Here is a 144,179-nt window from a genome sequence, read left to right as displayed (position 1 = left end):
CAAAAGGCAGTGTATCCTCCCTCCACTAAGTTAATGTTATTGCAACGTATTTTGGCTCTTCAGCATGTGAGTTACACCCACCAGGACTCCCTGACGCTTCAACAAGTGGGTGTAAGTAGGTCCAAGGGAATATTGAATTACAACTCCTCATCTCTGAGTTTAGCTCAAAAAGAACAGAAAAAAAAACCCTTTGAAAATCTGGGAATACCATGATTCCAAATGTAAAGTATTTTGCTTACTACGTAGAACACATCTGTAATGTATGTAAATTACTTTTTATAGAGACTGTTGAACCTTTGACGTTTTGCTTGTTGGGGTATAATGATCGCCAAATGACAATAAATCATAGCCACTCTAATAAGTATTTTTTTTTTCCCGCATTTATGTTGGTCTTGTATTTTAGGCTAAACAGTCTTCAAAGAGAACAGATTAATCAAATGATAGGTAATGATAAATAGCTTCTGAGATTGTGTTATCAACAGTTGCTTCCTACGAAGTATTTCTGTCTCATTTCAGATAGATTACATGGCATTAGATATTCACTTGAATTATTAATTACAGCTTTGGAGACATCCCATATCTTTTTCATTTTGTCAAACTTCATAAATACCATACACAAAGAATTACTGTCAAAAAACATTTCCGAGATTGTGAAATCAAGCACTCAGCAGCTAGCAAATGTCAGAAGAAAGATTGCCCATGTGACCTTAATTTACCTGAATGTGTTTGGGATTATTGACAAGACATATTTATTCCTACTGATAAAAAGTATTGATATGGATGTTAGGTTACTTTAGTGTACTCACTTTTATTCAGTACAGAGAAGGGACTAAACCCATTTAGTGAACACCCATTCAGTATTTTATCTTCTCTTCATTGTTCCTCTGGGTCCCATTCACTTTAATATTCGGGCTCTGCTCTGAAGATAAATTTACTGATTTCCTCCATGTCTATCATCAGTGTAGCATTTGTATGTTTCACAAATGTTAATTACACTTTGCAAATGTCTTTCCAAGCAATAAGGAGCATTATTACCTCAATTTTATAGGACTGAACCACAGTAAGATTAAAATTAAAATTTGTCCTCTTATAGGTAGTGCCTCATGTGAAACTCTTTGATTTCTCAGGGTACTCAGGGTTACAATCAATGTTTAAGCTATGGACACAAGGGCACCTTCCACTTGGCAAGGCTGTCTAAAAGCCCTAATCACAACTCCATGAGAATCCATGAAACTCAGCTACACATAATGTTGCTTCTGCCCTTCCTCACCTTGCTTTCCATGTTTGTGAAACCTACAGAAAGCAATCCTGACATACTCTGAGCCAAGTCTCACGTGTGGATGATGGAGAGATTGGGACATTTGTGTGCTGCAGATGGCACAAACTCTGCAATCCAGCTACTGTCATATATGGTATTTCACAGGTTTGCAGGCTAGATCCCATTGACTTCCATGGCAGGAGTGAGTACTTACAAACAACACCATAGGACTCCTGCCAGGACTGTAGAGAAAAACATGGGTAGTGACAAGCTAGGATGAGCTGGTTGTTGGTGAGTTGCTGTGGTGGCTTGACCCCAACCAGCAGCTCCGCACCCACCCAGTTGCTTGCTTGCTCCCACCCAGAGGAATGGGGGAGAGAATTGGAAGGGAAAAAGTGAGAAAACTCTGTGGGTTGAGATAAAGACAGTCTAGTAAGTGAAGGGGAAAAATAAAAAAAAAAAAAAGAAAAGAAGAAAAAAAACATGATGCAAAGGCAATCACTCACCACCACCCACCAGCAGACTAATGTCAGTCTCTGAGCAGCAACTGCTTTGGAAAAAAAACCTTCCTGTTTTCTTGCTGAGCATGATGCCATATGGTGTGGAATATCTCTTTGGTTATTTGGGGTCAGCTGCCCTGGCTGTGTCTCTTGCCCACCCCCAGCCTACTTGTTGAAGGGGCAGTGTGGAAAACAGAGGTGGCCTTGACACTGTGCAAGCACTGCTCGGCTTTTGCTAAAACCTTGGTGTTATCAACACTGTTTTGGTCACAGATTTAAAGCACAGCACTGCATGAGCTACTGTGAAGAAAATGAACTCCATCCCAAGCAGACCCCACACAGTCACTCACACAGTGACTCTCCGGGGAACACACAGGAACCCTCTGGCAGAGTCAGTCTTGTTCTCTAGCACTGAAGACACCAACTTTGAAAACAATAATTTCTTTTTTCCCCTGCCTTTTCTCCCTCATCCCTCATACACACTCTTCGACCTTTAAAACAAGTGACTCAGAGCTCTTAAAGACTCAACATTTTCTTTGCTATACAACTCTGTGGTTTGCATCTTGCCTCTACGCTCTGCAGACTTCCACTGGGAAAGAGGAAAGGCCATTCCAGATGCAAAGATCACCTACTCACCAAATTTCAGGACTGTGCTCCAAAGCCTGGGAAATAAGAGTTTTTAAGAGAAAATGTCTGTTAGTTTTTGACATAGGCAACAATATATACATTTTCCCCTAGGTTCTTTCTTGGAAATGACTGAAAAATTTCCAAAAAAAAATTATCAAAAGAGGTCCAAACAAAATCAGCCAGAGGCATCCAGCCAGCAGAAGAAATTACAGCTAGAATGACTGAACTTTGGCAAAGCTCTAAGGCCCTTATAATGGAAAGTATTGGGTAACTTTCAGTAAAAGGCCAAAAACAGTTGAGGAATGAAGAAAGAATGACCATGGTGGACAGAGATTTTAATCTTCCATCTATCATGCAGTCCTGTAATGGTAAGATAGAGCCCAAAATGTGTTTGGAGATATCTGTGGAAAGGACATGAGGGAACAAACTGACTTTTACCTTTCTCTTGTCACTCCAGGCTGTCAGGTTTTCTGAAAGGCCAGCAAAACTTTGTCCCCAGCAGAGAAGTGAGCTTCATCTACTTGAGAAGTATATGAGAAATTACATACGTGCACTCATATCTTTCTGAAATCCACTTAAACTTACCCACAAGACTACCTGAGCAAAAGATTATCTGCATGAGCTGTTTTTGAGTCACAGTGTTTAAGGACACAGCTGGTCACAGGCAGCCCTGAAATTCCTGGTCCCCAGTCATGTCCTCCCCAGTCTCTTATTTACCCACTGCTTTATGACAGATGACACCACCTTTCTTGGCAGCTGGTCTTACGTTAGCCATCCATACCTACCAGGACAGAAGATAGACCATCCTTTTCTCTACTTGGAAGATGACTTCTCAACATACAGCTGGTTTGCAAAATCTCATATATATGTGGACAGGATATTCCATGCGTTTCGGTTTAATGTTCAGCAAACAAGCACTGTTATTAGCCCGTTTCAATGCAGGTGCTCCAGTGGAGTACTGGGATTGAAAATAATTCCCTTATGATCTGGCAACACATCTGCAGCTGTTCAGGGAGCGCATTGAGGACTTGAGCTCTCTGCCCACTGCAGGCCCCTTTCCAGCCTGGCTGATGCACAGAGCTTGTGAAATTGGGTGACCTGGGGGAAAGCCCCAAAGCAGATGGAGATCAACCTTAAGTGGCTATAGTTGGCAGGGACTGTTTTCTGAGCAAGCAGTTCTGATGGATGGCCTGGGAAAAAGCTATAGGATGTGAACTTAGGAGTGATCTCAGAGAGGCAAAAGCACAGACACCAAGAGCAAAGCCTCTGCTGGCTCCCTATTACTCACCAGCTCTGTTGTTACTGCAGGGATAGTTGTGATAGAGAGAGAAGAGTTCTGGTATGCATTGATAAAATAAAAAAAAATAATTAAGGGCAGAGGTTGCATTCTGCCATTTGTAATACTGTTTTCTTCACTGAAAGAGAACAGGTATACTCCTTGACAGAGCAATTTTTGGTCAAAACCTGCCAAAATCAGCATGAACTGCAGAATAAGTATGTGAACACCTGTTCATTCAATCTTTTCCTTTATGATCTGGAGATCTCTGGGGTTTCTGGTCAATGGTGAACCACAAGAATAGGGAGGAGTGTGAAGCACGAAGCAGCAGCAGACAGTGTTCAGCCCATGTGCCATTCGCAGTGCAAGCAATAAACATTTCCCAGGCAATGAAAACAAGACAAGGCACCAGAGGCACCACCTGACTCCTGTTCCTGGAGCCAATTTACAGGTTCAAGTACAGGGGAGTTTGGTTCTTGTGTTGCCATTTAATATTCTGAATTTAAGGTTACTCTTTTTGTGTTGTATTACTTTCTATAATGTACTTTAAAATTGGTAACCGGCAGCTGGTTTGATTGCAATGTTCTTTTTTTTCCCTTTGAGATACTTACCTGTGCAATAAAGCCCCATTTTTCTATTCAGTAAATTGATCTTGTCAAAGTACTTGCCAAGAAACAAATTTTGAAATATACACAGAAATGTTTTAAAGAAGTATCAAAGAACAAAATTTGCTTGTATGACAAAATTCGAACACAGAATCATTCTGGTTGGAGGGGACTGGCCATTCTGACCATCCTGATGGCCCTCCACTGGAACTGCTCTAGTTGACTTTCTTTTCTTGTACCAAAGTGCTCCAAACTGATTGCAGTAGTCCAGATATGATCTAATGAGTGCCAAATAAAGAGGAAAATCGCACCTTTTGATCTGCTGCCTGTCCTCCTGTTAATGTAGCCCAGGAAGACAGTACAACCTTTCTTGCTGCCAGAGCACACTGCGGGCAACTCTTCAGCTTGCTGTCCTCCACAACCTCCAGGGCCCTTCCCATAGAACTGCTCCCTGGAAAACCAGTTCCCACCCCATTGCAGTGGGTTAGTCCATCTCATGTGCAGAATATTCTACTTGTTCTTGAATTTCCAAACATTTTGGTTGAGCCATTCCTCCAATCTGCCTAGGACCCAGCACTGCTCCTGTGCACAGTGATTAGACAGTTTGGTTTCATCTGGAGACTTTATGAAATTACACCCCATCACCTCCTCCAGGTCAGTGATAAATGTATAAAATAGGATAGACTTCACTTTTAAGTGATGTCTAGACAGGGGCTGGAACCATTAACCACTACTCTTTGAGCTGGATATCTAGCCAGTATTTCACCCATCTAAGCAGTCCACCCACTTTGACCACAGCATCTTAACTTTAAAATAAGTACGCTGTGGGAGACCATGTCAAAAGCATTGCTAAAATTGAGGTAAATGACATCCACTGCTGCTTCCTCATCCTCAGGTATGGTCATTTCATCATAAGGCACTGAGGTCAGGCATGATTTATCCTTTGTCCCCAGTCACCTTCCCCTCTTTTAGCTGCCCAGAAGCCAATAAGACTTGCTAAAGGATTTTCTCAGAGATCAGAAAGAGGCTTTCAAGCCTGTAGTTTCTCAGATTGTCCTTCTTACCTTTTTTACAGTTGGATGAAACATCTGTCTTTCTCCATCCATTGGGTACTTCCTTACCTCCATGACCTTTCAAAAATGGTAAAGATGATGTGCAACGAAACATCATGACAATCTCCTTTGGGACCCTTGGAGAAACCCTATCTGTTTCCATGGGCTTGAATGCATCTAGGTTTCCCAAGAGACTACTGACTCAATTGTTTGCCACTTTTGAGAGTTTTATTTGTTTATTTATTTATTTATTTTCCTGACCTGCTAGGTTCAAAGGCCTGGGAAGCCTTCTTAGTAAAGAAGAAGGCATTCCTTGGCCTTAATTGCATGTGCTACTATTGACTCATCTACATGCAGCTGTGGGTCCGGCTTGGAGACTGTCAGGTGCTCCTGACAGTGGTCTTCTCTCCCTTGACCTTACCAGCCATGTCCAAAAAAGAACTCACTATAGATATGCCCATGTTAATGTACATTAGGTATAGGACATTTGTGGCAATTCAGAAAGGGTGCTTTGAGGCAGTTTGCTTTGGCCCAGCTCATAGAAGCAATAGTATATACATGCTGTAGTGAAGGCAGCACAGAGTGAATCTACTATGAAACCATGCATTTCTGTTTTCCCCTGCAAGCCTCCTTCAACCTAACCAAAGGGCTTAACTTTATGTCATTGTGTTGTTTTACATATTGATAGCATTTGTGTTTGCAATTAAAGAAAGCTGAGCCTTGTAAGCCATGTCATGTTGGTCCAGATGCCTCTTCCTTCACAGAAATGAAACACAGAATGCAAAGTTTTGCTGGTGGTTGATGTAGCCCTTCAGTCCCACGGGAAAAGGGAGGGAAAAGTTTTGAGTCATTCAAAACTAACCACGGGGAAATAAAAGCCCCATCCATGCTCATTCCCAGAGAGAAATTTGGGGCTTGGATGAGATATGAGGACTTACTTGGTAGGAAAAGACTTCCCAGGCTCTGCTGATGGAAGAACCTTCCAACGTGCATATGGATTTTGTCCTTTTTGTAATTTTTCTCTGTGTTTCTCATCTTATGAACGTAAGCTGTCTCTGCTTCCCTGCCCCTTCCCTTTTGGCTCATTTGTCTTTGTGGAGCCTTGCTTCAACAGCAGCTCATTGCCTCTAGGGATGAGGGTGAGAACTGGTTGTATTTGCTGGCTATGGAAACAAACATTAGCTTGCCTGAGAGGAACTGAGCTGCTGCCAGCAAGTACAGTCAGCTAAGTGATCCTTGGACGTAACTGTAGCCATCTCTCATTTCCTCCTCCTGGAGGGAGTGAGCTCCTTCTGACTTACAATGCTTTCTGGTAACTCTTCCTGATGCCTTTGACCTTTTGTATTCTTGGGGAGAAGGAAAGGGACATGGAATTACAACCTCCAATTTAGAAAAAATGTTCAACATCTTCCAGAAGAAATGACAATGGTGATGAACTAACAGACGGCCAGGCTCTAAATGTGTATAAGCATTCAGAAAACAGCACTTCCCTGCCTTGACAAATGTCCCAAGTAGCAACAAGACCAGAATGCCAGTTTTTTAGCCATACATTTGGGTGCTTATCTGGGCTTGCTCATGTACCCACTTCCTTAACATCTTAGTTCCGAAGTTGTTTTTTTTTTTTAAAATAATAGTTACAGTAAAGCCCCTCTTTGCCATTTATTCAAAACAAATCATCTTGTTATAGCATTTGAGGTATTTATTTGAGTGGGAAGAGTTATGCATTTAGAAAGGAAGTCAGTGATAGCCCAGTTTCAACTGATTTAAATGCACTTGCTCTGCAGAGTAGGTGCCTGTGAGGAACTTGCTGGAACAAAGCTAAATCAAGAACATGTGTTTTGCATAAGTTATATGGACTGTAATCCTTTTACGTCTTCTCAGAATAGATGCCTGTCCCAGTTCAACTTCTGACCTAGCAAATATGAAAATTCTCTCTACTCTGATCCCATTTACAATACATAGTCCTGTGTTACGTAGGATGGCCATGATCCAGCTTCCACTATCCAGCTAAAAGCAGACACTCTCCCATGAGCCCTCCATTTTCTGCACCTTGGAGCTCTTTGCTGACTTTGGTAGTTGCCTCAGAAACACAACTGCTGCAGGAGGTAATTATCCTGGAGATAAATTTGTCCGCTGATATAGCTGTGGGGATCTGATCACCAGACAAGAAATGTTGAAGTAGATTTCTTATATGGTGGGATCCAAAGGTGAAGAATGCAGCACTAGGATATGATCTGCTTTGCTAACCAAGTAGGCTGCAGCGTTTTATTCCACTGGAAGCTTTTTCAGGGTGGTGGTGGTGGTCATAATGAGTTTTTTCTTAGCAAAAGGTAACTTGAATCGTAAAAAAGTCTTGTGAAAATGAGACTGCAAATAATAATTGCAAAGAATGAAAAGGTCAATCTTCTGTATGTGTCCAGTTGAACCTTATTGAGTGGATCATTTTGTGACAGCTGAAATTACTCATTAACATCTCTATTCTTGATGATTTGTGGCAGCTTGATGCTGGTCAGGCAAAACACCCTTACGACTGATGTATTCAGGCAGCATAAAGTGTTTGCTTGTTTGTAGACCCTGGTGTTGCAGAATCAGCAGAATGACTTCAGACCCTCATAGCCCCATGATCATGAATTTCTTGTAAATGACCATCTTTAATTGTTCTATAATCTGCCAGCAGCTGATGTCTGATCTCATTTACACTCAAACCTAGACAGATGTGCAGCCAGTGCAGGGCCAGCTGGCCCCACAGGGCCAGCCCAAGGGTGGCAGGTGAAGAGCCTCCTTCATGGTCTGATGTGCTAACTGTTCTGTGGGAATTAATTGGTCATGCAGCCAAAGCTTTTGTTAATGTTTTTCTTGGCAAGGGTGAACTGAAATGGTTTGTATATAATTACACGGTTTTACCTCCCAATTATGCTGATGGGCAACATATTTGGCCATTAAGAAATCTATATATAATCTTACACTGCATGTAGTGATGAAATATGAATTGATATTGGAACGACGACTGAATTCCTTCATGGTTTATTAATACCATTGTGAATTTAAGCAGTTTTGATTGAATACTTACTTAGACTCACACTGTTTTATAGCCATGTGGTGCTTTGTAAAGAGGAATATTCTTCTAACTCGTTTGTGTAGTATCAGTCCTGATCAAAACATGGAATTTATGTGCTCAGGAAATTTCGCCATTGCAAATATGATTTTATTTTGACTCAAAAGACAGAATGCATGTGAAATCTATTTTCTCTATCCCCATGGTTGTCTTTAAAACTGTGGTTTAAATTTTTAGAATATTTTCTGTATTTCTTGTTTTATGTTTTTACGTATTTATATGGATATTTATTAATGTAGGTTTTAGTATTTTGAAAACAGTATATGACTTCAATGGTACTATATTTTATTCTATGATTTAAAAAAAATCATTAGTATTAGTTTTTGTTTGCTCATTGAAACATTTTATCTTGTAGATGTAAATTTCTCCTATTTCTGTAGGTTATAAACTGTTTATCAGATTGTTCAGTTCCAATACAAACAGGAAATACTAGGATGGGAGTGACGTACCAGTTCTTTGCAATAAACAGGAGACACTGTGATCAAGGAAAGCTGTTTCATTCAGTGTCATATAGCACTTCACAGTAATAATTTAAAAAGATGATAACACCCAGTGAAGGAATAAAATATTTCAACTCTGATATTAGTATGTACTACATTATGTTATGTTGTCATGCCAACTGCACTGGTATATAACATGTCATTAGTTACAGAATTGATTTTAAAATGGATGGAAGGCAAATAGCATCATCATTTCAGAATGCCAAAATGAGTTTTATAAGGTATGACGAATTTTATTTTCTTGCAATAGTCAATGTTTGTGCTGAAAGCCTTTGGGGGTGGAGTTCATTTATATCAACATATTTCAAAATGTTTCAATTTTTATGAAAAGAGCACTACTGTGTTGGAAAACATTTTGATGGAAAAGTCAGCCAGTATTTTAGGTACTGTTCTGAGACAAGGTGGCAATTTATTAAAACCTGCATGTGAAGGAAATGACCACATTTCAAGGATGCATGCAGATGTAGATGCAGATATTGCTGTTTGTTTCCTGAGAGGCAAAGTGAGCAGCTGTTGAAGTCAGTGGAAAAGATCCTATTTGCTTTTTGTCTCTTACCGGAATCTTCATTGTTTAATTCTTTAAAAGCTGTTAAATATTTACTTGACATTCAGCTGCTCTTTGAAGAGGTTCTTTTAGAGCACTTTTACTACTTTTGCTCTTCTGATGGTGGTTTACCATCAGGAAGCTCTCCTCATTCTAGACAGACTAGTAAGGCACCATCTTTACAGCCAGCCTTTGCGTTAAACTTTCACATTCAATAGCTTGGAAAACCAGAAGCTGTCACTGAAATATTGGCCCTACTGAAGTCAATGGGATATTTGCCACTGGTTTCAGCACAGTCTGGATTTCACTGTATGTCAAGAGGATTACTTTATTTATTTTTATTTTATTTTTTATTTTTATTATTATTTTTTTTTCTATTTTATTGGCTGAAAATTGTTTAAGTCCAATACAGTTAAACAAATATATGATGGGTTTAGAAGTGTAACTCCTTTTTGTACCTGTATTAGAGACAAATTATGTTGGAATCTGCCTGTGATCAATCAGGCATCAGATTGATCACTGATTCATAACAACACACAAAACTATTTGAAAGACAGAGTATCCCATACATCTGTAGGAAATAACACCAGCAACACTGTAGCAAAGATCAAGGCAAGGCCATATAGAGGGAAAGCTGATTTTATTTGGAAAACTGAATGAAGTTCAGTCATACTCTCACTCTTGTGCCCATAGACTGATGCTGACAAGCATGACAAGGGCATATACCTAAACTGCCCATCCAGCATTCAGGGATCCACACATCCAGGTGGTCTGGTCAAGACTCCCTGGTTGGTCAGGGAGACCTACAAAAAGACAAGGGATGCCACCTATGAAGTCCTCTCCACATCTTCTGGTTTCTTCTCGGGTTGGTGACAATGACCTGCTTTTAGATGTGCTTCTTCTGTACCATCCAGGAGTTGAGAATAATTAGTTGCTCCAGCATATCCTGTCTCTGCATTTCCCCATCTGATGTCCTGAGGAGTGGCCCACAGATCTGCTGGGATCTTCATGGACTGCTTCCCCTGTAGCTCTTCAGTGGTTGCCCACCTCAACCTTCCCACTCCTGCACTTTTCGTACCAGCCCTGATGTTCCTATTGCTGTCCTCTACATGTTGATGCAAAATACAACGGGCTTTCTTTGTCTGAAATGTTTTGAAGGTCTATACAAATTTCAACTACTTGTGAATATATGCAGCCCCCTTTTCTTTCTGTTCTGATGCTAAGATTAGCATTCCCTCTCAGGAAAAAGATTCATCATAATGGATAGCTTGTCAAGACTGCAAAACTTCACTGAATAATTCCTATGTTTATATATATTTTTTGTATTACATCATATCGAGAGGCCTCCACAAGACATATTTCTATGAGTTTATGTTAAAAAGAATCATCTTTCTCAGCTTAACTGTTTGGCTGTGTGATTAAGAGACACACATTTGACGGGGCCCCGGGTGCTAAGCCCTGTGAGATGAGTAAAAGATATCACTTTCTATCAAACTGTAAACATCACATACTTTTTAAAAAGATCTTGGATCAGGGGACAAGAGAGCAAAGAGGTATCTTAAATCCATTGTCTAATGGTTAGTGTTGTTTTAGCTTTTTATAGATAATTGCATGTGAAGAACAGTGAAGTTGACCAAATTAGAAACAAAACAGCTTACTATTGCAAGAACGAACGAAGGCTTTAAAATGAAATGAAAGAACAACCTTCCGCCCACAGAAACCAGTCCAAAAGTAAGATTTTGATTTATTTGATTCTACACATATTTTTGTCATTAAACTTCGTAGCATATTCTAAACTTTTGCTGTACTGTTATGCATGCTAAGCCACTGATTCCCACATGGTGAGCTAATGGCAAAGAAAACACTTGTGTCACCGCAGTTGTGGAAAAGAGAAAGTCTGAGGCAGAGCCACAGAAGATTTCAGTGCTCTCTCAGACACTTTAACCTACATGAAAATGGTACTGTACTCTTCTTTCTGTGCTCTTCTTCCCTGTTTTAGGACACCTATTTGAGCTTCTTGCAGTCACAAGAGCAGAAGAGAGGGCAGAATTAACGAATCCACAGTAAGGTTTAAAAGAAGGGAAAGGAAAAGATAGCTAAGATCAGCTAGGATCTTTAATTTTAGATAGCTAGGCATGGCTAGCAGGGCAGTTTTGCAAGAAATGAGTCAAAATTGCAGATGGCCATGAAAAAGAAGAAGCGAAGTTGTTGATAGCAGCACTGAAGTTGCATCAGCTAAGCACATGTGTGCGTACACGCAAACGCTGGGATTCCCAGAATGAGACCATGTAGCTTGATACAGAGCACGTTCACATCTGCGGGAGTCCCACCACTGCCGGTGGCTGCCCCAGGTCCTGGCCTTTTGAAGACAAGGGGCTCCTTGGACTCTTTCTTCTTTCTTGTAAATGAGGACAACAAATTGCAATTGCCGATGAGTATGACAAGCTGTTCTCATCCTTCAAGTGGGACAAATGATAATTTCCAGAAGGGTTTCTGTAGGTGGGTGCTACATATACACTAGGAGCTGGATATATAAACATTGCTTTTATATATTTGTTTGTTTGTCTTAAAGCTTGGCTCTTCTACAGAGTTCTGCTTGCTCAGCTGTGTCAGTGCTGGGCCTGAAGAGGTGCAGACCCTGACAGACACGTGTCCTGCAGAAGCTCTCCTGTATTTCCTAATATCCAGCACCAGGAGCTTCCTTCAGAGATGGGAGAAAAGGGCTGCAGCAACACAAGTCCTTGGACATTGCCCATCCTCACCCGTGCTCACACAAGGGGCAGTTCACTGCATAATAATCCAGGCAGGCACCAACTCCAGTGGGAGAATGCAAGAGGGATGCAATTCCCTCCAAAATAAAACATGGTTTCATGTGCAGAGTTGCCCATCTTTACTTACTAGCAGAGCTATTTCGTCAGGCTTGGTCTCCCTCCTCGTGGCTTTCAGCAAGACTTATGCTGTGAAGTGTGCTTGGCATATGTCTTATCAGAAAGGAGAAATTCCCAAACTGACAAATTTTGCCAACAGACTCTGACTGTGAGTATTTGTAATGTAGCTCTATGAAGTGTTTTTGCTGTGCAAACACAAAACTCTATTTATCACTGGAAGTTGTGTCTGTGTTTATCAGTCCTCCTTACTGAAGTACCAGGTAATGATTTGGGGGGAGGAATGTCCAAGGATCACTTTGCATGGCATTGCCAATATAGTTTTCACTACAACGAAATACTAAGGCTAAGGCTAAACTTCAAAAACATACTGATTAATTTTAATTCCCCCCACTCCTTTTGCCTGCTCCCTTGTTTGCATCTGTGGGAATGTGTGTGCGTGAGTGTTGTCTTAATTTTTCACAATTGTTTCACAGTCTCCCTTCTGAAGTCTTGGAGACCACACATTAAGGAACACTGGGTGTAGACTAACTGTAAGACTTTCCTAGTAGCACAAATTTAGCTTGAAATCCCTTCTGTTCTTTTTTTTTTTTTTTTTTTTTTTTTTTTTTTTTTTTTTTTTCCCACAAGCAATATCAAAATGCCAACAGAGAGACATTTTCCATATGGGAGCATCTTTATCTTACATCATCCACTGTACTTGCTTGCTGGAAGGGTACACCCATGAGGGTATGAGAGAGACAAACAAGTTGCTCTGAAGTAAATTAAGAACATGAGCTTATGGCATAGTTGCATCTTGATAATGCAGTTCCCTTCTCTTTTCTCTTGATGTAAAGGGTTTTACCTGCTGTCCTGGCTGGGTGAGCTACCTTCTGCTGGGAGCACACACAGAGGTACTGCACAGTAAGGTCATGACTGAGAGAATTGGTGAATTGGTTCATCTTTCAGAGTATATTAATGCTAACCGCAACGAAGTACGAGATCACTGAAACACGGGCAATGGAGCCATGAAATATCATGGGAAAAAAATGAAGAAATACGTGCTTCATTGAAAATATGTATGTAAGTGTTATGCTCCCTCGAAATAAAGTAAATGAACACACCACAGAAACAGTGCTTCATATTTCTTTTAAATGTGGGATATTTGTTAACATTGTTAGACAAACACAAAGCCAGATGGCTTCATTTGGAATTGTTATATGGTGTTCTTTTTCCACTGTGCCTAACAAAAAATCATTTATGAAGCAAACGAAAAAAAATAAACTTATATTACGTAACAGTTAATTCAGCTTCAAAAAAAAAAGTAGAAGAAGAAAGGAAACCTTTTGGGATCCCACAGAAATATTATTGGATTGTTGCTGAAAATTTATTGCTTAAGACAAACATTGGATTAAATGACAACTATTATGATGGCACCTTCGTGGCTAGTACATGTGTTTGTGGGAGAGCAGTTAATATTCCCGGCAAAGCAGCTCAACTTTTCAGAGAGGCAAAAAACTTCACAGTTTTTTCAGAGGCAATTGGAGCTTTCTGCAAACTTGCACTGCTGGAGATGCCCAGGAGCTGTGGGTGCCTGCAAAAACATCCTGCTACCAACACTTTCCTAATCACCACCCGCTCCCGGGGCACATAACACAGCCCAGATCCCCCAGTTTTCCCCTCCCCACATATGCTGGGTAGTGATGGGGCCTGACAGGCATGTGCCTTTTGCATGTGCAACTTGTCTGTACAACTCCTTCGCCAGCCTCCCTAAATAATAAGGATATGAGCTACCAGTGCCACAGCCTTGCAACATCCATGAGTACCAGTGCTGTTGCATGGTGAACGATGGAAACAAGGCAAAGAAGAGCCGTGTGTCATGTAGTGTGATGGTGACAGGGCCAAGAATAAACCTAGACCTCCTGACTCCCTATCTTGTGATCTCACCACTAGACATCTTCCTGTTTGCCTTTGAAAATGTTGACAGCTTACTGGAGAGGAAAATCTACAAACATTACGCATTCCTCTGTCAAAAAGGGGGCTTTGTTATTTGATATAGGAACTCTTTTAATTATTGTGGTAACTTCACAGCATGAGGTCAAAAAGGGCAAATTTGTTAGCAGCATTTATTAGTGATCTCTCCACGGGTAGCGCGCAATTCCAGAAGAACTGGTGTGACATGCTGGAGCTGTTTTACACAGTCCCATCTGAGAGCATTTTAATAACATGCATCATAACTTTTTGACTGGAAATGGTGAAATTGGTGCTGATCCAGTGAGAACTGACCTGATTTTTCATGCACCGCCTGAATCAACACCAAAAGCTGTTCCAGCTCCTGTTTCTTTGGATTTTACTTTCAGATGGAAACAGAGGTACACAAATCCAAAGTGAGTTTTTCCCTGAAGGAGCCAAGAATTTAAACAAAACTTTGTATTCCCCCATCACTCTGACTACATTTCAATAGTTTGAGCTTTTGGATAAAGGCAAACTTATTAATAGTATGGATTAGACACCTGGATAGTTGGCTTAAATGTTTTCATTAGTCACAAAACATACATATATATATATATTTATTTTTTTTTTTCTCATGGGTATTTCTATCAAATTTGTTCACAATAAGCCATTTTTGTCACTTCTTTCTAATGGCAACATGAAAAAGGTTAGAACTAAATTATACCACGGGCAAAAGCTCTCTCTTCTATGCACAGTAAATGCACAGTAATAATGAAAAAAGTATTCAGTCATGTAAAAGTATAATATAAAAATTATATTCTAAATTGTTCTCAGTCTGAAGTCAGCAGCAAAATTTAGTCACTTTTTTTGTCTTCTTATACCTAATAGCAAAAGGCATGTTGGACTCAGCATTCGTACTAGGAGCTGATACAACCTGGCTTTCTTCTTAAGAAAAGTAATGTGTCAGCCTACGTCTAACAAGCTGAAGCACACACATTCAGGAACTTTGCATCACTCTCAGAATACCCTGTGTGTGGGTTTATGCAGGAGATGAGTCTGCAGTTCAGATGTACCATGTCATCTGTCTCATCCTTCTTTACCAAAAGGGTTGTTAGACATTGGAATGGGCTGCCCAGGGAAGTGGTGGAGTCACCATCCCTGGAGGTCTTTAAAAGATGTTTAGATGTAGAGCTTAGGGATATGGTTTAGTGGAGTACTGTTAGTGTTAGGTCTAGTGTTAGTGTTGGACTCAATGATCTTGAGGTCTCTTCCAACCTAGAAATTCTGTGATTCTGTGATCCTGGGTGTTAGTAGATCCTCTGCAAGGTGCAGAGTCAGGGTCCCCAGGCACCATGGCCATGCAGACTGCTGTAATTGCGTTGCTACTGTGGTGTCCTCATGCTAGAGCTTGCTGAGCTCTTCAGAAGTTCCTAGTATGCCAGATTGCTAGGTTTATACTACAGGGGACAGAGAAACAGAGTTAGGGCGTCTCAGCTAAGCAAACCCTTTGCTACGGGCAACTGTCTCAGGTGCCACAACTACTACAGCTTTATGATCGAGTGAGGGACTCATTCAGGGACTCAAGACTGTTGAACCTTGAGTCCCTGAATGATCCCAACCTGCCCTGTGAGAAGAGCAATGGTGGGCCATGCTCAGGCTGCCTGCCCCAGACTTTTAGCCTAGGGTTCACAACTCCTTCTTCCCTTGAAAATACAGGACTCGGATTTGGCAGCCTCAGGTTGTAGGTGGTCCAAAGGGCTCATGGAGCTCTTGAACTTTGACATCATGGTAGCACCAGTGTCCTTCTTAAGCACTGGATTTATCCTGAATGTCCTCTCCTGGCAGTGCAGTCTTCAGGGATAGATCTTTATAACCAACCTTACGTTTTCCCAAAGAAGCTCATGGGGCTACACATGAGCTGAAGAGTCTCAGCTTTAAACAGCTAACCCCTGAAAACCTTTATATCCCTTGTGGATGTTTGCATGAACATAATACCACACCTTCATGAGGAGGGTTTGCTTTCCGCCTTCTCTGATCTTTACACGTGAAATACTTCAGATCATCTATATCATATAGCAAGGTCAAGCATTTTAATTTATGGAGGGTCACAGTTGCTACTCCTCTTAAACACCAATGGAATTTTTCAATATCCTTGAAGTAAATCCCCTTTTCAAAACAGTAAATGTTAGCATGACAGTATGTCAAACATGGATTTGTTTCAAGATTATTTACTTACAATTAGACAACTCTGCTGGCTCTCAGAGAGAACAGTCAGCAAAACCAACATTATTTGAAAGAGCAGCGGGGATGGCTAGTGCTTTAGAATCCAAGGAATGTGGTTTTCATGGATTCCACAGCCTTATGAGGTGCCACGGAGCTAATGAATTTGTTCTCTAAAGGTTTGTTTGGGCCTACTTTATGTGTAACTAAATTTGAAAGGGGCTACGCTTTGTAAGGAAAAAGCGAATAGCAATTGCTCCATGTGGAAGCCTGTGGGATGGACATTTTCACGTTAAGATCAGCATATTTTCCATTCTTTTTTTTCTTTTTTCACTTTTACTTTGATGTATGCATACATGTACATACAAGATAGTCCTCTTGGGCAGGGCAGAAAAGGGAAATGGCTGGTATCAGTTCTGAGGAGTGAAATGGCCAAACACAAAACGGCAGCTAGTCTGTCTGAAACTCTGATCTGCTTAATGGCACTGTTAGCATTTCTGCTCGCTGTGATCCTGACTCTTCTTTGAAACTGCTGTTCCTTAATAAGCATTCCTTGTAAATCCTTCCTGCTTGGTTAGCTCTTTCCTAAGTGGGAAGCAAAAGGTAGAGCCTGTAGTTATGTGCAGGGAGGCAGTTTTTAAGCAAACATTCTTTCTGATGTGTGTTTTCAATAAAATCTTAATTACCCTCTTCACTAAATTGACATGCTTCTCTTTGTGGGCACAACGTAGCTCAGCCTGTACTTATGAAGGGACAGCTGAGGAGCTACAGAGCCCACTCAGGAGTTTAAAAATGGGTGTTTGGACATCTCTTAGGCACACATGGAGGGGCTGGGTTTTGGTTTAGCATAACCTGACAGAGCAACAGCAAACCAGATGTGCAGCAGTTCCCTGCCCGTACCAGGGCAAGAAGCAGGCAGCAAAGCAGAGAGCTCCTGGGGCAGAGCATCTGCACAGCCAAATAATGTCAGCCTGGATGCCTCCTTCACTTGGGCCACAGCTCTGGACAGGCAGACGTGCTGCTGCTTCTGCTTCAGCTGCTGAGGTGGCAGTTTTGGATGGCAAAATCCTTCTAGGGAGCCCCGGTGAGTCCCCTGCCCCTGCCTGCAGCTCCTGGCTTTGGAGCAGCCCCTCTCTTGGGGAGTGCAGTGGAGGGTCCTGCAGGTCTGGTGGGATGTAGGTCGTCTTACATAGAAGTAAAGTGTGCAGGGGAGGGTTACTAAAGGAAATATTTTAAATGACTTAATTAATTTGCTGCATACGTGTCCCCTTTTCTCTGCAGAGAAAGGAGTCTGCATCCATTGTAGGACAGGCTGCAAACAAAAGCAGTTTTCTGGACCTTGCCACTAGTTTTCAGATTAACTAAATACAGCCCTTGAAATCACTGGTCTATTTACAGTAATCCACTGAGTTTATCTTGTTTATTTTTTTCAAAATTTAACATTTCTGCTTTTCCTCTTGAAGATTAATTCTGTGAGACGCTGAGTCGCCCACTTCTCCCTCCATCACAATCAGGTGGGACTGGGCTTTACGTGGATGAGAGCAGATAAATGAAGCAGCAGCCAACAATGCTCCACATCAGAAGAGCCAGGCAAAGAGGAAAAAAGAAAAAAGAAAAAAAGAAAAAAAAAAAGACAGGAAATCATAAGGTTTTAATATGTGTTACAAGGTGTTTTTCAAACTCAACCTGGAGAGAAAAAGGGTCAGTGAAAAAGACAGTAGATTTTCTTGCAGATCTACGGATTTTTATCTACTCGATAAGTAAGGTAGAGTCTTGCTAAAACATTAAAGACATTTTTGTACTCAGCGTTCACATAATGATGTGGAAACAGATGCCAGGAACAGTCTCAAGGGAGGAAAAAGAAACAGTGAACTAGGAAACAAGGCTCCTGTTAGGGCAGATAATTAGAATATCTGAAGAGTGACAAAATTCCAGTGCCAAAAGAGCTCCATTTCACAACATGAAGGAGGTGCCACGAAGATGGAATATAGCAAAGAGCCCAGAAAATTGCTAGTTTCTGTTAAGCCTGTTGTGGTAAAGAGCCCATACACCGGGAAATTTGCTTCACAAGAAAAATCCCTTTCTAGTCTTAGCCAGTTTGTGTTTTTGTTACTTGAATATACATCTTTACTAATTTGCAAGTAGCCTTTTTCTACCATGGGGACTCACACCACCTCGAGGAAAAGATGTTTTAGGTGCTCCAGAACTAAAATGCACACAAGACCCAGAATCAGGACCACACCAGGACCGGCTGTAGACCTGGGGATTTCAGCCCTGCCACAGCCTGCGTGAGACCCCCTTGCACAAGCCATCTGTCTCCTGGGCTGGGGGACCTGGGGTGCAATAACCACCAGGACTTATTTCTCCTTCAGAAGCCCGTTCTTTACCCCAGGTTGTGTAAGGGTAGGGGGAGGAGGAGGCATCTGGCAGCAAGGAGCAGAAGAGCAGGAAAGAACGGAGGCTGTGTTTTGCTCTGCTCCGTGGAGTAGCCCTGCCCTGGTCCATTTGTTGTGCAATCCAAAACTGCCTGTCAGCAGCGTTATTTATGGCAATGCACAGGCTGAGCCTAAGAATCAGGAAGCCAAGTCCAGCTTTCCTGATGTCATTCTCCACTCAGGCTTTTAGATTTTCAGCCTGACTTCCTAAGAAAATGAATCTTACATGACTTTTGCAGCCTATTTGTATGACCATTTATCTGTCTGCTCTCAATCTTTTCTTGATAACTTTGTAATGCAGTCCACCAGTTTCAGTCAGATTTGACAGAGTGGCACAGGGCTCGATATTGTTTAGTTCCTAAATGTTTGATCAAACCATTTGTCCCTGTAGAGAAATGAGAGCTGTAGGGGCATCTGTTCCTCAAGGGGAGGCAGACAGAGCTCAGCATTTGTTCAGTCTGGAAGGGGCCACCTGATCCATCCACTTGTGTGTGTTGGCTGGCCAGATAGCACGCACACAGGTCCAGGCCAGCCACAGCTTGGCTTCCCAAAAGATTTAGGGGCACTGAAGGACACTGGAGGAAGTTATCTGTGTTGCAGTGGTCGGAAGCATGGGCAATGTAAGAGGAACTGGAGGCATGGGGCAGAGCAGCGTGCTTGTGAGGACAGAAAGAAGGAAAGGGAGAATGCAACAAGAAACGTAGAGGCTATGGGATGCAAGCCTGTGGTCCAGCCCCTATGGAGCAAACCAGCCATCGTGGGGCTCCTGTGCTCAGCACAACCCCATCTACATCCAGCTGAAATCTGAGAGAAGTGGCCATACATCAAAAGCAAAACTGAGCACTCTTCATGACTCTGTATATTTCCTGGCATAGACAAAGCACAGGAGAAAAACCAGACGATGCACACAGTCACAGACATTAGTTCAAAAGGGTTAAGGAAACGCAGTTTTTGACTTTAAAAGCTCCAAAGGAACCTTAAGGCTGGAAGTAGGAATAAGAAGGGTCCAGGGACATGCCAATAGCTGAGATGATTGCATTCCTAGTAATAAACCAAGGGGCTCTGATTTAATCTATGGAATGACCAGACACAGAAGGAATTCCAGTGGAATTTTTCTGCCTGCAGAGCAGTGGATGGAGCATGCAGGACGAACAGCGTACTGAGAGGGGGCACAAGGTTGTTGAAAAAAGTGCTGTGGAGTTTATCTAGAAACTCAGAGAGGGACATGCTTAATTAGAAAGGACTCCTAGCTTCCTTCAGTCCCAAAATGTCTCTTACTCACTATTAGCAGCTCAGCAGGGGTGGTATGATACGATTACTCATTAGGTAAAGGAATGTCAAACCTTTGCCCTAAGAGGGGACTAAAATTGTCACTCAGACTCAATCTTGCATCTTTTCATGGGCCCGAGCAGTACTGAAACAAGGATCACAGAGCTAGGCTCTTTTTTTTTTTTTCTTCTTTTGAAACCAAAAGCTTGCTCCTGCTTCTGTGTGCTGAGCTGTCATGCACGCGCAGTCCTGTTTGCTACATAAGACTGAGAAGGACTAGTCTCTACATTTTCTAACAAAATCATTAGCTAGGAGACTAATAACCATATTTTATATTCTGGGCAGAGGGGAAGATGCAAACAATGAAGCTGCATAGCTTTGTGGCCAAGTCTGCACTAATGATTAATCTTTTGTATTGTTATACTGCCCTTGCTGCAGCTTCTGTGGTTTAAGGCTACAAGAGAGGTATTATTTTTTATTAGACCAAATATTTAATTGGAAAAATGGGCAAAGCTTATTAGATTTGTGTCCCTTTTTTCAACTGTGGCAGCTAGGCTAGTAAAACATATTTCCTCCCTCTACAAGTCCTGCTTTTCTGATTAAATCTCTGCAGACTAAATACTGCACTGACTTACAGCACATTCAACATTATTCCCGAGTGTCACTCTTTTCAATGACTAATAAATAAAAATATCAAGTTAATGTACATCAAAGGCATTTAGAATAAAATCTTCAAATTAAACGGGAACATATGTAGCTCATATATCTTTATTTGAATAAAGAATATGGAAAAACTAACAAAGTGTACGATTTCAGCTGATCTGTTTTCCTCAGAAAACTTTGCTGAGTAAGACACTGAAATGTTAAACTTTGTTGCTCTTTCCATTTCTGTTGCTGAAGGAATTTTCTACAATACTGTTGAATGTGTGTTGGGAAAATAACACTACTTTAGCCTCTTTTTTTATAGGACACTTTGATTCTCTTTTGTTATGCCAGAGATTTAATGTTTCTTTCGACATCGTAACGGCTGTTTTTGCAAGGATTGCCTGGGACAGCAGAAAAACAATCTTGCCAGCTCCTGTCCTCATATGCAGAACAAAAAGCTAACAGATACCAAGCAGTTTTAATGCAGCTTAGGTGGATAACAAGGAACTAAGAAAATTTCTCAAAATTCTCATAAAGAGACTGAAAAAAAAGGAAGCACAAGTTATCCAGAAATAACACCACCCTGTTTGGGACCAAACCAAAGAGCAGCATCTGAGCTTTCTTTGGGGGGCCACTGCTTGGGATCAGGTGCTCCTACAGGACAAATTCTGCAAGCCAAGTTGTTGTTTGTTTGTTTGTTTGTTTTTTTTTTTTTTTTTTTTTTTTTTTCCCCAAGACCTGTGTGGGACTGCCTCTGCTTTCCTCAGTGGAAATACCACTCGAAGGACTGAACTTGCTGCCTTTGCTTTTTCAAGGGCTCTTGAGTGGGCAGGAGAGCTATTTCCCCTAAGAAAGTGGGTTATCTGTCAGCAAGTGAGCCATCCCTCTGCAAACACTAGCTCTTTCAGAGAAGGGCTACTCTTGTGTAATCCTGTGGCTTTAGATGATTTCCACAAAAATCTCAGTTGATTCCCCAAACAGTGGACTGATAATGTTCTTTGCTCAATATATCGAAATCCAAGCCTGAGCCTGGAGAACAGGTACTTTCCATCCCTCAGTGCTTCCTTTTGTACAAGTGGTTACAGAGGCATAAGCATTAAACTCTCTTACGACTTCCTTATGAGGTTGCCCTAGTTAGAGATATATGGAAGAGCAGATTTTGCTTTTTGGAAAAATAGAACTTTTCAGCTAAAATGCATTACTTTCATCACATCATCCACACAGATAGAAAGAAAACACACTTAGAAAATATGATGAAGAAAACAGTGAAGCAGGTGGCCTAAAACTCAGAGTTATGGAAAATGTGACAATGGGCAGAAATACCTTAATTCTGGCACATCAGGCAGTGCAATTTTTCCTTTCCCAAACAACCTGGAAGAAGCTAAAATTCAGTATGAGTTGGGTGTACTAGGCAGTTTTTGCTGTATTACAGCTAGCACTCCAGGCAAAGAAGAGCAGGACAGGGCACTGCAGATGCTCGGGGTTACTTGGAAAAGAGCTAACAAGGAACTAGACACTACAGTGATAATATGCAGCCACCATCATCTGCTAGCATCACCACGCAAGCACTGAGAGGCAGGACAAGGCAGAAAATATCTTGTTCAATGGAGGGAATAAGAACAGCTGGGCAAGGACAATATGCTTACCTGTATAATGGATTTTTGGTCTGAGGAGCAAATCCCCCTGCCAGCCCCCTGCCAGATAATTTGTGGAGAACATTTGAACACTTTTGATTGCAGAGGCTATGAGGATGTCTTGCAAAATCTGTACTGGCAAGCAGAGCTACGTAACTGGATTCCTAATATAATTGCCTCCAGTTGCATATGCAAATATGTTTTCCATATACTCACAAAATGGAAGCTGTCTGTGGGCGAATCTCTGTCATTTTACCATCAGTGTCCTGGCTACTTGGAACAAAAGGGATAAGGAATGGAAGAGAAGGACCTCAGAGGGACCAGTTAATAAGTGAGAAATAGAAAAAATATGTGCTAAGGATATAGATTTGGTATTTCTGGCAAATGTCCACTTTCAAGTGGACTGCTTACATGACATGGACAAATGTTGCAAGTTGTTGACAAAATTGCATTTTTCTGTTTTCTCCATAACATGAAAAATCTTTTTTTTTTTTTTTTTTTTTTTTTAACAGTAAATCCAAACACTGAAGATTATGTTTATCAGCAAATACTGTTTAATTGCAAGCAAACGTTACAAACATCAGTTGAGTGAAGTTTACATGCTTTCTTTTTGTGTGTGTGTGCGAAAAGCAGCTGCTTTAAGTGCACATGATAGAGTAAATGCAACACTTGGAAAACTGTTGATACACATTTCTCTTTAATTTTGACTAGTGTTGAAATAAGTAGATTGTGAGGCTTTATTCTGTAAACTGCTCTTTGCTCTGACAGCAGTTATAAGTAAGCATGAATGAAGGATATGTGAGCCCTGATGAAGGATATGGCTATCTCGGTCCTAAATAACATTTGCAGGATTGTCAGAGGAGTGTCCTTCATATGGGGTTATATGTGTGAAGATTTTCCTGGCACAGAAGATAAACTCATATTGATTGCTCATGTCTTTTGGGTAGTAAAAACATTTTGTTGAAGAAGTTTCTGCCAAAAGGTCTTCTACATTCATTTCTCTGAATGAAAAAGAAATATCATCTGTAAGTTCTGAAGCTAGGACAGGAGGGAAGATCTCCCTTTAGCTGAGGGGAATGGCAAAAGAACTTTCTTTTGTGGGTATAAAAGCATGAAACTTTCTCAGACTGAAATATTTTATTTTTATGCTTGAACACTGAAAACATCTGAGAGACAACTTTGTCTTGGCCCTCCAAACATGTGGCAAAATGAGGTACATAGCTTTCATTTCTGAAACCACTTCCGTTGTTCAAGAAAACTGGAAGTGGGTTCTGGACACAGTCTGACATTAAAACAACTAAGATTTTCTAATGTCACAGAACATGATTTTTACCATTATTTCTTCAGTAAGCATTCCATTCTCAATTTCATATTTCAGTGCATATGCCTCTTCAGCGATCAAAAACATAAAGGACTGTGCACATATGTAAGAACTGAAGCCTTACTTATCATGTGTAGCGAGAACAGATGTTAGAGGTGGTTTCAGTGGTGATAAGTCATTTATTACCACTATGACCTACCTGTAACAGAAGTAGGGAGACCTTACAACTTATTTGATAGCACCTCTTATTAATCCACAGCGCCTTTAAACATGCAGCTGGTTTAGCATAAACACTTCAGACAGATGGGGAATTGTCATCTACTTTTTTTTTTTTTTTTTTTTCTCATTAATGTTCCAGTAAATTACGTGCATGTTACAGAGAAAAATGAGTCTAATCTCCTTGAGGTCTCCAGTTGTGGAAATTTACAGCTGTAGGAAACAGTTGCAGTAAGAAATAATACTACTAAAGGGAGGGTATGAATGCTAAGAGATTACAGCAAAGAACTGTGAAAAGATTATTAGATAATTTTATTGGAAAATGTGAGATCTGAGTGCCCTACAGCTCCACAGCATTGTGACATTTGATGGGGATCATTTGCATTTGATGCTTCCATGCTCCTAACATAAGAAAATGTTTCTTTTATAAAGGTTTCAGACAGCATATAGCATTAATCTTTTGCAGTTATGCAGACTAAAATGAAAGCCGTTCTCATATGCTCTTGCAGACTGGTGGCTTACATAGCTCCTTACCTGAAAAGCAGATATTTAGGACCTTGGGACGCTTGTCATAGTTGCTCATCTGTACTGTTTCGGTCACATAAAGATAGCAACTCTCAGCTTCAGTTTGTTTCCTGAGCTAGTGGCTAAAAATAATGTCTAAACATCAGTTTTTATGTAAAAAGAAAAGGCCTTACATTGTGTTTTTGTTGGGCTAAAGATTCAGAAATGGAACCATTTTCTAGGAGAGCTGAGAAGGTGAAAGTACTGCTGAGTAAGCGTTCACAGGGATATGCCCAGGTTTTTTAGTGCCACAGGTGATCACTGAGAGAAGCCATACACAGAAATATCTACATTTCAACTCCCTCTGGAAACCACAGACAACACTTTTCAGTAAGACCTGGAGAAGAATCTGTTACAAAAAGAAAAACTAAACCCAAATGCTGTCAGTGGATGTCTTCATCCTGATCTACATTCTTTACATGAAGCACTGCTGGATTAAATGGTTCATGTTGTGGATAAAATAATTAATAAACAATGATGGAATGCGAGTTCCAGGTAACTGATTGCATTTTGGACGTAGTTGATTATTTGCATTTATTTAATCTGAAAATACAAAACCTGATTTTACCTCTTTTCCACGTTTTATATCTTTCTTCCATGTGTCTGACAGAAATCAAAAGTGCATCTTTGTTTGCTGATCATCTTAATTTCATCAGATTTCATTTAATCTCTGAGCTGAGATCATAATTTGTCTGATAAGTACTTTATGTAGGGTAAGCAATGTACATAGTTTGGATTCAGACATAATCATATTCCATGGAAATTTCAACATCACTACAGGCTCCAGCTGGCAAAGGTATAGCAAAGCAACTGTCCTCATGCAGAAAGCAAAGTAACAACATTTTCTGAAAAAAGTCTCAATTTCATGTCTCCTGTTTTGTTCAGCTGGGCAGAAAACCCCTCCCCAGATTTAAGAAATATAACATAAATGACAACTATTGTATTTTCATTTTGGAAAGGTTCATCTGGTTTAACCTCTTCTGTATGGAAATTTGTACCTGCCCCTTGTATTCCAGACAAAAGATTAGTGGAATAATGGTGCTGCCTTCACTATTAATAGTATGAGTTCAGGCTGATTAGTTGAGCTTAACCTACTTGTTTTGATAAGGTCTTAAAGTTTACTTCATTTTAAACAAGAGCAGAAAGCTCCTTAATGATGTTTATTAAGTATGAAACCATGTTTTTCTGTAGTGGCAGTGAAAAGATATGAATAGCTCAAAGGTGCCAAACAAACATTTTAAAGTATACTCTGCAAAATAAGTGACGCTTGCCTGTTTTGTTTCCTTAGATTTAGTGAAAATACCCCATCCACATAATAACAGGAAGAGATCTAGCACCAAATTTCTTTGTTAGGAGGTGAGCAAGAAATATTAATTTAAATATTTACTACTCAAAGGAATTAGTCACAAGCATCATTTAATGGAAGGATCAGCTTTGCTATCAGGAAACAATAAGTTGTGATTCTATATAGTAAACATTAACTAAATGTTACTTAATCTTGAAGAAAAGAAACCCAAACTTTAAATGCAAGTCCAGGGCAGATGTACTCAAGATATTTAAGAATTGCAAGCCCTTTTATCTATTGAATTAAATGTGCTGGCCAAATACTTTGTTTTCCATCAGGTTTCCTAAGACCCCTTCTCTGCTATATCCTCCTCCTTCAGACAGTGACAGCTAAGGAGACAATTAAGCCCTTAGGGGAGGAATGTCACCAACACAGGTCAGGACAGGAGCCCTTTCATTTCATAATGCAGAACAGTGGCTGGTGGAAGGACACTTCCCCCTGGAGCTATGGCTTTTAAAATAAAACTGCACATGAGTTCCTGTGCAGTTTCTACAGCTGTTCCTCGTCTCCCCTGGGCTCATCACCCAATTAGCGAAAGTTTTTGTGGTGAGTAACATGATGTGATATATCGTGCCATATTTCCCCCTGTGTGTTGTAGCTTGTGTCTATGCACACATCCTAGGGCCAGTCCTCTGGTTGTGTAGGTTGTGCAGACATATCAGGAGTTGGTAGACGGGCAGGGTGGCAAGCTCACCTGTGTCTCACATCAACCTGGAAACAGCCTGGACCCAGAAACTGGAAGTGAAGACAGCTCTGATAACTTACAGATTGCCCATGCAACCTCATCTGCAATGAAAACATTACTTATCAATCTGAGAAGCCACATAGCTCCATAATGGTCCAATTCTTCAACCACAGCTCTCAACTTTCAGCCTGAAGCTTATCTGCCGTGACTTGTAACAACAACCAGCCTGGTGGAGCGGCACTGAGGAGCACGGGGAGACTTGGCGGGATGGGGAAGGGCAGAGGAGGAGCTGTCTGTGCAGCCGACCACAGGTGACTCGGCTCCTGGGAGAAGCATGCTGGAGGCAGTTTCTGACATCTGGGTTGAGAAACAGCTGTGATTTGCTGATCTAAATAATTGAGATGTCTCCCTGGAATTAAATGTCTCCAGAGGCAACTCAGCATCTGAGCAAATTAGACAATCAGGAAGGATGTGGGATTGAGAGAGATGGAAGTCAGGTCTCCCGTCTCTCTAACTGTGTGCTAAACGTCTTTCTTGGGTGCCTTGCTTCCTTGCAGGAGATTTATATCAGGCAGCGTCAGTGCTGCAGCCTCCTGGGATCACCATGTGGAAGTTAGTAGCTTATGACTAATCCCGTCTCTGGTCATGGTATTTGAGCTGACAGACACACATCCATCTCTCTGTCAGTGCAGAATTCTTGCCCAGGAAGTGTTTCCAGCCCTTTGTCCAGTCTCTGTCTTCAGACACAAAATTTCCCTTTGGACGCCATTCCAGTCCAACAGTGCCAGGATATTTCCCCTTATATTTAGGCTTATTTTTCACTACTTTGATCTCTTTGTGCTACCCCACGCTGTTTGGCTATCTCCTCAGCTGCCAGTCCCCATGGCACTGTTCCAGCATTTCACTCCATACTTGTGTATCAAATGCTCAATTTCTCCCATTAAGCCTTTTCTTGAAAAAGCCTCTTCCCCTGGCCCCTAATCAATATATATTCTTGAAGAGACTCTGTATGAAAGCTTTATGTACTTATTTCCAATATATGGCTTTTCTGTCCTAAATGCTACATTAAGTAGCAAGGGGAGTAGGAGACAGAGGAGGCAGGAATCGGGAGAAAGGAAAGCAAAAATGATAGAAATACTTCACATTCCCCCAAAATGCATGAAGCTGTGCCTATTGCTTCACAATTAGAAGTGGGATTCAGCTGCCTTTCCCTAAAGTCTTTTGAAATGGCATGCATAGTTTTTGCAGTTTGTAGAATGCTGTGACTAAATGCAATTTCTAAAATACATCATATAGCAAAGGCTACCTTTGCTGGATTTTTATTTTACTTTATTTTATTTTTTAACCAGGATAATTTCCTGTGGCAGCCTATTTCTTATTAAAAAGCAAACACACCACTCCTTGGGTGCATGCTTCTGACATACATGAAAACTGTCTTTCCTTCCTACATGCCAAAGTTATAATTTTTAATAAAAATGCAAAAACTACAAATAAATACTTGAAAGCAAATGCTAACAAAGCAAAACTCACAAAAAGGGGGGGAAAATCCATCTCTTATGAAAGCAGTTTATCATCTTAGCAAGAGGTATATTTTCCAGATCATTATTCTCAAACATACAGAGTCCTTCTATCTGACCAGCCACTTAATTTTACATTCACATGTACATATTATGCTCATATGTACATAATGTTTCACGTTTTCTCTTGCTTGCTCCCTCAACAAACCCCATGCCCATGACTGTGTTTTATGTTTGCCAGTGCACAAGGCTGACCCAGGCCTTGGGCTCTACGCAGGGCCCCAGTAGTAGTTGGAGGTGACCACCTTCTACTCCTGCTAGGCCCAGGGCAGGCTGCACCACAAGACAATCCTGGGCACCAAGTCCTTATCAATTCAAGGGTCAGACTTGTGCTTGAGCCTGAATATCATCAGACTGTCTACACTGCCTACAGGAATATTTGAGCTCTGGCTATTCTCCAAAGCAAGGTCACAGCTAGAAAAACCCAAGATGAAGGGTGGAACTGGAGCTTTCCTTCCTACAGAGTGAAACCAGCACACTGAGGCACACAGTTCAGCAAATTAAAGTCCAAATTTTGGTGAGGCTAACAAAGATACGATACATGTAGCCACAGAGACTTAAGCTCTGGAAAATATATTTGGGGTGGTTATCACATTTGAAAATCAGGGTGTTTTTTATCATGCCTGGTTAGCCAGCTACCTCCGTAATTTAATAGACCGGTGTTGAGAAAATTGACCCTAATCCTTATATACTTTACAATGTTTGGTTTTACCTGTGGGAATTTTGAATTGCCAAGTAGAGCAAAGTTATATCTTGTTACCTTTGCCTCATGAATTCCTGAACATTTATATTTCAAGGACAGAAAGTGCAGAAGACAAATCTGCTGACAAAGACACAAAACCATTACATGCAAATCTCTCTTCTTGTGATTATGTATAAAGACATTAATGTCACAAATTCGTCTAGATGCTTGTTAATGCAACTTTTTTCACCTACAAAAGGTGAAAAATTACTTTTTTTTTTCAATGAACATTCCTAAGTATCTTATTATTTACATTTAAATGGCAGCCACATAAATACTGTATTAACACCTGTCTTATAACAATGATGAATTTATATGTAAATATGCTTCTATTTTGCTCAATGATTTTATATCCCTGCATAAATCAAAAAAGAAATGCATCTTAGTATTTAGCAAAAAGCCTAACATTTAAATTAAGATCATCTCACTGCCATGAAAGACACGGGAGTCATAAACTGCAATATTTTTGGGGAAAGTACACGGTTAATTACTCCCAGCACTCTGTTATGTCTTGGGTCTAAAGCTGAGAGCTGTCATACTGAAACTTGCAGGAGCTTTGGCTTAAAACTGCAGCAAAATATTACTGCTATGAACTAGATCCTTAGGATTATGCCAGCTGTGCTTCTGGACCAGAACACGACTCTTTTCTCATTTAAAATCCAGCCAATACTCATGTAAATTATGTGGGCTGATCTCAGTTTTGTTTTGGGAAATAGACAAACTGTGGTGAAACAGTTTTTCTCCAGTGGCTGAATTCTGCAGGGGCTTAGACCGTAATAAGCTTCTCTCCTATAGGCAACATTCAAAGCTTTTCACATCAGTGGACCTTTCATAAAGTTGATAAGAATATGCCCTGAAGATGTCTTTAATTGAGCGTTCACACATTCAATTTCTGTGATGATGCTATTGTTAGTTTTTTCTGAATAGCTCTGTTTGTGGTCATATAGGTACATGTATTTGTTGGCAGCTGAGCTGCATTCTCTTTAGACTCCTGTTGACTTGGGCAGAGGCTGTAGATTGAGCTGAAGTCTTGTTCACGCACAGAGAAGTCAATAGGAGTATTTCCAGGGACTCTGATGGGCTTTGATGGCCCTGGCCCAGGACAAGAGTTTATAGTGTTTGCCGCCAGAAAAAACTGAATGAGATCATCTGGTCTTATCTCTGGTTAATCACAGGACATGCAAATTTTATCCAGGTATGCCATCACTACAAGAACATGTTTTTTTCCTCAAGAGATTGGAAAGCGTGTGCCATGGCGAGGAGAAATGGAGGTGCCTTCCTCACTGTGCAGCACCCTGGCTGCTGGGACTGATGCTCCTTGGTGACTCTCGCTCCATTGCCAGCCACTGTTGCCAGAAAAGACTGCAAATGCTGGCCTGCCTCATCCCCTCACAGTGTGTGTGTGCACTTCATGCAGTCTTAAAAAATAAATACGGTTGTAGTAGGTTAAATCAAGAATGCATGTAGCTCAGTACTGCTTCCAAAAGTAGCAGATGCTTACAAGAAATGCAAAAAGCTGGGCAATATAAAATCATCCTTGTCCTAATCAGTAGTTTAGGAATCTCTTGAACCAGAGGATGGAGCTGGACCATCATACTGGACTAATCCAGAGGGACTTCATCTTCAGGAACTACCTTTTTATGTAATTATATATAATTTTTTTTGACCTCATTTATTTTGTTCCCAAAATCTGGATTAATGCCCTTTTTTCTTTTAATATATTTAATCTCATTATAAGAACTCTGTGTGAGGGTAAATCCACTTCCTTCTCATAAGCTGTCTCAATATTTTCCTCACAGCTATGAGGAAATGTCTTATTTCAAGGCTGGATTTTTCCAACTCCAACTTCCCGGTGCTAGATCTTATCAGGCCTTTGTCAGCGCACTTGAAGCAGAGGATGGAAAACAGATTTTTCTCTTTCCCTTCCCCTGTTGTATCGTATTCATGTTTAAGTAGTAGCCATTTAGATTTTTAAAATCCTGATCCAGGGGACCATTTAAGCGCATGATTTACTTTAAGCACGAAAGTAATCCCATTGACTTCAATGGGACTACGCTCAGGCTAAAAGTTAAATGTGTGGTTAAGTGCTTTGCTTGAATAGTATTTAAGTTCTTTTTAATTTCTTATTCTCTTTCATTCCTTGCTCATGATACTTGATCTGTACAATGTGTTAGAAGCACAGCATTTCAAGTAAATAGTTCAACATGGGATCACGTAGGTCACAACACAGCAATTTCCATTGCAGCTTTTGTGTAGCACTAAAGGAATTCTGACTGATGGATACCAAGGGCTTTTCTGGTGTTATTTTCTCTGAGGAGCTAATGCTCTTCATTCTTGCTAATTCCCTCTGCTGCCTGGTTTATTTGTTCAGCAGTGCCCTAAACAAGAAAGGTTTCCTTCAAACAATAGGCTGCTTTGCAGTGTGTGTGTGTGTGGTTTACTGAATCCAGACCTAGGGAAAATATGCTGGTCTTCAGCTGGTATGAATCAGTGCTGTTTGCTGAGATGAGGGAGATATGCTTATTTACATCAGCTAAGGATTTGACCTGCTACCTACTGTGTTAATATACAAATGTGTGCGTATGTGCAGTTAAACATACAAGACCCGGACAGATGAATAGGCCTTCAACAACCTGCTCTTGGGATAGGAGATATCTTACTAGAGATACCAGGGAAAAAGAGTGGAATGAAAAATTTCTTCCCGAAGTCAAGTAGGAAAATATGTAGTATGATACTATCTTCCAGTGCCTCTAGCGAAATACTTTTGATTAATGTTAGCAACAAAATCACATCTATACTACGGAGCTCCTGAAGCTTTCTATCATGTAAGGTGTTTCAAATGAATCTGCTTTACTTCAGAATTTTTAGGATTAATCACTGACCATTCCTGTGTCTTACATACATGTGGCCAGGTGCTCTGGCTCCTTTTGCAGACAAAATGAAGTGGCCATTTAAGATCAGCTGAGTTAGGAAGTTAAGTACTGCCTAACTCATGGTTTCAATTATTTTCTGAAGGCTTCTATATCTCTCTGTTGACCAGATGCGGAGCAAAACCATTTCTGCAAGGTGCCCAGAATGTGCAGTGAGAGTACATCTTAATGCATAGTACTAGCCCTGTACTCCAGATTTTTGTCAACATTCCAGAGTAGAACTTTTTGTCATGAAATCCCATATCAGTAATTTGCATACACTGACTATATTGGACATAACAAAGATCCAGTTCTTAAAGAACTAAATAAAACTCAACTTGAATGAGCAAATGGCTATGTTCTTCTGCCCAGTTTCCAGCTGGAGCTGGAATGATTTTTTTACTCTACATCTCCATATCTTACTAAAATCTTAGCATAGAGGTGAAAAATTGCCCTCAGTTGCAGAGGAGATATTTCAGTTTTCCAAAGCTCAAGAAAACCAGTGAAGTATCTAGTTTTAGCACTTTTGTGAGAAAACTAATATGTTCCATGTAAATTCACAAATAGGAGGCTACCTTTAATATGCTTCCAACATTTTCTCCATTGTGTTAAATAACCAAAATGAGCCTATCTTCACAGATATTTTTACATGCATTACCTATAGGAAACAAAAATTAGGATATCTGATACTGTGCTGGACATTAATAAATATAGCTAACCCAAAAGCTAAGTGAAAATCTAGAAATACTTTGAAGTGTTAGAGTCTAATCCCGAAGTAAATTACTGTGCTATGTTATGCTCAGTAGGAGTTTTCCTTTATCTTTTATGACTTTAACACTTGGATTCAAGTTTTCAGAAAGATGATGATTTAGATGTGGTAACTGCCATCTCGTCTGACTGCAGATGGTGCTAGGAAATGGTAGACAGGAATCTGTACAGCTTGAAATAATTTCTAACGCAGTTATGCTCTAAGTGTGAATGCTCAGAACCTGCCAACTTCCACGCATGCTGGAAGTTACACGTAACCATAATTTGCAGACTATCTATGAATCCCATTTTGGTCCGTGCCGTACAAATATTAACAGGAAATCAAAGAAGAGTTTAGGTTGGTAGGGACTTCTTGAGATCATCTGGTTCAACCCCACGGCTCCAGCAGGACCACCTAAGGAAGGTTACCCAGAACCATGTCCCATCAGGTTTTGAGTACCTCCACGGATGGAGACTCCACAGCTTCTCTGGGTAACCTCTTCCAGCGTCTGTCCACCCTCACCATAAAAAGTGTTTTTTTTGTGTTCAGATGGAACCTCCTGTGTTTTCTTCATGCCCAGTTCGTTCTTGTCCTGGCACTAGCACCACTGAGTCTGTCTCTTTTGTCTACATTCCCTCACGCGGGTTATTTATACTTATTTATAAGATCCCTCTGAAGATCTCCAGGCTGAAGAGTCCCAGCTCTCTTGGCCTCTCCTCACATGGAAGATGGTCCAGTCCCTTAATTATCTTTATGACCATTCACTGGACTTGACCCAGTATCTCCATGTCTCATGTACTGGGAGGCCCAGAACTGGATCCCACACTCCAGGTGTGGCTTCACCAGTGCTGAGCAGGGGGGGAAGGTTGACCTCCCATGGCCCACTCCCATGGCAGTCCTCTTCTTAATGCAGCCCCAGATGCTGCTGGGAAACACTTAGAAATAAGCCAGGTCGTGCTGAAACTTCATGTCATATCAATGAGATTCATCTGTCCCAGTTTTAGAGATCTACATTTAGGTTAGTCTGCTACATTCACTTTCTACTTGCAACAAAAATAGGGTCTTCCAAACTGTGACTCAACTAATTTTGAGGTCAAGGTCTACAGCAGATCAGTTCAATTGTGGCTTAGATTAAAGCTCTTGGTTGGCTACAAAGAAAGCCTAGCTCATTGGCTGAGGTGAACACTGTGCACACTCAAATCTGAACTGAAAACTCCCATATTCTTTTCTTAGTCCTTAGTATTTCACAGCACCTGGAAATGTCTTAAGAAACTTGAAGCATCAGCAAATTCCCAACTTTGCCCAAATGGTTTCATACCAGAACTGAAGGAAACAGGGGGAAAGAGGAAGGATTTGAAGGTAAATGTAGTTGTCCTGTGCTGCCACATGTGCATCTTCATGGGCTTTCTACATTTTTGTTGTTTTCAAGACCAAATTATCTGTTGGTGGGGAATATGGAATTGTATTTTACTTCATATATTTCCATTTGGAGAGGCTGTCCTCGTCAATGCTTCCCCTGGCATTTTAGTACCTTGTGCTCTTTCATGTCTCACCTTCATTTCCCTTTCTGTCTTTTTTATTTTTTATTTGCTAATTCTCATTTGCTCTGAACTCAATGTTTCTTTTTATTCTCCTCCCATTTGTCAGGTCTCTGTAATTGATGTTGTTTTTTCGCAGTTTTAAAAGCTCGGAGTTCTGAGGCAGCTGCACGGGGCAGTGTACTAGTTATATAAAAGGACAGCTGTAAAAACATGTGCAATGGCAATTAAGCAAGAACTGTTAGAAGCATGAAGTCATTAATTCTAATTGCAGTAATGCTGTTCTTAGAAATTGCTTCTAATATCTGAAATGGAGAAAAAGACAACTTCAGGCAGCATTCCAACTTTACTCCTTCCACTTCCGTGCTACTGCAAGCAAGGGGGCTGTGTTTGTCCTCTTACTGGTTATATTGAGGAAGTGTGATCTTCAGACATCCCTCTTTGGACTTTCGAACCCTCAGGCACTGGAGCCGGTTCCACTTTAAATGCAGCAGAAGCAAGAAGCCAAGTTTCTAGTCAGAGGATTATTCTTCACCAAAGCAATTTCCAGTTTCGCAGAATATTATTAAGGCCCTATCGTGAATGCCTTTAATTAATTTTTCAAGAAACCAGCAGATTGGGGCAGTTAGCAGCATCTTCAAGAGTTGTTCAGCACATCAAAAACTACACACTGATAATTCATTCATCTTAATTTCATTAAACCCCAGAATTGTTTCCAACAAGCAACCACCCTTTAACTAGCTGATACAGAACTGAATGATGAAGATATGCTTAAGCAAACCAGATGAAAACACACGAGGAACCCTGTTCCTTTCAGTTGCAGGCTGAAAGCTGATATATTACATGTCTGCATGCAATAAAACTTTTTTGTTTTAATGTTCCTAGGGAAGCTTGAAACTAAATCCTTGCAAAACATCTGGTTGAAAACTTCAGCATTTTAATATTAAATGCTTCCTGAAATCTGTTTGTGTAACTGTACCATGCAGATTAGCTTCACAGATTTATAATAAATTGTTTCTAACTCATTTTGTTATCCTTACACCGACTTTGATATCTCCTGCTGATAACATAACACCAGTAATAGTGCTACTCCAAGTTCAATAGTTAGCTGATATCTCAAGCACAAATTCTGAAGACAACCACATCATTTTTATGTTTCAGCTTCATACCATCTTACCTTCAACTCTAAAGCTTTCATTCTCTGGTCTGTAGAAGTATTTAAATCCCTTTATTTCATACTTTTGTCTTCCCAAATACAGTGTTCAGTATCTTGCTATCACTTACTGGCATGCTTGGTCCCTCTTTTCTTTGTAGAGTCTTTGGATTAGACGTTAAGAAACTTTGCACAACTCTGTGAACAGCAGATGTCCCTTTACTGCTGGGACTGGCATTTAGAGCTTTGTGTCAAAGGCCTGGAGTGTTTGTGAAAAAAAATTCAGCAGTGAAGTGGAAGATTTTTTTCCACACCTAATAGTCTTCCTGAATGTCCATGGATAGACAAGCAAAAGGAAATCAGAAGTCTTACACATTTTAAAACACATCAAAACTTCTGAAGATGGTTCCTCCGACATCAAAAGCTTAATAGTTTCAAATAAAGACACATTAATTAGTGATGCACTAAGCTATGCATGCTGATTTCATGCCTTCAGCTGGTTTCGTGTTTGCGTGGAGCACAGTGAAGGGCCTTGATGTGGCCTTGCCTGACCCTCCTCCAGACAGGGCAATCACATCGGCAGGGCTCGTGAACTTTGAGATAGTGTCATGCTAACACAGCTGTGCCACTTTTGAGGCCTGAGGTGATATTTCTTTTTACAAGATATGTAGCTTGGTCTAACTCCAGCTATTTAACTTAGGGTAGCCTCAGCTCCTTAGTCCTTCCAGCATGAGTGAGAGCATCTCTCTCTCCTGGCTAAAGAAGGAGCCTTGTTTCCTAACTTCAACTACTCAGGTAAAGCTCAAAGTCAGACTGAAGAAGGGTTCCCATGGCTTCTGAATGACAGGAGAAAGTGGAAACCACTTAGGGGCTCCTGAATTACTGGAAAGCATTAAGACCAGAACAAAACAAAATAAAAACTTCAATTCCTATAGCCTTAAAAACCATACCAACTGCTAGCAAAGTGTTGTGCGTGCTTTAGATTAGGCATGTAATCAGACAATAGGCCCCCAGTAGGATTTAATGTCAATTGAAAGCAGTGGAACTAATGGTGTGCTTACAAATAAACCTAATTAAGATTTGGTAGAACTGGGGACTATTCTATAGAAGTATCAAGAGAATTAATGTCGATGTATAGCACTTTGCATGCCTCGTGAAGACTGAAAGCAAGTAAACATACTTTCAGCACGATCACTAAATGACTGGCCTATCTCAGGCATAAATGTGAAAATATATAGTAGAAAACAACTCTTCCAAACAGCAAATAATTGTATAAATACAAAACCGGAACAAAATCCCACAGCTAATGTATAACACAGGAAATTCCATTTCAACATATTTCTTGATTCTTAATCCTGCCAGGTGGAATGGATCAACAAAAAGGGAGAAGTCACAGTACACTGTAAAAAAATGTTATACATTTGTGGAGGTCATCCAGTAGGACAGAAGGCAACTCCAAAAATCAGCTACAACTCCCATTGCTAAAGTTCAGTTAGGTTCAAGTTTAATGTTGATCTGAATCATTGGAATTATTTCAGTTTGAATTTATCAGATTCTTGCAAAAGCCCTGTTTTTCTGCAAATCCCTTTTCAAGTTATTTCCTTTTTTTTTTTTTTTTTTTTTTTTTTTTTTTTTTTTTCCCAATATATACTTATTACTTTCAGTAAATATACAGCAGTACGTAAATAACAGTTGAGCTGGGGAGAAAGAGAGTTTTGCTCACAAAGGCTTCTTCAGATTGTGTCCAGCACGAGAAGCTGTTAAAAGACTATATCTTAATTTGCAGCCACAGCAGTAAGCTCTGAATCATCTGCTTGTATTAGCTTGTGAAAAAATAGGCATGTCAGTACCACAATGTGGTGACATGGCACACTATTGGTGATTGAATTACTCAAATTTAGAAGAACACATTAAGAGGAAACAGTTGAATATGGCAGCTGATATAAAAATTGGAGATATCCACAATGGGTCAGTACCAGACAGATTTGAAACATTAAAAGAAAATAGAATGGATATTCGATATGTAACCTGAAGTTATAATTTTGGAGATTCCTGTTTAATTAAATTCAAAATGAAAATGTCAGAGAAATGATTTCCAGAGTGAGCACTACCAGTAATTACCTTTCAAGAACAGAGTGTTGGGTTCCCAAGTGCAATTCAAAGATTAAATATAAGTCCAAGATTAACTTTAACAGGCATAATAGCTATAGATAATTTTGTCTTCAGGTTGAAATTTCCTAGGTTTCTTATACCTCCTATTTCAACCACCAAATATGTAAAAAATAACATTGGAGCAAAGAATTGGGATTTATTTATTTATTTATTTATTCAATGAATAAATCTATATAATAATGCCTGTTTCCATTTGCTTACATAGTGGGTGTAATACGACACGAAGAATAACACCTAGGATGATGCAACACACTTCACAATGTTCAAAATCAACCGAATTGAGACAAAAGAGCCTGACATGCATGAGGCTTCATGTCTCAACCTTAGCTTATTTCCCTGAAGGACTAGCATTGCAAGGTGCATGAATGTGTTTGACTGTGGACCCACACGGGCAGTCAGAAGAAGAGCAATTCTGAAAACAAGACATGGAGTCGGTGCCTGAGGCAGCCTCCAGCATCTGCACACTTTGACAGGGGTGCTGGTCTCCCTCCCCATGGGTCTGAGGCTGGCTGCTTTCTTGCAAATTGCTATGAGCTTTGGGTGTTGTGTTGGACTGCCATTTTTACCCTAGATCAAGTACAGTTTTCTCTGTATTGAGTCAGGCTGCTCCTGGCAGGGGACTGCAAGTCCTTCAAGGCTCCTTGCTTGGTATAGTCACAAAAGATAATTTGAAATATTTTGTACAATGATGAATCTTGGTCAAGAAGTCAGCAGTATTTCAGTGAACCAGCAATTCATATATATTAAAACAAAAAATGAATTCCCCTCCCTTCCACCATTTTCAGAAAATTAGAGTGGAGCTATCTGAATATGTAATGCAAGTCAAGGACTTGCACTTCCCATTAAAAGCTAACGGGTTCTCCATTCTTCCTGACATGTTTTAAGTAGTAATAATAATAAAAAAACAAGTCCCTTGCCTAAGCAGCACTAGTCTTCCTGGACCTTGACCATCAATCACCAGTTGACTCTTATGAACTACGAGGTAAAGAAACAAACAAAAAGGATGTATTAAAAACTGATGTTACGGACCACTAGCCACATATACCTACTTTCATTGTCCCCTCTTTGTCTTCAAGGGAGTACTGCTGGTGAACATCACAGGTGCGATACTACCTGCCAACAATACTTGTGCATATTTTATATCAAGCATCTGCTAGCATTTAAGTATCTCATTTCAAAGTATCTAAAACTTCATGCTGCTCAGATCCCAGATGTACTTCAGACACATGGGTTTACTGAAGAAAATCATTAAGGGGGCAAAAAGCCCAAACATCATCAAGAATAATGATGTACAAAATGCCAAGATTTGCTTTTTTCATCTCAGGCTCTACTCATATGCCAGACTGCACCTGGATTCCCTAATTCTTTCAACTTTTGTATCTTCAGAATGTATATGAAGAAAGCCGTGACGCAATTCAATGTTTTTTATAGCTGAAGAGATTAAACGTTGGAAGTTATTTTTAGTCAAACTAATTGTAGTAATTTCACTAAGAACATAAACTGCAGATGTCTCCTAAGGTAAAAAGCAAGATGACTGACAAGCTGTAAAGAGAGGACTACCGAAAAATAACAGATCCGTATCGCGTTCAATTATGTAATTCTATCCAACACTCCCCCTAGTGGTTTTGGCCACACGGCTGAGCACGAAGTCCCATACAAGCAACCTCCCCCCAGCCTAATGACAATATGTCCCATTAATAGGATTAAGTACCTTGTCATCAGATAAGTCGAACATGGCAAAATCCCCGTCACTCTGAGCAATTAGATCAGAGCACAGCCCCAGCCCTTCCTGACGCGGGCAGCAATTTTTCAGAGGACACGTTTCAGTATTAATGGTAAATATGCTGGTTTTTAACTTTCCTTTGGCAGTGGGTTTGTATTTCTTTGCAAAATTAATCGGTATTTCATTATAAATGTAAAGGTAAAATGTGCAAGTGGCTGTAGAAGTAAATCCAGGATATAGATAAATCCCGGCTCTTCATTTACATATGCAATTGCAGCTGATAATTGCATCTTCCAGAAGGCTGCACTGCCTAACAAGAAGGAATGTAAACACCATGTTTACCTTATGAGATGAGGACTATAAAGTGTAATTGCATGGTTTCTAAAAAATAAACCTTTCTTAAACCTTACTCATGTAACTTTTTTTGGGAGGGAAATATAGTAAAAGTCTTTTTTGTTTGTTTGTTTGTTTGTTTTTTGTTAGGAATTTATTTCAATTGCTGCTGTGTTTACTTATAAAATGATCTAATTGCCAGCTTCTTAGCACACCTATTACTGCCTTTGCTATTTTAAGTATTATCCTGAAGGACAATGAAAGCGGTCACAAATTTGGAGATAAGGAGGGGAACAATATTCTAGAAATTTCCTTTTCAGAACCTAGCAATAATGTTTAGCATGGATTTGTGTATAACATGAACTAACAATAAAAAGAGTAAAAAGCTTTTAGTGTAAGAGAAAAGAGACAGACTGAGCTTCATAATCTTCCAGTTTTATATTTTTTGTGTCCTGGTTCTATTACACCACTGTGTAAACTCAGTGGAATTGATCTATTAGTATGAATAAATAGAGTACGAATGAGGTCACCTTTTTACTCGTGTTTTTACTAACAGTAGGAGTATATTATAGATCTGAGAAACCATACTTAGAGAGTCAGAGACAAAAATAAAGGGACTTGTATTATGCTTAGTAAAAATTACCTAGGCATTTGGCCATCACAAAGATCCTTATATCTAACTTTATCAACCTGTTTTTTTAACAGAAAGACCATGAAGTCCTCTTGGGTATTTCTAATATATGTGCTCTGTCTGAATGGTCACCAGTGTGCACCGACAAGGCAGGAGGAAACAAATCTTCGGGAAAGCCTCAAGAGTATGTATGCATTTCTTACGGGGGGTGTGCTGGAAGTCCCTGGGCCCAGGTCTCCATTCAGGCTTGCCCTGGTGCTCTTTGACTTCCATGCTCATTGCAGTCAAGAGATCTGTTTTCATGTGTGGAGCTTAGAAACTGTGATATAGCTGAATTTTGCTGAAACAAAGCATCCACACGCACAATGGGGAAATAAGAACAATTGAGTGAGAAACTAAAGGTATTAACAGAGAAGCCTCCTGTGACAAAATAAACAATTTACATTTTTATAGGTTATTTGGTCCTTCATAGATCATTAGAGTTTAAGCTGAACCCAATGTTCAATCCCACTGATTTTTGTTTGTTTAAATAACCTTTGCAAATGTTTATTCCAGAATTATATGCTTAGCTGGAAAAGATGATTATTAAAAATAATTGAAATAAAATGACTTAATTTAGGAGAAAAAAAAAAACAACCCTACAACAGATGTTCTGTGTATACTCACCTCTAAGCATAGCTTTACTGTGTAGGTATGAAGCCCAAGAGGATCAGCCATGAAATATTCCTTTGCTTCTGTCTATTTTAATAGTACTTCTGTGACAAACAAAATGTTAGAGGAGGGGAAGAGAAATATAATGGAATAAATGAATGACATATGCTTTTGGCAGTCTCATGGTAATGTGCCCTTTACTTGTTTTGTATAGCTCCAGTAATATTCAGGGTATTTCTACACAGGGAACAAATACAGATAAAGAATTTGCACTCATGAAGAGATTCAAGGTGCAACACGGAGACCAGTCTGGCCTTTCACCAAAACTCTATGGGTGTTACCTCACAGGAACTCTAGAGATTATATTTTTTGGAAAGCAGGTTGCAGGCTCCTGTAATCTACATTTTCAAAATATATACTCTCAAACTCTCACAGACTGATTTCAGATCAAAAATAAATATATAGGTTATGTCAATAAGAAACTAGTGAGCAACCCTTGGAGACACCCAAAACCCAGGATGAGGTCCTGAGCATCCTGCTCCAGTTGACCCTGCTTTCAGCAGGTGGGTTGGACTCAGTGACCTCCAGAGGTGCCTTCCAACCTCAACTATACTGGGGTTCGGTGATCAGAAATGGGACAGCAAAGTATATAGCTGATCACTGGCAAAGACTCAGAGCCCAAACCTTAATTGACGGAAATTGCCTTGGCTGCATGTTATTCAGCACTCACTGTCCCAAGGTTTGGCATTGCAACTGTAGGGAAACATAAAGCTGGTTTACTTTCCTTTGTCATCTGTGTGTGACAATTTGTGCTAGTGCTAAAATTGGATTAAGCCACTCTATAATTTTATTTATTTATTTATTTTAGTGTTATCTGAAGTTGGAGAGAAATATGTAGATGACGAGGTAAAGAAAGCTCTGATTGGTATTAAGCAGATGAAAATTATGATGGAAAAAAATGAAGATAAGCACATAGATCTGATGAAAACCTTGAAGAAGAGCAGTGAAGAAAAACAGGTAAAAAGTGCACCTGTTTTTTTGTTGTTGTTGTTGTTTGTTTGTTTGTGGTTTTTTTTTTTTTTTTTTTTTTTTTTTTTTTTTTTTTTTAAGTTATGGCTATTTTTAATCAAAGATGAGGCGGGTTGTACATGGACTTAGCCTACCTCCTGGAAGTGATATACATGTATATAGCATGCTATTATGCTAAGGCCAAAAACCAACCCAGAAAGGATCCCTTGGAGTCTCCCTTTTTCTGTGAAGAATGCAAACCATATTGTATATGTGTTCTGAGGAGCATACATCTTTTTGTGCAGTCACATAGCAAAGCCAGGGGTGATGGGAAGTCTCTGCTTCTGCTTTTTCTCACCAGCAGAAGAAAACTCTCACAGTAGGTCTATAGAGGTTCTCAGTGTATGGATCCTTGAACCAGGACCTGGGCCAATGGACATTCTTTCCTAGCCTGGATTGATGCTTCTAAAAAAGTTAAAGCATTAGTTCACATTTGCCAATTTCTTAAGAAAGAGGTTGTGTGTTTGCAGGAACCTGGCATATTAAGGCTTCAGTTCTGACTGAAGCTCTCAGACTGCACTGGAGTAAAGCATTGAATGAGACCAACGCCTGTGTCACTGGTGCCTTTTCCAGATTTTGTGGTTCTTTCAAAACCTAGAGGTGAAGAGTTTACATCTTTCCTCAGAAACACAGCTTCCTAACTGAGTGCCAGTGTTAACTTTTCCCTTGTGGCTGAATGTCTAAATCATTTCTAAAATGAAAATAAAAGAGCAAACAGTAGACAAAATGCAGCTAAGTTACCACAAGTTAGCACGTTACGTTGACTCAGCCCATCCTGGTTGTAAGTTAAAACAAGTCATCTGACACCGTCCTTCTTGAGATTTGTGTTCTTGTTCTTCTGCAGTTGTTTAGTGACAAGAAGCAGCCTAGGCATAGTCAAAGCTGGTGGTGACCACCATGTGAAAACACAGATGTTCTGCAGTAAAAGGAGCCATGAAATGCTCTATGTGGACTCAAACATTATTTAGAAGAAAGAACTTGAGTTTGTAATATCCAGCAGTGTGTTGAATTCATTTTTTTATTGCTTTTATGGTTCATTTCTAGAAATCACCTCTTTCACCAAATGAAGACCAAGGCAACTACAGGCAGCTTTGCAAAGGTGTTTAGTGCAGAAAGTCTGGCTGCTCTGCCCTCCATGTCCCCTCATACACTGCAGGCCTTAAGGCACTTCCCAGCTCGCTTTACAGACTTCAGACCTTCAGAAAAAAAATTATATTGCTGCAAATAATAATGCTCTCTAGAGAAAGAACAGGGGATTAGAGGAAATCCTAATGTCCTGGTGCAATGCCTAAGCTTAGAGCAATGTTCTCAGATGATCCTGTGAAGTGGAGAATACTGAATATTTAAAAAATAATAATACAAAAAGATCTTAACTATTGCTTTCAGTGAGCTTGAAAGAAAATTCAATTTTGGCCCAACTTGGAGATTATTTTAAACTAAATGTATTTGCAAGTCAAAAAGCTCCTGGTAACTTGATGACATCTTTAGAAACACCACTATGCTCCCATTATTGAGTCCATTGTTGGTTCTTACTGGATGATTTCATTTGCACAGAATTTATCCCCAACAGCAAGAGTTCATAAAACACTGAATAAATATATTTAGAAAGATCAGAAAATAATTAAACATCAAACATGAATAGCAAAATTACTAGCTCCACCAAGCACTTTCTGACAGAAGTCTTCTTTTCTCAGAGACTTTTCTCTATTGAAATACTTCCAGGAAGGAGTAAGTCTGACCCATTAAGTATTTCTGTCATACTTACGAACAGCATGAAATAGTGTTTGGAAACCTAAAGTATTAAAATATGTTGCACTGGAAGAAAGAAATTTATGATGTGCAATCTATTTTAACAAGAATTTTTCTGTCTTTCCATTGTCCAGTCTATTCTAAAGTGCTTCTTCTAATCATTGCTCAGCTTTGTGCTCTACTGGATGAAGAATGATCCAGTAATTAGAAGCAGCATTGCAAAATGCATCTTGTTTCCATTTGGTGTAGAAGAAGTACCTCACACTTCCACAAGGTGGGGAAGAACACCCCTCACTACAGTTTTTGGATTAGTATAATCACAAACAGAGGAAAATACATACATACTTTTGGATACTTCTGCATTAGAGAGGGAATTTATGTATGGCAAAGACCTAGCTTCGTGAAGCATCACAGGCCCTTAAAGAACAGAGCAAAGTAGCAAAGCGGACTGTTTTATTTTGTTTTGTTTTTCATAACCTCAAAGATCCAGGTTTACTGTAGAGATCTGTTTGGTTTCGTACACTGCACTCTCTGAATGTTAGGAAAACTCTGTATGGAAAAGCTTTTCAATTTCCCCTTCCGTCCACGTGTGATTGCAGCTGAAGAGGCAACACACCCCAATGGTTAAAGATTAGAAAAAAGGAACAATAAATAGGCAAAATGAGTGATCAACATTGGGATAAGTATTCAGGATATTAATCTGAAAATTGCCATCAACTGAATCTTTTTTCTTATTCAGGAAGCTTTGCGAATTATGGATGAAGTAAAAGAAAGATTAGAAGAAGAAGAAAGACAATGCCAAGTATCCTTGAAAAATCTATGGGATGAATGTGAATCTTGTTTAGAAAGTACCTGTATGAGATTTTCTACAACTTGCAGACGTGGTGTGTCAACATTTAGAAGCAAGGTAGGAAGAAATTTTGTATCTGGGAAATACTCTTGAATCCACACACCAGTTTTGGAGAGAGCACTTCTCATTTTCTCAGTGGCCAGCTCTTTCAGCTATATCAACTTACTAAAATTAATTTGATTTGGAGGGCCTGGAAATGTGAAGTTATAAAGCACAGATTACATTTAATTACATTCATTGAACACTGAGCCAAAGTGAGTTCTGTGGCACCCTGGCGTGGCTCCATGGGCATTGATTATTCCCCCGGTTCCCAAAGAGTCACTCCAGATATACAGTGATGTATCTCACAGTAGGACTTGCATTAAGATGCTCAATAACTGTGAAAAATACCACACAGATTCTCTGTGTTCCATATGATAATCAGAGTTAAAATTGTACATAGAATTAAGAAAAGTCCCCATGGAAAAAATAATCTCCTTACACAGTATCGTTTTTTTCTATATTTAGGTTATTCTATATCTACTCTTTAAGTAACAAAATGCCTTTAAAGCATTTAATTGTTTTTAACAGAAGAAATTGTTAGGTTTGTTAATTGTTAGAGAGATTCCCCAAGTTCTACCAGAAAGAAAGTATGCTTTCCTGGCTGGGACATTATTACAATATTTAACAAAACTGTATTTTTATTATTATTATTATTTGGGCATATGCTTTAACTGCAGCTTAACAACAGATCCTGCACAATTGTTGCTACTGAAATGTTAGCCAGGTTACCTAGCTTTCAGATCCCCAGGCACTGAAAAATACGCTAACTGAAAACTTACACATGGTGTGTCTTGCATGTGGGAATCTTTAGACCAAAAGTGTTTAGCATTTGTGCATATTCTTAAAATTATTCAAGTAAAAGTGTGGGATGTATTAAATTTAAGCCTATTGGTGATTATTTGGGATTTTTAGATATTAATTCCTGATATATCACCTGGAGTTTCATGAGTCTTTGGGTGTCGGGTGGAAATCCTTGCAGTAAAACATACACTGCACCGTCACTGTCTTTGACACTCTCAATAACTTTTCCTGTGAGCTCTATGATTTATTTGAAGCATTCAAAGTGAGAAATGTGTTGTGACCTAAATCGTGTTTAAAAAAAGAGGACAAAGACTCTAGCTGTGGCTGATGGCACACAGGCAGTGGGGGCAATACAAGCTGAGGCTGATCCTCCAGCATGGATTCACAATGTACCTTCCCCCTAGTTCTGCCAAAATGCCTGTCAATGTATACATGTATGTATACACATATGTATATGTGTACATATATATTTGACATGGTGCTTCTTAACCCTTACCAGTTTTCTAATGCCATAAATTGTGGCTTCACAAGGCAGTGTTTCTGCTCAGGTGAAGGCATTACATCAAAGTGGGAAGCAGGGAACGAGCAGATGAGACCTGGGAAATGGGAACTCCATGAAGCACAGCTGTCACTCAGTCTCCTCCATCAGCAAGCCATGGACTCGAAGCCACTGATTTATTGATTTTAATGGGTTTGGGTTAGCAGAGGAATTTGAGCACTTGGCTATTGGTGAGAGGCAAGGGTGTTTACAGATTACACTGAGAACAACTGCCTTCTGTTCTCTACATGACACAAAACTACCACAGAAATATTTCCAAGATAAAGTCCAAACTGTATGTTGGATAAAACCCAAAAACCAATACTAACTTTGAGCCTCAACAGATTAAAGGCCAACCCTCTTCCTCCAGACCTGATTTGGAGCTAATAATTTAGACTAAATGTACTTGCACTCTTGAGTCTAATATCTTAAATTACTTTGGAGAATTTGCTGTGATTTCAGTTGTAAGAGAGTACATTGTTGCTATAGGTATTTGAAAAAATAAAAAAAAAAAGTTTAGAGCCACTTCCCTGAGAGATGAAAATTGTTAAATTGTCTGGCAGCTAATCTATCTCTTTCTTATATTCAGGTCGAAGATTTTTTGAGGAAAATACCTACGCTTATTTTTACTTTTCATGAAGATCAAGGAAAAGACATCCAGGTTAATGAAAAGCCTGAGAAAGAGGATACCCAGCTAGTAAAAATGGAAGATTTATTTAGCCAACTATTATCAGACATGGGCTCAGTATTTGACAGAAGTTTCATTTTTTTCAAGCACATGCAAAAAGAATTTGACCAGTCCTTTCAAGCATATTTCATGTCTGATCTGGATTTGAACGAGTCCCCCAGCATGCCTGCTTTACCCGAGGATACTACCAGAAGTGATGGCTTACAGAAAGACTGGGGCATACCAGGCTTCCTACAGACAGCCTTTGATTTCAGCAAGACAGTGTTTGAAGGTGTCAGTGAGGTGATTACTGAAGCATTCAATGAATACAAAGATAATAGAAGAGATTTGACGGAACAAGCCAAAGGCAAGTATTGGAAAACAAAACTCAACTGCCTGGTCGGTGACATCAAACCTCTCAGGATTGCTAAACTATAGCTTGTGGCTCAGTCCGTGGCATGTTAATGTAAGACGTGGTATGGAAGCTCTGGAGGCTACCTTGGTTAAACAGGCATGGGCCAAGGATAAATTCATTGGATAAATTAAAAAGAAGAAATCACCTAGAAACCTCATAGAAATATTGAAGTGGAACTTATGGGTCCTACACAGCCTAATTTTCGTGGTATTTCTCAAAATGTTTTCAGGAGTTCCTCAGGAGCTCTTGAAGTCATGGCAGATGCAGGTTTTCACAAGGCTGACTGACAGGTCTGATCTCAGCCTTTGTCAGGAAGACTTAGTATCATGCCATATTGACATGTCTCCAACTCTAAAAAGCTGCGAGATGTCATGGCATATCCCTGCCCTTGCCAAATGACATTAAGCTCTGCCAGACAGCTGCAAGCCCTGCCTGAAGCTACTGGTGCAATGTAGTGTACCAGTCAAATACAAAACAGCCACGGGATTTCCCAGTAACCAGAAAAACACTGGGCATAGCTTTGGTTTAGGTGATAACTCTCGATGGAGGAAACAACCCTCAGTCAACCTTTAGAATACAGATAAGCTTTATCTTTCCTATCTTATTAATGAAAATTAAAACAACAACAACAACAAAACCAACAACAACAAAAAAAAAACCAGTTCAAATACATGCTGATGCCTATCTATAAAGAGAGCACAGTAAGGATATGCAATAACTCTGAGTGGGAGGTGGCATAGTCACTATACAGTCATCAGAAAACATAAATTGAAGCGATTCTACAAAAGCAATTTTTAATTCTTCCTGAATCACGACCCATGTTACCTTGGTACTGTGCTCTCATCTAGCTCTACACAATTACAAAACATCCTGATTTCTAAAGGTCAAACAGATCTTATCAGAATGCTCATGCTGTAAAAATGGTCTGTGGTAATATTAAGAATTGTTTGACTATCAGTGGGAAATACATTACCATGCCTTTATAAGGGAATTATATGAATTCCTTGGAAGAAAACAGGGTTTACATCATCTCCTGATTTTGACTTCTGAATGTTTAATCCCTATTTGTTGCTTGGACTTATGCCAGTTATTTTGGATTCAGTGCAAAAAGTATCTTTATATAATCAAACGTAATAGGTAACAAATGTGTATTTATTAAGAACCTAAACTTAATGTCGGTCTAAAAATACTGTAATTTTGCCCTAGATTCTGACAGAAGTGGCATGTTCTCAAAAATTGTGTCAGGACGTCAAAGAACTCTGTGCAAAGAGCTTCGAGAGAATTCCTCTGGATGCACACGGTTTCACGAGAGATGTCAGAAATGTCAAGACAATCTTTTGCAAGGTAAATACTCTCTGATTTTCTGATTTATTTCTGTAATGTGTTGGCCATTGGTTTGTACTTCTTGAGGCTGTCATTTTCTACTGTGTTGTTTCCATATTTTTGGAATTAACAGTCAGTCACTGGGTTTTTACTGTAATTAGGAATTTAAACACCATTAGTCATTCCAGATGATTTCAATTACCTTTCCCTGCTGTCTCCACACAGTGTCAGTATAACTCAGTTGTTAACATACTGCTGGAGGTCCGAAGTTGAACACAAAATACCTATATACACTGTGAGAGTTGCCATCCTACAGAGGAGCAAGAGATCAGGCAGCAATCAGTCCTGCCTGGGTGCACAAGTGCTGAGCAGAAAGCAAGGTGAAGCTGAAACTCCTGACACTGGCTTCTCCTGCAGGCAACCAGACATAATGCCAGGCAGCATTAGCTCCTCACAAGGAAAGCAAGCACTGAAGAGCTTGTAAAACAGGGCTGACATGGCGAATAAAAAGGGGCGTGCTTCTCAATATGTAAGAAGATGGCAAAGCTCTGGCATGCACTCTCCATGGGCACCTGGAAAAAAAATCAGACTGTATCACACAGAAACGCTGTCAGGACTCCCACTGCAGCATAACATGCCTGTGTTTCCAGAGTTATTTATGCCTCAAAAGCCACAAGAAATACTTAAATCCAAATATCTTCAGAACATCTCCAGCGTTGCAGATTTAAGTGATCCAATGACACATTTTGGAGAGAGCATTGGACCATTTCCATCTCACTAAAAATACCTTTTTGTCTACAGCTGCATATTACACATACCAGTTCGTATCCGTGGTTGCTGTGCTATCAGCCTGAAGGTGTCCCTTGATAGTCCTATTTGATAGAGACTAAATTGAATGTGTCCATGGTAATTCTTGCACAGGAATAATATAATATTACTGTTTAAACTACACATTTTACAAAAGAAAAGAGAGAGCAATCCTCAGTCACATACTAATGTTTAGTAATTGTTAGATAAAGCAAATTAGGCCTTAACACTCAGCAGGAATACTAACGTCAGGAATTACAGTCTTCTAATAACCCGTACACTTGGGATGGATTGATAAATGAGCAATTAAAAAAGAGATAACATATTAGGAGATTAAGAAGTTGCTGAAGGTAACAACTACCAGTTCTTTGTTACTATACCCGACAATCTATTGCTATGTGATATGATACAAACCTTAAAGTACTTGGTAAGTCGTTGTAATGCAGCAAATGGGATAATTAATCCATTTAGTCATTGTAAGCCTAAACTAAAGCTACCAAAATAGGTCAGCAAGAATTAAACTCTTTTATTTAGCATTATTTAAACACTAACCCAAAAATATGCCTCCTTGCTAGCCTGTTTTTGTAGTTTTCCTAGATTTCTGTGCTTTAGATAGAGGAGGCCAAGTAGAAGACACATGACTTTCTGTAAGCTTCACGCTGGCTGTCTTTCTAAACAGATTGCCCAAATGTTCCTGAACTGCACATCAAGTTTGATGAAGCCTTTAAACTGGTTAATCTCTCTGGTGAGCAGTACGAGCAGATTCTCCAGATGGTTCAGCGCCATACAGAAGACACTTCCTACTTGTTGAACAAGATGAAAGAAAGATTTGGGTGGGTCTCTGAGCTATCCAATATGACCATTGGACCAGAAAACATTTTCAATATAGTTAAGGTAAGGATTATCTACTAAAGGGAACTATTTCACAGAGTTGTCTTTCACCTATGCCTTGCTCACACGTATGCTCTTGGGGATTGTGGCTGTTTGCATATGTGTAATTTTTGGTCTTTACACTGGAAAGTTCCTACTCAGCTTGAATTTACGTATGTTTGATAATCCCTCAATGAGCTGAAACTCCAGAGATTAGAAACTATTTTCCTCTAAATACTTTTATTTGGATGGCTGCCTGACAGGCTAACCCAAATCATCTCTAATAAGAGCAAATTGATACTAGCAGCTTTGGCTGGCCTCGGATTCCCGTCTTGGGCAAATTTCACTGTACCAGCCAGTAACACATCCTTAATGGATCACTGAATATACATACCTGTCTCTACCTATATATCCCAAAGCACAAAGAAAGCAACTGCTATGCAGGTTATTGCAGTGGAAGCTGCGTGTCATAAAGAGCAGCTGTCAATATTGCAGTGAATACATCATGATTAACTATATATTGCCCACAAGAATACATTCAAGGTAAATTCAATGGATTTTACTGGGCAGGGACAAATCCTGTTCTCCCTTTCAACCCAGATATCCAGTGCACTACTATTACTACAAGAACTTTATACAAAATAATTGTGTAATCCACCAACACTGCCCTCACACCCCCTTCACCCCAAAAATCAGGAACAAGGAGACGAGCAATATTTAAGCACTCTTTTCCAACCAAGTCTGAGCTATCTGCTCAGGAAAATAAAGCTACAGAACTAAGTCTGGTTTAGAAAAACACATAGAAATTGGTAACTTCAATCATGCACACTTCTTTTTGAAATTAATGGAACAACTCAAACATAAGTTTTCATTAAGAGATCAGAAGCTCTTTATAAGCGTAGTTCATAGTTTAAATATTAACTTACAGTTGTTAAACACGGTCTTGCAGTGCTGTGTCACCTCTTCCTGCTGCTTACAATAAGCTTTGGCATAAACTGAAGACACCCACTGTCTTTTCAGAACAAAGTAATTTAAAGAAAGTAGACAAGTTTAAAATATTCTTTGGTTTAATCTTCTCTTATTAAAGATGGAAGGCACAGTAGGTATAAACAAAACTGAAAGCACACAGCGGGTTGTAGTGTCTAAAGTACTGATTTGCTGTCTTCTAGGTGGTACCTGGGGATCCCTCTGGTGCAAATGAAACTGTGGTAGATGTGAATATTCTGACTTCGCCTACTTTCACCATTAAAGTTCCTCCCAACTTAGACCCACAGAGTGCTGAATTCATTGAATACATAGCTGGAAAAGCACTGCAACTATACAAGCAGAATTTTTAAGTGGTAAGTTCATTCTCTTCTCCTTTTATAGAGAACACAGTGCTTCATAAGAGATGTTTACATTGCAATAAACATTAGATGGAACAGAATTCAGTCATGGTATGTTCAAGACCATCTCCTTAGAAACAATGTATTGATTGAGAGACAAACACAAGTGTTACAGAAAACAAAAACAAATGCTCAATGTTCCAGCCTGCAAAATGCAGACAAGATGATATTAAAAGACTTTGCTTATTTAACTGTGAAACCCTCGATCTTTAAGTAACATCTGGGATGAGGTAATGTAATGACAAATATTCCATCAGAAAAGAATTGCCTTGCAACCACAGTCCAGAGCTTTGGCATCAGACACCATGTCTTCGCCTCCATTAATCAAGTAAGAACTGAAATTACCACTATTCATAATGTGTTTTTTTTTTTTTTATTATTATTTTTGGTGGTGTTTAAGAGCATGCTCCATGTTATTTTTGACAATAAAGGACTGAAAAGTTAGGGCCAGCATCATGACTTGAAAGAGTCGCTTTGCCATAAAATTTGCACATTAGCAGTGCTCTGCTCAGAGTAGCAGTTAACCAAGTCTGCAATTTGACTTGTAGGAGTGTGCAGAGGAAAATCCTCCCCACGGCCTTCTAACCATTTCTGTAGGAATTGCTCATAGAGGCCTTGCTCTGTGTTTATGAGATTTCCAGATGGGGAGGGAGGAACAAGGCCAGAGAGGCAGGGGCAAACATTGCTTCACATTATCTCACCCCATGGGGAAACTCTAATAAAAATAGTGCGTTTTTTAGGTGGTATCATGCTACTGGTGATACCATGCTGCCGTGGGGCTAGCCACAAAACCTCGAGGAACCATGAGGAGCTCTGTCATGCACAGCTCTGGCAGCCACCAGTGCTCACAAACGGCACTCCTAGAAGCTGGAGCCACAAGAGGTGCAGACCTACAAACACTGCAGTGTCCCACCGATGTGCTGAAGAGGCACTAGACTCAGAGATGGCTCCTCTTCAGGTCATTGAGCATCTGACAGCCTCATCTCAGCAAATAAAGCTGGGAAGCATAACCTGAAAGCGTGTAGAAGTCTCTGAAGGAACATAAAAAGGAAGAAAAGAAAATGTCAGTGTTTTTTTTTTTTTTTTACTGACTGTCATTACTTGAGGTCAGACTCACAATTTTTAAACAGATGAGAGGTCCTCCATCAGAGAGGCTACAGTGGCCTGGCCTGCAGAATTTAGACAGAATACAGTAAGCCTCACCACGAATTTTGATTAGGTTTATGTTTGTGAAATTATATTAAATTTAAAATACATAGTTTTTAATATTTGTAAGCATACAAAATTCTCCCACAGTTGATATACAGTTTGCCTTTAAAATACTCTGTAATTTCTATAGTTATTGATAATATATACTCTTTCAGATCACATAAGACTAACCTTCATGCCCTTATGATGACAAAATTCATTTCTTTAGTCTGAATATAATTTTTAGCCTGAATTGCCTGTGCAACTCATCTTTCATATGCATTTCATACCCAAGAAAAGTAAGTGGCGTTAGTTTCCAAACTGCAATACCATTTTATGTTCCGTTCGCACAACAAATTCAGGGTACATGAAAGTACGATGAAAGAAAAAACAAAAGCTCCACAAGGAAATGGGATGCTCCACAAGAAGTGAAAAAGAGAAAAAAATCCACTTTGGCCTGTTTTTCATGTTGTATTTGTTTTTACAGCAGGACTCTGATACATTCCCCATATATGTAATTGTCAAACATCTTTCAGATTAAAAATAATTTATTTATTTATTTTTCTCCTAGGAAAGAAGACGTGTGAAATCTTACGTCCTGAAATCCAGTATACTCTCCTTAGGTGCAATACTCCTTAGCTCGATGTACAGCTAATTGTTGAATGCCTATGGTTAAAGTAGCTGCATATAAATACAATTTTGCTTAATAAATACCATGATGTATCAGCTAGCAACTGATGAATGTAGCAATCTTTTAATTGGAAAACAAATTCAAGCCCATTTTAAGTGTCATTTGTTTAAATAAAATATTATTTATGTTGTAAATTAGGTAATCTTTGATAACCAGCTATGGTCCTGTTTATGCAAAGATTTAAGGAAATAATCAGCTCTAAGCATGCAAATAATTCCTATTTGCATACTTAAATTCAGGCACATTTTTAAGCCTTTTCCAGATTGGTCCCTACAGATGTTGCACATTCAGCTAAGTCTGAATCAACCAGATTTCCATATGCATATAGCATATTATTTTCCAATGAAAACTTTCCATCTCTTCTTCCAGTTCCTTTTGATGTTTATAACGCACATTAATTGACTTTTCTGAATATGCACTAATGAGTAAGTCTTCTGCCTTTGGCACTTTTTTATTTGTAGTTCTCCTCTGGAGCCATAATTAACAGGGAACCCTTTATCAGAAAAGATGTTAAAGATGTTTGTCTTTTCCTACATTATACACTTTAGCTTGCATGGTATTTGTAAATTATAATAAAGGTTAAGTACTGATACATCTCTCAGAAGCAGAGTTCTAGGTAATTTGGTTTCATTTACTGTGCCTGATATTTCTTAGAATTTTTGGCCCATGGTGATATTCACCATTTTCAACTGTCTTTGCTAATGAAGTTGTATTCATTTCAAAATGTACAAAACCATACAAGTGACACAAGAAAAATAGTAATTTTATTGTCTAAATAGTAGGGAAGATATAGTTTCCTGCCTGCAGTAAGGAGAAGTAATGCTTTCTAGTAAACAGTCTTCTGTTCCATTCATCCATTTATCCATCTCCATTCATCCTTCGTTATATATGCCTGTATTGCAGGATCCTCATCTTGAGAGATTAGTAGTCATAACTCGTGCAATCACACTAGTAGTTAGACAGTTGGGTTTTGTCTGAGAGATAAGTGACTCTAAGACATACTAGTGAAGAAATATTCAGGGAAGAGCTTGATGAACAGAATCTATCTAGAAAAATTTCGGATGATGCTGCATCGGGAATCATTTCAATCAGTTCAGAAGGCACAAGTCAGAATGCAAAACGACGCTGAAAAATGGGGGAGAGAAGCTCAGATCGACAAGATGAAACTCAGTAAGAGCCAGCACCGAGTGCTACCCATGGTGAGAAGGTATGGCAGAGAAGAAGCCCAGCTGTAAAAGCACGGGTGGGTGTAACACGGGAGGCGAGCCTGTGCATGGGGCATGGTGCTGCAGGAGCATCTGACAGAAGGTGAGGGAGGCAGGTGCTGAGCTGCACTCGGGGCTTTGGGTATTGAGGTCGAAGCCATCCCTCCTGAGGTGTTGCAGCCTGCCAGCACAGGCCGAAGCCTTCTGTCCTGCTACCAAAGAGACCAGAGATGGATTAATTTGCCCGTGGGGTGGAACATGTGAGAAGTCAGGGCAGTTTGGTGCCCAGGCTCGGTTAGGTTTTCGGGAAAGGCCTGCCAGGCTGCGTGCAAGGGGGCCCCGGGCAGAGCCGTGGGGAAAGCCACCGCGGAAGGGGGGGGAGAGGAAGGGGAAGCGCTGCTCCCTCTGCTCCTCCCAGCCTTGCTGGGCGGGAAAGTAAAACTTCTGGCGGGCTCGGACGAGAGGCCGAGGGCTAGAGGACAGCCCGAGCCGGAGCCGGAGCTCCCCAGGCCGGCGGGGACAGCCCGGGCTGCCCACTGCCGCCATGCCTGCGGCGGGGGAGCCGCTGAGCGCGGCTGCTAATGGGCTGGAGCCGATGGCCGGCGAGCTGCAGTACCTGCAGCAGGTCCGGCACATCCTGCAGCACGGGCACCGCAAGGACGATCGCACCGGCACCGGCACCATCTCCGTCTTCGGCATGCAGGCTCGATACAGCCTCAGAGGTCGGCACCGAGGCGGGACCCGCGGCCCCAGAACCGCCCCGCAGCGCTGGGGGTCGGGCGCCATCTTCTCTGCCCGGGGGGCTGCGGAGGTGTTTGGGGGCAGCTCTGCAGCCCCCTCGCCCTACTCCAGGCTGCCACGACTCGGGGACACCCCCAGCAATGCTTTTTGTATTTTAGGGAGGAGTGGCAGTGCCCCCGGGTGCGGTGGTGAAAGGGGGAGGGTGGGGAGGGAACCTTCCTGCTGTGCGGGCAGAGGAGGGAGAACTGGTGAAATAGGTTTGTATATGCTCTAAAAGTTTCCCCTCAGCCTCCTCTGAGGTAGGATTGTTTATCCTATAAAAGTTTATCCGAATCCTCTTTCTGCTTTCTACATGCACGGCCTACGTGGCCCCGCATGCTGCCCCATGGTGTCCCTGGCGGCGCTCTGCAAAATCCCCCTCTGTAAACCATCGACCTCCATCTGCCGCCGCACTTTGCTCCAGGAAAAGAAAAGCCAGGCTCTTATCTTCCTCGGTCCCAATAACAGCATTGCACATCCTTTCCCAGCGTCTTACCTCATCTCCAAACTCCTGAGCATCAGATGAGGACGCTGTCCTCTGGAGAAAACCCTAGGTCAGTTCGCCCTAACAAATTGGTGGTCATCTCTGACAGCTTGTATCTGTGTATTATTTTTTCAGATCAGTTTCCACTGCTAACAACCAAGAGAGTGTTCTGGAAAGGCGTGCTGGAGGAGCTGCTGTGGTTTATCAAGGTTCAGTATTTGGATGTCTCTATCAGTAGCAGGCCTGCAAATAATGTCAAAACAACTTTCTGGTATGGAATAGGTTAAGGAATTTGGTATGGCTGCGGGTACTTCTGTTCATGCAGCAGAACACACTGCATGCTCAGGACAATTATCTTCGAGACACTGTATATTTTAGTGAAGACTATTGCATTGTTGCAAATCATTTTTTTTCCTCTGTTTCAAGGGAAATGGCCTCATACAGTGAGTGCTTGTGCTATTTTTGCAATGCTCTGCAGTTGCAAAGCCTAATACAGTCTCTCTTATTAGTGTTTGTGTAAGAAATAGTAATATGAAGTAGCTTGTAAACAATTTAATGATCCACTTTTTAATATTGAGGTAGATTGTATTGATTTGAATAGAAGCAAGCAGTGAGGAACCACAGATGCAGTAAGACTGATGTAAACATTAGGCTTTTTAGCAGCAAAAACTGAGACCTAATAGCTGACTGAGAGCTAATAACTGTAGTTAGAGTACTAGAATTCTGTAGATAATATGTTGCTGTACAAGGGTTCTTGATATGTTGTGACAATGTACTGGTGTGTGAAAATCTACCTAATCATTTGCTAAATAGCAGGACTCAAATACATACATATTTTTTTTAAGTATCCTTTTCCCAAAGATAAAAGGCTGGATACTCCCCAAAACAGAACACTTGTTATGCTGGATTTGTGAGTTTGCTGATTTGGAGTTGTTGAGGAGCTCATTGTTCTACAGCTCTTGTTGGATGACTCTAGGTCATTTTGTAACATTTTTAATTTTTGTCATGCTAACAAGAGGGATTTTAAGACCTTAAGCTCATTATAGGTGGCTTGGGAAAGACAATGTCTAGGCCATCCTTTTTTTGTTTACTTTTATCCATCCGAAAGCAAAATGTTTTTCTCTGTAGATGTGCATGTGAAATGATGTACTGCAGGTGACCTTGAGACTGTACTGTTTATGTCTTCATAGTTAAAATAATCCCGAGTTAAATAACAGGAGCATAGCATCTCAAACCTCAGCCTAGTGTGTTGCTTGTAAGATTTATTCTGTCTAAGTGCAAGAACAGCACTAGTATAATAGTATAGTATAATAATCAGACTGTTTATCCTGGATGTTAAAAGTGGAGAGACGCTGTTGAATGGCAAAGCTTAATGCAGCTGTTTTGAATCATGTCGTCTGTGCTGGGATTAGGAGGTAGACTTTGTACTGTCTGTATTTTGTAGGGTTCGACAAATGCCAAAGAGCTCTCTGCAAAGGGTGTGAAGATTTGGGATGCCAATGGATCACGTGAATTCCTGGATAAGCAGGGTTTTGGTACCAGAGAGGAGGGGGATTTGGGACCAGTTTATGGTTTCCAGTGGAGGCACTTTGGAGCAGAATACAAAGATATGCACACAGGTAATCAGATAAAAATGCATTTGATTGCTTAGTGGGATGACTGTAACACCTCACTTCCGGAATTCTGTGCATGGTTTGGATTATGGTTAAAAGGACTGTTCACAGGGTGACCTGAAATTGAATGAATAATCTGTCAGAGAGGGTGAGTTTTGCTTTCTGAATCTAATTATCCTGAAAGAAGTAGCATTGTATGTTGTAGTTTGGGATTTATAGAACAGAGGAATCATAAGATGTGTGTTACTTTAATGTAGAGGTGGTATGGGCATTGATAGATGGAAAGATAGGTATCTGTATTGCAATCCAGAAACGTGAGCTAGCTCAGTGTGATGGCAGTGGGACACAGACTGCACTCTGAATTCTAACACAGGATCCTAACTCCATAATGCACTCGTGCTGGCAGGAGCTGATGTTAGTGCACTATGTCCATGGGAGACTGTGGAACAGAAAAGTATTTCCATTTTAGCTGGAACTATATAGGATGTATCCATAGCTGATGATGCTGTGGATAGAATAGCTGTAACAAATTACGATGTGATGCAATATCTGTTGATACTATTTTCAGTGGAATTGGTCCATTAAACTCACTCTGAAGTGTCTGGATGGCTCTTTCTAAATCATCAAAGCAGAGGACATGCAAAAACGTAAAAGGACTGCCATAAAAAATGAATCAAAAAAAAAAAAAAAAAGAATATCCCTGTCTGGTTGGTGTGATTTTTTTAACTCATGTAGAATATCAAAATGGTTAATTGTAATTTTTCCTGCATTTTCTTGTCAATGCATTCTCAAAGTTGACATTAGTTATAGATGTTGTACTTAATGTTGGCATGTTGACCACTGGCAGAGTACAGTTTTATGTTAACACAAGTGGTCCAAATGGTGAATTGGCAAAAACTTACAAAAATGTTTTTGCTTTACTGAATTTAAAAGAACTGAGGCCTAACATAGTGTAGCAAAAATGAACAACATAAATACCCTTAACTTTTGTTGCTAATGGATTTTGTTATGTTTTGCTACTAATGGATAGGTAATTAGCTTCAGGAGCTAACAAAACCATTTGAGAAGGCTTCTGGCACAGTGCTGCTGGCAGAAGAAATCCCTGAGATGCTAATTATGTATTACTACCTTGCTTCCCAGCCAGCTTGGGTCTCTCCCTGTAACCATAATTTGGTGTTGTGTTGCAATAAGAGTTATTAGAAAAAATTAGTTACCAACCATGCTGATTCACTGGCATGAATCAGAATAATGAATAACAACTAATGACTCTTTTATTTTGGAATCCATTCTGCTGGTAAGTTAATTCCAGTGAATTTCGTGTATAATTGATATTGAGCCCAAGATCAGCCAGCACAAGGGTCAGTGGGTGAATTATAATATCCTGCAATATACGAGATGAAAGTTCCCTTCTGGCACTGAATGTTATGGAAATTTAGTTTTTATAAATGACCTTGTGAGCTCTAGATCATAGAATCATAGAATGATGGTTTGGGTTGGAAGGGACCTTAAAGCTCATCAAATTCCAAACCCTCCTGCCATTGTTTTCTGGGATGTAGTGTTCATGCAGATTTCTTCTTTGGTCTTAAAAAATGTCTAGTTGTTGATGCCTGGAAGAAAATGTTCTAAATAGGAATGTTCCCATTTGATCGGGTGCTAAAGGTACTGGAAGCACACAAGAGATTGTGGGACATACTGTAATACCATCATGAGAATTTCACAAGCCTTAGAGCACCCAAAGGAAGACCAAGAATAGCCTACCCTTGGAAGGTGCAAACTGATAAATCTAGTCATTTTCAAAGTTCCACCAAAATCTTCAGAGATTGGGGTATGACCTTTCAGTGGGGTGTGAGCTGGGCTTTAGAAATAAATCATGATTTGAATCTGACTTAGATAATATTTGGTATCTTTCTTCAGATTATTCCAACCAAGGAGTTGATCAGCTGAAAAATGTGATCGATATGATCAAAACCAATCCAGATGACAGAAGAATCATTATGTGTGCTTGGAATCCCAAAGGTACTGAACAGCGCACATTAAGGGAATGCAGTTGAATGTTATCTTACTGTATGATAAGCTAGGTTCTAATTACCGTGTCAGCAATCAGTTCCATCTTGGTGTCTTTGCTTATTCTTCATAAAACTACCAGGAAAAAGTAGGTCACTGAGCAATAAAAATGGTCAGGGGTTATCAGCTTGGTTCTCTTTCTACTTAATTCTCATGTTCAGGCCTCATAATTTTTGAACGATTACTCCAAAGTTTTTCTCAGCAGCTTAGAGTGAGGGATATACATGGCTACCAATGACAGAAGTTGTTATGTTAAAAAGGTTAAAAAAAAAAAGTATACCAAAGCAGTATGTCTGTTTTTAAGACATATATTAAACCATAAACTTAAAACCTTGCAACTATAGAACAAAAACATTATTTGTGTTGTAATTATATTATTTGGATATACGTGTGTCTAGATGCCTACTCACTCTGTAGCACTGCCTCTAAATAAGAGCTGCTGCTAGAGTACATTCTACTTCAGCAGCAGTAGTTCCATGCCCACAAAAAAAATCCCCCCAGCATTTTCCACTTATGTCTCTAAAAGAGGTTTCCATGCACTGTTGCTGGTATTTTTAAGGTTAAACATTCTCCGATACCAGGAGCGGGTTAAAGTTTTACTTACCTAGCTGTAAATTTACTATCTTCACTTTTAAGTGTAGATAATCACTCAAAAGATCTTTTGTTTGCTAATTAGTTTATTGTTGATCACTCAGTTTTATATCAACAAGCAGTAAAGATACATTGCAGTGAGAAGAGCATAAGATGAAGCTGTTGGAAGTTGCTTTAGGGTACACGCTTAATTTTAGTCTTAATGCCTTCCTTTAGGGAAATCAATTGGCTCACCTAGGTGAGTAAAACCAAACTGCTGTGCAGCATTATGGCGTAAATCTGTTCTGTGGAATATCTGTTTATGATTTTTCTAATCATACAGCCCAGGAGACAGCTTGTCATGACCCAGTCTTAATTGCTTAGGCAGCAGGTGCTTTTAAACAAGAGAAAACAGAATGATAGTGCAGCTTGATATTGCTGTCTACTATATCTCACCAAGTGCTTGTTCAGTTTTTGCATTTTCTACGTTTATGACATGAATGCTGTTTTGACTTTTTTTCCCTTTCTTCCTGTATTGCAATTCCTAGATATTTCTCTGATGGCTTTGCCACCTTGTCATGCTCTTTGCCAGTTCTATGTTCTAAACGGTGAATTGTCTTGCCAACTCTATCAGAGGTCTGGAGATATGGGACTAGGAGTGCCTTTCAATATTGCCAGCTATTCGCTGCTCACATACATGATCGCCCATGTCACAGGGCTGAAGGTAGGCTAATCGATCATTTTACTTGATATTGTTTGAAGTGTGACAAAGATAAGACTTTGGTGTCATGTCCAAAAAAAATGGACTGAACAGACTTTTAAAAATGTTGCTGAAATATGTGTAAAAGAGGTTGGCAGTTGGGATCAGCAGTGTAAGAATTCTTAAGTTCAGGTCAAACAGAGGAGATCCTCCATGTCTCTGTAACTGAATGTGTGAAAACTGACTTCTTCCAGTTCTCCACTACTCAGAAATCTTAACTGAACATTTGATGTTATGGAATAACAGCATACAAGTGATTAAATTTTGTAGAATTTGTTTTTTTTTGTTGTAAGTGACAGGTTTTCTTGTAAGCAACAGCTCAGCAGTTGCTGTGAAGATTCCACTTTGGATATTCTGCCCACCTAACTTCCTGCTATAATTTCAGTTTTGTGGCTTTATTTAATTATTTATTTGTTTATTTTTCCTACTGTAGATGGTTATGTAGAGTGGCAGTATGTGCTCAGATGGGTACTGCCCTGATTCCAGAGCTGTATTTTGCAGTTTAGTAGAATAATTTAAGTAGTCCACAGCCTTACACAAGCGAACCCCCCTCGTCTTTAGAGCACTTAAAGATTAAACCAGCAAGGCCATTTGGGCCTGATCCTCCTGCCACCAGCAACATGAAAGGGAACTTAAGGTAAAATAAGAAAGTAGGGAAAAATCAAACTTCACAGCAAAAGAACAGACATACTTTTAAAAATAGGCCAAAGTACTAGGAAAAGCAAAAATAACATTATGTCCATAAAGTAGCTCTTCCCCCTCCACCACTTCCTCTCACAGCTTTGATGGTTTCCTTTTTTTCCTGTGGAGAGATCCACAAATCTTTGCTTTTAAAATCCAGAACACTGTGAAATATTACAAGGAGAAATGCTAGGTGATACAGAGCTCTGAATAAGTATTTTAATATCTTGGTTTGTATAAAATTGCAAATTAAATAGATTTTTAAAACGTGTATTGGGTAGCGATAAATTTTAGTTTTCAATTTTTTTTGCCCTACTTATCGTTAGTTGAGAAGTCTCTGAAGACAGACAATTTTGACCACTCAAGGTAGGTGTCTGAACTAATCATAAAATATCCTGAGTTGGAAGGGACCCTCAAGGACCATGAAGTCCAACTCCTGGCTCCACACAGGGTTACACAAAAATCAGACCATGTGTCTGAGAGTGTTGTCCAAACACTTCTTGAACTCCAGCAGGCTCAGTACCAGGACCACAGCCCTCGGCAGCCTGTCCCTGTGCCCAGCCACCTTCTGGGTGCAGAACCTTTCCCTAACCCCCAGCCTCACCCTCCCCTGTCCCAGCTCCATGCCGTTCCTTTGTAACTAAGTACAAGGAAAATTTCCTTGCCCTTTCTGTACTGTAGCAGTGTAATTTCTGAGTATCAGACATACAGCATTTAGCATGATGTATCCAAAGGCTCATCTACATTGGTCAGAGGTTGATAAAATAGCCAGTAAAACTTACGTTAAATTAGGTTTTCCAGGGTTGCTAAATCACAGAACTTTCAAGCCTGCAAAACTCATTTGGATGCTGGATAAATGCATTAGCCTGTGACTGACACCTCCATTGCCACAAACTACATTGTACGGTAGTGGCTAAAATTGCTAGTTTGAAACAACTTCAGCAAGTCCTACTTGCTGAGGATGTGGAAGAGAAAGCTGGATGTCACTGCCACACCTGTTCCCAACTGGGTGAACAGATCAGTAGTACTCCATTCAGTCACTCTAACTATTTCCCGAGGAAGATTTCAAGGATATATATTTTTTAGTACATTAATGGGAATTTCATTATGTTTTTATTAACCATGCATGCATCTGGGAAGAGACTGTCCTCTGAAGTTTGCAAGGATGTCTTGATAATGTAATCCAGTACAGAAGCTGCAGTTCCATGCTAGCTGTATGATGCTAAGAATCAACACCGTAGGCATTGTAATGTTGTGCTTTCTTGAAATCTGACTATTAGAACTATTTTCCTTTCTCTTCAGCCTGGAGAGTTCATACACACATTAGGAGATGCTCACATATATCTGAATCATGTGGAACCTCTAAAAATTCAAGTAAGTACTTACTCTGTGTTCTTGTATCCTTTTATCTTCCACAATGCTCATCCAATACAAAGTTATCTTGGTGTTGTAATTACTATTTTGCAGATACTCATTTTCTTACATTTCTGTGCTAATAATTGTAGTATCAGAACTGGGTATTATCGTAATAAACTGCCCTTTAACCTATGTTCACCTCTGTTTGCAAACAGAAACATAATACAAACATGACTGAAAAGTACATCAGTGTACCATTCCAGATTGAAATGTACTATTCCAGAACCAAGTTAGAGATCCAGAGTCTGTACCTTACTTTTGACTTCATCATTACAAAACCTTAGAAAACCATTCTGCCTGATAGGATAAACACAAAATAAAATGTCTTTGGAGTATAGCAGAAAAGGCTAACTCATCAATTCACATTAGTTAGTCGCTATTACTATTTGGCTGAATAAGGGTATATTTTCATCAGAATCTAATTTGGTGCAGTAGAAACAATTAGAATTTTATTTGATTAGACTTGGCTCGGAGTGAATATCCTCACCATTCATATGGTTCAAAACCATCCAGAGAACTAGTTACTGGTTTGGGCCCTAATGTTCCCATGAGAAACTGCAGCACATTGGATGCACATCTGGGTCAGAATTTCCAATTTAGTTTCCTCTGGAAGGAATTTAATTTGCATCCATGAGAATTGCTCTACAAACTGAAACTGCTTGCAGTGCATTCGGACACTGCTGCTTCCAATCAAAATACTAAATTAGATACTGCCAAACTGTATTGTAATTATTTGCCTTTAACTCTTCCTGGGGAGGGGGGAGAATCTACATGGTGTAATCTGAATTGAGATTAATGAGATCGAATTTATAACATAAAATCTCTGCCTCCAAGTATTAGCTTTGTACAATAAACTAAGGACATGCTTTTATTTCAGCTTCAAAGGGAGCCAAGACCTTTCCCCAAACTCAAATTTCTTCGTAAGGTTGACGACATCTGTGACTTCAAGGCAGAAGACTTTGAGATTGAAGATTATAATCCTCATCCACCTATTAAAATGGAGATGGCTGTTTAATGCTATAGAACAGCTTCTATTAACATGGAAATTTACCTAAGCTACTTAGCTTTCTCTGTGCTTACAGTAACTTTTTTTTTTTTATATACTTCAAAAGGTATATGCTTTATTATTGAAAAATAAATGGGTGATAATAGGTCACTGTTATCTTCAGTACTGAGTTGTCATAACAGAACAGATTTCTAGGCATGGAAAGCAGTGCTGTTTTTTCCATCTGTTACAAAGCAGAGTAGAATTCTTAGCTTCTGTGAGTTGAAAGAGTTTGGATTATTCCTTCTGTGTAAACAATGCATATACTATGCAGATGTTACCCCAGCTTTCAGTTGTTTGTGAGATGGTTTTCTACACATCATTTCAGTTAACAGCGGCCATTTCAGTTACCATTCATCTACTATTTCTGAGTTGTACTTGCATAGATGATTAATTTAGTACTGAAAATAAGAGCTTTTATGTGTGATAGAGGATTTCTTCAAGTTTATAGAAGTCTTTAAAATGCATATGTTTAATAAAGCTTTTTTTTTAAAGAAAGTCTTTTGGAATGGATGATGCATATTTAATTTTAGTATGTTTGTAGTAGTAAGTAAGAGCTGGGAGACAAAGGTACATGCTGTTAGTCAATAAGAGTTGGAAAACAAAGGTGAATTCTAGTTTAGCAGTCTGCTACCTCTCTGCTACCATGGGCAACAGTTTCCTGTATCTCCTTACATAAAGAAATCAACTTTCACTGTAAAACTTGAGTCTTTCTGCCCTTATTCACTCCTATTCAATACATTAATACTAGTAGAAAAAATGTATTTTAATTTCCAACCAGTAGGATTTACTAAGCTTAAATTATTGCTTTCTTTCTCTGGCATGTAGCCCAACACACAGAATGGGGAAAAGAGGATGTCATTGCCTTTTGTAAGTGCACCAAATGTAAATAAGCCACTGCTTATTAGACAGGTTCTCCTCAGCATCTATGGTAGTCCATCTTTCTTGAACAGAGATGATCAGACTGTACATACTATTTCATCTGAGATCATACCAGAAACCTGCTTAATACATGGAAGGATCAAACCTTACCTTTTTCTGATCCATTAAATGGATGCTCAGTAGCTAGCCTGTAGTTAAACACACTTGGGGGCTTAACTGTCTTTCAAATTTCTGAACTCACAGACGGTAGCAGTATTCTTGTTACTAGTCCTGAAAGCCATGTCACATGCTCTTTCCTGTAAATTTCATCCCAGCTCTAGCAGTTTTAAAGTTTGGCTCTTTGGTGCCATCTATATTAATCATACCTTGCAGCTTTAGGTCGTCAGCAGCTTCTTACAATGACCATACTTTCGTAAGTTAACGATTCTTGAGTGTATTTACAGTTCTCTAAAGTACAAGAAAAAAGTTTAGGTTGTGCATTCACTTAAGAGTTCTGCCTACACTTAGCAAGTTAAGTTCCTTTTGCTGGAAGCCACTTTATGTAACACCTCAGTGAAGGTGGAATGTGCAGGGTGTTTTAGCAAGTGTAGCTAGAGAGAATGTGAAGCAAAATGTTGGCCTCAAGGCTTGAGTAGAGGGAATTAGCACACGGTGAAGTTGACCAGTACAGACACACCCAGACATGAAAAGAAAGAATGTAGAATGGGAATCACTGCCTGCCTTTCATAAACTGAAGACGAGTTATTCAAACCATAAAAAAATAAAAATAAAAAATCTTCTTAAGTATGAAGCACGACAAATGGTCTATCTTCCCATGGGTATGAAGACTTATACAGAATGCTTAAACGTGGTAACAGACCAGTACATAGCTCTGGAAGAGCCACTTCTTTTCACTAGGAATTAACCAAAATATCACTGTTCTCCTTTATTAGCATGATTTAGTACTTATAGCAGTTGTTGAGCTGAAGCACAGGCCTTAAAATCCAAGCTAGTTTACACTGCTCAAGAGATCAGAAAGATACAAAAAAGTAGAAGTGGTTTATTATACAGCAGGCTTTAATGTGATTTAAATTAATAAGCATGAGACTAGCATATTTTCAGGCAAAGGAAATTAATATTCAAAAAATATGAATATGTAGACTTAAACACGAGGTACTCAAAGAATTTAGAGAATGTGAAGACTGTTCACCACTGGCAAAGAGGGCTGGTATGACTGAAGACTATATTCAGAGCAGTATGTTAGACAAAACAGGACATTGCTAGACCTTTTGGGAAGACCTTTTGGGAAGACCTTTCATAGAAAGGAACCCATAGGCCTTTTGAGAGAAGGGGGTGTTCCTGGACTTTCTGATGAATAAGCTGTCCCCAGCAGTTTCCTATCCTTCACACTTTCCAACTGATGACTTAAAGAGCCCTACAGGTGGCATTAGATGTCAGCTCATTACTAGCTCTGCATAGCTGTAGCATTTCTGAGTCCTTGCCATTTGCCCTGCTGAATGCTACACTCATTCTGCCTCCCAGTTTGGTCTTGAAGTTTCCTTGTCCAGTCTTTCATCGTTCCTTCTCTAAATGCATCCTTTCATCATTTCTTTCCCCACTTTCCAAGGGTAATACAATCAACTTGGAGACAGCAAAGAAATTTTGTACTGCTTTGCTCAGATAGTAGAATCACAGGATGGTTTGGGTTGGAAGGGACCTCAAAGATCCCCCAGTTCCAGCCCCCTGCCATGGGCAGGGACACCTCCCACCAGACCAGGCTGCCCAAAGCCCCATCCAGCCTGGCCTTGAGCACCTCCAGGGGTGGGGCAGCCACAGCTTCTCTGGGCAGCCTGTGCCAGTGCCTCACCAACCTCTGAGTAAAGAACTTCCTAATGTCTAACCTGAGCCTCCGCTCTTCTAGTTTAAAGCCATTCCTCCTTGTCTTATCACTACACTCCCTGACAGAGGCTCTCTCCAGCTCTCCTCTAGGCCCTCTTTAGGTACTGGAAAGTTGCTGTAGGGTCTCCCTGAAGCCTTCTCTTCTCTGAGCTGATCAACTCCGACCCCCTCAGCCTGTCTTCACAGGAGAGGTGCTCCAACCCTCTGATCATCCTTGTGGTCCTCTTGGCTCACTCCAACAGGCCCATGCCCTTATGTTGGGGGTCCCAGAGCTGAGCACAGTGCTCCAGGTGGGGTCTCATGAGAACAGAGCAGAAGGGAAGAATCACCTCCCTTGACCTGCCGGCCACACTTTTGATGGAGCCTGGGATATGGTCGGCTTTCTAGGCTGAAATTATAATTATTAATAATAATTATACATACATACACAGATATAGTACAATTATATAATAAAATATGATATGATATAATATAATGTAATTAATATTCATCAAGGCCGCTCTCAGTCCCTTCTCCACCCTGCCTGTATTTGTGCTTGGGTTTGCCCCAGCCCAGGTGCAGGACCTTGCACTTGGCCTTGTTGAACCTCACGGGGTTCACACAAGCCCACCTCTCCAGCCTGCCCAGCTCCCTCTGTATGGCATCCCTGCCCTCCAGCCTGCTAACTGCACACACAGCTTGGTGTAACTGGCAAACTTGCTGAAGGTGCCCTCAATTTTCACTGTCCATGTAACCAACAAAGATGTTAAACAGCACCGGTCCCAACACTGCCCCCTGAGGAGCACCACTCGTTACTGATCTCCACCTGGACATTGAACCATTGACCACAACTCTCTGATTGCGACCATCTAGCCAATTCATGACCCACTGAGTCATCCATCCATCAAATGCATGTTGCTCCAATTTGGAGACAAGGATATCACTGGGGACAGTGTCAAATGCTTTGCACAAGTCCAGGTAGGTGATGTCAGCTGCTCTTCCCCTATCCACCATTGCTGTATCCCCACCGTAGAAGGCCAGCACGTTTGTCAGGCACACTAACTCCTTCTATGTTAGCTGAGCTTCTGTAACCCACGTTATTCCTTTTGTCTTATATGTTACAAAATTGGTCTTGCAGCAGTACCTGTAAGAGTATTAGTTACCTGGTTATGGGAGATAAGGGGTCATAAAAGAAGGAATTGTCTCTGAATTTTGAGACTTACACCTCATCAATCATCAAAATCCATAGTCTATTCATTTGTCTGCCTTGGTGAGTTTGCTACCTTATTGTCTGGGATCCGTGAAGTGTCTTGAAGATTGAATATGGCCCAGGTCTTGAGTACCTTTTATTAAAAATAAACTTTTCACTTTCATCTGCTTGAAATTTAATCACACTTCTAACTTCTCTTTGTAGCCCACAAGGGTTACAAGGCTAATGCAAGTTGGGAGCACCAAGTAGGAACATCTTTTTAAGAAGAAAAAAAAAAAAAGGAACCCCATGGTAAATTGTTACAGGAGTGTTTTGTATAACTAACATGCTTTCAACACTTCCTGATGCTGAAATATCATCAAATATTATCAAGTGCTGGACCAATTCACAGAGGCCAACACTCTCAGCATGAGAGCAAACAGGCACTGAAAACAAAACAGCAATGCCTGTGTTTAATTAAGCACATGAGAGGAATGTTCTAAATAATAGAGTAAATGATAGAAGACTAAACGATAAAGATCAACAGTGTTTCTACTCCTTCATGATTTTTTAAAACGACTTCTGACAAACTGTCCTAGCAATTTCTGCCCCACATTACCCACAGTGACCAATACTGGGGATCAAAAGGGATCAAAGGTCTCGGGGCAGCCCTATAGCACAACATGAAACAAAGAAAATTACAGAACTGCATACAAGCTTATGCTTAGAAATCATGGACATGACAGCTGAAGAAACCAATCAGACTAGTTTGGAGGGGAGTGAGAAAAAGATTTTCTCATTCTTGATGCATTTTGCAGAGCCTTATTCTGGAGCTCTTTGTCCATCAGTGACAGACAAGGTTTCATTCACCCTTCCCTGCCTGCAGCTGTCACTTTGGCAATAACTCAAGGCACTAGCTTTGTAGGAGCTGTTTAAATATCACTTTGTTGTGGCACTGCAAGGGAAAAATAACAGGACCTGAAGTCTCCCAAATTAACATATTACAAGAGCTGCTACAAGAGCTGCTGGCAACTGATATCAAAACATTTGTACAGTGTCCCTTCTGTGTGGTTCAATAAATGCAAATTATTTTCATTACTCCATTTAAATGAAAGGTCGCATGAGTATTTGGATGAAACAATGTTCAAGGATGTTACCAATATTAAAAGAATCGGATTACACTAGTGAGTTACTGTAAGGGCTATACCTGACCCAGGTCTGGATGAACTCAGTTACACAGAAGAAAAAAAAAGTCAGTGTGTTTGAGGGCAAGGCCTCATTGGAGTGTATTTAGAAATTCCTGTCCCTTACCTGGATGTTGAACCACACAAGGGAAAGGCAAAGTGAAAATGGCTCTTCCATTGCAGGACAAGGACAGCGGCTTTCACCTAAGCAAATAAGGCTGTCTTTGTAGTGAAGCCTTTAGGTAATGCTCACACAGACTGATCTGGCAGCTCTGCCAGATAATTGCCTCCCTGACTGCCTCAAGATCATTTCAGGATTTAGGCTCCTTTGGGAGCCCACTCAACCTCCTCTGGTCGCCTAACCTCCGTGTCCACAAGCAGGGACTGCAGATGCCCTGGGGGCTGGACTGTCTTAGCCATACTTCAGCACACTCAGTACTGAGCAGCTTTGGGATCTGCTAGCCTTTGTGAACAAGCAGCTATTCCCATTTTGAGACAGCATAAATGAATACAACAGCGATTTTGCTACAGGAAATCGTTCTTTCTCCCAGAGACCTGTTCAGATGAGAGATGGCCTGATAGAAAAGATGCACTTGGATAAGAGTCAGGGTTCAATTTCTAGCTGTGTTACAAATTTCCTGCCCGGAGCTTGGCTAAGTTGTTCAGTCAGTTCAGGCCTCACATTAATTTAACGGGTCTGTAGTATGGATAATGGTATTCCCTCTATTCGCAGGAGAATTGTGTGGATAAATACATTAAACACTTAATGTGGTTCTCAGATGTTATGGTGAAAAGAAGAAAAAGATTACACAAACTAACAAGTGAAGCCAATATTCAGGACTTGCCTTTACTTTGTAAAGCAGAGCTATACTGATGGGTGATACAAACACTTCCTAATAGATGTTCACCCCCTTCTGCAAATTAAGTGCCTTATCTACTGATAGAGAACAGCTGACAGCAAGAAGTACAATGAAATGTGTTGATAGCAGGGCTTGGCATGAGAAACTGGCAGCAGAGGAACTATGCTAATGCAATCATGTTGTTTCCAGTTGCTGCAGATGAACGAGAATTTGTTAATTCGCGTTGCTTGGCTCTGTCGATTTAGTGTCAAGAGCTGGCAAGAAGATGGATGCAGTAAGAAAACATTTACTTCAGGCTGGAGACTGCTATTCTGAAAGGTTGGTCTGTTGGCACCTGGCTGCTTATGGTATATTTTGATACGGTTATGATATAAATTAGTTCTGGTCTTTGGACTCATTAAAATATTTAATGTGAAAAGTGTTTAGGTGTAACCGATGGCGATGACTTAATACTGATGCTGACAAGGAGTTTCCTTGGGGGAAAGGAAAGGTTACGTGCAGCCTTATAACACAGCTGCATATATAACATCCAGGAGCACTGCAGGGAGCAGCCAGCCCTCACTGCACCCTGACAGGGGCACAGCATGGCATCTTCCTTCTGGCTCCTCTTCTCCAGAGGTTACTGCCTGCACAGCAGAGCTGGCCTCAGGGGAAATGTGTTTCTTCTCCACCACTCCATCCCACCAAGATGCACAGCACCATGGCGAAGGCACAGGCACAGCCAAGTGTGTCTGTCCAAGCACGGCACTGCCTATGTGCCAGCCTCACCTTAGCAAAGCCTAGTGGAGAAGCCAAATTTCCCCTGGGGCGATGTGGAGATCAGACTATGAAATCTCATTGCTGCATCTGCTGTGAGCAGTAAGCATGGGATGAGCATAATGCTGGCCAGGTTACATTTCTGTGGGGTCTTCAAGAGACCTGATTCTCAAGCAAATGGTGTACAGGCACCCTGACAGGCTTAAGAGGATGAAGTACTACTTGGTAACAGAATAACCTTCTGTGGGTTTGGTCTCTGCAGTTGAGCTAATGCAGCACAAATAGATTAGACACAACAACAGGAGCCAGGAACCTTGTAATTCCTACAACCGCTTGCTCATACAGCCACAGGAAGGAGTGCTGTGCTGAGCACAACCTGAGCACCACAGCCACAGAGGAAAAATCAGATCTGCTAGTAACCCTTGGGTTACTGGGGGATATCAGCAGCCCTGCAGCTCTGTCCAGACCACGTTGTCCAGGCCATGTAGTTCTGCAGGGATGCTCCTGGGAGCCTCTAGTCATGGATGTGGCAGCACTTTGCTCCATGCTGAGCAGCACAGACTTCTCCTTGTGTCTTGCTTCTCTACCTCTGGTGTGGGCACTGACGATCACAGCTGCATGCTTTCATGTTTCTCACAGCTGAGGGGATATAATGTTAGCAGCTACTCTCTTAATTAAAAAAAAATCTTGTATTTCCAGGTTGTTCACAGAAATTAGGTGTGAGAAGAAAGGAACCAGGGAGAGCAGGTGAAGGAGGCAGCCTTGGTAGGCAGTGGCTGTAATAGATATTGGGTAATTTTCAGCTGTAGTATTTAATTATAGTGAGAAATGCAAAGGAGTTTTGGCACTAGCTCCAAAGGCTAGGTGTTTGTTGCATTAATTAAATAGTAATTAGGAAAAAGCCCACAACGCATACACATACATTTACCCTGTTGGTTGTCACACTAATTCCTAGCAGTGCTAAGGCCTGCAAGGAAATCACAAACATTCAAGACTTGCTTCTGGTTTTTAATTCCCAACAGAGTTACCCAGTAGCATAAAGGATGGAATAACAGTTGATTCAGCATACTCATTTTATAGAAAATGTTACACACTTTATAAAACATTTTATTGATTTTTTTTTCTGCCTTCTCTGCTCCGCAAACAACATAAAGAATTATATATCAGTGTGTGCGGAGCAGTAAAGAAATGCATGTTCTGTACGTCTGGGGTTTTAATGGTGCTGCCAAGTGCAGCATGTGGAGAGCACAAATGCTGAACCAAATTTCCAGTTTCATTGGAAGCCACACATTTTTAAAAAAGTCCATTCACATTTCCTACTAAAAGTTGGCTGCCTTCCTCATGCAGACATTACAGTCGTTTTACATATTTTATTTTTTTTTAGGAACAAGCTATTCCTTTAAACTTAAGGGAATACAGGTGCAGAATGTGTGTCAGGGTCCTGTAGCAAATATATTTAATGACACCCTGAATAACAAGTTCAACCTGAACTCTGAGTATGTCAAGGAGCAGTATCAACATTACAATACAACTTTCTAGACTGAACTCACTGTGTCATTTTTTAAACAAATAATAATAGAAAAGCCCTCCAAAGAATATCATCTGGAGGAGTTGACTTCATGAAGGTTTAAATTCATCCAGTTTAGTGACCCACTCTATTGCTTTTATTTCCCCTTGTTGGTTTGCATCTGGCATCTGGGGATAAGGAAAATAAGAATCAAATATGCTGCAGGATCCTATTGACTTTTTCTGTCAAACTCTAATAAAAAGAGCTGAAACACTGATATGAAATGATGGGAATTCAGGAAATAGAAAGGAAATTAAAAGCTGGAATTCACATTCTGCCTGTATTGTGTGCTTTTGGCCACATTTACTCCAGGAGCTCGCAATGACTATAGCAATATCCAAACTAGGTTTGAGCCAGGCAGATCAGGAGCTGCAGGAAGGAGAGCAGAGTCTTCTGTGGGAATGAGTACATCTTGGCAGCATGTGTTGGATCAAAGCACCCTAAAGCACGGACATGGCTGCCTAAAGTTTTCAGTGGAAAAGATTTTTTTTTTTGACAAAAAACATAGTTTAAATAAGATGGCTTCCCAACCAGCACATCTCTCTCACACAAGGGAGAATTTTCCTGCCTTCAAAGAGTGAAACACCTGAAAAGGACACTACATGTCCTCTACAAGCTCTTCAGGTCCTTGTCATGCTGCATTCAGAGTTCCTGATTGGGGATTTTATGATATATGGCACCATGAAAGCCCCGTGCTGCACTGCAGCACCCACAGTAAGTAGGGAACAAATGGGGCAGAGATTCCAGCCCATAGCAGTCCAACAGAGCAACATGTCTGAATCAAGTGCGTGACTTCCATCTAATTATTCCTTAACAACCTTTCCTCTGGAAGACTCCCTGAATATAAAAGACATGCTAAATCTTCTAGAAGGCAATCCTCTACATGGGTTTCCTCCACAAACCTGAGTGAAAATTCTGGCACATAAAATGCTTAGTCATACATCCACCTCAATCATGTCAAATACTGCTCTTTTTTTGGTATTATATCACCATTCATTGCCATTATTAGTCAGGATCTGAAAAATGAAAAATAATCTTTATCAAGAAATGTATATAAAGGGAGATATTTCATCTAAGGGTTTTGATGTAGCATAGTAACAAAAGGTGATATTCCCCATTATCTTGGCAGGGCCAGTCATTTGTCATATAAATCTGCATCTATGAATATTGCACTGCAGATCTGCACCCACCTTTATTTTGAAGCCAGATGCACATTTGGAACAAGATAGAGATCGCTTCTGAATGATTAATGCAGCTGTAAACTGGGATCCATAAACTAGAATTCACAATTGCAGCATCACCATCTTAATGAAAGAACTTTCTTATTACTTCTCTTATGAGTAAGCTTCAACCTACTCTGAAAACAACAGCAATGTTTGTTGTTTTATTTTTTTTTCTTTCATCAATCAATGGAAATGTGGTTATTGTCATTTGCAATCATCTCTCGGTTTTGCCATACCATTACTGCTTTTCTGCAATGCAGTATTATGCAGCAGTGAAATTGGGGAGGTGTCAGAGATATACAGAAGCAGACATCACCGCCCGTATCACAGACTTGAAAGAGTTAGATGAGATCTAGTCTATCTTTCTATTCAAAGCATAAAACACAGAAGATTACTACTCAGTACAAGTGTTTACTGCACCTTGTCCAGCCCCCTCTGGAGGCCTCTGTGTATAGATGCAAGTAAAGTTATATCAATTGCACACATTCAAATAACTCTAGAATAATATTCATTTACACATCTTTATAAAAAGACAAAAACTTTTTTTACTTCTTCCTATGAGGTAGCAGAAAGCCAGCAGAAAGTCAGATCAGACATATGAATAATATCCAGTTACAATACAGGAACCAAACTCAACTCAGTCAAGTATAATATATGACAAATTTTTCTAATCCAGGTAGGAATATCCCAGGACCAAGCACTGCTGTTTCTAGATATACCAAGAGGTGCATTTCCCAGAAGACAAATCCCAATTATATCAACTAAATGTGACACAAATAAACTGTCAAAGCTTTCACAACATTTTACTGAAAGCCAAGTCCCTTGTGCACGCCACCCTCTCAGGCAGGAAAGATGCTGCTCCCCAAAGGAAGATAGGGACCTTTCCCTGTTCACAGTTTCAAAGTATCCCCCAGAGCCAAGGCAACCAGAGGTGGTAGAAGAAACCAGCAATTATCAGACTTCAGAGGGTCATGTAATCAGCCAGGAAGACATCCCCACTTCTCAAACATGAATTTACTGCAGGTTAACAGCACTGTGCTTCTAATCATAGTCATTCTAGAACAGACTCAATGTGTTTTCATTAATTTGTAACCATCAGACTTTTGATGCATACACATCACGTTCCCAGTATCTCTATGTGCTTTAGCTCCTGGTTTAACTCAACACGGCTGCACCAAAGTAAACTCTCTTGCACACAGCATACCAACATGAAGAGACTTCCATTTCAACCTTAATACCTCGTTCTCAATACGCAAATTCTTTGGGTATAACCCAAGGAATAGAGAGGACTGTAACACACTGTCTTACTGGGAGAATTAGTTAAATGGCATTGGGCCTGGTTTTTACCTCCCATAATGTTTCTGCAAGGTTTCTTTTTAACTCAGTCCAGCAAAACTTCTAAGTGTTTAGGAGCAAGTAGTGAGAACTGATTGTCGTCTGCTAGCATTTCCCCATTCCATACACCATTTTAGGTCCTCCTATTGCAAGAGTGAACATTCAAACCTGTTTTACCTGCTGGCCAGAGTAGTGCAGCCAGGCACAGGATGTTGTATAAGCAGGATATCCATGCTTCAACATTTGCTATTCTGGAGCAGACAGTGACTGCCTCAAGCCAGGTGGTGTTTTAGTCAATAGAGGATTATTTTGTTAAATGGCCCATCAAAGACTGTTCTTTGGGGAAACTGAAGGAGTGGAGGTGTTTTGACCTCTTTTTTTTTTTTTTTTTTTCTTAAAAGTAATAATTCTGACTCAATAGATCAATTTTTGAAGAACACCCTCTATCTTTTCTCTAGCTATTTCATTGCAAGAGAACTGCAAATCAGAAAAATCCTTGGAAGGAGCAGAGAACAGCATGATCTCCTTGCTAACCCAACACAAACAGCTGTATGCAGCACAAACCAAATGGCTGACTTTGTGCTTCTGAGACACAAGAGAAGATGCTGGCAAACAACATCCTTCATCTCACACAGTCCCCTTCCCATTCTCCACGAGATGCAGAGCAATGGTTTTTATCCAGTGCAGATCTGCTTTGGCTCATCCCTTTCCTTTTTCCCAAGCAGGCTGTGTTGGAGTGTTTCTGCTGGGGAGCAAGCATGTATTTCAAATTACACCAAAAGATTTCTCCTCACCCTCTGGATTTCATCATTATAATTGCCCCTCCAGCCTAAGCTGCACAGACTGGTGGGATATTCCTGAGATACTCCCCCCAAAACTGGTGAAACAACTCAAGGATTAGGAAGAAGGAGGGTGCCAAGGTCTATCTTTGAAGGAAAGATGACTTACTATGAACTTTGTTAGCACATCAGCAAGATATCTGAAATCTATGCAGCACAGCAATTGTTTGGCATCTTGATTTAAGGATGGCATACAAAATAAAAAGCATAGCATAATAAGACAGTTTGATGAAAACAGGTGAAGTAATGCTAGCCACTTGAGGCATGGCTATCAATCTCTTCCCTTTTCCCCGTAAGCCAGCAGGGAACTCAGAGGCAGCAGCAGCTCTTCCAACCCAGCCCATCAGCTTGCGTTGCACTTCCAGACATGTAACTCTGTGGCTGTGAGTAGTTGATATAAACCCCGTCCTTTTAAAGTCTGTTCAAGCAGGAATGAAAAATTAAATGGGAAAGTCAAGTCAAACATCTCAGCTGTCATATTTACTCTGAGAAGCACCCTTGTTGTCACACCTCCTGCTCCCAGGGAAAAGCAGGCTCCTTTAGAACAGGAAAGTTAATCTTGGAAGTGAACAGAATTCCCCCAAAATGATCACTTTAGCAAACAGATCAACACACGAGGCCCAAGTATTTGCTAGCAGACAGTGGTAGCAAATAAAGTTCAGTTGCTTAGTTTTCAGTTTTTAGTAGGGAGTTATTGTTGAAAAAAAAAACCAGCCATTAAAAATAAATAAATAAATAAATCAAACACCCCATTATCCAAGCTTAAAGAAAAGTAGGTCCTCTGCAAAATCACAAACAAAGACCTGCAGATTAAAGCATAATCTCTATGTACACAGTTTCCTGCTAGCTGTCGGCATTAGTTCTCATTAGCTGTGACTCTAGATCTTGCACAAGGCAAACTGCAGCCACCTCCCTGGAGGAGTTCACATCAGGAGGGACATGGGCAGGGTTTGCTGGAAGGGCAGGGGATCTCTGAGCAGAAAGTAACCCCCACTGCTGGGGAAGTGGCTTGTCTCCAAAATGACCTGTGAGAGCATTTCAGTTTGGACACGGTGCCCAGTTGCCTTTAGACTGGAAATACAAGAAGATTTCCTTACCATGACACCTACTAACTTCCACAGAAGCCAGAAGACAAAACAGATTGAGTAACTGGAACCACATGGACGCCATAAAGGAGGTGACATGCAGATGCTTTTTTCTTCATTGAGGAAATGTCACAAAGTGCAAACATGTTTACAATTGGCACACAAAATTAATTACTGACAGCAAAGCGATGTGTTTCTCAACCCCAGGCAAGAGCATTTGATGCTTTCCCCTTAAAATCATTAAGGCATGAGCATCCATCTTGGTTTCATTATGGAAGCAATATTGGTGGTTATTACAAAAGAAGAAAAAGAAGTGAGCCTCATCAGCGACCTGAAATGCTGACCTTCCCCCATGCTCCTCTCCCTTGCTGGAAGGCATTACCATACAAATGACCCTTTTTACATTTAAGATGCCTCTTTGTGAGTTTTTGATGAACCTTTTCTCAGGACCGTGTTACAGTCCTGGACTTTGGCGAGGTGAAGGCTGCTGACCAATTTCCTGGGGAACGATACCCAAAGGCTCCATCCGACAGAGCTGAAGTGAGGACAAGAGTGGATGCTGGCAGCCCATGGGACTGCCCCCCTGCAAGCTGCGTGCTCAGGGTAGAGCCGCATGGCACAGGAGCCAATTTCTGCCCAAATAAGCTATTTTTAATCTTCAGTAACATGCTATATGAGATTTGGCTCCTGGATCAAGAGCATAGTCAATAAGGAAGTGACTAAAAGATTGAAATCTCAGATAAAAATCTCCAAGTAAGAATGACAAAATCGAGAGAGGGGCATACAAAGAAACATCTAATAAGCAGAAGTAGGCAAAAATCTTTTCTTTCAGCCTAAGCTTCAACAAAATCACCCTGAAATGTTCTGATCAGTTCCACTTCTAAGCAATGCACAGTTTTTGCAGCCTTCCACACTGCAAAAACTTAGTCCTGTGCTGAGACTCCAAGAACTGTGATGAACTTTATCTGATATTTTAAAGCCAAACATATGTAGAAATTACGACAAAATCAAGACCAGATGTGCAAAAGAGGACAACCAGAAGTGGGGAATCTCTCAGGATTAATGAGAAGCCTTACATTGAGGCCCCATGAGCATTATCTTTCCCTCTTGCTAGGCCTACAGATCCCACAGAGTGTTCAGGACAGCAGTGGTGGCCAAGTGCACAGCACCTTTCTCTGGTCCGATTTGCTGAGCACACAGATGTGCATGCACCAGTGGTATCCACAGTGCTTTGATACTCACCAGTACCTCTGTTTCTGTTAAATGACATTTGTTTCCCCAAAGATGAAAACACATCAATGCAGATAACACAAAAATTATGAAAGAAATAGATGCTGAAACATGTAGTTGGTATCAACCACCCATCCGGAGTGCTCTCAGTGGTCATTTTCACACTTCCTGCCCTTAGCACCTTATGTGTTCAGAGTTTCCAAGAATAAAACCTGCAATATTTTGTGACAATGCACAGCTTGCACATTTGTTACCTTCCGTTTCATGACAGCACCCCCAGCACATCTCACCAGCAGAGCTTTGTGTTGCTGGTGAGCTCTTTGTGGAAGCCAACAGAGCTGTTGGCAATTTCTTCCGTGGCTCTTTTGAGCACTGGTAGCACAAGCAACTGCAAAGCACACTAGGATTTCCTGACTCAATACAGCAAAATACCAGTAGCAGAACGACTGGGGCCCTTTCTGCAGGTGATGCTGAGAGAAGTAACCCTTTCCCTGCGAGCCTGATGTATCAGTGTTGAACCACTCACTTGGCACCCAGGTCTAGGTGGCTACTCTCTGTCTAGTTGCATGGCCATGTTTCATCTCACACTTGTCTGTTTCTGGATGCTGATCCCTTCTTCAAAGCATGTATTAATTACAAAAGGCTTCCAAGAGGAAGAGTTTCACTTGTATCCCTTGTGCCACATAGGAAAACAAAACTGCCAGCGGTGTAAGCTCTAAACCGACGGCCCAGGATGCTATGGAAGAGACAGAGGCTGTTGGATCCTATCTCCTTTGGAAAAAGCAGCACTTCTATAAATGCCTTCCCCTGCAAGTAACTGCAGCATCTCCCAGAGCTGTTCTGGTACTCGTACTGAGTCTAAGGAATACAGGACCATGAGTCCAGTTCTGTAAGGTCTCTCTTATTCAGAGTATTTGTTTGAGATCCAAGAAACTAGTTGTGTAGGTGTCTCTTTGTGTGATTCTGGGCAAGACACTTGCCTGTGCCTCAGTTCCTCCACTGTTCCCCCTGAACTGTGTGGAGTACATCCCATCCCACTTGCCTTGGATGCAATGAATCCTGTCCTAGAGTGACTGAGGTCATGCAGGTGTGCAGGCAGGTCGTATCAAGCTCATTTCACTCATAAAGATGGAAGGATGTTCAGCATCTTACATCCCTGGGGCTGGAGCAGCAGGTAACAGGCAAGGAGGATTGCAGGCTCAAATCTTAGGATGACTAAAAATAATAATGAATCCTTACAGAAGCTTAAAATAGCTGAGTGGGTAGTTGCCAGATTGCTAGTTGAATTTATATATATGTGTGTGTGTGAGTGTGTGTGTTGAAGTTTAGCTATAAGAAACAATTGCAAAGGTAGGCTGAGAGAGGAAAAGCCATGATATCATGAGGCCACAGATCTGTGGGTGTTCAGCTGATTTCTTGGAGGATTTTTTTGGAGCTATGCAGCAGTGTCAGTGAAACACCAGACTTGAGTGGCAAAGGAATTGCTTGTACTGCGGCCTAGGGCACCCACTGGCTGAAAAGGGCAACAGAAAGGCCTTATAAAATACTGCTGCAAACCAATATTGTATGAAACATACAAACAAACAAACAAAATCCCATGCAACTCAGCTCTGCCTCTGCATGACAGCATAGCCTTTTGCATGCACAGGAGAGAGGAGATCCTTAGCTACCCTCCCAGGAGGCGAGAAGCACAGACTTCTGCTTTGAAAGTGCAGCTGGCGGCAGGACAAGGAATGAGCGACCACACAGAGGAAGAGTTCTGTATAAACAAGGGCGATGCTTACATTAATAAAAACACTAAGTAGAAACTCCACTCAGCTCACTCTGATCACAATTTTTAAAAAAGTTCCCTTGTATTTTTTGCTTGGATTTCTATCCTCGCAGTCAGGGCTGCATCATGCCCCAAGGTCCCTTACAGACCCCTGTCCTGAGGCAAGGGGTGACAGGTCCAGGGTGGCCACAGCACAGATGTGGCAGCAGGATGGGAAGTGCCCACCCCATGCATCTGGGCTGCACCTCAGCTGGGCCCAGGCTGAGCGTGACAGGGGCTGGCAGGGTTTAATCCAGGTTTTTCCATTTGTCGGGGTAGGTCAGGTGTCTGCTGTGGGGCATAATGGGAAACTACTGCAGGCTTTCCTTAGGAAATCCTATCTTTGAGACCAGGAGTCTTGTTTGATAGGAGGTACTAAAACTCACCCATCTTCAAGGTAGCTCCCAAGCCCTATGTTCTGTCTGCTGCTCAGTCACAGTCTTCAACTTGATCCTGGATTAGTCAAGATACCCTGCCTTGATTTCCCATTTGGAGATAATGAAACCAATCTAATTGGTCTCATTGGAAATGCTATGTTGGGTATATAAATGCTATAAAGACTATGGGGTAAGATGGTAGATGCCTTGAAACCCCAAAGAGAGATGCTGCCTTCAGTAAGTTTCCTCTACTGCCCAGCAGAACAGTGTCAATTTTGGGATGAAGAACAGATGAGGGTTGTGCCAGCTTATTGCTAATCTAAGAGCACCTGCACAAAGCAGGCTGGTCTGTCCAAGTGGATTTGTATCTCATTAACCTCCTGAACACCATCAGCCATCCCTGAACTGCAGAGACTGTCATTCCTTCTTACCTATCACAATGGACAGTTGAACTTGGGACAAATCTATTGCTAGGTATATGTGGGCTTGCTCACAAAATATTGCACAACATTTTGAAAAGGCTAGGGCCATTCTAATGACAGTGGCACCAGGGATTATATTTAGCCTAACAGTAGTCTGATTATTATGATCTTAAACCCAGTGAAGCTGAACTTTGGTGCTGTATGAAAAAAATATCTTTCTTTATAAATGGCTGTCCTTTGATACAGGTGGCAAGATGAAACGCGCTGATTTTGATGGGATGACCTTAACAAATAGCACTGAATGAAAATGTAAATGCTGAAAGCATTTCTCCTGTACTTTGCAGTCCTTTAGTATGAAGAATATACATTTATGCTAGTCATAAGCCAGTTTGAAAGAGACAGTCACTCCTCAGTGCTTCTAAACACTGAAACAGAGAAGCACCATCAGCCACCAACCCCCTGGAAGACTGCCCTAAATGTGAATGAGTGTAGGGGTACTGAACAAGCAGTGAATGCAGCACGTGGCACCTGTTGAGGCCCAGGAAAAAAGGGAGTTGTTAGCACAGACGGGATGGATTTTCAGGGATCCATCTGCCAGCATGCACTTATCAGTAGCCTCAGGGAGAGACTCAGTGACCTAGCAGCGGGGCACAAAGGAGAGGGGTGAAGTCTCCCACTGTGAGTAGCTTTCTGATAAAAAAGGGAATGCTTTCACAGCAGTTAGCTCCAGTGCTGGTGCATGACTGATTCATCATGAATGCTTGTACTCAGGTTTCCCTTTTAAATTTGCAGTCTGTTCTTCAGGCCCTGCTGAGTTTAACTAGGTAACTGTCTCCTCTCCTTTAGGGAGAACAAATCAAAAGCAGCACAAGGGCCAACGCGTGTTTCTACTCAAAATAAATGAAATGCTTGGGGGAGACGGACCGTGTTTTATAAAAACACACAGTGCTTTGTATAACTCGATGCCCCCAGTAATAGTGGGTTTTACACTTTAACAATAAATATAACTTCAAATTTAAAGAAAATGTTTAAAACAGGCAATATGCTATGCCCAATAAGCAAATGTTTGCATGCAGAACTGACAGGAGAAATGAGCTCAGTGGGTCCCATAAAGACCACGGGTCCTGTGCTGAATGCCTAACCTCTAGTAAATTCTGAAGCACTCTACACCTACACAGAGAGAAAGGAAACCTAATCCCAATTCCTACATCAATATAGCCCCACAAAGAAAAAAATGCTAAATGAAGCCAGACTGTCTGAAATGCCATCACTCTGAGTGCAAGCTCCAGAGGCACGCATCCCTGTCAACCTGGGATCTAGAGACTGGTCTCTCTCTGTATCATTTTTGCCTAAGAACTGATCAAGTTCTTAAGCCTGTATCTGTGGATGAAGTCCTGCACTGGGTTCCACTCCCTACCTTTAACACAACCCCTCACACTGAACAGCCACCTATGTAAGATCCAGCAGCAATCCAGGACTTGAGCTCAGAGCCCGTTTGCCACTCTAGGCCATTATATCACAAATAAATGCAAACACCCCATTTCCATCTACCGCCTCTTCCCATCTGGCTTAAAAAGGCATTTGCCGGAGATGTGCATCAAGAGGGTTCCCCATCCTGCACTGACTGCGAGCTTCCAGCAATGCCTGGAAGGTCGACGGCAGCCGTGTGCCTGCTCTAGGATCAGGCTGACACAGGTGCAAGATGCAAAGGCACCTGCACTTCCAAGCATTCACATAAATAAGAGTCCAGGTACCCACCCCACAAGACATGAGTTAGGTAGGGAACGTATGAACATCAATTCTGGCCTTCAGCAGCTGTCCACCCAGCCCTGCCTTTGGTGCCCAAAATTACACAGTTACATAAAATTAGCCCTAAAATCTTGACTAATTGCGTGATGATTTGAACCTGCTGTTTGCAACATGCTGCTTAGCTTAAGAGCGTGCTGTGGTTTAAACCCAAGATGACTGTGTAGCTCCACAGCAGTCCTGTGTACTGGGGGAAAGTTGGTACAAGTACAAACATCTACAGCATCTTCAGAGAAAACATAAAAGCTGAGGGTTTTATTGGATTAAACAGATCAAAATAAATAACAAGAGTGAGGGTTCATTAAGTTTAGTTATGTTTAGATTCATTCTCCATGTTTGAGGTTTCTCAATGTGGTGTTGATAACGTTTCAGAATAAACAGTATTCTAGACAGCATTCTGGCTTGTCTCTACCCTTCAGCAAACCTTTATTTATTTATTTTTTATTTATTTTTAAAGACCTTTGTAAGGCTAGTTTTCAGCCCAGTGAAATGACATTTCAGTGGTTGCAAGGGTAAGAACACATAAGGTTCTTTTCATCGTGCTTTATACTAAAATAGGGATGTATTTTATCTAAACAGTAGGATCATAGACATTTTTATGTTTGGAAGTTTACTCAAAAGTATAAAAATATTCTTAAAATACTACAGTGTGAAAGAATGAGTGACAGAAACAATCTGCAGGCCTACCACGAAGACTGGACATGATGACGTTCAGATGGACAACGGGGAGCACACAGATTACCAGATATTACATGATTGTTGTCATTAAAAATAGCAAAACATTAATTACAGTACAGAACATACTTAAAATACAGTAAACCTTGCAGCTCATAGCATCGGTAAGAACACTTTTAGCGCTGTGTTATGAGTTGTTATTGAAACTCAAACCATATGTTGGCAGCAGTAGCACTGCTACTAGTGGCACTGCACACGAATTTCAGGATTTGTGATTTGAGTGCACTGGTCTTTGTGACAGCTAACAGTCCGTGAAGTTGAGATAAAACACCAGCTATCACAAGAACAGATTTACAAAGTTCCCTGAAAAAAACTGTGCAGAAGTCAGCAGTGACTGCCAACAGCAGATAAAGGGAAAGAGGGGGCACACGCCTGGCCGGCAGCGTGGCAGTGGCTGCCAGCCCAGAGCCTACTTGGGATTTCTCATCAAAACCCCAAGCCTGTCTGTCTGTCTATCCATTGTGGGGCATTTATTTTAAGTTTAGGCAGAATAGTTCTAGCCAATTCCTCCCAAGGACTCCTGAACTGCTCTAGAAAAAGTCTCCCTTTTCACAGCAACAGTTTCTAACACATCGTGAACTCAGTATCTTTTACGGAAGTACATTAAAACAGTTTACAGAGGATAAAAATACACCCTGAAGTCATCAAGACAGCTATAGATTCAAAGTTCAGTTTTCCCTTTTATTCCCCTCCTTTTTCCCTCAATATGAAGGCTTTTGCTCTCTCCCTGCCCCATTCCCCCCTCTTCACCCCCCCCCCCCAAATAAGCAGATGCAATCAAGGAGAAATTTATTTTGAACCAATTCTGCAAAACAGTTCAACAATGCCATACTTTATAAAAATACTTAGTTACATAATTAAACTTATTACTATTTATATAAAAAGTGTGAATGTGAATTTTAAACTCTGTTAGGGTAAGAACCACATCAAGATCCTCAGGTGAAACAAATAAATTTTCATAAACATACAAACTCTTTTGGAGAAGTCTTATAATACACAACCATTTACAATGAACACGTTCATTAAGTTAGTGTTTTATTCCTTTGCTATACAAGTGTTATTACAATGAACTGTTCCATTCTGTAATTAAAATCCAAACAATGCCAGTGTCATTTTTGGCATTTGTTGTTATAGCTGTATTAATACATAAACTCATATGATTGTGTTATTTATTTTAAAATATCTAGAAAAATTAAAATTCCATTGTATTTTTCGATCTTTGTTGTGTCTTTTTTTTGTTTGTTTTGTTTTTCTTACATAAAGCCCTTTTAAAATTTGATAACCACAGATGTACAGGTGATGAGTGATGATGAAGGAAAATTGAAAATGATGGCACTGTACTTACAAAGATCTGTTTGGTAGCTGGATTCAGTGTAGTGTAAACCCATGAAAAAAGGTAGGTTTAGTACCAGAACTATATTACCAACTTTTCTGAAATTCATTTGTTGGATAGCTTTACAATGCTAATATAAATTCAAACCCGATAGATACGTAAGAGTTTAGTGTTTCAAAATTAAAGTATATAAGCTTGATCAGAAATTCAAAAACGTCATGCAAATTGTTGAGTAAAAGACATGATGTTATTGCTTGATATGTCAGTAGCCAAAAAAAATAAATCTAGATGTCGTGTGAGCTGGGCTGAAAGCCAGCAAATTTCAATGTCACTGTATTCGGACAATATTAAATATATTTTCTCCCTTTAGTTTTTAAACTTTCACATTTTCTTTTCTTTACTTTTAGTTAAATAATTCTGTAGGAAGGGCATAAGTGGGAAGAGCAACTGTGTGTAAGGGTGTCTTAATAGTCAAGAAAAGCAAAAGTGCAATCAAATCCCTGAACTAGTGACAATTAACATTTGTGGCACCCACCCTTGCTAACACATATAAGCCACATACAACAGTACCGAATCTGTCTCTGCAAAAGGACTAAGAAGTGGCCATTTACCAGCTTCAATCTTGCTTTCATGGTGAGCTTTGTTCAGGTAGTCTTCCCATACAAAAGCTCTCTGTAGGATCAGAGCTTAAAAGATAAAAGGATTTCCCCCCATGATTGTATCACATAGTTTCAAGTTCAAATATCATCATACTTTAGCAACATAATTTTATAAAATATTACCTCATTTTCTAGTTACCTTCATTATTCTTAATTAGCTACGCAGAAAGAAAAAAGAAAAATCTCTCATGCTACTTTCCAGTTATATTAATACAAGTATTAACACAGTGCATTATGCTCTCTAATTTCACTATTGAGGTCTACCATTTAGATCAAGTTTGTCATTCTCTGTTCCAATTTCTCTTTTAACCTGCCTACCCTAATTAAGTCCATGCAAGAGGAAGCTTATGGATCAAGACTATGTATCAAATATGGTTGTACCATCTTAAGGGGGAAGAATGGGGGACGGGACATATAATTTTGAACACAGGAAGTTTTACAGAACTGGAATAGCATTGCTTGGTCCCACGAAGTTCTTCTGCTTTAAAAATGTCCTACCCCAAGATCACTTTAATTCCAGACAATTCCCTCCTTAGTAAATGATTAAATGTTGGAAAAATAAAGGATTTGAAACATTGTTGTTTTTTTCTGCTATCATTCACACCAACGCTCATTTTACTAGCTCGTATTATCAGTAAGCTTCCTTTGGACCCTGAAGTAAGTTGGGAAATAGGAAAAAAAAAATACATGTCATTGGTAAATTAGATTATAACATTTTAAAAGTGGTTTTGTGCAACTGTATTATGAAATTCCAGTTTGCCATTAAGAGCATGCAAAGTAGCGAAGATTTTCTTTCCTTTGATTCCTTATAGACGTCAGGAATTCTTTGCAAGTCTTTTACATTTGGCAGATTTGTGCATGTTATATAGACTGTTGGCTTATAAATTGTCTCCAGGCTGGTACTGTGGTTCTGTAGCAGTAAAGTAGTCCTCCAAGAAAGACTGAATATATTCAAATGTTGGTCTCTCATCAGGGTCCTTCTTCCAACACAGTTTCATTAACTCATGAAGAGACTCTGGGCAGCCCTGTGGGCAAGGCATCCTATATCCACGTTCCACTTGTTCCAGAACTTCCCGATTCACCATCCCTAATAAAAAGAAAGCATTTTACCTTTGAATGTCATTATACAAAGAACAGTTAGCCAAAGCTTTTCAAGTTTCTCCAGCCACGGTGTTGTTTACAATGTGCATGTGAATCTACCATTTCAGAATATTTCATGAATGTGTTTTATTTTGAGTGAATTTTTAAATTCTTGGATTAAATACATTTTCTGAAAATTATTTAATTGTTCTGATAATTCCTCAGTACCTGCTCCTTCCTTCATTTGTATAGTTACTTGTATGTTTTGCTACAGAACATTTACCACTGTTTTAAGCCTGTTATTTCAAAAAGGAGACTCAAGCACAGATACCTTCAGCTTGCCTAAGCTTCTACTAAAGGACCACTTAATTTGGTATCATTATGCCTTTTTATTATGCATATGCCTAGCAGAACTACCTTACAACTCTCGTCACAGAAAAATATCTGACAGAACATGTTGTATATGCTTAGTTTCAAAAACAGGTCTGGCAGGTTCATTCTATGGATGCTTACTGTAGACTGGGAAAATGTCAACAAAAGTAGAAATTTCAGGAACAGACAGACAGGAAAACCTAAGAACACCCACTAATCTGAAAAGAACTATCAGTCACATTTGCAAATTCTATAATCTTAAAACACTTTAAGGAGCATGTAATAGTTAATCTGTAAATAAAACAAGTAGCTTTGTGAACAAAGGAACCAGTGAAGCGTTACCAAGCTTTTGTCTCTGCTTGTCAGCTGTGGGCTGTGGATGAAGGTAAAAAGTCAAAAAGGTAACTTCAGAAATAAAGAACACCACACAGTAAAGGAAGATCTATTCCGTTTTCCTCTTACCTGGATACGGCACTCTCCCCTTTGTTACCAGCTCTGTCAGTAAAATTCCAAATGACCACACATCTGACTTAATTGTAAACCGACCGTACAGCGCTGCTTCTGGAGCGGTCCATTTAATTGGAAATTTAGCTCCTGCAGACATCGGAAAGACAGATACTCAATTTACCCTTGGTCATGCATCGTTTACTTAAGCTTCAAAATATTTTAAAAAGAATACTGCACTCAATTTTTTTTAGTTTGCTTTGTTTGACCAAATTCAAGGTCAAACATTTGAAAATTTGAAAACTAGTATTTTAGCATTTTAAGCTGGAAAGCAGTTTCAAACCAAAGCAGCAACTACTGGCTATAATTTCTGGAAGCAGTTAAGACATCTGGGATTCTTAATTAAATACGTTTCCAGAAGTGGGATGATCTTCAGAAATTGAGGAATACCCTCTCTAGAACCTCATCTCTCTTCAAATTATAGCAAGTTTTTACCTAAAAAAAAAACGTTTCAAATGTCTTTCAAAAACATAAGCAAGTTGCTAAATAATTCTGAACACAGAAAGTTTACAAAATATGCACTTAAGCAAGAGGGACACCCAAACATAGCTGTGCAAGCACACTTATATGCATTATCTTTATTCACGCATACTGCATACATTCACGCATACTGCATACATTGACACTGCTAAATGTAATAGTTCTAAATAATTTTAAGATAACTGGACTTATTTATTGAGTAAATAAATCAATCTTACCTTGTCTTGCAGTGTACTCATTGTCCTCTATTAACCTTGCTAAACCAAAGTCTGCTATTTTACACACAAGATTGTCTCCTACAAGAATGTTAGCTGCCCGGAGATCCCTGTGGATGTAGTTCATTCTTTCAATGTAAGCCATGCCATCAGCAATCTTAAAAATAAAGTTTTATTAAAAATTACTTTCCATGACTACATACATTTATCGTAAGCATTAAATTAAATCATTTTATTTTAGGTGTATTCTCATTGTGTAAGTATAGGAAGTAAAGCACAGCTTGTGATAACATTGATTTGAGCGTGCCTGGCTCTACAGTATCTGTCAATTTGTAACTGACCATTTCTTTTTGACAAATTACAAAAATCTACAACAGAAAATGTAAGAAAGAACAGTGTACAACTGCTAGTGTACAATATTTATATTTAGTTGATATTTGATATAGTTTTAAATTTCTAAGCACAAAATATAATTTTCTTGGTTATAAAATGTACCTGAGCAGCCATATCGACGAGCTGTGGAAGTTTTAAGTACTTCCCTTCTCCTTCTTTTAGGAAGTCTAGTAAGCTGCCTGTAAAATATGACAACAGTTTGGTGAAAAACAACAGAAAAACACACTAACTTGTCCTGAAAACATGAACAAGATTTTTTTTTTCTAGACGTTAGGATTGATGCATTCAGCTCCCAAAATCTGAGTTTGAAAATCCTCATTTACCAGAGCAATATTCACTGAGTATGCCCGTATAGTTGACTCTACTCTGCAAATTTTATCTAAGCACTTTTTAATCAATTTTAATAATTCAGATAACTAAACGCTGATAAAGCAGACCGCCATTTGATGATTATATTGCCTGACCTTCCTGGTATCAATGCCTTTCCTGGCTGGACTTTCCACAATTTATAATTAAACAAACAACAATTACAAAAACAACAACAACAACAACAAAAACCACCTATCTGTTAGTTAAATCTTCTGCCAACTCCAATTCTATACCAGAGAAGTGATTCTGAAATTGCTGCTTTTAATTCCTTACATAGGAAAACAAAAGTATCTTCCATACTTTACGATATATTATGTTCTCATATTTATATAACACAATTGTGTCCAGAATATTTCAGCATTAGTAGTATTTGAAGTTAATTCCAAGGACCTGTGCTTTTTTAAAGACAATAATTTTTACATGTATGTTAAAATCCTGTTTCTGACACAACAGCTTTCCATAAGGGTAGAGGAACAGACTGAATAAAGACTAATCCCTAATCTGTCTTACTGGAGTCAAAGTAAGACAGACAAAACGAAAAGTGCAGTGATGGTTGGGGAAAAAAATCACTAAATAGCAGGTCTTGCAGTGGACTCATGGCAGTAGTAATGAATTAGATCTGTCTGATGCGGTTTTAGTCAGTTGCTGTATTTTTTCATTGGAAATAAGAGCATGAAAGGCTCAAGGCTGCTTTTTCAAGGTAACATCCCTAGAAAGCAATTGTTTATCTTGACTGCCTTGCTAAAACCCAATTTCTGAACAATGAAAACTGATTTTGCATGACTAATTTAAGATCTGACAGAGACTGTCTACTGTTATTTAGAAAAAACAACAAAACAGAAAGAAATTCTTAAATTTTCTATTCCTATGTTTTCAAACTTGTAAAACACTTTAAAATCTTTTTAAACAGGGAAAAATAAAACACACACAAAAAAACATATTTGTGGAAGAGTACTGAACACAAGCAGCTACTCTCCTGGGCTTTGGCAATACTTCTATTTTTTTTTTTAACAGGATAGCAAAATTTCTCTGAGGTAAACAGACGTTTGCATTTTTCAAAATCCGGAAAAATTGACATGAGAATCCATTTCTTCTAAATACTAATATGCTTTTAAAGTTCATTTCCACATTCAAACTAAATCTCTATTTCACTAGCAGGCGGATATATCAAGGAAAGAAGGGCGAAGGACTGAAAACAAGGAGAGATAAAGGCCAGAGTCTGCTAAAAATAGCCAACTATTTTAAAATTCATCACTCTTCTAGACAAGAAACAAAACAAAACAACTAATTCTGTTGTTGTGAGCATGAACAGAAGGAAGGCATATTCTTGTAATAGTATTTGTAGCTATACCACCCAATTTAAATATACCAGGCAGTACGCACTAAATAAATGAGGAAAAATGAAATGAAATGAAATGAAATCATGTACTTGGAAGATTAGCAAGGGTGACACAGATGCATCAAAAAATTCATGCCTCCACCCATGATCTAAATCGGAACTGCTTCAAGTAGGTCAAGCATTGCTCATTTTAATTTAATCAGAATTATCATTTTAAACCTAACATTAATTAAACATTTAATTTGTTCCTGGGGTTTTAAATAATCTTTCTGATACAGTATCTTCAGACTATTCTGCCACACACCTTTTGTCATGAATTCAGTGACTATGTAGATTGGTTCCTCAGAAACAACGGCATACAGCGGAACAAGCTTGTCGTGTCGTAATTTCTTCATGATTTGAGCCTCCTGCAGGAAAGCTTCTGGCATCATTGTTCCAGGTTTTAGTGTCTTGATTGCTACTTTTGTGGTTCCATTCCATGTTCCTAGAGAAGCAAATTATATGTTATTCTCCAATACAAAACCAAAGAGGTTTTCTGCTATTTTTTTTTTCTTTTTTGCTTCAGTTTTGTTAGGTAACAGAGAAATCTTAAATTACTAACTACATCGAATATTATTTTTAACTTTATGTGACTGATCATAATCAATATTTTTCCTTCAATTATTTATAAGATTATCTTTTCAGATTCTGATACTGACTTACTTAAAATACTGTTAAAAGATGCATACAGACAACTGAAAGATGTCAGCTTAAGCTCTTACCCATCCATACTTCACCAAAACATCCTTGGCCCAACTTAACTTCCAGCCTCAAAGATTCTCTAGGGATTTCCCATGCATCTTTTGCTAGTCCCTGTGTTTGTGGTTTCACAGTGGGACACACAGTTGTTAGCTTATGACACAGCCCATCGGCGTGTTCTGGAAAAAAAAAAAAAAAAGCTTAATAGTTAAACAGGGTAACACTATAGCAGAAGTAACGTCCTAATGTTGGTAAAAGAACTATTTCATTTACTGTTTGTCAAAATCAGAAAGAAACTTTGTAATTGTAGGTTAAAAATAAGCTACATATGAAGTTTTTCTTCCTCATGGTAAGCACAAGCTAGTATTGGAACACTAGAATTTTGGCTTACCTCTGTAGTGCTTCACCAACTTCTGTAGAGATTCAAATTGTGCTCTGGTTGTGATATAGTATCCACCATTGTCAAGTTTTCTGATTTTGTAGTGTTTCACATTATCACCTCTGACCTCATCCCAGTCACGTATGGAAAGGGAGTAAGCACCTAGGAAATAAGTAATACCTGTTTCACCAAAAATGTACAAATATTTTTGATGCATCTCCCCTACTGTCGTTATACACATACACATGTATACGTGTAATGTAATCAACGTAAAAATATTCCTCATGCTCACCCTGGGGAGAAGAGGAAGAAGAGATATACAGAGGCACACATACCTTTAGTGGTTTCACTCTCTCTTACTAAGAAAATGCCGCGCTGGTTACCAGGATTTAAAAGTAGCCTTTCTGCATCCTTCCTGCCCATTTTACCAAAATACCACCTAGAAAAAGTTAGAGGAAATTAGTGTAAATAAAAATCTCCTACGCTTTTCTAGTCATATAAATAGAAGATTTATAAATCTCAAGCACTGACTGGACTACTAATATTACAAAACAGTTACAAATCAATAAAAGTAAAAACGTCCATATAATTGGAAGATTAAGATGACCTAACGTGACTAATTTCTGTTGTTCACAAAATAAGTAAAAAGAGGTGTCTGTCTGCACATATTACATTTTTCTTATGGTTCAACAATAGATATAATACAAGTAGTATTCATTGCTGAAAGTAGCACCCTCCTTGTAGTAAAGTTCATAGGGCAAGCTGAATCAGATGACAACGAAATACTGTTGGTGGCATACTCAAAACACTGCAGAAGCCAAAACTACCTTCTCTAGGAAGTTTCAGCTATAAATCACAAAACAGTATTTAATGCAAAGTGGGTGTGCAGCAAGATCATCGGATCACGTTTATTCAGGTTGGAAGAGCCCCTGGGGGGTCTCTGGTCCAGCTTCCTGCTGCAAGCAGGATCAGGATCAGCTGTGAGATCTGACCTGGCTGCTGAGGGGGTGTCCAGTTCAGTCCTGAATATCCTAAAGGGTGAACGCTGCATAGCTTCCATGCGCAACCTGTGCCCCTACCTGGCTGCCTGTCCTCAGGGTAAAACGCTTTTTGTTACTTCCACCTGGAACCTCCTCTGTTCAACTTCTGTTCTCTCTCATCCTTTTGCTGCACACCTCAGTAGGGGGAGCACTTTTTTCTCCTGTTCATGTAGAAATACCCTTTTGGTAGGTATCATGTAGTTCTCTCTGAGCAACACTCCATCTTTGAATTCTAATATTGAAAAGTATGGAGATGTTTTAACACATCTGCTTTTTTTCTTGCCTGAAGTTATTTCAGAAAAGGAAAGTCTTCTATTAGAAGAAAATAGTAATTTTCATTAAGATCATAAAAGTCACTAAATGAAGCAAAGTGTAAATTTCCAACATTTTAATTTGGGACTGTTGTAGCATCAAACTAATCTGGCTTTATAGTTGTTGGAAGATGGCAAAAAATGTAGGTAAGGAGGGATCATTTTGTTGGCATGTGATCAGAATGGCCTGTACAATCAGTTAGGAATTTTAAACTTATTTTTACTTATTATTGTGGTCACAGTTTGACATGCAAAATTAGAATTGGTCATGAGCATACATACACTTGAAACAACTTTGAAGTAACTCTTAGTCTTAATGAAGCAAAGTTGAACCCCAAGACTATGGCAATTTACAAACTATATTGTAAAGTCTTATTTTATTTTCGTACCTATAAAATATTAGTAGGTTTAACTTTTTTTTTTTTTAAACTAGTGTTCAACATCTACGTTATAGCAGCATTCAAAAGCCACAAGGATAATATGGATCCTATCACAAGCAGTTTGTGATATAAATGCCTTCAAGCTTAGAAAAGACCGTTTAAAGAAAATCCTAGCAATCTGGGGATGTATATTGCCTTGCACTCCTAACTCCAGCCACAATCACGACACAAAATCTATAAACACAATCAAGGGTAAGGGCTAACAAATGAGCTCTAAAGCAAATGAGCTCGATTCCAAATGCTGTAGTAATATTTAATAAAATTAGCACTAGTTCTTTAAAATAGCGTCAGTTTAAAACAGCCTCCTCACTCATTACCCCTCACTCTCACCTCCAGTCATCACAAAAACCTATGACAAAGCCCAACCACCACATTTTGCTTGTCTTTAGGAGCAATACTTCCTTTGCAGAAGCACTGCATTCTTTGTTTGCAAAGGTCTACTGTTTCCATTTTACCACTACTGCAGCCCTAATGACAACATGCTTTTACTGCATAGTTTAAAAAATGGTAATAATAATACCGATCTCATTTTTTTTCAAAAAAAAAAAAAATCAATTTTAAAAGCAGATGAAATACAATAAAATAAACCATAGACCATAAAATAACAACAAGCCTGCGGCACAATCACTTTTTAATAGCAAAACTCCAGATGAGAGCAGCAGCACGCTGAAGTCTCAGCTTGAGATTCAGGAAATGTCCTGGAAATTGGGCAGCTTTCCCAAAAGTGCCGTAGGAATCACGGAATATCCCAGATCATGTATGGGGGAATTGCTTATTTGCAGAACCATGCCTGTATATCACAGCAAGAGCTGTGGAGCGTTACATTGCTAGTACAATAACTACAATTAGTCCCTTGAAACAAGCATCACCTGAAAGTATATCCCAACTCACAATTACCAAAATAACTTTACACAATTCTGTAAGTGCTTTGGGATCTTTGTAAATAAATGTAGGAAGCACTGGTACCCAAAGTCATGAAAAAATCCCAACTCATAGTTGTCCCTAGTGTGCCTAACAATTTCATCACCAAGAAGTTGCTATAGATTAATAGATTAACAATAGCTGTCCATACCACTGTTATTTAATAATGTGAGAATGGGTACTACCAAGGATATAGCTGATATTCAACTCAGGGTTTAGCAAGCAAAAATAAGGATAAAAAACCTACAGTTGAGGATGTGTGAACTCTTAACTAAAAGCATGTATTTTTGCTCAATGAGAAATACAGTGCACGTCCCACAGTTCTCACTTCCATTACTACACTCTCCCAAACTTTACCAGTAGTAATAATTGTATCTTTGACACTACCCACATAGCATTCCTATCCTTTAATTAGTAGTGTTATCCTACTATCCCTTCAGTGTTACATGCAAGGAATTAAGGGAACAGTATCACCACAGAGTAAAAATGTAGAATGGATAACAAGAACAGATTGACAGGGTACAGCGTCTTACTCTTCTGCTTGAATGGAGTCTGCAGGAGCTACATAATTGCTTGGGATGTAGCCTGTTTTTCCCGTAGCAATGGATCTTGCTTCCCACCAGTCTCCTTCCCTGCAAGGAAAGATCAGTTATCTCTTCCACACATGAACAATACATCATTCCTAACAGCTACAGCATCCTGATGTATGAAAGACAGGTTAAATTTAGGTAACATTTTATTTTAATTGAGAAGGACTCTAAAAGAATTTCTGCTACACCTGAATGTATTTTCCTTTTAATTGTGAACAATGTGAGTGCTTCTTGGTGGAATTCTGTACTTTAAATGATTCTTTGTTTAAAGTAAAGGAGTTTATCTATATATGCAAAATGCAAACCTGCAACAAAACATTTTATGATGGAGGTATGTAGACAAACTTCCCAGTTCCTAGTCTTATTCTGCCTCACCCATGTCATTCTGCCTGTACAGTGACAGCAAGAAACAAAAGAAGCAGAAAGTGAGCTAATAAAATTAAGAGAACTCAATGAATGAAAACTGTCCCACCTACATATTAGAACTACTACCACACCCAAAATCTGCATGAAAAGAAGTCTTCAAAGTAAAAAAATAATTTATTTTTTACTAGGCTTCTAGAAATCAGGCCGTAATACTCCAGAACATCAAGCTACTACTAAGCTACCTTAGCGTGGGTTTTCTACGGAGGCCAGTGAGATGTGTTTCCATGGCCAGAAGTCCTCTTCTACCAGCAGGCTGCTCACTCCTGCATTCGTGGTGCAGTGCTGCCAGTTTCCCCACCTCCCTGTCAGATGGACAGGCAACACACAGAGCTTGCGACACCTCTGCTGCCCTGAAGGGGATAGCTGTGCCTTGCTGCAGAAGGGAATGCAAAGATGCAGCCCTATCAGCAGGGGAGGAGGCGGTTTTGGGCTTCCCTAGTCACTACAGCTCTGCACTTGCACCCAAACACAACCTCAGCCTGAAAGTTATCACCTTCCCAGTATAATTATTTTAATGCGTGTTGACTCTGTCATCCGAGAAAAAAAATAATCCATCTACTCTTCACTGAAATATGACACATACATTTGAAGAAGGGCTAAGGATCTATTCATTCCGAACAATGCCCAAGTGAAGTTTATGAATGAGAACACTTACGTGTTGTTTATTATCTGGAACCGTTCACCTTTCTTAAATGAAAGGTCATCTGTAGTTCTAGCTTCATAATCATATAAGGCCACAAATACAGTAACACCACCTTAAGGAAAAAAAAAAAAAGATATAGCAGTAATGCTACAACTCTTGATTTAAGGACTCGCCTGTGAAAACAACTCATCACTTCTAAATTGTAAGCAAATGAATGTTTTGGGTTCCATCTGATTTTGGCAGATAGATCAATAACTTGTTCATTTCTTTAGATAAAGGAAAGTCTGTAAACAAAGAACCTTAAAAAGTATATTATTTCCACAGCAAAAAAAACAACAGATAGATACATCACTGGAAGTACCTTAACAATTAGAATATTTAAACAGAGACACCTGTAAGAACACATTGATAGTAAAAAAAATTAAATTAAATTAAAAAAAAAAAAAGTTAGCTTCTTCATAAAGTTAGCTTCTTTTTAAGAAGACCAATAATAAAAGATCCTACAACACAAAAACAGTCAACTGGCAGCCATTAATTATATATATATTTTTTCCAGAAGTAGTTTCCTGTTGAACTCAGCTGTAAATAACTGTGGTAATTCCAACTTTCTGGGATTATAGAACAACGATCTCCGCAAGGAATTCAACTAGAAATACAAGCATTCTGTTGAAGACAAAGACATTTCTCTGCTTTAATACTAACATATTTTTTTAAATTCCATTAAGTATCCCAACCACTGAAGCATACCCTTGCTGAGGATGATCCATCAGTGCATTCTTCTACAGAACAATGCCAGAGATATTTCACAGGACAAGCAGCTGCGCTCTCCCAGCCCTAGGGAATTTGCTTCCCTTGTCCCCCTTCTGGTACAGGGCGCGCTGCTGAACGTGACCCACAAACATGACACAAGCGTGAGAGAATGATGGCAGGGAGGCTCCTACACTTACAGTGGGAACACATTTTCTATGCTTGAGGGAACTACTTAATAAAACTGGGCTAAAAGAAGAGAAAGAGGGGAAGGAGAACAGGCTGTATGAGATGTACAAGCCATGAGCAAAAATAAGTACCATAGCTAGAGGAAATTTAAAATCGAAAACTGCAGATGGGCAATTCAGAAACACTTCCTGAGCTCTCGAAATGCTATTTCACAGTCTAGTGGGCATTTAGGAAGCCTAATGATAATCTGAGGAATAAAATAATTAATTTTTGAGAGTACAATATTACATCTCTAACATGCATATATATGTACCAGGAAATGCACAGAAGACCACCTACAGAAACAAGCTGTGTCTAATCTTAGATGTGGCAATTAGCATGACGGTGATCAGAAGGAAAAAATACGTAATGCAATGGGTATTGTCTACATCTAGTGTTATTGTACTATGGATACTTTCTGACATAAAGTTCCAAATCAGTCAAATATTTTCATTTGATTTAGAGTCTTCCTGTGCTGATACTATCTCAGCAGGCCATAAATGGGAATGAATCTATAGTTCTAAGAAAAATAGAAAAATCTCCCTACGATTATAAAGTAAGTGAGGGTTTATTTTGAAGTATGACTTCCAAACTAAAAATTAGACTATCTCCCTCCTTTGGCACTAAAAAAAAATATGTTGTTCTCATAGGTGACTCCTATCTGAGGTGAACAGAGGGCCTGATATGCTGACTGCACCCAACCCAGAGGGAAGTCTGCTGCCTCCCTAGGATCCCAGTAGGAGATGTTACTAGAAAACTCCCTAGCCTGGTACAGCCTTCCAATTATTATCCTTTATTGGTTTTTCACATTAGCAGCAGCTATGAAGTAGCAAAGAGAAGTTCAAGGGCGATCAAAAGGGACTTCAGGGCTTTGAGACAACTGATTAAAGGATTGGGGCACAGGCAGCATTTTCCTCTATCTTTCCAGTAGCAGCGAACAGTATTGTAAGGAAGAGGTAGACCCAGCTCATCAATACAATACGATGAGGCACTGGAACAGGCTGCTCAGGGAAGCTGTGGATGCCCCATCCTTGGAGGTGTTCAAGTCCAGGCTGGATGGGGCTTTGGGCAGCCTGGTCTGGTGGGAGGTGTCCCTGCCCATGGCAGGGGGTTGGAATTAGATGATCTTTGAGTTCCCTTCCAATGCAAACCATTCTGTGATTCTATGAATACATGGGTCCGAAGCTGGTGTCACCAGAAGTTTGGGTTTCTTGAACATGGGATTCTTGAACATCAGGCCTGCTGCTGCCTGACTGGATACACCTTTCTCAGAGGAAGAAAAGGATTTTTGTGCAGGAGTTAGCAAGGCTGTTCGATAGTGCTTTAAACTGGATTTGAAGGAGGAAAGGGATAAAACCAGGCCTGCCTGTGCTAAGCTATGGGAAGGAAAGCATGCCAAAATTTGAGGGACTGCGTGCTAGTGAGATCCTTCAGTCTGCTTCAGGAGGAGCTGGCTACAATGAAGCACATTTGAAATGTTTCTACACCAATGCACACAGCATGAGGAATAAACAAGAGGAGCTGGAAGCCTTGGCTCCGTCCCAAAGCTGACATCATTGGCTTAAACAAAACCTGCGGGAAGAGTCCTGTGACTGGTGTGCTATAATGGCTGGTTATAGACTCTTACAAGGGACAGGCAGGGCAGGTGAGGCAGGGGGTGGATGGACCATACAGTGCTCGTCTCTGGTAATGTCATGGCTGAGAGCCTCTGTAAGGATAGTGGGACAACCAAATAAAGCTGATGTTGTTGTGGGAATCTACTACAGGCCACCCAGCTGGGATGACGACATCAAAGAATTATTCTTTAAGGAACTAAGAGATACCTCTAGATCAGCCACCCTTGTCCTTATGGGTGACTTCAACTTGCCAGATGTTAACCGGAAAAAAAAACACACAGCTGATAAAAACATGTCCAGGAGATCCTAAAACACCTTGATGTCAAACATACTCCTTCTTGGGCTCTGTCTTCAACACCGATGATGGCCTCCACGGGTCCAAGAGACCTGACTGTGACTGTGGGAATGATAAACTCCCAGCCGACCCTAAACTTGTGTGGGAATCGTTGCTCCAACTGGATGCATGTAAATTTATGGGGCCCAATGGGATTCATCCCAGGGTACTCAAAAAGCTGACTGATGTCATCATGAGACACCTCTCAATTACTTTTCAAAGTTTGCAGATGATACGAAATTGGAAGGAGCTGCTGGTTTCCTTGAGGGTAGAGAGGCCTTGCAAAGAGATCTTGACAAACTAGAGACCTGAGTATTCAGCTGCATTAATTTTAGCAACAGCAAGTGCTGGATTCTGCACCTGAGGTGGGGCAATCCTGTGACTATGTACAGACTGGTGGAGGAAAGGCTGGAGAACAACCCTGCCAAAAGGGATCTGGGAATTTGGTTGACAGCAAGTTCAATGTGAGTCAACAGTGTGCCCTGTCATCCAAAAGGGCCAACTATGTCCTGGTGTACGTTATGCATGGCACTGCTAGCTAGTCAAGGAATGGGATTGTCCCGCTCTGCTCTGGGCTGGTACATCCTCATCTTGAGTGCTGTGTGCAGTTTTGGGCACCACGATATAATAAGGACATAAAACTATTATAAAGTGTCCAAGGGAGGGCTATGAAAATGGTGAAGGGTCTAGAGGGCAAGACATATGAGGAGGAGCTAAAGTCACTCGGTGTGCTCAGCCCCGAGCAGAGCAGGCTGAGGGGAGGCCTCATGGCGGCCTGCAGCTCCCTCACGAGGGGAGCGGAGGGGCAGGCGCTGAGCTCTGCTCTCTGGGGACAGCGACAGGACCCAAGGGGACAGCACGGAGCTGGGACAGGGGAGGGTCAGGCTGGGGGTTAGGGAAAGGGTCTGCACCCAGAGGGAGGTCAGGCACTGGGACAGGCTCCCCAGGGCAGTGGTCACTGCACTGAGCCTGACGGAGTTCAAGAAGAATTTGGACAACCCATCCAGTTGGGTTTTGAGTATCTCCACAGTAGGAGACTCCAGCCTCTCTGGGCAAAGTAAATAAGCGTTTTCTCATACTCAGATGGAACTACCTAGGTTTTAGTTTGTGCCCATTGCCTCTAGTACTGTTGCTGGGCACCACTGAAAAGGAGTCTGGCTCCATCTTCTTAACGCCCTCTCCTCCAGATATTTATACACATTGATAAAACCCCCTCTCCAGGCAATTCTTCTTTTCTCCAGGCAAAACCAGCCCAGCTGTCTCAGCTTCTCCTTGTATGGAAGGTGCTCTAGTCCCTTAATCATCTTCACAGCACTTCTCTGGACTCGCTCCAGTAGCTCCATGTCCCTCTTGTACTGGGGAGCCCAGAACTGGACCCAGCACTCCAGGTGTGGCCTCACCAGGGCTGAGTGGAGGGGGAAGATCACCTCTCTTGACCTGCTTGGCCACAAGGGTACAGTGCTGGCTCATGGTTAACCTGCTATCCACCAGGAACCTCTGGTCTCCCTCTGTAGAGCTGCTTTCCAGCAGGTCAGTGCCCAGACTGTAGTGGTGCTTGGGGTTATTCCTCCGTAGGTGCAGGGCCCTGCACTTGCCTTTATTGAATTTCATGAGGTTCCCCACCGCCTAACTCTCCAGTCTGTCCAGGTCTCTCTGAATGACCACTAAGCACTATGGTGGATCAGCCACTCCTCCCAGTTTTGTATCATCAGCAAACTTGCTGAAGGTGCACACTCTACTCCATCATCCAGGTCCACTGATGAATATACTGAACAAGACTGTGCACAATGCTGACACTGCTAGCAAAAGGCCTCCAACTAGATGCTGTACCACTGAGCACAACCCTCTGAGCTCTGCCATCCAGCCAGTTCACAATCCACCTCACCATCCACTCACCTAACCTACTCTTCCTGAGCTTGCCTATGAAGATGTTATGGGAGACAGCATTCAAAACCCTGTATCAGAGTAATGAAACAGTGTATTCAAGTGTAAACAATGCAATAAGAAAATTATCATTATTTGTGAGCTCAATTATTTGTAAGAAAGAACTGAAAAAGCTTATGTACAATCCTTGTAAAGTTTTGCTTTCAACACTTCAGCTATCATAAAACCTCTTTATTTTCACTCACAAGTGTAATTTACTCCACAGCAAAGAAAAATAAAGTGCTTCAGGCAAACAGCATCAGCACAGAATATTTTAAACAGATACAGCCCAAATGATTTTTAAGTCTCTTGCAGATGTTTTCTTTGTGAATTACGAGTTGTTCAAGATATGTGGGATCAAAACTTTTCCCTTAAAGAGAATCCTCTCATTAGTGCCGACTTTTCATCCTCTAATCTAGGACTGGTTTTGGAGAAGACTTTACTTTCTTATTCAGCATAAGGACTAGAGAGCCCTACTGCATACATAGCTGCATAGAAGGCAAGAATGACAGTCAATTATTCTGCTGTGATTTTCAGAAATATTCTGTGAATTCATAGTGTCCGATGACTGAGAACGTGTAGTACAGGAGCAGCGCAACTAACTCACGTTTCTTCTCCTTTTCTGCTCTAGAAGAATAAAAGAATGCTCAACTCTTTTTCAGCCTCACTACCAGCTATGATGACAACCGTATCGTCCTTTTATCAGACATCACTGATGGGCTGGATAAGTACTACTGACACTTATGCCCTGTTTGACAAGCCCATCTATTCTCCTCTCTTGCAAAACAAAGGGCTCCAGAATGTGATCTAGTGTTTTATTTGTGACAAAGACTGGAAGCTTACAGCCAGATGAAGTTTGTCATTTAATCCATTCACAAAAATACCTAGTTTTGATTGATTTGAAAATCAGAAGTGGATCTATCAAACAACTGCTGATCCAATTTTTATTTAAAAAATAAATAAAAAAGGAGAGAGCGTGTGTTTGAGGACGGACTGGTTTAGCAAAACAAGGGAATAATTAAGTATGAACTATCATTTTACCTGATCATAAAATGATTGCAGCATTCACCCAAATCAACTTGCTTGCAAGTAACTGAATGCACACTAATGAGATTCAAGCCTATCTTTTCATGAGAAGTCCCTTCTGTTGACTCTGATCCAAGATACAACATGCTTAAGTACTAACAGGAACAGAGACAGGCAAGAAGACAGCCCTGCTGGTCTAGGCAGAAAAAGATTTATGGTATCCGGGGGGGGCTACATTCCTGATGTCTGGTAATGCCCAGGAGTGCCTGCATGCACTGCAGGAGATTCCCACGTGAAAGAACCAGATCTAGCAAGAAGTAATACACAGGGGTTTCTTGGAGGATATGAAGATTTCTGTAAGCATGCTAAATAAAAATAAAGGCTGCCATTACTTCAGTTTTACACATGTTCATCCAAAAAGGATTCAGAGCAGGCTCAAAAACTTTAAGACATTATAGATGTTCTTTTTTTTTTTTTTTTTTTTAAGAATTCCCAAATAGGGAATATGACATAATCATTACTTGACAATTCATATTTTATTTTCCTGAATTTCTTAATGTCAAGGCCACAGTGGATTTTCATGAATCTCAAATTTTTTGTGCTTAGAAATTTTTAGATGCTACTGCAGCCAACATTTTAATGTTACTGCAGCAAAGATTTTACCACTATAACTGTGCTAACAACAGAATTTTGTAGGAAAACTAGAAGTAGACTAATAAAGAATTATTTACCATATTTTATGAAGTGTCTGCATAAGGTTTCTTCCCTCTCTCTCAAGTAAAAAGTAAATGACAGTTTCCTCTCAAAAATATCCATCAAAACTAAGTGAACTACTGAGATTACCCATGAGCACAAAAATAGTGTTTTTTAATGAAGTTTTATGATTTTGATATCAAGTGTATATTGCTTTTAAATGCTGTATCTTTAGAGACTTTGTGTCAGCCAAGGTCTCCACACCTTGTAAATTCTACCTTCTATATATCCAAATATGCTTTTAATATGACCCTCAACAATGAGAATTCTACTCTCTTGTTTTACATTGCTCATATATTTAATAACTTTATAAAAAACAGATTTCATGCTGCCTTAATGTAAATAACTTACAGCTAATCAAAAGATCTGAAAAACAGTTTAAATCAAAGTATCAGCTTCCCAAATTTTAGATGCTTTACATTTTGTCTCTCTCTCCAGAAGTTTAAAGCCATTATTGCATGTGCATCCCTTCAAGAGCTTAGAATTTCTAAAACATTTTTATCGTCTACTCTTATTACTGCTTTTAGTGTGTCAAGTATCTGTGTGCTGTGGTTCTAAAAAAAACCCAAAGCCAAAAAAAAAAAGACAACCACCAAGCCCGAGTTACTGGTGGGTATGGGCTGAATTATTATCTGAGCAGTAAAGATACTAAAAATCAAAAAGCTCTAAAACGCAATTGACTTGAAATTTGAAATTTATTTCTGTGTGGCAAGGGGTAGTAGAATTTTTTTTTTTTTACTATGACTGTGAAGCTTACATATAAATAGCAACACAAAAAGAATTTTTTGTAATACTGACCTGTTAAAGTACTAGGATATGGACTTGGCACAGCTGAAAACGAAGACGATGCTCCTCCAAAGGGTGTCATTCCTGAGGGCCCTCCAAAAGGAGTCATGGAATGACTGTTAAAATTAACTGCTGATCCCTTTATTGCCGGCGACTGTGTTGCTTGGCTGGAGTCTGACCCGTAATGGCTGACGTGGGAACTAACAGGTTCTGGAGTGTTATCAGTCCTGTATTTCATGGCCGGACCTTTATCTTCCTTGCTTTTAATGCACCCCATGATTGCTTCTGTGAGAACAAGAGGAAAAAATTAGTTCTAGATTTCACATCTTTTGCTAGTTAATACAGAAGACTCCCCCAAAGTTACTGAAAATGTCGATTTATTGATGTTTACAAAAATGTTGATTTACTGATGTTTACAAAAAACAAACAAGCAAAAGAATCCCTCCAGCAACTTCTACTATGTGCAGGTTATAAACGCCAATATTAATGCACTCTGGAATAAGATCTAAGCCATTCCTGGACTAGAGGGGACACAATCATTTCCCCCTACCACAACACATAAAAACATGACATTTGAATTATTCTTCACCCCAGATTCTTGCTGGACTGTACAAGGCAAACAAACAAAAACCCAACAAAAACAGGCAGCCGGACAGAGGAGGAAAAGTCACCAAAGTCTTCTACAGCAGAAACCTGTGGAAGATCACGAATTCTGAGCAGAGGTGACAAGTACGGGGCGATGTAAGCCATGATACAAGGGAAACAAGCGGGGCACCCCTGTTCTCTTTTTTAAGCACTTGTGCAATAAGGTCCAGAGCTGCTGATGGCATAACAACTAAGGATATCTTTAAAGACGTAAAGAAGTTTCCATCCATTTCCAGCCCCCCAAATGCAACTCACAAATAAACCTATAATATCCATTGCCATGGGATAGGATTAAGCTCCAGTGCTGAAGCCGAATTAAAAAAAAATTACAAGAGTAATTAGAATATCCGTGGTAGCTTAGAAACTGATCTGCACCCTGGCAGGCGACGATTTATGGCCCTGGCAGCCCAGGATGGCCACAAATTTCCATTAGAGGCAGACCGTGCCAGAGCTGCTTACTGCAGGGACACCTCTTACCTGATGACAGTCATCAGAGAGGAGACATGTCAGAAACAATTAAAATTACCATGTCGTAAGAAGTCACCACCTGTCATTTATCAGGTGGTGACAACTGATAGCGGGCATTTTATAGCTTCCCCAGCTGGGAAACAAACCAGAGAGATTTGGAGAGGAGCCTGTTTTAGATGCAAGGCTAGTCTGACATGAAAATTTCTGTTCTTGGGGGAAAAAAAAAAAACAACAACAACAACAAAAAACACCAAAAGCATTAAACCTCCCTACTTTAACCTCAAACATAGAAAATTCTAAAAAAAAAATAGGAAATTAATTCTCTAACAAATCAATTTAAAAATAATACATCAATCTGAAAGCACTAAAAATATTTCTTCCCATAATTGCAACAGCAGTTTCATGGATTCTTTAGCTAGGTGTCCGGAAAACTGTTTCCCATTATATATCTAATTATTTTTCCCTTTCAGTTCTCTTTTACCTTATTGACTATTAGATACTTAAATCTAGAACAAAGTAAATCTTCCTTAAAAGCAAATACTGCCTTAATATAGTCACAAAGAGAAAACTTAGTTTTCCAATCTAAAAGTTTTCTCATTTCCTTTGTGTAACTACTACAATATTAAAAATGCTGCAATTTCCTCAAGAACCTTCAACCAAAGTTCTTGGAAAAAAGAACATCCATAGCTACCGAAACACCACATAAAATTTAAAACTAAGAATATTCATCTGACATTTCAGTCCCTAACACTAATGTGTTACAGAGAACTACTGCTGCAGAAACAAGAAGCAACAAAGTCAAATAACTGCATTTTAAAAATCTCACCTAAGGGTTTCATGTGGAATAATGAATCATCATAAAAGCAAACCTTATTTTTTTTTTCTACTTCTGCTATTATTATTGCCGACCTGTTCTATTAACATTTGGGCACAATTAATAACTCACATACCTACATAAAGAATGTAACGTGTCTAAATACCTTCAGAAGGAAGCATTATAATAGAAAAGCTAGTTAGCAATTCATGATATAAGTGGATCAAACACACAAAACACATCCTTTTCATTTTGTTTCTCTACATCTATAAAATAGACACTGTAGTTTGAAGCACATTTTTTTGGTTGTTTGGCTGCTGTCTGTGAATTCTTGACTTAGTTTCTTTGATTCTCCTTAAATAACTGCAATCAAAGTTTTCTGTAAACAGGGAATACAAGTCCAAACACCTTTGCGAAAATGTGTTTGGAAATCGCACCGATTCCCTACCTTTGGTTAAAAAAAAAAATTAAACATCATGCATGATTAAAAAGTAGTTATGTTAATAAGTAAATTAAAAGGTAAAGGTAGGAACATTCGTACATGTTCATCACAAATATTTTTCCTCCAGTATTTCTGGCATTTGGTTAACTTGTAACAGGCTGACAAGACTTCCAGATTTAGAAAAAAAAAAAAAAAAAGAAAGAAAAAAAGATAGAAGCAAGTTCACAAGACTGGTGGATTCTGCCCACACTAAGTGACAGTAGTATTGCATGCTTCAATTATAACTAATATCACCCATATGTGCTCATGTCCTTCGGTGGTTGTTAGCAGTAAAAAGTTACCATTGGTGTACTTCAAAGCAATGAAAAGCCCTTACTGAAGACCTGAGTTCATTCTAGAGAAATGTCTCTTTCTCTTGCTTCTTCCCTCCCCACCCATTTCACTGCTAGGGTGATCTTCAGTCAGGGGTAAAAGGGATTAACAACAGGGATTCAATCAGCACTTCAAAGAGACTGACGTTCAGAAATAGGCAAACAAAAATGTAATCATTCTTCTATTTTTATAGTTGCATACCAACAAAACAAAATCACAGAAGCAAAATAATTTGTTTTTGAAAGCCAAAAACATAGGCGGAAAAAAAATCTGTAAAATGCTGCATATGAATTTATGAGGAGAAAAGACAGGGATGATGGCATAAAGGGTGAGTAGTAGGGAAGAAACTGCCCACACAATGGAAGGAAAAAAAAAAGCTTTATTACTGTTTAGCCTTGCAATATATACTGGATAATAATAATAATAATAAAAAAAAACTAAGCAGCTGGTAGTGTTTTTGTTTCTTCTGGTACTGCATTTGTTATTAAAAATTTATGTAACTGGAATAACTTACAACAATTTTCATTACTCTTTGACCAGAAACAAAACACTAAGAACTATGTTTCTGCCATAATATTCATGGCTCTTTCTGAAGCACCAAATTCTTTTTTGGAAACAGAAATATAAGAAGTTCCTGTTGGCTCTGCTGCAGTCAGTCCATCTATTCAAAGAAATGCTGATCCAAGGTAAGTAATCCATAAGCCACAGATCCATTCCCATTAGTTAAACCGTTATTGTAGATCAGACAGAGTAACTTCAGTGGCTTTTTCTTTCTTTGAACAAATACTTTCCAGTGTGCCAATGCGTTTGGTAGGTGGGTTAGGAGTCAGCTTGCTAGAGGACTAGCAGGAGAGCACAGTCTGAAAGGCCTGGAGTGAAACCACAGATGTCTTGTCCTGCTATCTAGATGGAAACAATCCTGCATTAGAATGCTTTCAAGAAGCAGAAGCTAAAATGATTACTGGAAGGATGGATGAAGGTTAGCAGGATGCCCACAAAAATCAATAGAATGAGTGTATGCCAGAAAGTAGTCGTCATCAAATACGATTTTAGTGACATCTAATTTGACTTGGGATTTTAGAAGAAGTCATACAAAGGGCAGAAGTTCATTGCCTTTCAATACTCTACAAACACCTCAATAACAAAGGCATCTTAACAAGCCCTCTGTCAAACAGAGAGCTCCAAGAAAGTCAATTCTGCACCCTTATCTTCCTGAGTATTTTACAGCAGAGTGCTAGATCACAAGGAAAACACTGTTTAAAAAATCAAAAGGCATGGCTAGTAAAGCCTTTGTGTTTTGTGCTTTCATTTCAGAAGGATGACCTACCAGCCCCCCAAAAAACAAGTTTTTCCTCAAGAGCTGTCATACCCTCAGGTACTGACAAACCATTCCCTTAGGGAATCTGCAGCCTTGATATCCATCCAGCCCAGAGGTGGGTGCCACAAGGGAATCCACCCATTCATTAAATGCACCTTTGTTCCTTCCTGTTGATAGTTACTGACGTTATTTATTCACTGGTTCATCGGGATTCAAGGTTTCTTGGGAGTGCTTCAACAAAGGTCTCCTGCTGGCATGAACGAACATTAGGTGGATAAACCAACAATGCAACAACTAGCGTTCCCAGAGCAAAGCAGTCTGCAAATAACCTCAAAACCGTGTATTATTTCCACTTCCTTCAAATTCTACCCATCGGCATCAAGATTTTGAGGGACATAGGTTAGCCTCTGAAATCCTGAAGACCAAAAGCCTCATGTTTGTTCTGCTTGCTGTCACTGATTTAATAACAAAACCTATTCACTATGGAAAAAAAAAAATCAAGAAAAGTAAGGAGTTTCCTCTAGGGTCCAAACTGAAGGTATTCTGCTCTCTCACTTTTGTTACGAACCATCACTTCCAGTCCTCTCGAGACTTCACCACTACCTAAGGCAGCAAACGGCAGCCACACAAAGAGGCTCTAACACGCTGCAAAGGGAAAGATGCTCTGGGGAGTTGTTCTCTATTCAGCCTCTTCACTAAATCAGGTACTAGAACCATACAGGGAATAAATGCAAGAGGTAGGGAAAAAAGAAAAATCAGTAAGGGGGATGATAGAATGGAACACTTCTTTTCCCCGCTCCTTTCAATTACTGAAAATACCCACATAGCTGAAAAGAGCACCTAAGTCCTTTTTCACTATAAAGAGGAGTCATTATAAGAACTCTGGAGAAGTCAAATCTCTTTCAAGAAGAATACAGCAAGACTGCAAGTATCTTTGTTCCTAAAAAATAAAAACAAAAACTCTATGCTACGTAATATAAAAAAGAATTTCATTTGAGATTCACAAATTGCCAATAAAATGACCAAAAAAGTAAAGATTCCCACTGCTACTCTACTTTCGTTTCTCAGTATTAACAACAAAAATAGTTTCTATCGATAAAAGTAGCATCTTCAGTTCTCAAATGTGAAAAATGTCCTCCACAAAAAAGTCCTCTTAAGTTTTAAATAGAGCCATGATCTGAAGTTATTAAAGTTTCATGCAGTAACGAAGACAGGATATTCTGCAGAAAGTACACTAATGGATCCATTAGCTAACAGCTGACTATTTGCTTAAACAAGTGCAGAGCTGACTCCGTATGTCACCGGAGACATGCAACCTCTGCTGGCTTTTTGTGCACCAGGCAAACAATGCGAAGCATTCACCAAACAGGTGGTTTCAGATGGCAGCATGTAAAACTCATTTATTAGGAGTGACACAGACTGAACGAAATGAAAATAATCAGAAAAGAGGCTAGTAACCCTTTTGGCCAATGCTATTGTATTCAACAAACTCCATTTTAAAATTCACTACTTTCATATGAAAATATTATTTTTATAACTTTTTTTTTTAGAACACAAAGCAATCCACTACGTAGGTAAAGAAGAAATACACTAAAGAATGACCAAAACTAGTTTGTGTTCTTTGCATAGTATACACAGTTTTCATTCTCAAATTATGTACTTTTTACCATGCGATAGTTTATCTTCTATAAGCTGTCGTAACTTGCAAAGTTTCCTTATTTCACTACGAACAACCCATGACATTTCAAAGAATGATGTTCCACGGGATACAGTTTTATAATTAGCAGTAACATTAGCATAATGACACCTCAGACAGTCTGTATGATTATGCATTTAAAGTGCCACTGACATGACCTTGTAGTTAATGATCTAATACGGAGCGAAAAGTGAAGATAAAGGAAGAAGCGTAAAACAAGACATTGAAGCAAGGACTTAGGCTATTACAATTTCAATGTTTACCACTCATCTGAGCATAAGTCTCTCCAGAAAAATAACTATAAACCCGCACTATTAGATCTTAGGTTGCTCATACATTAAAATATTCATTTAAATAAATCTTGTCCTTTATCACTAACTAGAAACCTTTGATCCCAATGTTTCTACAGACCAAATCCTGCTTTCAGTATGACTGCAAAAACACATTCAAGGAGAAATTATGAAGCTCCTGTGGCAATGCTTTTGATTTCATAGAAGCAGAACAAACTCCAGCTTGGTTGCTAATAAAGCTATGGCTAAGAGAACTAGCATAGCAAGCAGAGGACACTGCACAAAGAGAAAAAAATAGTACAGAATTCCTTTTATAACTGGAAATCTTGTGTATTTCAGAGAATTAAAAGCTGTTGCAAGTTTTACATATTTCTGTTCTATGTCCTACTTCTTACAGAAATCAGATTAAAAAAATTACATTAAATTAATGACATTGAGTGTGGCTGGAGGAACTAGCTGGCAAGATCATTACAACTGTGCTCTGAAGGAACACCAGATCTCAAAATACTGCCTGAAAATTCAATATAAGCAGGAATTGCATGAGAAAGAATTAAGTCCTTCAACCTTCCCATTCTCTAATGATTTCTTAGCATTTTGGCATGGAAGATGAGTCTGATGATATGTGCTGCTTCTGAGGCTTGACTGGCTTACATACATGTGGGACACTTGCCCACACATATCAGATTTTGGACATACAGTCTATGAAGGAGAACGAGGATTTCCAGACCTCCAATTTGAATTGTCCCAGACAAAGGCTTCTCTCCAGAAGAAACACCTTCTGTTGTTGGAACTAACAGGTAGGAGGAGACGGAGCTGCTCCAGAGGGCAGCACTACCTTCATCCCAATCCACACCAGGCCCTATCATCCAACTGCACGGCTCCATCGGATGTCAGGTTACAGAGGTAAAGGAACAAATAACTGCTGCAACAAAAACATTTAGTGACCAGAATGGAAATAAGGATTATCAGTGTGGTCATGTCAAGGAAAACATGAGAATTCGCAGTTTTCCCTCTCAGTCACACTCTTGTTCTTTCTGGACAAAATCACCTCCCCCTCCTTATGTACTTGGACAGCTCAAGCTGTTGAGGTGGTCCTTCATTTTAAAGACAGGCAAAAGTTTCAGGGGCATATAGGAGAAAATGATTGTGTCATGGATGACACATGGCCTCCTCTGCAAAATATATGCTCATAAAACTGTTTATAATCACAGTTTTGCCTACACTATCTGAGATAACGTAGGTTTGCTTTGACTACATATTATATGACAACATATCATATGACAACATAACTTCTCAATACTCTCTGCAGCTTTTCAGTACTTAAAGGGGGATTATAAAAAAGATTGTGAATGACTCTTTTGCTCAGGCAGTCAATGACAGGACAAGGGGGAATGGTTTTAAACTAAAGAGGGGAGATTTAGATTAGAGGTTAGGAGAAATTCTTCACTCAGAGGGTGGCGAGGCAGTGGCACAGGCTGCCCAGAGAAGCTGTGGATGCCCCATCCCTCGAGGTGCTCAAGGCCAGGCTGGATGAGGCTTTGGGCAGCCCCAAAGTCTGGTGGGTGGGATCCCTGTCCATGGCAAGGGGGCTGGAACTGGGTGATCTTGAAGGCTCCTTCCAACCCAAGCTGTTCTATGATTCTGTAATAGCAAATAAAAATGTTTTTTCCAACCAGAGTAATGCATGCTCAGGAAAGACAGACTGGAGGTGGAAGACAGCAAGCCTACTCTAATTTTAATGACTTTTCTAACAAAAGATGACCTAGCTTAATATCCTGTCTTCAGTACTGGCCTTTGCCTCCAACCAAGAGCTCCCCATTCACCACATGCCTGGGCACAGCCTCTGACAACCAAGTAGGCTATCTTTTTGTAGGAAGAGTGACCAGCAGTGGATGCTTTGGAAGAAGAGAGGAGCAGGATAAGCACAGGCTGAAATGTCCTCAGTCTTCACTGATCCACTCAGGAATTCCAGTCAGATGGAAACGAGCAACTTCACTACACTGGAAAAGTCCTGCAGGTACGAACCAGCTAATGGATTTAAACCAATGTGTTCATGAAACACATGGATAAGATTTCAAACTCCACTTCAGCTGGAAGCTGCCCACCTTGCATGCAAGGTAACAGAAAGCAGGAAAGAAAGCAGGTGCTGGGAGGAAAAGCAAACAAAAAAACAGCACCACAAACCCACCCATACTAGGCAGAGCCTAGTCAGACTGAGCCAGAAGGAACTGCTTCTAAATTTCATAGCACAGCAAAGACAAAATCATCAAATTTTAATGTTTAAGCTCATTTAAAAAAAATAATAAAACTACAAATTGCTATGCAAAACTTTTATTTTAAGAAAGTTTATGTTTTCGGGATCTGCTCTGAATTTTCAGTGGAGTCAGCAAAGTATTTGTATCCAGAAAGAGTAGAAAATAATTTGCTTTTTTATACATCCAACTAAGACCTGCCAACAATCCTAAGGCAGATGATGCAAAAATGGATACACAACACTGAGATTAATTTTCTTTATTCCAGAGGTCGAGATCACAAGGGAGAGATTAACTGAAATATCAGAACTGCAAAAGCAATTTTATGTGCTGAAATATATAATGCATATACATGAAGCTATTTTTAAATTTAGAGTTATAATGTCAAGCCATACAATTCGAAGCCTTTAGCACACCAGGAAATTTTCTCTGACAACAGACAATACCACAGACAAAACAGCCAATATATTGTCTAGACAGCATTATTGCTGCTCCATTGTCTTGAGCATTTAAGCTCACAGTCAATAAATAAATTCAAGCAGAAAAGGACAATTTAGTGCAACAGCTATTTATACTCACTAATTTGTAAATAATTAGAATTATCTTGAAAACTTAAAGCCTGAAATATTCAAGAAGTCTCTCCAAAAGAATGTTTCGGATGACAGCAAGATGCATGTCATAACTTGTCAAGCTGTCTAGTCTATTTCAGACAGGATTTACGAACTTATTTATAAACAGAAAGATTTTGTTTTCATTGAATCGTATTCAGAAAAGAACAAAAAGTATGCCTGGTATCACACAATACTTTTAGAGATACCATTTCCAACTATTCTATTTAAGTATATTACTTCAGAAAAAGATGCCTCCGGAAGTAATTTTAAAAGCACATTTTATATGTTGTTTACTAAAATAATTGTGCTGTTTTTAGCAAGATGCATACAGCTTTCCCAAGGGAAGTCTGCGTTAGAAAAAAATTGAAGTGAAATTTCTGCAGTAGAAGAACAATTTGCAGCTTTTTTGTTCTGAAAAATTCTGTGAAAACTTAAGGAGTCATTTTTTTCAAAGTTCCATTATGAACTACATGCAAAAAATAGGCTACAAAAAGTGCAAGCTCACAGAAGTACAGAACGGACTTACAGATAAAGTGACAATTACATGTTAAGATGAGAAAAAAGAGGAATTTAGTAATAGCAACACTCCAGCTGCTACTTCATTTACTCACTGTTAGTCAACTAAATACTAAAGAAAGGACCAGTCACAGCAATTTCGAAAGTGAACCCCCCAAAAAAAGATGTTATAATAAATGATTGTTACATCCACCCAATGTATAACACAGGAACAGTGCTAGGGAATCTGATGGAACTTAATTAATTTGGTGTGTGTTTGACACAACAGTTACTTTACATTTGCACATACCTGCTTTGCAGAGTTGAGTTTTTACAGCTACTGTTTGCCAAATGTCACTCTAAGCTGAAAGCACATTCCCCTTTATTCTAAAGCTATTTTATCCTCACTAACGTAATTGACATGATTAGCATGTTAACAAAAATCAGTAATTAAAGTATTTAAATCCAATTACTGATAAAACGTTACAGCTCATTTATTCAAAGACCATAGACCCAGATCTCCTTCAGCAATTAGTTCTTTGCTGAACAACAGGAATTTCAGGAAGCCAGCTGGAAAACATCACCCTTTTGACTAAAACAAAAAGTAAAAGTATGCATAAACAATTACAACCAGACATGTACGCTCTTCTTCGTGATTCAATAGCTTGTGTTTCCCTTTGCACATAAAAAAATAAGCGAAGAGTGCTATTATATTGTAAAGAAATTCAAAACTAAACCAAAAAAAATGTAAGATGACACCTGCTAAATAATAGTCTTATTAAAAGGGAAGAGCTGGATGATGTTTTAACTAAACAAGAATTATAACCCTAATAGCTATCATTACGGCTGTTATGTTACTTTCTATAGTGACAGATCTAATAGCTGTCATAGGAAAGAAGACCAGAAGAAATTATCTTAATTAGCTAGTCATGCATCTTGCACAATAGAGGCCATAGGGCTGCGCTAAATTCATTTCTCTTTTTCTGTGTTTTTCGAAGTACCCACACGCTCAAATTCATTCCATTTCAATATGACCTGTTATGAGAAGTCCACCCACACTGGGCAAGTACCACGTTTTAAACACGGTAACCTCTAGAATACGTGCCCTGTATCACACTTGTGCCACCTTTGCCTGAGAGCCCCACCAGCACCAAGCCCCCATTCCCTCTGCACGCAGGCTCCTGGGCACCCTGCCCAGGGGACCTCCAGAGGGCCCTTCCCACCTCAGCCACATCATTCTCTGGGCATTTCAGGACTCTCACCCTTCCCTCTGGTAAGTATGATGCATTTCACTCAAACACAGTCCTGTGAGTGGCTTTCCAGACAATCTCATCTTCTCCAAGCCCCCTCAGTTTTTTTTTTCAGTGCTTTCCTTTAGCAGGGATCTCCAGGCACAGATACAGCATCCCAGGCAAGGAATATTCTTCCTCATCGTTCTTTGAGATTGTAGTATTTATTTCAGCTGTAGCCACTGTCTTACGATTCTCAGGGATTTTTTAGCAAACAGAAACTCCCTCATCTCGAAAGCAGAGCCCTCATCCTTCTAGCTACACGTATATTACATGTTGCTGTACAAAGCAGCCCCAGACTCTCATCTAATCCAGATTATTCTAATCGTGGAGCTGTGAGGCAGAAACAGAAAAAGAAAAAAAAAAAATCATTCATCTACAATCAATCAGAGACAACTGGACATGGTAAGAGAAGAGTCTCACCGCTACCCTGCCTAGGGCTTCTTACACATGCCCCCAGTACTGCACAGTCCCATTCATAACCTGCCCTACAAGCACTTGGCACTGCTTTGCAACAAGCATGGAGCTCGGCCATACAGCTCTCTGGTTCCTAAATTCCACAGTACACACACTGCAGAAAGCATCTGCTTTGTCTTGGGAGTCAGGAAAACATTCACTTTCATTTTGTCCTGGGAGGCTGGATTATTTGCACACCACATCACTTGTCCCAGCCCAGGGTTGGCTCCTGCAAAGTAGGAGTATCCTCTCTCTTCAACAGGTGAAGTTTTGTTCTGAATGTGGGCATTTCACAAGCAATTTGCGAGCCTGCTACCAAAAAAAAACCTTAATTCTTTGCTTTCAAAAGCAAGGTGTTGTTTTCCCTCATGTTCACGCTCATTTTTTTGCCTAAAGGGATCAAAATACTCAACTCTTTCCAGCTCAAGACTAGCAATTAGAGTGGCATGTACAGGATGTACCAAGCCTGCAATGATGACATGTAATGGAAAACCACACAGCGCTCACTTCCCATTTCTCCTTTGTTTTCCTTTAGATGGATCTTCTGCTGATTTTTCCTTACCACTTAAAACTGCTCACAGGACTTAAGAAAAAAAAAAAAAAAAGTTGAAGTTTTCAGGCATCTTCTAAAGAGATGTTAAAGATTACAGCAGTTATCTAGTTATCTGTTATCTGTAAAGGGTTTTCCACACTTGGCAACAGATCTTCCCTTTAATTTAGCATTTTGCAGCTCAGATTACTCACTAACATGCAGTCAACAAAATCTGAGCGTGAAGCTCCAAGTGAGCAACACATGAACCACATTATCAGTCACCAGTGTGCAAAGTGAACACAACCGACAACAAGCTGGCTGCTGCACATGCTGCAGAAGAGGAACATATGAGAGAAGGGTGTGAAAAGGTACCACTGGAGTGCTATGGGTTCTTACTAGAAAAAGAATCAGAAAGAATATCAGTAATCAACAAAGAACAATAGAAAAGTTTTATTTTGAGGTCGTATTTCATGTAGTAAGTATTGTTCACTTACAATAATGTACACCACTGTACAAGGACATCCTTCAGTTTTTAACTGTAGATTCTGATAATGCTACTCTAAACAAGCAGGCAAAATGCCTTAGCCTTTTTTGTTTTGTTTTCAGTCATTCTGGTACTTATTTTTCAGAGCACACAATTTATATTTAAAGATTCACTTCAAGCTAACTACTGTTTGGTAGCAAATTTTCGCATTCCTACCCAGTAAGCAGAGCAGAGCTCCTTTGACTCAAAGAGTATAAGCAGAAGGAAGGGCAATTTCCATTTTAATAAAACGTGAAAGGTGGAAACACCGAAAGGTGAGGGGGGAAGATGGCCAGGGTTCAGCAAAACACATGCATGTCAAACGACTTACTCCTCGGTAACTCCTGGCAGTTATTTACATTTTGGTCACAGGTCAGAAGGATTTAAATTCTGAGTAACACCGAAGGAAACAAATTAATGACATTTAGAAAGAATTAGTGCTGCCGAAAATAGAAAGATTGTGATGCCAGAACTCATGCTCTTCAAACATCAGCAGTGTGCTTAAAAGAGCTGAAGTATGTACACAACAGCAGAGCCGAGAAGCTCCAACAGAAACTTTCTGTGAAACTAAGTGTTTATTAAAAACGAGTAAGATTTTAAAAAGCATTTAAAATAATTCTTCCCCCCCCCCCCACAGGTTAACTTCAAGACCCAATTTTGTGAAATTTTAAAGCCTGTCTTCTAGACTAAACACCAACTGCTGGAAAACAAGTTCTGCTGTTCGGAGCCATTTGTGGGTGGCTCGCTGCCAGAGTGCCCTGCTACTCACCACCAGTAACAGCAACAGTGATAACCCTGGGGCCGAGCAGCATTACTAGAGGTAAATACCTGCACCTTCAGCCACCAGGGGCATGTTGGCATGGTTCATTCACGAAGACTGGTAAAATTACACAGTGCAGTGGTGATCTCTATCTGAGAAACGCTCTGCGAGTGTTAAGGACAGGCCAGCAGAGTGCTTCATCTGTCCTTTTTCTGCGGCACGTCATAGTTGTGGCTTCTGACTTTTGCTATTTTTGTTGCAGAGCCGAGAAGCGTTTTACATCCTTGTTGGTCCAAGTAAGGAGTGCACAAGAAATGTGTCTGACACCCAGCTCCCCGCTGCGAGCCGCAATAACCCTGCAGTTCTGAGCTCCCAGTTACTGTTTTATCCCTGAGCTCATGGTAGAGGAGCTCCTTTTCCCCTGGTGTTTCTATCTGGTGCTTTAAAATTCACAACAAGGAAAACGTTTGAAAAAATGCACATTTATCTAGGCTCATATAACCCGAGATGATGATGTGAGTTATTTTCTACCCCCAAACTACTTGTCTACGATGTCAAGATGGATATAGGAAATGAAAAATATTAACTACAGTGGAGAAAAAGCCCAACACAACAACCCTGACAAAACTCTGTCAGCTTTTGATATGTAGCTGAACATAAATATAATGAATAGGATAGAAAAGTAGAAGTATACAGTACAATATCCTCCTCCCTCCCCCCCAACCCATCCCAAGATATAAGGATAGAGTCTGGTAGTAGGACTTGATTAGTGTGATCAAGAAGATAAAGTTGCCACAAATGATGACATAAAAAGCAGAATTCCCCAAGGGGAATAAAAAGAAAAGAAGATTTCCCCTGAAAGGAAGTAAGACCTATAAACAAGGAAAAAGAAGTTTAGGGGAGGAGGCAGGAATGGGCAGGGGACAGAGTATTCAAGCATGATGCAGTGCATGAGCATGGCACAGCATTAAAAGTTCTTAAAAATAATTAAAAAAAAAAAAAAAAAAAAAGGATTTGAGCTATTCCAAGCGTCAACTTCAGAGAAATCAAAACAAAAATTAAGGAAGGTATCTGTATACCTGTCTCTCAGCCTGGAAAATCTGAAGACTCGAGTACCTGTGCATGAGCTTCCTGTGCAACCAACGGAGAGATATGGGCTGCTCTGGAGAGGGAGCAACTCTAAGGGCACCTGAAGAGGCTTTTGTGTTTGTTTTTTTTTTGGCTTTGTTGATATTTTTTTTTCGCTAATATTTAAAAAAGTTTAGAGCATAAAGAAAATTGTATTATATGCCCTGCTCTTCTCATTATGCCAGTCAAAAGTAAAATAAAATAAAACCAGTCAGCAACACAACCGTTTGCCTAATTTTAAGCATCTACCTCCGCAAGGCTATGCGAATATACCCTAATTGTCAAGTTTCAAATGTGCCATAAAAGCAGAAAAGCTTCAGAAAACACAAGGCACGAACTAGGATACAGAGGATTTTAAACTAGGATTTTAAACCTCTGAAAACTAACTCATGGGAGAAAACAAAAGACTCCTACTCAACTGCTGTGCCAGTCAAGCTAGTGTCCTTTTTAAAAACTCCCTAGCTTAAACAAATGACATTTATACTCAGCAATGGACTTCAGGTGGAATTCATCTTCCAAATTTAGAGATCTTGCTCAGGATGAGATGAATCATGCAGTGGAAGTGCTTATTTCTCTCCACTGACTATAAAGGGAGCCTACAGAACCAGCTCACACACAGGCAGCCGAAGCTGGGGTTTGCCAACCTGCCTCCTGATAGCTGATGCTGAAGTTCACGTTGTACAGCATGCTTAATGGTGCCATCTATTACTGAATCAAAGAGTTAAGCTGGAAAACTTTTCTTTCAAGAAGGTGAGAAGCAGCACTGCCCTAAATTAGCACCTGGAGTTAGCTTAAGCTAGGTGCAAATGTTAGCACCCACTACTATTTTTCCCTCACACCACAGTTAGAGTTCTCTTCATATAAAAACAAGCACATCTTTCAAATAAAAACCCCAGACATCTGACATCTTACTACAAACTGTAACACCTGCTGAATATGAAATTATTATTTTAAAGTAATGAAACCACACAGAGAAAGCTTTATAAAATTATACATAACTAGATGAAAATACTAAGATTAATAATTGCCTAAACTCAGCCTTAATTGTTTCTATGGAAGACATGGACCTGGGATTCAAAACCAGTGCCATGCTAAGGTACATTATTAAATTAAAATTATCACTTAAGATTGAATCAAAGAGTAAAAAAATCATCTGAGTTTTGCAGCTGCCATATTTAGAAGAGAGCAGCTATATTAAATAGCAGTCTCTTCTTTCAAATAGCATGAATCTGCTCCAATGCAGTACTTCTGTCCAGCACAAAGTACGTCTTCTTTATATTACTCCTCCACTTACAAGTAGAGAGCTCTCTCTGGTCCCTGCAGAAACAAAGAACTGTATTTTTCATCAATAAACTGGTCACATACAACATGGAGATACAGGGTGCTGAGTATGTCTGTGGGAGGGCAGGTCAAGACGAAATCACTGCAAAAGAGTCTGAAGGGACAGCAGGAATAACCAGCCTACAGACAGCCCAGGCCATGCATTTGTTTCATCAGTACCCACTCAAAAATGCCTCTTTCCCAAAATACCTCTTTCCCCAAAGGGCCTCTGTTGTGCATGGAGCATGAGATAGATGCGACTGGAAGGGCATCCGTTAAATAACCTAAAAAATACTAGGCAACAGAAACAGGACAAAGTCATATGAAATTAATCCACTGTCTGACATGTGCCAGCAGTCTTCTCCCTGCCCTGAACATGACCCTGGCTTTGTGGAGACTGCGTGTTTTGGTGGAAAATACACGGTCACACAGAGCTTACGTAGCCTATGGACCTAAACCACCTCCTACATAAGTTAGTATCTCGTTACGGCCCAAAGTTTGAGTGCTACTGGTTGTAAGGATTCTGGAAAATGAGTCAACAGAGGAATTAAGAAAAAAAAAAAAAAAAAAGAAAGCAAGCTTTACAACAAAGGAATGCTGTACTGACAGGATCAAAAGGTCCATTCAAATACTCTCTCACTAACAGTAGCTGATACTAGATACCTAGAGAAGCATGGAAGAACATGATAAATATACAGCAATACTTCTGCTGAATACTCCTTAGTTGAGGAGCCTCCAACAGTTTACAGAAGTAGGATTTCCTGAACAAGCAGGTATTTGCAATTGAGGATTTTTCCTCCATGTTGACATCAGCGCTGAGGGGAAGCGTTTAGCCTCCTTAAATTCCTGAGGCAAGAAGCTCTATAGCTGAATTACACGTTCTGTCAAGAACCACCTCCTTTTGTCTGTTTTCAATTCATCAGCTGCTAGTTTCATTAGATACCTCTTGGTGTGTGCGCGCTAAAAAAAGACAGCGAATAAACACTCCCTATTTATGTCCCCTTTGCTACTGATCACGTTACAGAACTCTACCACACCATTTCTCAGTTGTTTCTTCCACCCAAAAGAATTCACGTTGTTCCTCTTACACAAACTGTTTCCTATTAGTTCCATATTTGCTCTTCCGTAACATTTCAATTATGTTCTGAAACTATGGTTGATTTTTATTTTTAATTGTCTTAAGAAGTAGTAGGGGTGAGTGGGGCAGAACTACATAAAATAATTCATGACTTTAAAAAAAAAACACAACAGAACAGTATAATTACTAGTCTCTCTTTATTTTCTAAACATTTTTAACCTTTGTTTTTGACATCAATGCTGAAGGACAACAGTCAGCTTTAACCTCATCTTCTTAGATGTGAAGGTAAGCTTGCTCCCCTACTCCTCCAGAATGCACCACATTAAGCTATTGATGGGAAACAACTTCTGCTATTTTAATGTCCAGTTGCTGAGCTTTATCAAGTCCTTAAGTGCTGTTATGGTCTGCCTTTGTGTCTACTACCTGTCAGTAGACTCTGTGAGCTCACCTTTCTCCCATATCCATCATGAACATGAATGTTCGCCATGAACAAAACTGTGGAGAATAATTACTCAGGACTCCTCTCTACTCCAACTCTCTGTGTCTTTTATTTTAGTCTGCAATTTAGCCACATGAAGCCCTTTTTCCATATCCAATGGCTGCTTACTTTCTTCAAAGGTTTTTGGTTGGGGCCCTCGTCAAATGACTGCTGGAAATCCAAATGAACTATTTCTGTCAGGTCTTACTTATTCATGTGCTTGCTGACACCTTCAAAAAGCTCCAATGAATCTGCAAAACATGACATCCCTTCGTAGCAGGCTCCTTACTCTTCCTCAACAAACTATGTTTATCACGTTGTCTTCCATTATTATTTTTATTGATTTACTTGGCACAGGCGTCAGGCTTACTGATCCCCAAATCTCTCCTGAAGCCTTTTAAAAAAATAAATAAAATAAAAAAATCAGTGTTACATACAGATTAAGCCACAGCAAATAAACGATTCTGTATCCTCACTAGATGGTGTCTTTGTTGCTTACTGTGTATGGTAAGTACAATGTTCCTTTGCTTGCAATTTGGAAAGCTAGACTTACAGGGTGTAAGCATAAATGCAAGCCTCCAGATAGAGATGTGTATGTTTTTTATTTTCCTCAGTTTAAACAGTATTTTTGGGGAGATCAGTACATGATAAAGATTTACTTTAATGGTAATGTGACAAGGATTTAGTTGCATCAAAAGAACTCTCTTGTCTTTCCAGTCTGGAAATTATAGCTCCATAAATATGCACTGCTGCGCAGCAGGAGCTAGTCAACTATTTAAGAGTGGTCCTAATCACCAGGAGACACAAACAAATGTGTAAAAACACAGTTATTCATCTATAAATGAGATACTGTTCAAAGGGAAGTATAACTTTTAACATCTTGCTTGAAGACAGGAATTGAGAACTTCTGCAGCAATTATAACCAACAACCAGGCAACCTGAGAGAAGGACTACACCGAGCCAATTTTTAATATACACAAGTATTTTTATCCTTACCAATGGTTTGAAATTGCAGCTTCATTTTACAAGGTTGCTAAACACTCTCTAAATTGCAAGTTGAAGCTCACCCAATTTTTCTTCAGGACAGTGCTGTCATTTTCTACTCACAAGTCCACAGACAGAGCTGAAAGTGAGTCCCATCTGAGTCAACTCATCAGGTGCCTTTTTCTGATGCAAGCTCAAAAGTTTCATATGTGCCTGCCTGTGACAGGTTTCCTTGTGACCGTATTTCTAATATAACAGCGTATATAAACCCACATGCAAGTTTCAGATTCTTTTTCCCTCTCTACATTTTCTATTAGTTTAACAGAAGTTTGTAGTTCTAACACCAACACAACGACAGTATAGATTCAACAATTCAAGGTGTTTAGCCAAATGTATGGAGGGAAATAAACCAAAAAAACACCTCTTCACCATCAGTACAGACAACATTGGAGCAAGTATAGAGTTCACATTCTAAGTTTTTACAACATTAAAGAACAACAACAAAAAAAGATGATGCTATCACAGATGTTGAAAAAACACCTGTCCAAGCAGGAGATGAAAACTTTTCTGCCACTTAAAAGCCTCTGGTGCTGCTCAGCCTTCCAGGCAGCAGAGAAACATATCTGCCTTTAAATACCTGTGTTTTGTTAAAATTCAATTACGACACTTATTTCTGCATCATTTTTATTCCTTACATAAAAACTACCCTGACCAGGTAAAGATGGAAAGGACATCTGCAGGTTGTCTACTCCAACTCTCCTGCTCAAAGCCACGTCCACCACTGCGAGTTGGTAAGGGCTGTATCCATTTACTTTTTAAGTTATGAGCACGGATGGAGATGACACAACCTTTCTGGATCACCTGTCCAGTGTTTAATCACCCTAACAATATTTTTATTATGTCTATATGGAATTTCCCATACTATGATGTGAGCCCATTGCCTCTTGTCCTGTCACTGGATATTATTGAGAAGAGCCCAGCCCTGTCCTCTTTACTCACCCTGTGAGGTATTCGTACCCCAAGCCCAGCAGTTCGGCCTGTTTCTAGCCCCCCTCAGCATGATTTCCCCTCCATAAACGCATGCTATGCTGACAGCTCCCAACCACCTTCCAGCCCGTTGTACTTGGAAATTATTCCAGCTCCCGTTCTTCGCCTTTTCCAAACTAAATAATTTTTCACATCTATACAAATACACACGCTCATTAGTAGTTGCACATCCAATAGCTGGGATGTCCTTAAAACAACGAAAATCTCATGCCGCTCCTTAAAAAACTGCTTAGTCCAGCTAGGCACTGAAATAACAATGCTTCTTTTTTCTCTGGCAAATGTATCTGAACCGATAGAAATGCTGTTGCAGCTGTAATGGCCAAATGATCTCAGAGAAGTGAGGAAAACACCCCCACCCCCCAAACACACTCCTTACTTACTGGTGGGAAGAGAGAAGTTCACCAGGCACACTGTATGACAATCGTGCCTACAAGAGCTTTTATCTCCTTTAGGGGATACATTTACATTAGGAGAAAATTAAATTCAAATTAAGCATTTTGTTAAAAAATCCTCTCTGCAGATCTAGTTTTTTTTCCTGTATTTTGTCGTGCTCTTGACAGAAGTAGCTCCCCTACACAGATGCCCTGGCCTCCCGGCAATAGAGATGTGAGGAATTTTAGGGAACATCTTCTCCATGTTTTTTTTCCTGCAACTTTTTTTCCACTTTCTGTCTTCCCTTCAGGCTGCAGTGAAGGCAATTATCAGCCCACAAACTGTGCTAAGAAGGTGCCTTGTGCTTACACCATCACTCCAACAAAGGGCAGGTTTGGTACTGCCCAGTGCCTGGATCCAGAACGTGAGCATCCTTTCAAACCCACTACAAATTCATCACAAAACTTTGTCCCGCAAAGAAATGCTGCAGCATTCCTAAACCCCAACCAGCTTTAAACATTTCCAGGTACTGGATAAGGCAGGAGCTGTGTGGCTAACTGGTGGCTCAGCTCTGCAAGCCTTACAGGGACGGCAGGCTGCAGTTGTGGTTTTGTACCGTATTATGCATCCGACTAAGTGCTTCAAACACAAGCTGTGGCATTACACTGCACTGGAAGAGCAGATTACAACACGAATCCTGTATTCTTTCACCAATTTAGTGATGTACTGCCAAAAAAAAAAAGGAGCCCATTATAAAAGCTATGTTGTACATTTGGCCAGGGCACGTCTTCTATGGTTTTGATAGACCAAGGATGATCGCCTAACAATAGTTCCTAGGATATTCATACCCGCTGCAGTGAAGTGGTTGGCTAAAATATTTTAAACAAATTTGGACATACTCCCAATGAGATTATAACAATTTTCAGGCAGCTGAGACCTTGGGCCAACACTAGTTGACAGCATCCATTTAAAAACTCTTTCACACTTGTGCAAAGTTAAATCAACTTGGCACGGGCTCTGGTAGCCAATTGTCTCCTTAAAGTATGAGCTCTATTCATGCCATTGAATTGCTGCATTAAGGGGACAGTTGGCTGGCATGGGGAGGCTTGGGCTGATTGACAATGTGCTTTAGTCACAAAGAAGTTGCAGCAAGAGTTTCTAAAAACCAAAAGAAGCAGTTAGGACGCTGAATAGACGAAGCTAGCTGAAGACAACAAAAGTACAGGATGTTTCCGGGAAGAAGCCCGTGCTTCAATAACCTTCCTAACTACGACTGATCTTAAAGCCCTTTTTAGGTTTTGCTCTGTAAACGTAGCACCTCAAGTATGACAGCAAATTTTAGTTTGCTGCTTAACCCCACCCCAGCTAAATATTGCAGCAGCAGCCAGGATTCGGGGAATTTTTCTTTTTGCAGAGCTGCGAAAGCTGAAACAGCTTACAACGCCGTGCATCTGCATTCTTCCCACTGATGGGATTTCATTTTGCTTGTGAAACATTAATAAAGGAATGCTGAACAGCATTTAAGCACTCATTCTACGATTATTCTAAGGAGATTACAACGCGCCAGCCCTTCTTCCCTTTGTGGAGCTTCAAAGAGGCAATAAAAGAAAGCCATCCAGTTGCTTAGGTCAAAATAGTTGCAGAGATTTGAATTAATTCGTGATCCCCAACAGATCCTAGCAGCACTGAAAGAAAGACTTGAGAAGCAAAATTGACACACGATACATTTTACATGAAGTATTACACAATAGGACATGAGTAATCACTGCATTTCAGTTCATTCTGCAAATTCTCTCCCTTGTTTGTGTACACAACACAGACAACACCACGGAGTAAGGCACAAAAGAGATGCCAAAGCCGCTATTGTCTATTGTGGAAGTCAGTGAAATTACTCCGCATACCCCTGGTAAACACACAGGCTGACATCCAGCCCAGCTTCTGCTGTGAGTGAATCTCCTTCCCACCTCAGCAAGACCACGGAGAGCCCCTCAGAACAGCAGCCCTGATGCTGAGGCTATGTGAAGCACGTAGAAAACACAGAAGCCCCCCAAACCCCACACCACTAGTAGTATAAATTGTATCAAATTTAAATGGCATATAGAGCCCTTTAAGCGACTGAGAAGGTGAATGGCTTGAAAATTTGCTAACAGTTTAGAAAGTGTTTGCGTTTTCTCCTCCTATTTCTTACATCACACACGCACAAGAGTTCATAAACAGGTTGCGGCTTTCCGGTGCTAAAAGATTGATACTGTAAAACATCCCTAGTCAAAAGTAAGTGACATCTGAAATTGCTCAGTGCAGTGAATCAGAACAACCGATTCTATCTAACTGGAAAAAGGAAAAAAACTCTTTGATTCAGTGCTAAATGAGCCTAGCTGTTTGAGACAGCAGATCCAATTTCATTGCCTGTAAAGGCAGGCCACACTTCTTTGTCTTCATTTTATACTCCAGTGAAGCCTACTTCAATACAGTTGCCTCCACTTATCCTTTTTGGTCCTTTTATGTACAGCTAATCCAACTCTCCCTGAAGTCAAGAGGAATTTTGCACTTAACTTCAACGTGAAAAAGGATCAGGTCCTAAAACAGCAAAACTAAAATATCCGTGAATAAGAACAGATTCGGGTTTTTCTACTTCCTAAGTAGTTGAAAAAAAAAAAAAAACAAAAAACAAATATACAACCAATTTGATGAAGTGAACAATCCAAAATGGAAAGAAGTCTGATTACCACTTCAGTTTAAAGCACATGAGAAATTGTTTAATATGGCAAGGTTTTAAAAATAATAATAGTAATTCCAATTTTCTGGCTGCAGAACTGCATCATTTAATGCAGCCTGCTTTGCCTTTTCAGTTTCACAGGAACTGAGAGGTGGAGAAACGTCCAAGTCTAGGAAATAGGTCAACAGAAGCAACAGGTCAACTGCACGGTTTCCCAGCTGTACAGGTCATGCAGCAACATCACTTACAAACTTCCCAACTGCCCATCTGCACATTGGGGTTTCCTCAAGAATCTCTCACGCTGCGATTACTCTGCTGGCTCCAAAGTTTTGGCAGGTTCCTCTGTCAGCCTGAAGATGAATTGATTCAGACATCTAAATTATCCGATTATCTGTGGATACTACCTGATATCTAAGGCAGTAAGTAACATTAACTTCTGAGTATTCTTGCAAGAGCAAAAGGAAAATATAACAGATCTGTACAGGCAATCAGAGTCATATGCTAGCTGGGCATATGCCACTTTATAATGTAAAGTTACCTGTCCAATTGCATTTTTCAATAATTAAAGTTGAGAAATAAGTATTTATTTCTAATTACAACATCTATTTATAGTAAGACCTAAATTTACTGTTAGGATAACCTATATTAAATCCAATTTTATTGAAATTATGCTAGCCAACAAAATTTTAAACAAATTCAGATTAGGCAGAGCTCACTCGTAACCACCTTGAATCAGAATTTGAACGCTGATGTACCTTAACCACCAGCTTCTCTTACAAGTATAGAGGATCTCTATCCAAATTAACATTATATAATATCAGTTCACTACAGTCTGTGAAACATTCAGGCAAAATATGATCAGAAGAAGCCAGATTTTTGTTCATGTTTTCAAAGAAAACTAAAACTTACCAGTACATATCCATTCATTCGAACATTGCAGAGTTTTTGGTAACCAAAACCAATTAAATTGAAGCTATCATTCCCTCTTGTAAATACATCTATCAGATTTAAAACAAAACATGCTTTCCATTTAAATTATCACCTTCTAAAATCCTATCTAAAAGTTACCACGTTAACAACTTATACCTTAAAATATAACACTGGTAATTTACATGAATTTCTATCACTGCTTCCATTCAAATGCCACTGAAGATGAAATGGGAAGAAAAAACTGTCTTTCAAATAAATTATGCATTCATTGCTTAACAATTATACGTGTAACTTAAAAGAAGTTATTACGACATTTTACTATTAAACAGTACAATTGGAAAATCCACGTCACTGGCAAAAAAACCTAGCAAGATTAGCCCAAACCCTAGGATACAGTTAGAGTCAACATATTTATTGACTAGGAATACTCAGCCTCTTTGTCTGGGAAAAGAGCTAAGAAGTACAAGACCAGGTTAAAATATTCATTTAAAATACCATATAAAATCGAGGTGTCATGCTTGTTAACTTAAGTCACTTTACAAATCACCCTGTATTAACTTGGCCATGGTTTTAGCATGTACATACCAAATGTAAATAGTATTTGGATGGTACATCAAACTTAAGGTAAAGGTAGAAAAAAAAAAAGGTAATAAGAAAGTCCTACTTTTAATAACCAATACAAAGTAATTGGAGAATATTTATATATAGCTACTTTGTATGAACAAACCAATTTTATTTTCAGAGCAATATGGTTTCCATCTCTAACCTATCACTTGTGCCTTTTTTCGTGTATCATGATAACCTGAATCAATCAGTTCTACGCGTTTTTACAGTGTATGAAGTATTTCCTAAAATGAAAAAGATTGATATCTTTAGCAAATTATGTAATATATATAATTATTCAGCAAGCTATTTTTAAAGTAGTAAGAGCAACCTCAGTCACTATGATTTATGAATTGCGTTTTAAGTGTAGAACTGTACTTCAAGTAGAAAGCTGTACTTAAAAGTAAAAAAAAAAAAAAAAAAAAAAATTAGCCATATTACTATTGCATCTTAGCCTCTAACACCATGTACAAGTCACTGCTTAATTTTTGTGTTATTTCAGGAGTTGAGAGTTTTGTCCTTGAATTTTGCTCGCTTATTTGAAAACCCCAGAATGCAAAAAAAAAAAAAAAACAAAGCCAAAATCAACAACGTAAAACACCAAAAAAAAAACACTACAAAATCTTTTTCTCCTAACCTTCAAAGAATATTAATACAATACCTACTTACTTCTCAGGCTTGAAAAAGTATAGCTGCTGTGAAAAGCAATTTTATTCAGGACAATTTCCACGGACTAGCTGTAGCTCAGGAATTATCTTGTTTTCCCCTACAACTCTCTTTGTTTCACAAGTAATTTTCAAAAGGAACAGTATTTTACCATATACATTCCTGGTTAGAGTATTTAATTTTACAATGAAAAAGGAATTAAATATGGGCGTCCACAGTGAGAATAGTATACTCCCTCTCTCTCCAAAGCATGTTTTCCAGTCAGGTATAGATGAGATCTGGACCGTACTATTATAACCTTTAATAACCCTTTAAACCAATCTTCACAAATCAGTTAAACCTCTCCCTTTGTTTTCAGGATGTTGTCATTCTATTAACGTACCATCTACCTAGAACTTGGGGAGGTGGGGGGAACACAGACACACACCAAAAAAAAGAACAGAAAACATACTTTGGCAAAAATCCCAAATATCACGTGCCTCAGAAACTAGAAAGCACATGTACATTTTGAGATACTACTGCTGGAAGAAAACCTGAATGCTTTTTATTTAATACAGGCAGAATCAGACCCACCACCTGTAGCTGAGCAAACCTACTCTGAAATTTTCCCCTTAAGTGAGGTTCCAAAAACTTTTACTTGAGACTTCCCTGTTTCTGAGTTCAGGATAAAGTCTTAATATCTCTAAATAATCTTTTAATAAAGAGAGATCTGATCTAGACCTTTGGTCTGATTCATGACAGCTGTCCTTTCAGGAGGCTTTATGTACTGAATAGGAGCATCAAGGAAGAAAAACACTGTTACAACTTAAGATAAAAAAAAAAAACACACCAGACAAACCCAGGTCTTCCACGCCCATGCAGTAGGAACAGCCTTCTTACAGCAGCGATGCACAGCTCACCTGGGCTGGCCATCACTCAAAGCAGAGAAAGGCCTTTGCCCCAGGGATGTTACCTAAGCCTTACATAAATTTGCATTAGGAAACACAACAACCTGTGCTTTCAGGTTCACTTGTCGCATATTGCAAGACTTTCTACTAAGGGAAATTACCCAGTGGCAGGTAAGGCGTGCAGCTTCATAGTAGCACCAAATGAGTTTGCACCTACAAGGACGAAAACATGGACTACTTCGAATTAATTACTGACATCAGAGCTAATCTTAAATACTAAATCATTAATAGCATTAAAAAAAAAAAAAAAGGAAGAAAGAAGTAAAGCATTCTCCCTGCACATTCTGTTTTCAACTCAAAAAAATATAGGAAGAGAGACATGAAACATACACTTCTATCATCATATGCCTTCCTCCCATTCCATCCCACCCTCGCTTAGTCCTTACATAAATATAAAAACCATGTCTTAACGTGAAGTTTGCTACTAGGTTCCATGCAAATTTTTCATTTTCAAATCATATAAAACAGATTTATAAAACATTTTTAAACTGTGTTTGGAGCCCACTCACTCCAAACATATTTCAGACCTACACATGGCCCTTAATTCTCAGTTTCTCACAGGATAACTTTGTTAATTTTTTTTCTGAAACACCAAAAACTTTGCCTGTGAATATGCTTCTGAAGACTTCAGTTCGGAAAGTATTAAGATAAGGTTTTAATCTCAAACTGCAGACATTCAGAAAATAATATCAGAATCAAAGAAAATTAAAAAAAAAAAGGAAAATGTACTACTAAACTTGCTGATTTTAAGAAATTTACAGTAAAGTATAGAACTTTTATTATTATATTTGGATTTCCTTCCTCGACCACATAATAGCTCCTTGAAACTGATGTTTTTCTGCCAATCTGTAGAAAAAAGCATTAACAGGTAAATGCAAAGTTTGAAAACTAAATGTATATTGCCTATACATTAACTCTGTATTCGTTTTCCAGTGGAGCACGGTTTGACCAAAACTGTGTCTCCTCTCTGATGCACCCATACCGTTCAGTTAACTCCACTGAAAGAACATCTCAGCAGAAGTCCATTTAACCCAAATCTCTCCCCAAACTGGATCAGAAGCCCACCGCTAGCACCCACTGCCTGGGAAGGCAAGCTGTGCTGGGTGTTGAGGAGCATAAGAACCAAGAAAGCCCGTGCCAAGGACAGTTTCTGGACTTTGTGGTACTATCACTGGCAAAACAGAGTATTCACATTGAACAAGCCAGGCTGGTGAAGACGACCAGAAGCACAAGGAGTGTAGAAGAGTAGAGCAAGGTATATACATAAGCACTTGGGAGTTTTTTGTTTGTTTGTTTGTTTTGTTTTTTAATCCATTACAAGTGTATGTTGTGATTTTAGTTTCCAATGAAATGTTCTTGAAAAGCAAGAAAGCACTACACAGCTCGGACCTATTCTTTCCTTCATCAAATTTTAAGCGTAAATATTAATTTTGTTGCCTAACCACACTTAAAAACAACTTATTAACGTGGGATCGTTCAGCATTAATTTGTTTTATGTCGTCTTCTCCTGGCTGACTGCCAAAGGCAGTTACCACGCTACACAACTGCAATACACAAGGGATTCAGGGTACCCTCTAATTACTCCTTAAACACCTCACTTAAGCACTGTCTTTTATTACAGTCGTGAGGGCATTAAGTATGGTTGAAAATCTCAGAACCTTTAGCCCAGATAACTGCATTTTTCTTCCTGAAGCTGAACATTTCAAGCGCGGAGTAGAAACATTAGAAGGTCTTCCTGAACCGTAGACAAACAAGAATGCTGTCTTCTGCTCCTACCGTTCTTTTGCTACGGGGCCATCGATGCTGGTAAGCATACCTGATACCACACACCACGGATAAAACACTTCTGCTGTCTCATTTTTATAAGGTCAGAAGGTGCTTTGGGCATGTGCAAAGGAAGGGAAGTTAACCCCACTGAACCAAAGCCCCCCTGTACGAAGACTAACTTGAAAAATCAGTTTAACCAAATGCATCAAAGTTTCCCCAGAAAGAAATTAGGGACCCCAATCTACAAAGATTAACTCTTGTGACCGTGTTTACTCAGCTCACCAGCAATGTAAGTAAATGAAGTGACTCACTTCTGTAAGCCTCAGCCTAAAATCCCAACAGAAAGGGTGGCTCTAAGCTTCTGAAGAATCATTTATTTTTCTCTCAGATGTCTCTAAACTTCTGGTGTGAAGAAAACCACAGAAACATTTATCTTAAACCACAGAAGTTTTGCTTCCTCCTGAAGTACTGATTTGGAAGACAAGCTATTTGAAGATCAGTAGCACTGAACAACCACTACACCATCAGAATGCACAACTTCCATAAACACACAAAGATGTAAGCATCTGTATTGATTACATCTATCTTATATAATGCCATTACAATAACATTTGCCTTCCAAAAATACAAAGATAAAACAGAGCTAGCCCAGCCAAAAAAAAGGTGATCTAACTCCACACGTGGCCCCTCAGAGTACTCAAGAAGTTGAAAACCAGATAATGCCTGCCTGAGGTTTTGGTGGTCATTACCTCCTTGGCACTCCCCCGCCATATCCTGTAACATTAAGTAAGAGAACTGTTACGAAAAATCGAAGCCAAGCCCCAATCTCAGCGATAACAGCCAGCACGGCTGAAGATGCGCTTGCTGACGATCCCTTCTGCAGCATCCCGCTCAGCTGTGGGGTCAGAGAAAAACCTACAGCAGGCAGTCCCCAGAGGAGACCCTCAGCCCAGGGACTTTTTGCAGCAGAGTGAAGCTTTCAATTATTAATTTTTGGGACAGAGCATGAGACACAGTGAGACCCAGCACTCCACGCAAGCACCTACCTGAAGGGGCAACAGAAAGGGGCGCTTGGTGGCTTTAATCCCATTGCCAGTCACATTTTAAAAGAATATCTATTTAAATCTGAAGAGAATAAAACTCGTGCACAACCAATAATTTCTCCTTACTTCTGTCACTAACATTACTATCATCTCGATCTCGGATCCCTCAACCAGCCGTGTGTGTTAACGTTACCTAGGGGTGCAGTCCCACTCGCTTCACCAACTTGCCTCGGTGCTGCTTTGATGCACTGGCACCATGAAGAATAAATCCTATTCCCATAGGTGGAGCTGGCAGTAAGAACAACCTCTGGAAGATTAAAATTAAACTCGTCCTGCAGTTAGCTGACAGCATCTTCTCAATACTACTTTTCCCCTTCAGCATACGGATGGGAATTTGTTCAGGTTTGCCTTTAAAACCTGGCAACTGCTAACACGCTCTGGAACCCCACAGCTCCAAGTCACTGGTTTGAATGCAGCCCAGGACTGCAGCGATTGAAAGAAGTTACCATATGGCAACTGTAAGGCAGTTTGTATTCAAAATAAAAATCATTAACAAGAAATAGTGGTCGCTACATCATAAAATCCAGCACCATGAAGCGGCACCCTCCTGGCATTCTCAAGGAGAGAAATGAAATAAAGGCAGAGAATGAGCTGTCTTCTTGTAGTCAAAGGTGGTTCCTCTGGGAGCCTAAAAATTAGCCCCTACTTTTAAGATTAGTTTTAGGAACTACATTTCTCCCTCAATATTGGACCTGTTCTGTCAACTTCCAGAGGATTTCCAGTACTAGAAGCCAAAACCTTTCAGAAGGGCTTCCCAAAAACCACAGCCTGTAAAGGCATGGAAGGTGTCCTACCTGAAAACAGCTGCCCAATATGACACAGCCGAGTAAGCAAGAGCTCTTGTGGCAGTCTGCATGTTAATACTGACACCAATTTCTAAATTAACATCAAGTTAGCGTACTCAAACTGTGATCAAAGTACAAGGCAAAACAGTTTGATCCAAATGGGAAATAAAGATGAAAGAATGTATTTCTCTTAACTATTGGTCTGAACACGAGGAATTAGCTACTGAAAACACGCTGCTGTTGCCCACATACAGAGCATACAGGAAAGTAAAACTGTGCAGCTAGCGCGTTCATAAAGTAAACTTTGGCCACATGAACTGACATGAGCCACGACGCGGGCGTTCACATCCCCGTCACATGATGACAATCTTTTATCAGCACGAACACAGTCCTGACTTATCTTCTGGAATTGCAGGAAGTACACAGGTCTCAAAACGAAGAATATTCCTCTGGTGCAGAAGAGTATTGATTAAAAAAACAAAAAAAATCACTAAATTATAAACCACAGTTTTTCAAGAAATAATTCTGGTACTCACTATGCACCACACCAAAGATTTATTAAGCGTGACACTCCTCTAGCTATTTCAAATAAGTTGGCAATTCCAATATAGTTTTAGTGCCATTCATTTATTTCATAGCCAGAGAACTACAAGGTCATAAATATTAAAAAAACAGAATAAAATAAATCCCTCTTTATAATATGAAATACAGATTACAGCTACCATGGCCTCACCCTCCAAATGAAGTTCTCCAGATTTCAAAGAGGAATATTAGGGCTTCAAAATTAGGAAGTTATTAAAAACTACACGGGCAGCTCTGCGAACAGCAGAACCGATGAAGCCTAATTTCCTGCATCGACTTCCAGCTCAAATGAAGTGCTCACGTGAACTCTCCGGTGTGCAGCTTAAGAACTCTTTTCTACCTGGCTTCCTTACTTTCACAAATTTCATACAAATTGTCCACCTGGGAGACCTCTGCTGCCAAATTTGTTTGAAATTGGCTAACAGCTGGAAGATTTGTTAGAGGGACTGACAGGCACACAGATGTTGCAGTTGCACTTGAGTTGCACTTTTTGAGGAAATAAAGCTAACAAAGCCGGCGGAATAAAACAATTATTGGCAATCACTGTTACCAACTATCGACACAGTTTCATATACTTGGTATTGTGTTGTTTTCTTTCCTCTGAAATTCAACACAACCCGTTTGAGTGACAGTGCTGCTCTCCTGTCCAAGTCACAAACGCTACCTCATCCTGAAATTAACCCTTGCACCCTGGCTGTATAAAACACACCCAGGGGCTCTGCGTTCAGTAGGAACCCTCTACAGCTGAATTTACAATCATGCATAGGAAATACACATATGAGCTGTGTTGTTTTTTTTTGGCTGGAAAGGAACAATCCTGAAACTTACCAAGCCTGCAGAAACATGCAGTTGTTGCAGTGTATGAAGTACGGCGTTACAAATGTAACTGACAACATGGTTTTATTAGAAAGCCTTCTTACAGTCTTGGCTTCCAAAAACGAAAAAGAAAAGAGACAAGCAAACTTTTGTATCTCGCTTCCTCAACTAAAGGTCAATTTTGCTTGCAAAATTTCTCTGAAATTTCATTCAGCTGCCGACGGATTGTTAAGAAAAAGACAATACACTTTCCTTGGCAACACGCTCTAGGTTTTAAGCTGGCTTTGGCTCAGCCTGCCAGCTGAAGCGAATTCATACAGCTATTTTCTAATTACCAGCCAGCCTCTGCCCGGGCTCAAATTCAGCAGGTAGGCCTGAACGAACCTCCTTAGCAATCAGGAGGTTTGCATGCCTTCATATCCTACTTTTTTTGACATGAACTGGCTCATGTGTCTGTACATATCTGAGCCCTGGAAAGGGCCATCCTGAAGCAGTGAGCCCCTGGATGCCTGAACCCAGGGCATGAGGCAGCGCCCGGAGGGACGCGCACCCAACTCCGCTCGCCGGGGGGGCTGCAGCAGGGAAAGTTGCACGCGGTCTCCGCAAGGGATGGGGTTTTAATGCTTTTAAAAAAATATATATATGTATATAAATAAATAAAACAAAAAAATGGAAGGAACATGAGGAGGTTTGATGAAGTGTTGTGACTGAATATTCAAACCAGTGAGTCAGAAATCTCAGGCGGTCGTGTTCCTGCTAGGTGGAGGGACGCGAACCAGAACACGGAGCGAAAAAAATAGATACATTTATATTTACATATACAAAATAAAACAAGCCGAGGCACGCGCGGCCCCTTCAGAAACCAATTTCCTAGATCCCCCCCCCCCCCCCCCCCAAGCCACCGCCGCCCCGCTCCGAGCCCTCCCCGGGAGGGGGGGGGGGGGGGGTCCCCGTAGAGAGCCGCAGCCGGCCCCGGGCCGTGCCTCATCGCGCCCCCCTCCAGCCCCTCCGCCTCCCCGCTCGCTGCCCCGGCAGGAAAGTTGCCGAGAAACTTCGGGCGGAGGAAGGGGTCGCGGCCGGGAGGAGGGCGGCCGGGGCCTAGCGCCTCCTCCTCCGCTGCCCGGCGCCGCCGCCGCCGCCATCGCGGCCGCCTCTCCCCCAGCGCGGCCGGGTCCTCACCTGCCTGTCCTCGGCGGCGCCGGTGGGAGCCGCAGGGGGGGGAGAAGGGAAGGAAGCGGGGCCCCCCCCGCTCCTCCCGGAGCCTGGCGGCGACCCGGGGAGGGAAGGGGGGGAGGAGGGGAAGGGAGGAGGGAAAAGGAGGAGGAGAGGAGGAGGAGGAGGGAGCCGGGCGCTCCGGCAGCGTGCGGAGAGCTGGAGCCTGGCGGCGGCAGGAGGAGGAGGAGGAGACTCCCCGCCCCTATAACCGGGCTTCTCCGCCTCGCTTCGCCTCGCCTCGCCTCTGCCGGCCTCGCCTCGGCTCGCCCTTCGCTGCCTGCCCCCGGGCGAGGCTCCCCGCCCGGCTCCGAGGCCGCGGGGAGGAGCCCGGCGGCCCCCACGCCGCGGGATGGCGGCGGCGGCGGCGCGGCCCCCGCTGAGGCAGCCAACATGGTGGCGCGGGGGGGCCCCTCCGCCACAGCGCCGGGGGGCTGCCGAAAGGTCTGGGTTTTGGCTCTTCCCCCTGTCCTCTCCCTGGTGGTTGGAGGCAGGGGTGTCCCAGCAGCCGCAGTCCTGTCAGGTTGAAGACCCAAAAAGGTTGGGTTTGCGTCAAGGTGGGGCGAAAGGAGAAAGGTCGCTGCGACGCATCCAGTTACTGGCTGCAGGAAGAAGCGGGGAAAAACAACCCAAAAAAACCAACAACAAACCACCCTAAGGAGACAAAGTTGTTGAAGTTTAGGCGGGCAGATTGGTGGTTATCACTCTGAATGATCTTTTATTGCTTTCAGCCCGCTAATAGCAAAACTTGGTGCGGTAATAGCGTTGGTGTCTATCGTGCCTTTATTTTGTTCCCAGGCTGAATATAAAATGGTAATTGTATTGATCCCTAATGGTAATCTAATAGTGTAGTTTTAATCATTAAAAGCAAGCAAAACACGAGATCTCTAGGCAGGGATGCAAAGTAAAGCCACTTGTAGTTTTTAATTTAAGACAATACATGTCTTTGCTTTTACAGGACCATAAATACACTAAGCAGGCAGCTAACAAAATTAAAAAAAAAAAAAAAAAAAGCATTTCAGATTTTGAGGCTCCTTACCATAAATCACATTCATGCAATCCTGTTAGCGTGGTGGAGCTTATCATTTTCCTGCCCTGTCAGGAGCCTAAATCACATTATGAAGAATTGATTTTTAATTTAGAAATCAACAGCGGGTTTTACGAATCGAGCTGGGCAGCGAATTACTTAACCAAGGAGTATTTGCAGAGTGGCAGAGGCCTGCATCTGTCGCTGCTTCCCAGCACTTTTGGGAACACAGTCTGACCTCCAGCATCAGCCACGTTTGCCTATGACACAGGCAAGCACTGCTGCGTGGTTAATTTTCCATCACGGAGGTAGAACTTGCATATCTGAAAAAATGGCTGAGCCCCGAGGATGATGTCGTCATCATTATGCTTCAAAGTTACTCATTTTCTCTAAGACATGGAGCAGCTTTGGGCCGAAGCTGTTGCCCTGGGACTACAAAGCTTTATAGTTGGAAGCAATTTGGTGTCTAGTTTTCAGACCTCCAGAAGATGAATGGGATTTCTCTTGGCACCTGGCTGTGCCCATGGGGCAGTGACAGGTTACCTGGGATTCTCAGTACCTCTCTGTTTGCTTTCTCTCCCAAGGACCTATATAAAGAGTGTGTTGGTGGGTTTTTGAAAGGCAGCAGTTGACTGTCACCTCTATCACTGCATTTATGCTGTTGGCTGCCCAGATGTGCCACCACAACCAGTACTAGGGCTGCACGGGCAATTGACTTCTCTCAATCCTGAAGAGACCGGCATGCTTAATTTCAAGCCCAGTGTGATTAAAATAGCACAGCAGTTTGGGAGAAGAGGAGATGACCGGTCTTGCAACTGGCAACAAGCTCAGCCCCACACCACGTGGACGTGAAAGAATAGATTAGGGTTTGAGTCTGGAGTCGCGGAGGCTAGACATGCTTTCAGTGCAGCGGAAAAACTGGCCACTTCCTAAATTGTCTTGCACTTGTTACTGGCTGTCTGACCGCTCCTCGTTTTTATGAGGCCATGTTGAACAGGTGACTTAAACCCATCAAGCTGCTGGTGGCTCACTCTGTTTAACTCTGCGCTAGAAGGGACTCGGAGCATCATTGCCACCTTCTGCCTGTGAGTCAGCCTGCAGCCTGTCGCCACATTTTACCTAGGTAAAGCTCTCTTCTGTTACTGCTCTGCTGCTATTCAGTGGGCTCTAAAATCTGTTGCAGTGCTGTAAGTGCCATAAGCCATAAAGGTTGGGCTTAAACCCCTCGCTGTGCACTCAGAAGGCATCAACTGTAGCTGGCAAAGGTCTCAGCTGAGAGTCAGCTAAGACCAGCACCTGCTTTTACAAATTTCTCCTCCCTTTTGTTTTAAATTTACATTTTTGACCATTTACAGGAAGGGGAAGGAGGAGCTGTAGCACAGCTGGGATGCAGTGTGAGATGCTGCCACTGCAGAGGTGAACTGCTGCCATGTGCGGTGTATGATTTCCTGACCAGCCCCTCAGACAGGCTCAGCATTTGTTAATGCAGCAACGTGTATTGTATTTTTAGTATTTTAGGAGAATTGCTGTTGTTGAGGTTGGCATTAACATAATAACAAAGATTCAGGTAAATTCCTAATTACAGGCTACATGAAAATTCTTAAATATTTCTAAAGAAGGCAATCATGTATACAATTCTAAATGTGTTTTGGTTCAAATTACCTGGTGATTGATAGGATCAAGAATTGATTATGCCAGATCAAGTATTTTTAGCGACATAAGAGGTATAAGAGCAGAAAGAAGGAGGAGCAGAGAAAGGATATGAAATGAAGGAAGGTGGACTGGGCTATGTCAGGTACCTATATGGGTTCACTGCTTTGTGACTGTGAAACAGTCCTTTGTGACAGGACTTGTATCCTGAGACTTTGAAGGAGGTGGGCAGACTGATTTCCTGAAGAGCTTTAACAATACATGCTGAAGGTTAATATATGGTACACAGAATGGGTATAGAGTAACTTGGAAACGTTGAGACATTTTTGAACAAAACTGGTGGGATTGTTTCCCAATAAATAGGAATGAAAAGTAAGATACTGTAGAGGTTCATGGCTTCCTGAAAATAACTTAAGAGAAACCTGGACCTAAATCCATCGTTTCATTTTGAGAAATAAATGGTAGTCAAGGCCTCATCTTACCTTTAAAAGCATGAAAAATAATGGAATGGCAACACCTAAAATTCCTTGGCAAGTTCCCATCGCCTATTGCATGATGTAATCAAATTACAAAAAGCAGTTCTTAAAATTAATTAGTATTAATCACGTGTACTTATGTAAATAGTTTTAAGAATTGGGAGTTTAGCAAAGCATAGATATTTCTTTTGAATTTGATTATTCTAATTGTTAAGTGCGTAGTTTTTGTTTTGTCACATTAATTTCTTAAAGTGAAGTTATTAATAAAATCATTGATTTTTAGAAGTCAGACATCTTCCTTGGATATAATGCAAATTGCATATGCATCTAGGAGTTCAGTAAGGAAGGGGTGTTAAGTACCAAGCGGTGGATCTGTCATTGTTTCTTATTCTGAAGCAAGCATGCTATTTAAACTTTATGTTAATCTTCAAAATGTTTGCTTCACAAATATCCCACTTTGCCATAAAATGATTCTGCATCTCCAAATAGCCGGGGTCTTTGTATTTACTACTCACATCTATTGCCAAAATTAAGTATTCTGTTCTCACTCAGATAACATTTCCATCTGATCTTCTGAAACATGACCAATTACTTACACATATTATACTTTTAGCAAGTGTGTGGAGGTTAGTTTTTTTTTTTTTTTTTTCTCTCCCTTTTTCTTTTTTAAAGATCGAATCAAACATTATTTTTGATGTCTCAGAAGTAACTATCCTGAGAACACGTTATACCCTATCTTGGAAAACATTGCACTTCCAAACCTGTTGCCATTTACATTGGTGTCACATCCAGTTATATCAGACACGCTGGATTACATTGTATAATGAAAGCCGTATTGCTGTACTCTAATCTTTATCTCTTTATATCCGATCTCCTTTGAGTTGCACATAAGTATTGCTTATGGTTACTTAAAATAGCTATTGCCTTTATTTCAAGGGCAGTGTGATGAACACTTAACACCCAGCCCTGCGTTGGTAGCAGCTACAAGTCCTGTATCTTTGGTTCTTGCATGATTTAATGTGGAAGCTGCACGGATACAGGTACAAATAGGTACAGATAAGTGCTTTCATTTAAATTTCACGTTTGAAAAATCTGAAACCTGTGAAGTCATACACGTGCAGAAAAATGTAATGCATTTTTTGAGCCACTGTGTTCTTCTGAGAGACCTGGAATTTATACTCTTCCTCACAGAGCGGGTCGTGCACTCTTGTTCAGAAAGTAAGAGAAAAAGAAATACACGTGTTAAAACTGACCTGAACTAGTTTTGGTTTTAACATCAATGCTAGAGCCATTCAGAGCCTTTAACAGACTTCTGACCTCATTTGGCAGCCAGCGTAAAGGAGCAGTTTCTGCTGACTTTGGGAGACTTGCATGTATACATATAGGTTTTACTTATTAAGTTATTCTTGCACATTGTGCTGACTGCCTAAGATGGTACTGTGGAAGAAACACACTGATTAATGTTATTAGCTGCAAAATCCATGTTAATACAGCATTTAGAGAGAGTTGTTAGGGGATTCTGCAACAAATTCAGTTCTTTCCCAGGGCATCCTGAGTTTTAGCTGCTGGATGCACATGCTGATACAGAGATTTTATACACAACTTCATAAAACTAAGCAAAGTGAAGTAAAATTCAACTTTCTTCTTAAAATACATAGCGATTACATACGTATGGCCCTGTGGGACAAGTCTTTCCCTAACTAGCCTCTCCTCTGCCCACCCCATTCTTCACATCCCTGCTGTACTCCCCTGTCTTCTCTTCCACCTCAAGGCTGGTTGGTAGTTCCTGAGCTCAGCCTTGTTTGAGTCTCAGGGTGGTCCTTTCCTCTCTGCTCCCACCCTGGCTGAAGATGGACAAACTGGGGGCCTGTGTCGGTGCCCTTTGTTATGCATTAATCCTTAACAGATCTGAATTTTCCATGCCTGGTTGTTTATTCTTGCCCTGGTGTTTTGAGGATAATTGTCTGCTTGATGTCCCTGGGCACCAGAAAGCCTTTCCTCTTCACTTGGAGATGAATGTGATGAAGTTTATTGCTTTGGGAATAGCTCCAGGAGCAAAATCATGCCTCAGTCTGGGATGCCAGACAAATCCTTGGAGCGGAGCTTTGATCAGGATGGGGTTGTTCGCTGTCATGGTGTTCACCATTACAGGTGAACATGAGTGGTTTGCACCATTCAGAGATCTCAGGAAGTTGCACGGCTGTCAGATACGATTTTCTTTTCTTGGCATACCCCGTATCTCTGTTATTTTTTCTCCCCCATCTTCTGTTTTCTCATCACTATTCCTTCAACTGAAGGCTTCAGTCCCCTCAGGTCTGCCAGTACAACTACAGCTATCATTTTTTTCCTGGTATTTTTGCAGTTCTGTCAACACGATCAGTCAGTTTAAGTCTCTTCGCAGTTTTGTAAAAAAATTGAGATTCGGTTGATACAACTTCTCTAGGGAGTGAGATATATATGGTTGTGCTCACTGCTATGAGGAAAGAGGTAACCACATAAGGAGGAGACCAGTGACTCCTTAATCCTCCTCAGCTGCAGCCACAGTCTGAATTCTGCTAAAATTCAGAATTTAGAAAACCCCAATGCGGTTACGCTGATGGATGAGGAGACTGCGGTAGTGGTGGGGAGGAGGGAAGAACCAGTGGCTCTGGTTCCCTAATATTTAACTGTTACTCGGCCCTATGTGGCTCTTTTCCAGCTCCTTTCCAGTCTGCCTCGCTGCGGGGACACCTGCACTGTGAAAACGTGCTGTTTTCTCATGTTAGAAGAAAGTAACTTTTCCAGCTGATCTGTACAGAAGAAGTACTTCGACCTCCAAACTGGGAACAGTCATTTGAAATTTAGCAAATCTCCCATGCTGATGTCAGGGATATGACTTCTGCGGTATCTCTTAATAATACACCCACGTTTGACCTGGTGGTGAGTAAGCCTCTGCACAGTCTCACTTCACATGTAGGGGCTTAGTTCATCTAAGCTGAGCTCTCCCCAGACTATCTGCATATCCTCCCACAAGCCTTACTTGCCAAGCAGACTGGAGATGCTCTGCTCTGAGGCTTCAAAGGCTAAGCCAGCATTTCTTTGCAATTAGGTAGGAACGTAGCACTGGGATGGACCTCCCACCATGCAACAATTACTGTGGGAAAGTGGTAGCAGCCCTTCCCTTATCCACCCCTTGCTTAAAAAGAACAAAAAAATACAGGGAAGAATAAATAAGGAAGACTCTGCTTCCGAGTTCCTCTCTTTTCGTGCTTCAGGCTGCTGTCCTGCTCTTTTATCAGCACATTTCTCTAGAAGCTGACTCACAAGTGGGGAATCCAGCCTGAGCCCCTTTACATGAGCATTTAAGTTGGTGATATGCCTCAGCTTTTCAGAACTTTTTAGGTTTGTATTCTTCAAAAGGGGGTGGTGGTGGGGAAGCTGCTACAGAAGCCCAGTAGAAATCTCTGCACATGCCATGAACTCAGGACTGAAAGCATAAAAAGGACAATGTTAAGATTTAATTTTTATTTTTTTTTTAGAAAGTAGAACTTTTATCAACATGCATTTCTCCAAATTTTGAGTCTTTATATATATATATATATATATATATATATATATATTAAAAGGGATCTAGTAGGTATTTTTTTCCTTTAAATATGTAAGTAATATATTCTGTTGTTTTGGAGACTTGTAAAACTGCAGAGAGAATATCAAAATCTTTTTTCTTTTCTTTTTTCTTTCTTTTTTTTTTTTTTTTTAAAGTAATATCTTACTTCACTATCCGCTTATGGTCCCTACATTTCCTTAAACAGATTGTGGTAGCCAAATAACATCACGTAATTGATTGATCATATGATAAATTGTAAATTATGGGATACAAAGAAACATTTATCATTCTCCTCACAATAATGGAACAATGTTAATTAATAATACAAAGACAAAGAGAAATACTAAATACTCAAGAAAAATATGTGGCATTAAAGATTACATTAATGTGGCTCACATGCTGCTTCCTTTTGCTTATTTTTCCCTTTCGCTTTTGGTTAAAGTGGGATTTTCCAAAGCACAGGAATTTACTTATCCTCTTCCTAGTTCTTTCAAAACAGAGCCTACTGAAAATCAGACTGTCTGTCCTACACTGTCCCATATTTTTGCTTTTGTTCTCTAATTGGGAAGAAAAATAAAACATGGAAAGTTCCAAAATATTTGGGTTTTGAAATGTGGGCTTAGGGCATCTTTGATGGATCATCATACCACAGCTAGAAGGGTCTCTATTGTTCTTTATGGAAAATGTAATCCATTCAGGGACCCCAGATGACAGGGAGAAATGAAGGACCTAACCATGACAAACTCCTGATGAGTAATGACAAGCCATCCTGAAGCAAAACATTTAGATTCACTTGGACAGTTCAAAACATGTTGGATTCTCTTTTATTCTCCCAAAGGGACACTACATTGTTTTGGCATAACCAGCTTTTTTCCTGTGGAAAAACAGAATATTGCAGAAACCACTTCTCTGTTAAAAATCATGAACAGAAAATTCTGGGGCGGCAATAAGGGAAGACATCAAGCCAAAGCCAAGCACATTTGAAAACGCCCTCCCTAGAGAACACTAGGACTGCTCCAACCTGGCAATAAGAATTTTATATTATCTCCATATTTTACACGAAGCATAAAGGTAAGTATAGAATGTCATAGACAGTGAATGTAACGTGATGAAATCCATGTGGCGTGACTTGCTATGTTTCAACACATCAAAAATACGATGTTTCACAGAGGCCCTCAAAAGCCATGTTTGTTTAAAAACGTAAAAGAACTTCTGTGGAAAGCTTAGGCCTTTGAGGTAAAAAATGCCACATGAGATTTCACAACTGTTTTGCTGGGACTGGGCACTTTTGAAAAAAAAAAAAAAACACAAAACAAAAACAGTCTACAAAGCAAAAGCTTCAGCTTTTAGCTTTGGAAACATACTTGTAGCTATAGAAACATAAGGCAAAATTCATTGTTATTTGTTATCCAGAAATATACTGCTAGGTTCAGTTCTCAAAAAAATGCACAAAAAATTTACTGATGACAGCAAAGTAGAAGATTTGGGATGGGTTTCTCTTACTGAAATTTAGGATGCTGGTAGTGAGGATAACCTGCCAGGCCATCCTATAGCCTTGGTGCTGCAAAAGTGACATTGAGTCTGTGATGACAGGTGGGGGCTGCGAAGTACAAGAGAGCCTCTGGTTTTCTAGAATTGGCAGCCATCTCAATGTCTATATTTTAGGGCAGTTTCCACGTTAAATATGGCAAACTTTGTCCTGGCTGCCTTTGTATCAGGGCAGACTTCATCATCATGATAGTGGGTAGAGAACAAAGCCTGTCATTTTCCATAACCCAAGTTAATCACATGCTTTGCCAAAGGTAAACAGGTAATTCAGCAAGTTGGAGAGCAGAAGTGACAAAGACATCAGCCAGTGAAGCTCTGAAGATCACCACCTCTCAGCTTTTTCCCACACATGAATCCAGCCCCTGGGCCAGACCAAAAGTGTCCCATATAGATCAGAAGGCACTGAGAGGTGGGGAGTCCACACCTTTGGGTGGCAGAGGCTCAAGGGAACGACAAGCATGAAAAACAGAGCAACAAACCAGATCAGGAATCTGCCTGCTATTTGACAGTGATGACTGCTTATCGGCATGCGGATCACTTGTCAGCTATGTTATATGATCACTTATCTGGTTCTTGCAGGCATGCGTCATACTTTTGTTGTTCTTTGTATGGTTTTCAAAATGGGATGCTAGTCCCCATGGCAAGTCTGTTGGGTATTTTCATAGTAGGAGCTATAGGAATATAAAGACACCTTGCTAGGCAGACATGCAAAATAGTCCTAACAATTCTGGACTTCATTACACCCTGCTTTTGAAGCCCAGGCTCATTGCAGATTTTTGCTGGTAAAAGTGAAAAATGCTCTTTTTCCTTCATGATCATTCTGAAAATGTCTGTGGAGTCAAATTAAAATGGACGAGTGTATTTCATAGCTGAGTGCTTCCCTTTGGAGCACTTGTGGCTCTTCAATAGCTCAGAGAAAACGAATTGCAAATGGATCCTGCTATGGTTTCAATGCTACTTTAAATGTATTAGATTTTTTTTTCCAACATCACCTGACAAAGTGCTGTTTATTAATGTATTCAGCGTGTTTCAATACAATTTTTCTTGTATTTTTTTTTCTTTTATCTTTTTCTATAATTGCTTTTGTTAGTCATTTCTGTAGGCAGCTAGGCAGCTGCTGCTGCAATCCGTTTGTTATTTGTGGTTGGCTCCAGATTTAACAAAATGCAACTGCACCCTCTTGTGGTACCTAATACGTGGATTATTTTGGTTTCATGGTACCTCCCGGTTTATTTTTTCTGAGCAAGAAAAATAAAAACAAATAGCAGAAGTGTCCTGAGGCCACACAGAAACAAAGCTTCCTGGAGAACTTCAAAAACTTCGCTGCAACGTAGGAATGTCTGAGCTCTGGCAGCCTTTGAAGACAAACTTCTGTGGAGAAAGCCTTCAAAGGCACCCCGGGAAACCTTTGTGCTCTTGAGTTTTGGGGGGATTCCTATCACAATATATTCTTCAAGAAAAACAGAGTTCATATGGCTGTATGCTTATAAACAGTACATTTACAACTAAGTCTAAGGACAATAATTCATTATAAGTATCCAGCATGGACCTGAAAACTGGTTCATGTTCATTATTATCTACATGTATAAATTCATGAACAGGCATTTGTTCAGACATCAGTCTCTTTGTATGCACTAATGGAAATATTGTATGTTCTTGGATGGAAATATGCTTGTGAAGAGTGCAGGTTAGGCTGCACATTAAAGGTTCAATTTTGAAGAATTCTAAATCTTGAGGTCCTTTTTTTTTTTTTTTTTTTTTTTTTCTTTTCCTTCT

The 144,179-nt window shown here is 40.1% G+C and overlaps 4 protein-coding genes across 4 annotated transcripts; 2 read left to right on the top strand and 2 right to left on the bottom strand.

The window, feature by feature from the left end:
- Window positions 1–40,235: 40,235 nt before the first annotated feature.
- Window positions 40,236–51,272, top strand: CLUL1 (clusterin like 1; the record flags this gene model as incomplete). Its single annotated transcript, XM_084281479.1, has 7 exons — window positions 40,236–40,338; window positions 41,674–41,822; window positions 44,362–44,529; window positions 46,443–46,887; window positions 48,142–48,279; window positions 49,745–49,959; window positions 51,105–51,272. 7 exons carry the CDS (start codon window positions 40,236–40,238, stop codon window positions 51,270–51,272), a joined length of 1,386 nt encoding a protein of 461 aa, XP_084137605.1.
- A 3,676-nt stretch (window positions 51,273–54,948) lies between these two features.
- On the top strand, window positions 54,949–63,787 carry TYMS (thymidylate synthetase; the record flags this gene model as incomplete). Its single annotated transcript, XM_084281209.1, has 7 exons — window positions 54,949–55,126; window positions 55,804–55,877; window positions 57,113–57,287; window positions 59,196–59,297; window positions 60,464–60,639; window positions 62,659–62,730; window positions 63,650–63,787. The coding sequence occupies 7 exons, from the start codon at window positions 54,949–54,951 to the stop codon at window positions 63,785–63,787; spliced, it is 915 nt and encodes a 304-aa protein (XP_084137335.1).
- A 3,837-nt stretch (window positions 63,788–67,624) lies between these two features.
- ENOSF1 (enolase superfamily member 1) lies at window positions 67,625–74,913 on the bottom strand (the record flags this gene model as incomplete). The annotated part of the gene is given in 5 exon segments (XM_084281660.1): window positions 67,625–67,700; window positions 68,092–68,212; window positions 68,591–68,663; window positions 68,665–68,700; window positions 74,848–74,913. Coding segments are annotated over 5 exon segments (372 nt in total).
- An 8,892-nt stretch (window positions 74,914–83,805) lies between these two features.
- On the bottom strand, window positions 83,806–134,280 carry YES1 (YES proto-oncogene 1, Src family tyrosine kinase). The gene is made up of 12 exons (XM_084281806.1): window positions 134,084–134,280; window positions 102,632–102,904; window positions 95,219–95,318; window positions 94,081–94,179; window positions 91,171–91,274; window positions 90,848–90,997; window positions 90,480–90,635; window positions 90,023–90,202; window positions 88,113–88,189; window positions 87,621–87,774; window positions 86,881–87,012; window positions 83,806–86,053 (listed from the first exon to the last, which is right to left on the bottom strand). The coding sequence occupies exons 2-12, from the start codon at window positions 102,894–102,896 to the stop codon at window positions 85,845–85,847; spliced, it is 1,626 nt and encodes a 541-aa protein (XP_084137932.1). The 5' UTR covers window positions 102,897–102,904; window positions 134,084–134,280; the 3' UTR covers window positions 83,806–85,844.
- Between the last annotated feature and the right edge of the window lie 9,899 nt (window positions 134,281–144,179).

Source organism: Netta rufina, assembly GCF_964035555.1.
Source record: "Netta rufina genome assembly, chromosome: 2".
NCBI lineage: Eukaryota > Metazoa > Chordata > Aves > Anseriformes > Anatidae > Netta > Netta rufina.
This window is presented reverse-complemented; position numbering and strand designations above follow the sequence as displayed.

Coding starts and splice junctions, on each gene's coding strand:
- YES1 (XM_084281806.1), bottom strand. CDS start 102,896: ATGGGGTGCATTAAAAGCAAGGAAGATAAAGGTCCGGCCATGAAATAC. Junction 95,319..102,631: donor ATATCCTAGTACTTTAACAG/GTCAGTATTACA, acceptor TTTTTCCTTAAG/GTGGTGTTACTGTATTTGTG. Junction 90,636..90,847: donor GTTGGTGAAGCACTACAGAG/GTAAGCCAAAAT, acceptor TTTTTTTTCCAG/AACACGCCGATGGGCTGTGT.